Genomic DNA, 144,179 nt, shown 5'->3' with positions numbered 1-144,179 from the left:
ACTGGCCCCCATCTAATGTCAAATGGATTTGATCTTCCCTAGGCAAGATGCTAAAATAACTATCTTCACTTGTGTGAAAGGCAAGAACTTGAGGGTACTGACTCGCACTACAAAATGATGGCCACTGAAGGAGATTAGGAAGGGTTTCTGACAGAAAGCATGGTATGTAGAATGGTTGCCTTTGTGTTTTTTTATATATAATCACAGCAGGTACATTACATTTTGCCTCCATTTGCAAAAGAGGGAAATAGACAACTATTTGGAGGTCCAACTGCTCAATATAAACACCAGTTCAGCTCCCTGCTACCATCTAGTTTCAAATTTCCTACATTTCTGTAAAACTGTTTTCCTTCTTCATGTTCATTTAAGAAAACCAAGAAGACACACTGGAGAAATAAAAAACATATTTTCATATTTTGGTGGTAACTTTGCATATGTCAGCTGTTTCTTTTGGTGTTTTTTAGGTATTTTCTCAGACTCAAAGCATGTTGCACTCTCATATGTTGTGTTTATTTTGCCTAGTGTATTAGCTGAAAACAGCTTTAAATGTTAATGTCCTTGGGTTTTTTGTCTCCTATCAGATTCCTCTTCTTTTGACCCTATAGGCTGACCCTTATTCCTTCCTCCTGACCCCAGCCTGCTGACACAACTTTATACTGCCTAGCCACCTTATCTTCCCCAGCTATCAGAATGCAAGGAATCATTTTGTGGTTCAATGACTATTCTAACTTCCCTCATTTTTTTACATTGCCCCATGTGTGCTTTTGATGGCTTCTTATTATGACTAGCTAAATTTTGGGTTTGGTGGCTGAACTGAAAAATTGGGAGGGGGAGGGGGAAGGGAATCATCTTGGGTTAACCTGAAAATGAAGAAACAAAAATTTTAGTTCAGGTAAGAAAATAAGAATGGACACACTGCATCGAACCCATGGCCCATCCAGCCCAGTATCATGTCCTCTGCCAGTGGCCAGTGCCAAACGCTTCAGAGGGAATGAGCAGAACAGACAATTATCAAGTGATCTATGGTTGTCCAGAACCAGCTTCTGGCAGTGAGACGCTTAAGGTCATTCAGAGTAGGGAGTAACATCCCTCACCATCTTGGCTAATAGCTGTCGATGGACCTATCCTTCATGAAGTTATCTGTTCTTTTTTTTGAACCCAGTTATCTTTTGGCCTTCACATCATCCCCTGGCATCGAGTTCCACAAGCTGACAGTGTATTTCCTGAAGAAGTACTTCCTTGTGTTTGTCTGCTGCCTATTAATTTCATTGGGTGACCCCTGGTTCTTGTATTATATGAAAGGTTAAATAATGCTTCCTTATTCACTTTTACGAGGGCCCTCCTGCAGTCATAAGTCTTCCCTCCTCTCCAGCACAACACCCCAGCTTGCCTTTTCCAAACCGTTAGGAACTAGCTAAATTTGAAAAATTAAAAACTCTCACTGTGTTAACACTGACCAATTCAGACACATATGAGATGTCTGTAATTTCAGTGTATGAAATTATGACTTTATAATGAAAATTTTAGGCTAGAAAGTAACTCTGTTTCTGGGGGAAAAAACCTCCTTTATATGCAAAAAACCATGATCTTCAATGCTTATGGACCAGTGTCCTAACAAATGAAGCAAAAAGGGGAAATTAGTTGGTGTCTGCAACAGACTACCAACTCACACTAGGAAATAGGTTGACTGGCTCCTTATGCACTTATCTATAATGTGTAGGCAAAAATAGCTGTATAACCCTGGGGGACTTCAATCTGAGTGACATATGGTGGTAGTCTCATGAGGCCAGAACTAAAATGCCCTTTGAATTTCTAAATATGATAAATAGTAATTTCCTAACTCAAAAAGTGTTGCATCCAACATGGAAGTGGGAGAGGGAAATTCTATATTAAACTTGAGCTTGACTGATAAAGAGGAACTGATTACAGAACTAAAAAATGTAGCTTAGGTACAAGTTATCATGACTTGATCACACTTATAATGTGCACACAGAATAAAGTCCTGACCAGTGATATAAATATACCTGTTGCTTTAACAGGACCATTTTCACAAAGCTGAAAACAAAAATGAGCCAAATCAATTGGGAGGAAAAATTGAATCAGATAAAAGGGAATGATAGTGGAGAGTTGTTTAAGAGCACCTTACTAGATGCCCTAAAAGCCACAGTTCCATATGCAAGGGAGAAGCCTTGTTGGTTAAAAAAGCCAACTTGGTTCAGAGGGGAAGTGAAGCCAGCTTTTTAAAAAAATCAATATATATATATATAAGAAATGAAAAAAAATGGAAGTTATTAATAATAAATGTAAATCAGAAGCTAGGAATTTTAGAAAATTGACAAAGAAAGAGAGAAATCTATAGCCAGCAGTGTTAGAGACAATAAGGATGAGGGGGTTTTAAGTTTATTAGGGAAAAAAAGAACCTTAACAATGGTATTGATCCATTATTATCTATAAATGACAGAAGTGTTCAATAAATATTTCTGTTCTGTAATTTGGAAAAAAACAGATGATATAGTTATATCATATGATAACACTCTTTCCATTCTACTAGTATCTCAGGAAGATGTTAAACAGCAGCAGCTAAAGTTAGATATTTTTAAAACAGCAGGTGTGTATAACTTTCATTCAAGAATTTTAAAAGAGCTTGCTGAGAAGCTCGCTTGACCACTGATTTTCAATAAGTTTAGGAACACTGGGGAAGTTCCAGAAAGTTGGAAGAAAGCTAACATTTAAAAAGGGTAAACAAAGATGCAGGTAATTATAGGTCTGTCATTCTAGCACCAATCTCAGTCAAGATGCCAATTAAAATGGGTTTATAAAAATAGATTCTGTCAAACTATCTTGTTATATTTTTGATAAGATTATAAGTTTGGTTGATAAATGTAAGGCTGATGCAATAGACTTAGACTTCTGTAAAGCATTTGACATGGTACTGCATGGCATTTTCATTAAAAAACAAGAACAATATAAAATTAACACGGCACACATTAAATGAATCAAAAGCTGCCTGACTGATCAGTCTCAAGATGTAACTGTAAATGTAGAATCATCATAGAACATTTGTTTTTTCTAGCAGTGTCACACAGGTATTGGTTCTTGTACCTACTCCATATAACATTTTTATTAATAAACTGGAAGAAAACATGAAATCATCACTGGTAAAATTTACAAGATGACTCAAAAATTGGGGGAATGCTAAATAATGAATTGGACATGTCACTGATACAGAGCGATCTGAATTGCTTGATAAGATGTGTGCAAGCAATAATATGCATTTTAATATGACTAAATGGAAATGTATACATCAGGGACCAAAGAGTGTAGGCCATATTTACATGATTAGGAGTGGGGGTTCTATCCTGGGAAGGAGTAATTCTGAAAAAGTTTGGGGGTTGTGGTGGATAGTCAGCTGAACATGAGCTCTCTGTGTAATGCTGTGGACCAAAGGGCTAATGCAATCCTTGGATGCATATACAGGGGAATCTTGAGTAGGAGTAGAGAGACTATTTTGCTTCTATATTTGGCACAGGTAAGATCACAGCTGGAATACTGTGTCCAGCTCTGGTGTCCATAGTTCAAGAAGGATGTTGATAAATTAGAGCAGATTCAGAGAAGAGAGCCATGAGAATGGTTAAAGGATTAGAAAACATGCCTTATAGTGATAAGTTACATAGATTGTGCTGGTTGAGTCTAACAAAGAGAGGGTAAGGGGGTGACTTAATTACAGTCTATAAGTATGTACATGGGGAACAAATATTTAATAACAGGCTCTTCATCTAGCTGAGAAAGGTATAATAGAATCCAATGGCTGGAAGTTAAAGCTAGACTAATTCAGACTGGTAATAAGGCATACATTTTTAACTGTAAGTGTAATTAACCATTGGAACAGCATACCGAGGATCATGGTGGATTTTAAAATCAAGTCTGGATGTTTTTCAAAAAGATAATTCCTAGAAATTATTTTGGGGAAGTTCTATGCCCTATGTATTACAGGAGATCCGTCTAGATGGTCCCATCTAGCCTTGGAAACTATAAATCTATTAAAGGTTTGCATAAAAAGAGCTTAGGAGGTAAAAAGAATTAATTACTAGAAATAGTGATTTTTCAGATCTTTATTAAAATGTTTTAATTTGCATTAATGAAGCAAAAACAGTTGTTGTACTCCCTATCTTCATAATGAAACACTGAAGTTGCCATTTAGACTGCTTACTTAAGTGTTTTATATGAAATCATCATAACATCTGGCGAACATATATAGTGTGGGATCATTGAGAAACTACTAATCTAATGAAGTGTTTGCTTTCATAAGGCATCTGATGCATAGCAATGTCATCAAGAAAAATGAGTATTATAATACCAGAACTTTGATATTACTAAGTTTGGTTTACTGAAACTTGCATTTGATTATCATGGAAACATAGAAATGAGATATGGAAGATAACCAGTGGGTGCCATTAAAAAATTAACCTTCATTCCTTCAGGGGCCAAAATGGTTTTTCTTTTTATACTTGAAATAATATACTTCATATTATGTAAAACAAATTAGTGAATTGTCTTTCAGTGTTCATGTTCTTATTGTTACATAGAGACTAGAGATGGGCCCAAATCATGAAGTTTGGATCACAATTTTGATATAAATCTAAAGTCAGTAGGAATTTTTCTATTTGCTTCAATGCACTCAAGGACTGGTATTTTATGGTGGTTGACCAAGCTATAAAGGTGTGATCTGGATGTGTACTTTCTCATAGTATATAATAGCAGGGTTTGGACCTGGTTTTCAAAGGAGGTGGTGTTATAAAAATGACAAAACAATGATTGAACAATATTATTAGGGATTGTCAGACTGGTTTTGTTAAAATAAGAATCAGCATGACACTGGCATTTTCTATCAGAATCAAGCTTAAGGTTTGAAAAATGTGGGTAACTTGCTTCCTCGATATAGAATAGTTTATTGTATGTCTGTACATTGCCTCATTCTGAAGCAGAAGTGCTGAAATACCTAATCTTGTGAGACTTCCAACCCAGCTGTGCAGAATCATGTAGTTTTAGACACTTGGGATATAGTTCAGAAGAGCATCCAAAGTTTTTGTTGCTTATCCAAGCATTGTAACTTTTTGTGGTTTGCCTATCGCTCTTTATAATGAACTGGAAAGTAAACACTTTGTCAATGAATAAAAATGATATGAAAGTAAATCTGATCCTGACCCTGCAATGCTCTTGCATGCATGATTCTGATTGACTTCAGTGGGAGTTGCATATATAGAATGGCTGCAGGATTAGGTATCTGCACTGCAAACTAGATAATATGTAATAATGTGTGTTTTCTCTCTGGAATCAATTACTAGTGAGAAAACCGTGACTATAATAACTTTCCCATGGATTCAGACTTTATGGCCTCGACAATTCATCTGTACAATAATTTTATTTTGTATAGTTAGGTAGTGGCAGAGGAAGAGAGAAATTAGGAGGTATAGGCAAGAAAGAAAACAATGTTTTCAGCCAATATTAGAAATGCAATGGAGAGTTGATGAGGCAGAGAAATAAAAATGGGTGGTTAGGACAATAAGGGCTGCAAAGAATGCTCTTCCTATTAGTCCCAGCATTGTATGAAGGGGCACATAGGAGTCCTGTGGTAGATGATCTTTGAGCCAGACTGGAGAAATTCCACTGAGTGTGTTACAAACATTGGGCCAAAGTAACCTAAACTGATACAATGAAGTCTATTCTCAGAGACAGCCTGGCCCTTTGTGCTTTATGGGGATTCACCAATGGTCCGGTGGTGCTGCCACTACCTGTCGCCCACTTCGGGGTGTCTGCCTGGAAAGGAAATATTTCAGTTGTAGCCAGGACTCCACAAGAACCCTGAAAATGGTGGCTGAATGTCCAGAGGAGTTGCACCACAGGGATCTGCTAAATTTGAGCATCCCTTGGCTATCCTAGCCATGCACCCAGCGCTTTGAGCAGTGCTAGTGCACTGCAGGTTCTCTATGGAGGGGAAGTTTTCTATTTTCCATCACTGCATTCAGAGGAAAGTCAGAGGACTTTCCACCATTTCAGAACTCACTAGAATTTATGCTGGCAGAAAGTGATACAGACTCTTGGATGAATATGGGCCAGAGAAGACAATTTTAAACTGTATCCTGAAATAAATAGGGAGCTAGTAAGGTTTTGGTGAATGTTTTCATGCCTCCTCCTACATGGGAGAAAGTGGGCAACCACACATGCTGGAGTCAATAGAGTTTAGACTGGGGGATAACATGGAGAAGAGTATTAGAATAGTCAGGGCAAAAGATGGCATGAAAGAGGATTCCAGGACAGGTGGAGGCAAGGTAGTGTTATACCCAGGAAATGTTGTGGAAGTGATTACAAACAACTATGCAGACAGATGAATTGTGGGAAGAGCTGTGTTCAAAGAATGACAAGAAAGTAGTTCAGTGCCTCGTTATGCATGTAATAAAAAATGTGGGCATTTACCATGATATCCTGCACTAAACATAATTCATATACATATCCACATTTTTGGTTCTGTTAAAAGGGATCTGACTGGGCCATAGAGAGTGTAAAGTTTCCCTTCATAAAGTGCCTTTTGCACCAGCCATACAGTCCAGGACTAGTAGTTGCTGTGTCATTTCCTTGTTGTGGGAGAGGTAACGTACTTTTCTATTTACATTCACATTTGCTTTGTGATAGTGTGGCATCTGAGATTTCAAAATGATATGAAACTGCATATAATTTACAGGATAGCATTTGAATATTAACATAATAAATGTACATCTGAAAATGCATCGACTGTCTTTAGAGTTCCATTGGAAGTTACTAAAGGGGGAGAATTATTGCTGGTCTGGGGTAGTTACTCTACCCAGGAAAAAAGCTGCATAGTTACTATTGTTGTAGTAGCACAATAGTACTTGATACATATTTTTGTCATGTCAACCATTTCCTGTCCAATGTTCTGAAGACAGTAACCCAGGCAACTCAGGGGATGCAGGCTTAGCTCATAACTATGTAAAATATGAAGTCAACACTGCTGCAATGCATGGCCTGATTGCACATTGGAAGTGAAGTATAAACAAATGTATTACATGTAATATACATTGCATAGTAGTGCATATCTTGTTTCTAACAACTCTTAGGTCTAGTACTTTACTATTTGAACACAGGGTTGATTCAGAGTGCAATTACTCATATCTTAGTAAATATGTCTTTCATATTATGCAAATGACATTTTAAACCATTTAATAGGGTTTAGTATCAAAGTAATTAAAATATATCAGTTTAAAATAATTTAATCTGTCAGCTAAATAAAGTCCAGTTCACAGCTGGAATTATTTTTTCTTTGAAATACCGCTAACCACATTGCTGAAGAAAGCATGAAGTGGAATTCTGGAAAAGCTCTTTTTTGCTATATGATTTATTTTTCTTTCTGTTCCAGATATTTTCCTAATTAATAGTTTTTCCTTTTGTGAGGTAATTGAAATGACTTTTCCTTAGATAGGGCTAAAACATGACTAAGGTCAGAATTTAAACTCAGATAATTTGGTCTTTGGCAGTAGTTTATACTGAAACCAAGCCCCAGTACCATATCAAAGACCATTTATTTCCACTTAATAATGCTATCATGCATGCTGTTTATCACAGATGTTTGGAACAAGTAGGGAAAATGTTAAATGTTGCTCATGAAATTATTTCAGTTTTATAGATCACAGATTTTCTTCATTTTTCAGGCATTGGTGTCAAAGGCCACACAGATGTAGAGCTGACTGTTTGAGATTTGCCAGTAGAACAAAGAAAAAATATAGAAGGTTGTTTCACACAGATACTTGCACTGCTGGATTTTCATCATATATTACTACTGAGATGAAACCAAATCAATAAATAGATCAAGACACTAAGCCTGAAGAAAAAAATAATTGTTGAAGAATGATTTTTTTACACTCTGTTAATGTACTTTACTAGGTCCACCAATCATAGTATATGGCACTGTGGAAAAATTTACAATCTGAAGGTCTTATTTTTGAATCCACTGATTATCTTTAGATTGAATATCTATGAAGTATTTATAGTTCTGACGTTAACTATTAACCTGGCACCTCAGTGTAAATGGTATGGCACATAAAAGTGATTCATCATGTTTAAAACATTTCAGAGATACACTGGAGTTTGTTTTATAGGTTAAGTAATCACAGCTTGGAAAGCTCTGTGGGTAATGCTCTGATAGTCAACCAGCTGGATATTGCAGTACAGTATAACAGTATTCAGCTCTGACAGTTATGATGACCCCACTTTCTGGCTGTTGTATCTTTCCAAGACCTGAGTTGTCCTTGCTTTGCCTTTCACTTAAATAATTCCAACCCTCCAGGCTTGTGTAATCCAAAGAAGGTTCAGGAAAGGAAGGTATTGCGTGTCTGATCACATTTTTGTTTTTTACACTTCTTTAATGTGCTGTCAGAAAAGTGACTCAGTAACCACTGAACCTTCTTACACTGTTCCCGGTGTGTATTTTGATGTATCTACTTACTTTACCTCTTTTTACTGAAGAAAAAAGTCAGGAAGGAGAGAATGAGCTGTATTCTGTTCTGGCTCATACATCAACAGAAGTGTTAACAAAATTCCAATTGCAGACTCTTTACATTTAGTTTTATACTTCAACTACCTCTATAGTTAGTCAATTCAGCTTTCCTGGTGACTTTGCCTGAGACAGAGAACCCAGCTTGTCTTTCAGATCCCAGACTGGGTTGCAGGCAAATTTTGTAACACCTTTTATTTGCCAAGTGGTAAAAAAAAAAAGGTTTTGAAGCCATTCAGGAATCCTAAACATGGAAACCCATAATTAGGGCTGTGTGAATAACTGAATATTTAGGTCAGGTCTAAAAAATCAGGAAAAAATGGTTTTTGATCAACCCAAAATGACAAAGTTTTGAAGTTTTCAGTGAATGAAAATGTCAAAAAAAAAAAAAAAAAAAAAAAAAAGCTTTGTTTTGTGTTAACTGAAACATTTCAGTTTACCCAAAATTAAAATGTTTCAATTTTGATTTTTTTGAAATATTTATAAAACTGTTTTAAATAAAATTAAGGGAAATTCTAAAATGAAATGTCTTTCTGAAATGAAGTCAAAACATCGTTTCAGAAATGTCAAAATGAAGCATTACAACTTTTCCAAAAACATTTTTTCAACTAAAACAATTTCTTGAAATGAATCACAAATCTCAAATTGTTTCAGTTGATCCAAATATTCATTTTTCAGTGAGAAATATTTTGCATGGAAAATTTCACACAGCTCTACCCATAATGCCATTTTTATGGTTGTTTTTCTGCTTCTAGATCTAGATGTGTTTAGATAAAGTGTCACAGTAAGAGCTGAGCAAATACTGTGCCAAACAAAAACAATTTTTAAAAAGAAATCTTGAGAATTTATATTTGCATTGATGTGAATCAGCTTTGCAACTCCTTTTATTTGTTTTTGCAAATATATAGCTGAATAAAATTTGATGTTAAACTACTTAACTTAAGCTACTACTTTGCTGAAAGAGAGTAATGAATGCCATGTACATACAAATATCTATCTAAGATACTTATCACCCCCATTACCATAAGATATGACTGCCTCATAGTCCTTTTAATGTATTTATCATCACAATAACCCTGTGAAGTAGGTAAATGCGATTATCCCCATTTTACAGCTGTGGAACTGAAGCAGATGGAGACTACATGATTTATGCAAGGTTATCCAGGAAGCCTGTTGTGCTTAGGAAATTGAACCCAGGTGTCCCCAGTCCTATGCTAGCACCTTCCCCACTGGCCCATCATTGCTTTCACGTGGAAGTATGAATGAAGGTTTGCATTCATATTTGAGTATTACATGTAAATGTTTGCACAACTCTCTTGAAAATTGTGGATTTGGGAGCCATCCAGTTATGGCACAGAAATGGTATCACGTGCTTTAGATAACCAGTAATGTACTATGAATAACAAATTACAAATAGTGAATATTCCAAGCAACAGTTGAAGCAAATAGTTCACATGGAAAATATAATTTAAATTTAATTTTTTAAATTTAAATTAACAAATGCCTAAAAATCAGTCTGTCTGTGGATAATCTGAACAGAAAAAGAGGCAAAATTTCTCCAATTGTTGGCTGCAAATAATTTGTCAGTTTTTAACAAAATACCCCTCATTTTTACCTCTTGACCTCTTCTCCCCTCAACATCCCCTTCACTTTTTACTTTTTTCCACCTGAGTAAACTCCTAGTTTTTCTTACCTTTAAAGAATTGTTCTCACACTGGGATGGCAGGAGGCTAGTCACAAAACAGGCTGCCTTTTTTCAAATTTTTTACAGAAAGCAAGAATCAGTTCATTTTAACGGTCTCATAGGATTAAAAGCTCACAAGTTTGGAAACTGGTCAGAAAATGAGTTAAAAGAGGAAACAGCACACAGTAACCCAATGGATTTATCTAAATAGCTTTCCTCCTTTGAAAGGATTTTAATTTTTACACTGAGGATAAAAAAAAAAGTGTTTGAGACATCCAAGTTCCCAGGGGAGTAGAAAAACTACAAAATAAAACTAACATATCAGTGGTACCATTGGCAGTGTCTGCTAGGACAATGCCAGGAATGATTATACTTGGAGACTGAATCAGCCTTTCACCACAGGAAAGACTTAAAGTTTATTGGTATTGCGCTGTTGAGAAGTCGCAACTATAAACTATAACATCATATTGCACTTAGCCAAGGAATGAAGTAAGGCATTTCTTCCAACAGTATCAGTCCATCTTCTTTCACATGCCTTTACTTAAACCAAATGGTATTGATTAAAATTCAATTAAAGCCAAATAAAAGAAATGTTGGGTTACTTGAAGTGTGTGTGTGTGTGTGTGTGTGTGTGTGTGTGTGTGTGTGTACTTTATAATAGCTAGGAACTGTACAGGAAACAAAAAAATGGAATTAGATGGAAAATATTAAAGTAGATATGTAATTAGTATATTACCTATTTTCATTTCATTTTCAAGGGTGACTGACACCCCTAGCCTTACTTTTAATTAAAGTGCGGGTCATGTTGGGTAATAGATGAGCTTAGGATATTTTTTTTCTAAACAGAAAGAGGAGGAATTGTCCATAAAGATCCACATGCAGAGTTCCACTGCCTACCCAGAAGGTCAGAAGCAGCCATGTAGTACCTTGTGGCTCTGATACTCCTCTGACCCGGAGGGCCATCCCTAGGGTTGTGTGGGGCCCCGCCTGACTCCCGCCCAGTGTGGCGTGCAGCCGTGAGGCAGGCAGCAGCTGCCCACCTCCCACCGGTTCCAGCGCAGGGCCCCCCAAAAGAGCAGGGCCCAGGGCAGTCACCCTGATCCGCTCTACCCTAGGGACGGCTCTGTTGGCCCGTGTCACATCTCCCCATCCCATTGTCCCCAGCAGGCAGCTCCACTGGATTTGAGTTGAGAACAGCTGTCCCCCCATGGAAGCTCTGAAAAAAAAAAAACCCTCATTGCTTTATTTTTCGGTAAAATTATTTTTCTATTTTTCAGCCAGCTCTAGGGGGAAGGTTGATGCCACTGCAGAGTTGCCTCCCTCCCCCTTTTTACATGCAGAAGATTCTCCTCAGTACACTGATCCTCTGTCAGCAATAGGATAAGGAAAGCAGCAGGAAGAGACAGCTAATGCTGCCTTGAGTTCTAGTGGTGTCTGAGTCCATCAACAGGAACAACAGCTGAAAAGAGTGTGGTTCTGAGGAGAGCAGCATTTGTAGTGCTCATGGTGAGGCTGTCAGAGAAGCACCCTAAATCCTCAAGACAGTGGGAAAGGCTGATCCTGTTGGACAGGCTAGGTGTTAGGAAATGGGACTACATAGGATAACTGGAAGAAAGGAAGATGCTACTGGTCTCTCTAGGAAGATCACATGCTTTTGCTGATCTCTCTCAACTGAGATGCCTGCTTCATGCCCACTGCAGCTCTGTTTTCCAATGGCCCTTTTTAAAAAATAATTTCCTTAAATGGACACACCAATCATTTAATTGTAAACTGAATAACTTAATAGTAGCAACATCCCCTTTTAATGATGGGAGCAGCCCTAGGGTGGCTCTTCCCTTAATTCCTTCTAACCCATTTGGGAAGTCAGGGACAGAGTATTGACTCTCTGGATCTAAGATGGGGTTGAAAATCTTGTGAAGCTACTGGCTGAGGAAGAAGCTCATTGGAGCAGCTTCAATGCATTTGTCCAGTCTTATCCCATTCATGTTTTCTTCCTACCTGTTCTCACTCAGTGTGAATTCTCTTCCCTTCCCTCTCTTGTCAAACACACAGGTCCTAATTTGTTTTGGAAGGAAGGAACAACTTTTTTCCCAACACCCTCACATTAACAAAATACATGGAGACACCAGTCCCAGACACTGGCACATGGAAATAGAATGCTTATATGTCTCAAATGTAAATATTCACAGAATAATGTTAGAGGTTCAGAAATGTCGTTCTTAATCCAGGCACTTGGGGGTAAATCGGGAAAGCTGAGAAACTGTAAAACTTTGAGGTTAGTAAACTAGTGTTGTGGAGCAATGAAGGTTTAGACAGTGTTTGGTCCAACTCCTCAGTCATGATTTCAAATTTGTACTAGTAGCTGGAATTTGCATAAGTTATAAATTAATGTAAGCTGCTTACAAAACATGGTTCTTTGTCTTCCTTTAGTAGCTAGGCCATGTTTACAAGTTTGAGACTGCTACTGTCTCTGAGCTAGTAGTCCTGGTGCCAGATTTACAAAGGTATTTACGCAGCTAAACAAGCAATAGGCACATAGGAAGATGAACAAAAGTACCTATGTGATTTAGGTGCCAAACTCCCATTGACGTTAGCAATCCATGTGATCCCTTTTTCAATCCCCCACAGGTGACGTAAGGAGGGGTATCCTGACACTAATGCTGCTTGAGTTGTGCCCAGAAGTATATTATGTGCTCTATATGTGTTTTATTAAAGTCCTTTGTTAATTGTTTGATGGTCAGTAAGGGAGAACTGCCAATAGTAGCACAATTGGATGGACTTTTAAAAGTTGCAGCTTCTTTAAATGATCACAGGCAGTATGTCTGTTTGAGTTCTAACGGTGAGAGCCTAGACTGACGACATACTAGTTTAATGTAGCCCTAACTAAAGCTCTGCAAGTTGTTGACAAAGGCTTCAGGGCTTCCTTTAAAAAACTGATTCTGTTACAACGTTTAATTTAAAAACTGTCAAAATGTATAATTTTGACTTTTGAAAAAATCTATTTTTTTCAGCCAAAACTATTTGCAAAATTTGTGAATAGTTTTGCTGCCCTGAAAAATGCAGTTTTTGGCAAATTTACTATTAATCATAATGAAATTCACCCAGCACTACCTGTAAGCCCGTACGCCCATTTATCCAAAAATTGTAACTCTACAAACCTGGAGGTTGAAGGTTTTAAAATGTCACAAATATTGATGGCCAACAGAGTCACAGCCAGTTCTGACTGGCTACAGAGTCTGTGGTCACGAGGGTCTCTCGTTGGGAGACATCCTGACAGGGACACTGCGTGCTTCCTCTGAGTTTGAGAAAGCTGAGCTGGGCCTGTGCTGTACCTCCTGGACCAGAATCCAGCTTGTCTTGGAGCCCAGATTCTTTCTGCTACTAAGAACTATTCAGTGCAGGAAGGCCAGGTTATGAGCAGGTTATGGATTCCTGATCTCAAGCTGCTCCAGTCCAAGCATAACTTTGAGAGCAGGGATGGTCCAGAGCTAAGGCATTAGCCTGAGACTTCAGAGATGTGTTCAAGTCCCAGCTCTGCTACAGACATCCTTCGTGACCTTGTGCAAGTCACATAGGGCAGACCAACACTAGAAGCACTACATAAGAGCAGCTGCACCAATGCAGCTATGCCACTGTAGTGTGTCAGGTAAAGACACACTATGCTGATGAGTGAGCACTCTCCTGGCAACATAATTACTATGTCAACGGAGAGCATCTCCTGCCAACATAGCAGCAGTGTGGACAGCGCTTGGATTGCTGTAACTTGTGTTGCTTAGGGGGTGTCTTTTTCACACCACTGAGCGACGTAAGTTAAATCATCTTAAGCGGTAGTATAGACCTGCCCTTAGCCTCTCTGTCTCAGTTCCACATCTGTAAAATGAGTATAATAGCACTACCCTTCCTCTCAGAGTACCATACATTAAAGAGTATGACACATACAGTAGTAATTGGAGCCATAGAAGTACATAAAATATCTAGAGGAGTTAGAGGGTGCTGCAAATTATGCCAGCTGGCAGCATTCTCCTCCCCATCCAGCCAGCTGAGAATTGGTGTAGCACTGCTCTGTCCCCAAAACAGCTCTTTCCACTTGGTATAGGATCTAGTTATATCATCTGAGAACTCTCTTTCACCAGAGAGTGTCCGAATAGGAGGAGCAAATCAGGCCCAGTATTTGCTTGGACCTGACAGAACCCACTCCCTACCAGCCAATGTTGAGGAAGACATAAGAAGAGGTAGTGAAGAAGAGGCTATTTGATTTTTTGGGTGAGGAGGCCCAGTTTCTTTGCCTTAGCTAAATGTAAAGGGGTGTTTCCTTCAGGATCCAGCCTTTCCAACCAATTCATCCTATTTTTGACTGAATGGTTTTCTGCTGACCACCACTTTCTTCCTATTACTTTCAATCAGCCCGACTGGAGAGTGATTCTAAGGACTCCCCTCAAAGTAGCTTCTGTTCTTCTGGCTAACACCGTGCAGCTGCTACCATCCTTTACAGGGGAACTTCGTTCCAACTACTCCTCCCAGTCACTTCAAAATGCAGTTAAATTATAGGTGGGATTTGAGGAGAAATGAATGACTAAATAGGGGAGCCCCAAATAAGTAGGCTAGCCCAAAGGTACTATAAAGCTCTGACTAGACTACCACATGCCTGACCTGCATGCTTTAACTACAAGTGTTTTAGGTTAACTAATTACCTGCCTGGAAATTTACAGCTAATCTTCCAATCCATTGTGGGCCCAAGTATTAATTAATTAAACAGTGATTTTTTTATTATTATTTTTTTTATATACCACAAGTGTAGCAATACTTTACTAAAAATGGAGTGGGCTTAAGTATGGAGTTACAGTCCTAACCAGGAGTTTGATGGGGTTTGGCAGTTGAGACTTCTAAAGTTATTATAAGAATTTGGGGTTTTTAAAATTTGATATGGCTTTTTTTTAAACGGAACTATAATTTAAAGAAAAATCATCAGACTACATAGTCTGAGAGGGGGAAAAAAGCTTTTAATTCCTTTTCAGTTATATAAACTGAAATAGATATCCTCAGTAGAAAAATATACACTATATTTTTCATGTGCTTCAATACCCAACGATCGATATGTGTGTGGGGGGGGATGGGGCATGGTTGTGGATAAGAAAAAAAAGGTGCAGCATATCGGGTGCTGGAATGAGATCTAGAATGACAACTTTGCTGCATGTCTATTTGTAGAACTAATTTCTTCATTGCTGAATGAAAGGTTTTGTTAATGGAAAGCCTGATTTAACTAGTGGCACTAAGGAGGACCTTTACAAATGCATTGTTCACTATTGCAAAGAAAATAATTTATCCTACTTGTTGTCTAATACGGCAATGTGGCCTTATTCTAGCTCCCTTCGCTCTAGGAGGGGGCAGAGTTATTTTCATGCTTGTTTGGCTGCAAACAACCGACGTCTGAAAAGCAGTAAAGCATTTTATAAAAATACACAGATGAGAGCTGTTTGTAGCTGGCAATCCATATACTACAGCTGCCTAAAAAAAATCCACCTAAAGGCACAGGAACTTAGCAATATTTCCCCCAGCAGCTCAAAGTGTGCTCTGGACACAAGCACCAGTAAATGTTTATGAATTTTAATGAGTTAGCTTTTATACAGTATTTTGCATGTTCAAAATGCTTTACAAACAATAAGAGTTTTTCTTTATTACATTGAACAGGACTGTGGAAAGAAAAATGAAAAGGGTAGTATGATGACTTAACTTGGACGTGTTTAGTATCCAGTTTCTGTGATGTGAGAGACTTTTGGCATGGGCTTTTGGTTAGGTGGCCAACAGCAGACTTCTGTCCAGATTTCTGGAGGTTTCAACAGCAATATGAAGCAATTAGTTTTAGTAGTATAGCAGAAACCCTTAATTCTCTGCTTAAAAAACTGTATGCGGTCACTCAAGTGGAGGACGCACGTCTACTGAAATTTAGTTAACATTGCTATTTAATTTGTGGCATTTGCTGATTTTGATATAACATTAGTTTTATAATTAGCAATTTTAAGATTGCCATACTTTGGATGAACTTAAACTTCTTTCTATGCCCTTGTTCTTTTTGGGCAAATCATGTTTAAAGAAATTCACCAGAACATGTAAACCACAATTCTCATATCAAAATGAGTTTGCAGTGTTCCTTTCATTGAGTCTGTAGAAAAGTTTATTCAACTGTACTACAGGCAGAAATGGAAACAAATAAAATACCTCCACTATTAGAATGCAGGGCCCATTGAGTTTCTTAGGACAGGTCCTCAGCTAGTACAAATTGTCATAGATTCATTGTCCGTCAAGTTAGGGATGCAGTTCTAAACCAAGGCCTGACTGCAGAATCTGGTTCTTGTTGTAGAGCAGAGTATAAAACAAAGGTGGACTACACAATGTGGTGAAAAGCAGATGGGCACAATTTATAGCCCAAATGCCCAGGGAAGCCATGTGGAGGGCAAAAGCTACTATAAAGAATCTATCATGTTAATGCATAGCTACAACCAAATTTTCTGGAAGGTATAGGCATCAGAATTGGTATGCATAACAAAAGGTCAGCTATCAGAATGGGAGGAAAGAATTTGAATATATCTGCTACCACTCTGTGGCATGTCGCCTTTAGCAAGTGGCATATCCTCCTCTAACCTGTAAGATTGTGCTGACAACAACTATAGTATCAGAATTAGAAATGGTTCCCACAGCTCATGATAATCATGTGGTACATCTGCCACAATCATCTGAATAACCTTAGGAAAGCAGGACCTTGATTCTGACTGGGATCTTGGGGAGCGTGTAGGGACACGATCTCACTCTGGCGGAGAGGAGACTAACAAACGCTTCTGGGGCCTGGTCAACACCAGTGAAGCACACCTGTAAGGCTTGATCTGCGTGGAGGAGGAAGGAGCTTAAAAGGGAAAACCTGCTACAGGAAGGGGTTGTGAACAGGAAGAAGGGTGCTTGGCCTCAGGCACCACTCCCAAAACTGCATGACCAAGCATCTAAGCAGTATGCCTCCAGAGAAGGGGCTGGAGGTAGATCCAATTTTATGCTAAACCCAGAAAGTTGTTCCATCAAGGCTGCCTACTATCAGGGTCACCCTTGCCTTTCTGTTTTCCTACTGACTCCCCTCTCTTATAAGGGAAGGAAGAGGGGAAAGGACTTTTTGTTTGTTTGCTTGAAGGACCCCCTCCCTTGAGTGTCCGCTGGTGGGTAGAGAAAGACATAAAGGACTGTAAGTGGGGTCTGGATGGGACATGAAGGAGCTCCTCCCCCCCCCACCCCCAGGGAGATAGTGCAATACAAAGAATGAATAATAATGTGTATTCCACAGGTAATTTTACTGGCTCTACCTAGCGCCAGCAGATCTGTGAGGATGACATCAACCAACATAGGTTCCTTAGAGACTATCTACACTTTCCCTCTCTTTATAAAAAGATCTCTTTCAGCTGTGACTCCTTTTCTCTTTCATTACTTGTAATTTGCTCTGGTTGGAGACATGGTATGGCTCATTTTCTGCATTCTTGTTTCATTGAAGGATACAATATGGCCCTTAGTTTTCAATTCATACAGCGTATTTGAGCAGTTTGTCTAATAGAGGCACATATGTTTTCCAAGTCATCTGGTCTATTTAGATAGTGGGAGTCCATTAAATTGGTACTTAGCAAATCTGTACCTGTGGGATTCTTCTCTATTTCTGAGCCGGGATTTAGTACCTGCTGGCAATTTTTATTTTAATTAAGATCCATATCTAAACCTTCATGAACTGCTAGCAGAGAGCTTATTCAACTGATGGGGGTCGGGGGCAAAGGAAGGAAGGAAGGAAGGAAGGAAAGAAAGACAGAAGAAAGCCGCTGCATCAGAATGTGGATTGTAACATAACAAAATAGTTATTAAATGGTGCTGTCCTTGGATGCCCATGTTCACATTAGTGTCTTGCTATTTTGTCTAAAATCAAGTATGAAAAGAAATGGGTGTGAGCAAACATTTCTAGAGGCTTAACTTTCCTCATGTCACTTCAGTGAAGAAATACAGTGACTATAGTTTAAAATAATTCTTGTAACCCTTTCACCAGCATTTCAATGAGGTGTACTCACATTAATTTTCACTCACTGAAATTTAACCATGGACCAGATTTTCAAAGGTATACAGACCAAGTGTCTAGTGGGATTTTCAAAAGTCCCAAGGTGCCTAACTCTCACTGATGGGAGTTAAGCAACCAGGCACTCATGAAAATACTACTAGGCACCTATCTGCAGATTTAGGCCTACATACCTTTAAAAATATGGCCTTATGTGTTGAAGTACCTGGCTGAATTGATTGGAGCAGGCATACCTACATGGATAATGGGGAGTACTGCTCAAACCAGCCACCTCTTACCCATTGGTAAAAATGTAAAGCATTGCTTTTAGCTGTGAACATTGCATCATGACACCTCCTTCATGGTGTTTCTGTGCCAGTCAGAAACAGGAAATACTGGTAATCACATGTTTTTGGAGACAGATCTGAATTGCCTTTCCTCTTCCATACACTACCCAGGAAAAAGGGCTGCTATCTGGCTAGAACGGATGCCCAGGTACTGTAGTATTGCTTTTGTAAGAATTGGAATGTTAAACCATTATTCTAGTACTTTTTGTCTAAGGGCATACAAGAAGGCTGCTACCAAACATATTAATTATCATGAACGATGCTATGCAAGACACTGGGACTTAGTGGTAAGCATTACACTCAGTAGTGAATGTTTGCAAACTTGAGTCTGTGTAGACCAGCAGGCAATAAAGAAGATAAAAGCTTGAGGCCAATAGTTCTTTAGGGGAGTAAATAAATCATATGTGGCTAGTGAACAATGTTTAATAGCCCATTAAGAAATGCAGGAACATTTATTTTTCTCTGCATTGTTATTCATTCTTTCTGAATAGATACATTTCTTTTTTTAAATAATCCTACTGGTATTACTTAGAGAAAATTATTCTTTACCATTTATTTTTAATGACCTTACAGTATTATTTAAGGATCTGATTAGCATCAATATCACACTTTGTTTCTCTGGTTTCTGCTCTGATTATTTTTTCTGAATATCCCTGCTGTGTATGAAATTCTCAGATTACCTCATTGCAATTTTTAAAGTGGCTGATGGAAAAATTTCACTGACTACACACAAAATATTAGTTTTCAGATGGAGTGACTTTTTTATCATTGACTCAAATACTGGACATTCAGAAAATACATTTTCTCATCTGGAGTAAAGTAAATGTGATTATTAACATCTGCACAGACACAGGTGAGTGCCATATTTTATTTAATTTTATTATGAAGATGGATCTGCTTTCCGAATATCACATTGACCCAACTCATGTCTCTGGGATCTTTATGCAGCTGTTAAGGCACTAATAATGAAAACCTGCTTTCTCAACTGCCAGCAATGCACAGATGCTGTGGACAGCACTGTGGGAGCAGAAACATCCTCCAAACTGTTGAAAATCAAATCGACAGTGTAGCAAGAAGTTAAAACTTCACAGGGAAAACTGCTGAAAGAGCAAATGTAAGTAGTTCATGAAACAGACAAGTAGAATATTATATTACCCTTCTCCAATGACTTCTAAAAATGTTTCTTCTGATCCCCTCTCTGAAGTATCCTGTGGACTAACAAAATAATCAGAGATCCCTGGTAGACAGTGGGCTAAATTCCAAGCTCTAAATCCATACAGACTTTACATGCATTTGTTTAACCATTTATTTTTCTGGACCCATGATTCTATTCTCCTAAAGAATTATGAATTTAAAAATTGGTCATTGATGTTTGTGTACATCTGTCTTCTCAGAGCTTCATTCCAGTCTAGTAGCTACTGTATATACAAGGGTCTCACTGTCCACTGGTATTTTGACCCCTTTGCAATTAAGGGTAAATTTTACAAATGTATCACTGTGAATCACTGCTACCATATTTAAGGGTAGCAAAGAAAAAAACAACTCCAAAGTGGAACTGAAGTTAGATGTAACCAATATCCAATAATAAAGTAAAGTATAACATAAATTATTTTATCATAGTAGCTTTCATAGATGGTCCCTGAAAGCTTTACAGTTAGTCATCATTTTAAAGGGAAAGTCAAGAATTTTAAAGCGACCTTTGATGAGGGGGAATTGGCTCAGTGTAAAAGAGGTAGAATGAGAATTTCAGATAGAGGGTAAGGCAATGCTAGTAATACACATTCAATGTGTATTCAGAAGCAAATCTAAAATCTGTCACTCTCCTCTATTATATTATTGCTATATAATAGCCGTTTACTGAAAGACTATAATGAGTTTTGACATGCAAATAAGCATGCCAAACATTTCAGTGTACATGTGACCCTTCAGTTCTGACACAATATGCCCTTTATAAACTAAACCAGAATGAAAATACACAAAAATTAGCTAATAAAGTCCAAATCAGACAAATAAACAAGATGCAAGAAGAGGAGGGAAAACTGAATGAAAAGAACACAGGAGGAAATACAAAACAATAGATAGAAGATCTGCTTTGTAAGGGTCCAAATTGAATTTCACAAAAATCTGAGTTTTTAGATAAAAATAAATAAATAAGGCAAACCATCCTTTTCCATTCCCCAGTAGCACAGCTAATTCCACTAGAAGCTTCTTGGGTCACATTGCACCTGCTAGTTACAGAGAAATAGACACCTTTAGGGACAGATCATCTTTAAGCTTGTGTAAATCATCATAGCTCCATTGAAGTACAAATATCTCTTTGATTTCAAAGGCACTATGACAGTTTACACCAGCTGAGAACCTGCCCCTTAGTGTCCTGTGTTACTCCTTTGATTTCTGCCTGGTTAGTTCGGCCCATCCTTGGTTAGCTGATAGGTCTCACTCATTTTCTTGGCCAGGATGACAATGAGTCAACACTCAAATCTCTTGGCTGGTTGGGAGGACAATCAAGACCAAAAAGTTTCCGAAGAAAAAACAGGCTTAACCAAGTAAACTGGAATCCTATTCTGGATGACAGACTGCTGCCTAAGAAGCACAACAACAAACAATCCTTCAAGAATCACTATTTGAAAAAGTACCATTTGCCTGATATTTTGCAACCTAAAAAGTCAGAGTAACCAATAAAATCTGCTTTATGGAGACATCATTTCACTGAATCCATTAGAAAGTTTGGGTGAATACCAGAATATCTGCAACCTAGCAAAATTATTGCTGAAATCCACCAAAAAGGAACACAGATTTTGTTCTCCACCAGGAAATGTTGATGTTATTTCTAAAACAAGCATGTAAAAAGGTATATAACATTATCTGTGAATTACATACTACAACAGAAGCAAGGGTAAACCTGTGCAAAATAATTCTCACTACTAATGAAAATAATGCAATCTCACATTTTTGCAGGTTCATGATAAAGCACGGTATTTCCTTCTTTACATTTCTAGAAAAAATGAAAAACAGCTTTTGCAAACAAAACTCCTTTGGGGATTGGTGGTTGTGAAAGAGACAAAATTACTCTGCCAAAAAATGTTTTGGTTTTTTTAGTTAGAACCATTTAATTACAAAAATTTAATTTTTTTCCCAGAGTCAGAATTTTTGCATTTTTGCTGCTGATATTGCCCCTTTACCCTCTTCTTCCCAGTCCCCAGTGATAGAAATTTTGCACTGGAACATTCAGTAATTGACACTTCAGATATCAATGATTTGCATATCTACAACTGAAAGTGCAAATTTAGGCTCTGATCCTACAATGAGCCCACACAGTCACAGGAGTCTGCCTGCAAAGATCCAGTTGCAAAATTTGGCCATTAGTTTTGCAGGACTCTGCTCATGTTTAGGGTACTTTAAGCCCATAAGGAAAAGAAGAAAAAAAAAAGCCAAATATTGTGTGGCTTGTATTTATTGTTTATGTTTACAAAATTCTTGAGATACTCTTGTGCATCTTTTGTTTTTATAAAATAATATAATTTCAAGTAATAATCACCTAGATAGATTTTAATTCAAGTATATAAAATACCCACCCTGCAAGTAGATTCCCAAATATATATCCATTTGACTCTGATAAAGAATTGGCTCATCGCTAGACAAGATCAATACTTTGCTCGGGAGTCGGAGTTGTGGGGATAAAAGAGTGAAAAATACTGTAGCTGCTTCCAGTCAGGATTGAGTTGTATTGACAGCACTTTTAATAACCCTACTCTATGCCTAGAGGCCTGGAAAGAAGGTATAAAGGCTGCTGATCCTGACAGCTGTTCTTGGATGTATCCAGAGATCTAGGTCCAAGTCCCAGCAGGGACATATTCCTTACATTGGTGCCCAGTTAGTGGTTACAATTCTCCATGTGTTGAATCTGATGCAGATTTGTGCACACTGCACTGGAATGATATGTATGCCAAGTATGTACCATGCTGGAACAGTTCTGTGTGCTTGGTACTTGGGATGGAGCACTTTGTTAGATCAGGGAAAATAGTATACATAATGGTCTTGCCCTCTAGTGAGCAGATACACAGAGCTGAAATACTAAAATTAAAACTAAGGGAGAAACTCCTGGAACTCAAAAGGTAAAGCAGATGCTTTTGGACTGCAGAGTCCTTGCACAGGACATATTTATTGAAAGCTTTCTAAGGAAGTTTGTAAAGCACTTGAGTGTATTATGTTTGGAGCAAACTCTGTTTAATATTCTGGTAAGGAGCATATGATAAAAGCATAGGCTTTTCTGCTCTTTTCAGTGTGTCTGCTCACTAGAGGGCAAGGCCATTATGTATAGTATTTTCCCTGCTCTAACAAAGTGCTCCATCCCAAGTGCCAAGCACACAGAACTGTTCCAGCATGGTACATACTTGGCATACATATCATTCCAGTGCAGTGTGCACAAATCTGCATCAGATTCAACACATGGAGAATTGTAACCACTAACTTGGTACCAACATACGGAATATGTCCCTGCTGGGATTTGGACTTAGATCTTTGGTAAATAACCACTTCTACATTACAAGCAAAGTTTATTCCTTAAGCTCTAACAAAAACCTGCATCTACGAGGTCAATTTGCTTTTCCTATTCCAAGTTAATAAGTATTTTCCAATGAAAAATATAGATTTGGTGATACCAAAATGTTTTGCAAATTCATGTGGATTTTGCTGAATTTTTGGGTTTTTAAGTTTTGTTTCAACAATTTCTAAATGAAATGTTTCAATTTTTAAGTTTGAAATGACTTTTAGTTTGTTTCCTTTAATTTTACTTTAAAAACCCCCCTCAAAACATCAGTCAAAACTGAGACAAAACAGTGTGATTTTGTCAAAATGGAAGGCTCCATTTGACCCAAAATGATTTTTTGTTACTCTCTGAAATTGCCAATGAACCAAAAATCCTTTAATCTCCAGCTCTAGTACTCAGTAATGTGATCTCAATATTATGTTTTACACACATACTTTGCTCTTGAATTTTTTCAGAAGGAATCAAGTTTGGGAACTCAGAGTTGGACATGCACTTTTTCATTTGTTTGATAAAGTCCATATTGTTATTTGTGTTTGGGTTGGGGTCCTTTCTTCCCTCAAAATAAACAGATTCAGTATTTTCTTCTTCACAACAAACAAAAACAAACAAACAAACAAAAACAAAAAAAGCCAACATTCTAATATCTATAAGCTACCCTACAACAACAAAGTAATGTGCTTGCACAATAGAGGGAAGAATCTGAAAGTTTTATGCTTCCACAAGGTTGAGAAAAAATATTTTATAAATATTTATGTTTTTCAAAGATTTTTAAAATGTCCTTAAAGTTTTATGGTGTTGATGAATTCTGTTTCAGCTTAGTTTCAAGATCAGTTTGCAAGTTATGTCCTGGATGATTTTTTTCACAACTCCAGGAAAGATGGACCAGTACTTTCTCCTGACAATCCGTTCTACACCACAGGAATGAGGGCTATTATATGTTGTACATTTTGGATCTGCTTCTCCTAGATTCTGGAAATTCTACTACTCCAACAATGTCAGGACCAAATTTGGAGCTCCTTCCTCTGTTTTCAGACAAAGATTTTTTAATAATGATGTTGAGTGCCCAACCTGACACAACTTTATGGGGCCCAATTTCCAAAAGGTACTGAGCACTCACCCTCTGAAAATCAGACCCAGTTAAAGGGGTCTCAATTTATGTCTCACAAAAATGAAGCACCTAAAATCACTAGTCACTTTGGACAACCTTAGCCTCAGTCCTTATTCCAGCAAACTTCCACTGAAGTCAAAGAATGGAGTGAAAACTCATAATTTCAACATGTTTCTTCGTCCTGACCTTTTTGCTCCTAAATACCTGAGTTTTAATATTGATCTTCTGTAAAACACCTTGGGACAATGTTCTGAAATAAATTCTGATAGTACAGTCTGTTTTAATATCTGGACCTTTTACTTCACTACTATTATTTCTTCTGCCTCCTTACTGCCGTCCCCTTTCTCAGAAAATAAACTCTTTTCATAGCAATATATAGTCCTTCCCTTCCATCATTCATTTGTTCATTTTTAGAGGGATAAAGTTCTGAGAAGAGGTGAATCAGATATGATGGCACTAAAAGAAAAAGTATGGATTATCCAGAGATCATACTAGCAACTGTTAGAAAAAAGACACACAAAATGGCAGAATTTAACAGAAAGAAGATCTGACCCCTTAATATTTATTGTATATGTCTTTGAAATTTTGGCAGCCTTTATTTAAATGAAATGGAAAAATATAATGAAATGATGTCAGGATAAAAGGTAGGTATGTTAGTGTAATGTATCTTTGGCTATAAGGAATAAAGCAACATGCCACACACATAGCATGAGAGCAGAGACTCAGTTTTTGTAAAGTTAAAAGCTGGTAACATATATTTTGACTTTTAGCAATGCCACACACATTACTGGGAATTTAAGATTTATCGTATAGATCTGAAGAATATTAAACAATGGATGAATCCAGTTAATAGAATAAATACAAGTATTCTCAGTGTATATTTCAAAGAGCTGAGAGTAACCAAGCACTTTGTCACATTTGCTGAGCTTTGTGACTCTCAAGAATTTCAAAATATATTGTGCTCCATAGGGAATGTGACTTATGATCCTGCAGTATATGAATTGGAAGGCAGTTGATTCAGCTGTTGTCTGGAGGGATTTGCTTTTACAAGAGGACAGGTGGTATTTGAACTGTTATCCTCCTGGGGCTTGTGCTTGAAGAGGTCATCTTTAAAATTCAGCTGCCAATAGAAACGGGCTTGGAAACATGCTGATTTGCTGTATTCCCCTAGGGTATGTCTACACTGCAGTTAGACACCTGCGGCTGGCCTGTGCCAGCTGACTGGGTTCGAAGGGCTTGGGCTCCTGGGCATGTTTAATTTTGATGTAGGAGTTTGGACTTGGGCTGGAGCCAGGGCTTTAGGATCCTGCGAGGTGGGAGGGTCCCAGAGCTCAGGCCCACACATCAACCCTGAAGTTAAACAGACCCTTAGCTCATGCCCCGTGAGCCTGAGTTAGTTTGCCTGGGCCAAACATGGGAGTTTAATTGCAGTGTAGACATATCTCTAGAAAACCAGAGGGGTAGCCATGTTAATCTGTTTTTAGCAAAACAGCGAGAGTCCTGTGGCATCTTAAAGACTAACAAATTTATTTGGGCATAAGCTTTCATGGGCAGAAACCCACTTCTTTGGATGCATGAAGTGGAAACTTCAGTTTGGTAGGTATATATACACATGCGAGGATGGGTGAGTTACATCACAGTGAGGAGGGCAAGTGCTAATGAGGTAAATTCAATCAGTGTGGATGAGGCCATTCACAAGCTGAAGAGAAGGTGTGAATGTCAAAAGAGAGAACATTATTTTTTGTAGTGGGCTAGCCACTCCCAGTCTCTATTCAGACCCAGTGACTCTATCAGAACGTATCCCTAGAAGGGCCAGCTATGCCCCCTTCTTAACCAGTCCCATCCACTTGTGTGGTAGCACTCGTCAGTTATGGTGAACTGGGGAGTACGGATTGTGGATACTTTTTGCCACCAGAATAACCCCTCGAGGTAAACTACTCTCCACTTCTGGGTCCTGCATTCAGGGTGTATCCTGTGCCCTGGATATATTAAGCCTGACTTATACTAAAAGAATAAGCAGTCTGCATGGAGGAAGCATCTGATGTGACTGTGTGTTTGGATTGGCAATCTTCTATTGGGGGGGCGGGGAAGGGTGAAAAGGAAGAGATAATTTAAAAGAAACTAAACCAATTTCAAAATGGGGAGTTAAGAGATGAACATATAAATTGAGAAGGGAAGAGGAGAGGAAATAGATTCATAAATATGGGGTCAGATGACGACCAACTCTTGTGTGGGTCTGCAAATGGAGGGAAGCAAAAAGAGACTTCTCACCACACTCACCAGTTGTACCCCCCTCACTGAGGCTGGATATCATTGCAATCTGTGCAGTGCCTGTTGTTAATATAGCTTTTGTGCCTTGTGGCAGAGTAAAGGGTGACAAGCCCCTCGGTGCCTCTGCCACCCCCAACCCAGCTGCCTGGGCTGGGGCAAAGTGAGCCAGCAGGGCCCTCGACTGCAAAGAAGAAAGCAACAGCTGAATGTGCTGATTAGAGCAAGCCAGAACCTTGCTCAGGAGGCAAGAGGGAACAGCTGTCTCTGTAGTTAGAGGGGATATATATATATATATATATATATATATTTCTAGGGAGGAACCAGAGAGAGGTGTGGCTAGGGAGGAGAGCAGGAGTCATGAGACTCAGTTTGTTTCCTAGCCAGAGAAGGTAAGTGGCCCAAAGCCTCCGGGCCAGAAGGGTCTGGTGTGAGAGTGGAGATTGTACACATACACTGTAAATAAATGAGCATGGGTGATTGCACCTGGTTATGCCTGTGAGTCCTTTTGTTCCGTAGGGGAAGAGACCACCCAGAAGGTCAAGGGGCCTGTGGCAAACTGCCACATGCCTGCTTCCCTGCATATCACACACACAAATCCATAGCAAACTGTCAGACCTCTTTGGATTTGTTTGTTTTCTTGCTAATGATTTTTCCAACAGGACTGGGAAATTGCATCCTTTTATATTTTAAAAACAAAAACCATGGTAACAATTCGTCAGGTTTTAAATTAAGGGCTCCTGCCTTGTTGGCCAGTGAAAGTCCATAGAGGTCTTGAGTGGCAGCTGTATCTTCCTGACAAAAGAAATTTAGTCCAGCCTGAGAAGCTCTAGAGACTTGCCTGCATGTATGGTAGCATATGTTCAGATCAAATAGTTATAAACACTATAAACTTGTATGTGTCTGAATACACACAATAAGACCAGGATTCTTCTCCATATTTTCTGATACCTTATCTTTCTTTCTAAAATGGTGCAAATAACAATTCAATAAATAAACATTATTTTATTTATTTTAAAAATATCTTGGGGAGGTAGGAGTGTGGTGAAAGATACAACTTTGAAGTGATGGTTTTGCCATAAAAATGTGTTTAACAAGAGAAAAGAGAGGCCCTTATAACCAGAGGTCTTATAAAATAGAGGCAGGATGTGGTATTTTTTTTTAAATATATTTTTCCTTTTTTTTCCTCGCATATTAAATATAATGGGCAGAAGGATATATTTTTGAGTGATGAGACCTCCACTGTGCACCACTGTGAAATGGTTCATCAGAAAGGTCTAGTGAGAGTGCAATTTTGGACAAGCTGTGTCCCTACTCATAATCTCATTTCTATAAAACTATATAGGATTTCTGTTTAAGGGTTGAGACTTCTAAACAATCCCTGAAAGGGCTGATTTATCCCTATGCTTATAGAGATATTTCTAACACGTCATTTGTTTGTCTTTGTAATGTACAAGAGCATGCTAAGTGACAGGTATTTCAAAAATTAGTTTCCAGAGAAGGATACACTTGCACTCCCCATTCCAGCCTCAAGGTTTTCCCATATTTTTTTCTCCCCCACCCCATGCCCATTTTTAGATTATACAAACTGAACACTGTTCTGTACTGCTGATATGACTTTGCTCAGTATTCTTTATCAATAATAAATTATAACATTTCTAGTACAGTGCATTTTAAAATGGGTTTTTTGGTTCAGTTGCCTCCTGTCTAGGATAGTAGTTATGAGAGAGAAATTTTTTTGTTTGTTTAAATGCGAAAGCTAATGAAGATGTATATTCCTCTGTTCCTCACCCTTTCTACTCTATGATGACAGAGGTAATGCAATGTTGCTATCCTTATTGTATGAGTAAAGGACAGCAGAACCTTGTTTATCGTGCCCTGATTGAGGGAGGTCATCCTAAACTGAATCTCTCACTAAGCAAAGGGAAAGGATGTCAAATCCCAGTGAAGATGAGAGTGGGTGGAGGGACAGGTGTTTCTACTTGGTGGTGTCGACTTTGCCTAAAAAGTCCTAGACACCAGTTGACCTACCCCTTTCTAGCATTTAATGACAGAGCTGATTAGACTCAATTGAGAGTCCTTGTTTCTGGTTGGTAATTCATAGAGCTGACATCACTGCAAGCAGGTCTAGGGGCTAAGCCTTAGACCTTGTTTGAGGATAGTCAAGTACAACACAGAGGCTACTTACCTGCTGAAATCACTAAGAACTGGGTTGAGTGGTGGAACCACAAAACATGAAGTTGCTGGAGCATAGTGATGGCAGAGAGACAGTAACAGCTGTGAGCCAGTTGCAGAGGCAGTAGCAGAGACTCCCCCAAGGGTGGGAGGTGAATTCACATGAACACACCTCTGAGCTCTGGGTCTTTGGTAACCAAGGACAGCCAACTGCGAATGGGGTGAAGCAGGCAAGAGAGGAGTGATGTGTTAAGGGACATTTGTTTGTCAGACTTTCCCACCACATGGAGGGAAACTAAGGCAAAGGACACTGCCCACAGCCCTAAAGGGCACTGTGGTTCAGGTTTGCTTATGGTTAAATGCTTTTGAATGTGGCTGTGGTGTTTCCAGTTAATGCTGGGTTCCTTTTCCCTTTAAATCAAAGTTCTTTTTTGCTATACACTATGTGCTTGTGAGGGGTAAGTGCTACCTCTTAGAAGCACCCAGGGATGGGGTTAAATTTTCCAAGATTAGGAGATGGGGGCTCGGGCCAGTTCTGCTATATATTGAACCCTGCTCTTGTAGCTGCCAACTCTTCCTGGCAGAAGGGTTACATAAACATTCAGAATTTCCTACGCACCTGCTATAATCACTGAACTCAATAGGCAACCTTAATTCTCGCATTTCCTAAGATTTTTTATACTTGATTTTACAACCTTACCATTAGTTCAAAGTGTGGGTGGTGGATGTGGTCTAATTTAATGTCCAACTTGAGAAAAAATGTGTTTTTTCTCAATTTTTATCATATGGAATCAAATTGCCCTCCTATCTGGGTCATTAGGAGAGTTGAGATCTTTAGGTCCAAAACACAGTCCTCTGTCTCTTGAGGTAACAGAGCCACTGGTAGCAGTAGAAGGCTCTAATCTGCTCTGCAGACCTGTCACTAGAGACAGATGGAAATGCACACTTTGCCAGTGGGTTTTACAGCTCTTTGCTAAAATATCAAAGGAATGTTGAGATTCCAAAATAATGGATCCAGTTTCTGGCTCTGGAGGGGATTGAGCCCATTTGACCCCGTTCTCTTCAATGTCTCCCTGTCACTGTCTTCTTCTATCCCTCTCCCCTCCCCAGTTCCTGTCACATCTCCTGTTACTATCTCCTTGGCTCTTGCCCATTGCCTCACTCCTGCCATTGTTCCTAGTTCCTGCCTACTCCCTTCCCACCCCCTACAGGTCCTGCTCCTCTTCTCCCTCTTATATCTATCCCCTCCCCATATTTTGCCTCCTTTGCTCCAGGCTCTTAACCCCATCCCTGCACTATACCTCTCACCTATGTATCTGAGTAAGGCTGCCTCCTTCTGCTCTATGCTGCCTGGGCACCAGCAAAGGACAATGAAGAGTTTGTGAGAGAGTATCTCCCTGCTCTCAGTTCTTGTGCCCAGTGCCACTGAGGTCTTAGGCTGTGGGGATGGGCTATGGCTGATGAAGTCCTACCAAGCCCCTGGATGGAGCATGTTCAAGTGAATACAGACTCTTTGGATGCCAAACTCTAACAAGTCTTTACTGAGCATGTGCAAACTGCAATTTTTTTTTCAGACACAATGTTTCCACATTTAGATGATTTTCTTTCATAAGAATGTCAAAAGACAAATGCTTCAACCCATAGCAACCCCTCCTCCTGTCAAATTTCAAGTCCTTACACCAGAGCATGGAGGCGCTATAGCATCTATATGAAATGGTCGAAAGTGCTTTTTTTAACATGGAGAATACAATGTATCTTCCCCTACCTAATTCTTGGAAATGGCTGGATTGTTTTATCTGAAAGTGTGCCCTCAAATTCAGCCTGAGGCAGATACCTGACAGACAATTTTAGCCCAAACAACTTGTTTGACAAAGTTATAAGCAACTAAAAACAAGGTCTTATAATGGAAAGTGTTGGGTAATCTTAACTACAGGTGTCACTATCTGTACCCCCTATAAAAACATAAAACTAAATTGCCCAGAGTACAGACTATGGTCCTGATTCTTTATTCTTTTATAATGGTCATCAGCGTAAAAACAGTGGAAAATCAGATGTATTTTTCATCAGTATACAGTGCTGTGCAAACAAGTGATAAACAGAATAAGTTCCAAGTTGAATAGATATTTTCTGTCTAGTTTGGGGCTCCTCAATCTTGTGGTCTGAAATTATGACAGTAGGGGGCTTCTTAATACATTTCTGGCATTGAAAAGGGATTTTTTCAGAAAGTCTCTGGTGTAAAAATATATGGTTATGTTGTTTTTGGATTTTGTCCAGACTTCAGATTTCATAACTGAACGTTCAACAACTTTGAGAATAATAAACCATAATGGACAGCTAGGAATATACATAGACTGCACCAAACCAAGCCATCAAATCATGGAATCACCACTGAAATTTGTAGTTTCCACCTCTGAAAAGCAAAAAACACTTTTGAGATTTCAAGTTTACTTTCCCAAATGGTGTGATGATGATACTGGGTCAAAAGCACTGCTAGGTGTATAATTACTTTCTTGGAAATACTTTGCCTTGTGTCGTGGCTAAATATGGCTCATTAATTTGAAAAAGTTAGGGTCCGGTATTAAATAATCCCAGAAGACAATGGCTACAAACAATTTACCCATTGACCATTTCTGCAGTTTAATAAAGTTAGGTTTCATAGTAGAAAAAATGGAATAGATCTGAAGTGATGATTAACATATAGGAATTACAGATGCAGAACCAAACCCTTCTCTTCGTACTTGAAGAGGTATAGAAGGGGAGAACTGATGTATGACTCTTCAGCTTCTGCCAGATGGTTTTAATTTGAATGTGGCTAAATGGATCCATGAAGTGGATCATGAAGCCATCATATGGGTTGGAGTAGGAATGCTCAAAAATGGTGAATATTTTCTGTAAAAATGTTCAAATTATTTTTTGGGTAAAAAAAAATCATTAAATTTTGTTTTACTATTATTTGTATTTCTTTCAACTGGAGAAAAGGGAAAAGATAGAGAATGGGAGGAGAAAAAACAAACAAAAAAAAATGAAAAACATTTTCATTTCATACTGAAACAAAACAAATGTTTTCATTTGGATCAGCTGAAAAAAGTCTTCAAATTTAAAAGGAAGGAAACTTTTGCATAATAATTTTAATTTTCTGCCAAAAGCTACTTTTTATCCCCCCCCCCAAAAAAAAGGGTTGATGAAAATCTCAAGCAGCTCTAATGCAGCTACTGTGATCCAGATGAAGGAATTGATCATTGATATCTCCTCCCCCTGAAGCAATGCTGAATGCTGCTTCAATTTGGTGCTGAAAAAAACCTGGAGGAGGAATCTACTGCTGCTTCCAGCATAGCAAAAGTACCTTATAATTAGTGCTGGGCACATTTTCCCCATCCTATGAACATTGTTGAGATTTCAAAAAAATTCCCATTCCACACTGGGATAAAACCAAGGCCTTTCAAAGATTTTCATAAAAAAATTAGAGACAGAGACCTCTGACTAGACAATAGCCTCCTGAATAGTTCCTTGATCAGGGCACTCACCAAGTGTAGAGGACACTCAGCTGGACTCAAATCAGGCAGAACAGGGGATTTAAACCTGGGTTTCACTCATCCCAGGTGAGTGACCTAATCAGCAGGGAGGTAGCTAGTGTGGGATCTCTCATTCTGGCTTTGAGCAGAAATTCCATCCTGGACCCAAGAGACCTTCTGGTGAAAATTTCACTGAAACCTGTATGTTCCTGCTAAATGTTTGTTTTGATTAATAATTTTCCAATGACAAACTGCTTTACTGAAAAATCCTTGACCAGCTCTAATTATGATGCTTTCAGTGCTGTACATCCCCATGATCTCTGAGGTAAACATGCCATGCAGAACATCTGTCTTTCAGCTTCTCTCCACATCCAAACCATGCACATCAGGGCTTGATCTCAGCAACTGTATGGGGGAAAAATGGGGGCGTAAGGATTGTTACAGAAGAGGGAATAAAATAAGGTATGTGTTGTCATATACATAAAAGGCAATTTATACTGCTCTGGCAATGTAAAGGATTTTCAACTGACAGTAAACTACCAGAGCTGGTTGGAAAATTTGTTTTTTCCTCTGCAAAAGAATTATTATGAAAGATTTATATTTTCTTTCTTTTTTTGTTTGTTTTTGAAAATTTCTTTGTATGTTTTGAATTTTTATGGGAAATTTGAAAACCAAACACAAAAATTTTGGACAAAAGATTTATTTTCACAAAAATTTGTTTTGTCAAAAAGCAAGTTTCCCTCCTTTTTTTGGTGGGAAGGAAAAGCTTCAGTGAAGATCTTTTCACCAGTTCAGTAAATAACAGTTATAGCCACTGGGCATAAAGGGCCTTAGCATAAATGAGATGAGGTCTGGTGACTTTCCCTTCCATGTGCCCTCATGACTCCCTTCAAAAAGATATTGATCTCTTCAGCTACCTTCCTTGCTTTTATAAATCGAATGGACCACAACTGGCCCATTGTTCAGATGTGAATCTGTACTGTGAATTGTAGCTGCTTTAAAGCATCTTAAGGTTTTGTTTTATGGGGTAAGGAGTGTGGAGGACAGAGCTGAATTAGGAAGTTGTAATTTTATACTGTGTATTTCTACAACTTGCTTGCTTGTGATAATGCATTTTTAGTTTAGAATAGGTGGCTTGCTGGACTCTTATTTTCTTAATTGGATGGAGAATTAGCTATAAATAATTTTATTTTCTCTTCATTGATGCTTCCATTGCAGAAAACTAAATGATCCCTTGAAAGTATCACTGAATGGGGAAATGGAGGGCAACAGGCAGACAAAAGCATTTAACATGTTGTTCAGTATGTGAAACAGAAACTAAAGGGAAACTCCAGTACTCTTGCAATAAAAAGCTATGCAATATATAGTGTCAATGCGAAACAGACAAACTACTCAATTTAATGTTTCAACCAAAAGATCTTGTGACAGATATTTTTGCAAATAATAAGGTAGTGTTCATTCTCACCCACAATACTCCTTTGCCTCAAAAACCATAGACGTGTATCAGAGAGACCAACGGGGAAGAGATTGAAGAACCTCCTGCACAGAAAAAGAGCCCAATGTACATTTGAAAGTTCTCTTCCCTCCAAAAAAAGGAATGTTTTCCCAAGTGACATTCTTTGAAGATACAAGGGGTGAAATTCATCACTGATGTAACTCTGTTAATTTTAGTGAAGTTGCATCTGAGATGAAATTGGCCAAAGTTGTCAGAGGTAACTAGTACAAGATTGTGTATCCAACCTAAAGAGATAATCCCCTTTATCCAGCATGAAAACAACCCTCTGAAACAGACCAACAGCCTTTTAAAGCATTTTTGCTTATTACAAGGGCCTGTTAAGCTTTTGTAGTAGATAGATGAGAATAATAAACTTAATAAAAGATCATTATAACATGGAGATATTTTTGTGGAGCTGTGAGTGTTTATAAGGGCATTGCCTTTTAACATATGTGCTGGTCTTTTGTTTAATGAGTTCATGGGTTCTTTTGGCAACTAGTTTTTAAGACCCAGTAAGTAGAAGCTGGTTACCAAAAGAAAAATATATTAATGACCGCTTTTGATGTGGAAGTTAGATGTATAGAATCATAGAGTTGGAAGGGACCTCAGATCATCTAGTCCAATCCCCTGCTCAAAGCAGGACTAACCTCAGCTAAATAATCGCAGCGAGGGTTTTGTCAAGCCGCAGCTTAAAAACCTCTAAAGATGGAGATTCCACCACCTCCCTAGATAACCCATTCCAGTGCTTCACCACCCTCCTAGTGAAAACCTTTTTCCTAACGTCCAACCTAGACCTCCCCCACTGCAACTTGAGACGGTTGCTCCTTGTTCTGTCATCTGCCACCACTGAGAACAGCACTTGTAGTTATAGACTGTATCATAGAGAGAGAGAGAGAGGTGTGTGTGTATACATATACACAATTGTCCTACAACTATATTCATTATAAAAACAAAAAAATGATCTCAATAAATAAAAGCTTAGTTTTCTTATTTTTTCATGTTAATTATGGCTGGACTTAGATTAAAAAAAGGAAGTAGCTACAGAGAGTAGTACAGATCGTTTTGGCATCATGGGACAGCGTTTGCTGTTTGGAGTGAAATTCTTCTTTAGACCCAGCACAAAGCCTGAGGACCATTTAAATCCCACACAAGCCCTTCTGATTTCTATGTGTCTTAAGTGCTGGCTTTGTACAGAGGGCTGCATTCTTGCCAACATTTGACCTGATAATACTCAGTAGAATTTGTGATTTGAAGACAGAGCGAAGCCAAAAATGAAATATTTCTAGAACTGTCAATAGGAGCTGATTGGAGACTTGATTATATAATTATGTGTCTAGCATTAATTTCAACTAAATAAGTAGTATTCAAGGATATAGAACAAACTTGAAGACCATCTTCACAGTGTTAAAAGAAAGTCCACTGAAGAAAATGTGAACCTGGCTCACGCTGATCCAAGAGCAAAGGCATGAGTCTGAATGAGAGGCAAGTGGGGAATCTTTGAAAAAGGATCACAAATTAAACTTGATTAAGTGGAATTTTTTTAAAAAAGTATCACTGAAGTCTTAGTAGCACAAAAAGTCAATTGTACAAAACAGAGATTTTCCAAGGAAGTTTCATTACACTTTTGTACATAAAACAATCGATCAAACAAATAAATCTAAGATGGAAGGGTGTGAAGAGCCCTAAAAGACACTGTTGAGCAAACACAGCAGGCCTCTATTTGGCAACCAGATACAGAGAGACTGAATCATGGCCTACGAAGAACACATTGCTAAAGCCAAGTTGTGTTGGAAAGAGAGAACTGGCAAGGAATTGAAACATGATTACATGATTGGAGTCAAATCATGTAGGAATACAAGCAGCATTAAAAGAGAATCAGGATTTCTCTGCTCACTGAAGAGTTTTTATCACTTCTGTACATCAAGGCTAAGACAAATAGTAAAGGAAAATGTTACCTGCTGAAAAGCAGTAAGATCAATTAAATACAGTAAGTGATGATTCCAAAATGGCAGAATTAAGGAATAGCTATTTTGTATCCACTTTTAATGAGATGTGACATAGCTGGATCTGTTTCTATCTCTCAGGCATGAATTTAGACTTTGGAATTATGAAGATACAATAAGATATGTTTAATTCCCTTAAGTTATAACCTAAGTATCCAATGTTGTCTTTCTCTCCCTTTGTTATGTACTCCAGACTCTTGGGGAAATCATTGGACAAGCTACTGATTATTTCACTTTATATTATGAAAATCAGAGTAAGTACTAGAGCACTACTGAAATCCCAGTGGTGTACTAGTCTGTAGAAAAAGTGGGGAAAAGGGCAATTTTGTTATACTTACTGGTGCTATTTCTTTGTTGAATGGAATATCATGAATGTACAAAGAAGATGTCTGTGGGAATCAGCTGTTTCTTCTATAGTTTGTTTTTAGTAGAGCTGGTTGAAATTTTTCTGACAGTAGTTTTTCCTTGGAAAATGTTCATTTGATTAAATTGAAACATTTCATGGGAACATATTGATTTCATTGACATTTTTGTTTGAAATTATCAATGTTTTGCTAAGGTCAGAATGTTTCATTTAGACTTACCTTGTATTATAAATTATTGTGCATTTAATAATGTAATAATCAAAACAAAAATGTCAGAATATTTTGTTTTGTGAAAAATTAAGATTTCAGCTTTTTATCCCAAATCAGTATGAAACCAATTCCGTAATCTCAGAATTTCTTACAGTACAGAAATTCCATCTTGACTAGATAGTTTTCCTATTTTTTTTCCTTGCTCATGCTCTGCACATACGTTCTTGATCTCTACCTTTTTCAACATATGAAGAGATTGGATATCGTGCAAACTATTGGTGATATCTGTGTAATATAGCATTATAAAAGTAGCCCGGAAAGAACATTGAATAATGCTGATCCTTAGTCTGATTTCTGAACCATATGACTATTAATATTTTACCAGGCTGAGAATTGGCTATTTATTCATACTCTTGACTTCCTGTCAAGCAATTGTTAATCCATGACAGGACATTCTTTTAGCCCGTGGTTCCTAAGTATCCTTAATAGCTTTTTTGAGGGACAGTAGCAGCACTTTTTAAAAAGTCTAAATAAATTATTGCCATCAATTCTTCTTTACCAACTGTTATAACATGATAGAGAGAGAAGATCTAGTCTTACAGCAAGTGTTGCTTTTTGTGGTTCTGCCATACTATATTCATCGAGGGGCTTCATAGCACTTTGATTTTTCTCAGCTATTTTTCCTGGGTCTGAAGTTGTTCTGTCACCTCAGCTTTTCGGATAGCTCATCTTTTCATCTTGTAAAGTTTGGATCCCTTGACAAGGTTGTGGGGCTCTAATTCAGGGAGAAGAGGGGTTTAAAGCGCCTGCTTATAAACAAAGAGAGGAGCTAGTGAACAGGGCAGTTTTGTTCAGGAGTTTAGAGAGGGAGCATGAGAGCCAGATGAACCTAATATTCTCTAAATTTAGGTCAATAATTCCCTCCCTCCACCTGTCCTGCGCGCGCGCGTGCTCTCTCTCTCTCTCTCTCTCACACACACTCACACTCACACTCACACTCACACAGAGCAACCAACCAAAAAACTGTTCAAGAGTAAAAAATAATGGAGGCAGAAGTTCAGCAGCAGAATGGGGGCTATCAAGTGAATTGCACTCAATACAGCATGTATGAGTACCTGCCTTATGTGCATGTGGCATTTTTGCATATTTGGTGCAAGCAGCTTATGACCTTCAGAGATTGAGCACAGGCTCTAGAGACCAGAGTGGCTGAACTGGAGGAGCTAAGGGAGACAGAGGTACATAGACAAGACTTTCCAGGACATAGTAGAGAGGTCACACGTCTAGTCTGACAGCCTCTGTGGTGCTGAGGATGATGAAAGTCTCAGGGAATGAGAACATCAACCTGGAGTGGAGGGAAACGATCCCATGGTACCCTCCTTCCAAATGATGTCATGGTATCCTCCCACCTGAGGATACTACTCTAGAGGATGGGAATCCCCGTTATTTGGAAGAGACAGGTAATAGCAATGGTGGAGTTGATTATTAGAAATATAGATATTTGGGTTTGTGATGACAGGGAGAACCACATGGTGAATTGCCTGCTGGCTACAAAGATTGTGAACCTCTCGAGACATTGAGATAGACCTATATGCAGTGCTGGGGAGGAGCCAATGGTCATGGTATATGTAGGTACCAGTGACATAGGACAAGGTAGAAGAGTGGTCCTGGAGCCCAAAATTCTATGATTTAGGCTGCTAGGTAAGAGATTAAAGTCCAGGACCTCTATGGTAGCATTCTCTGAAATGCTTCCAGTTCCACACACAGGGCCAGCTAGTCAGGCAAAACTGCAGAGTCTCAATGCATGGATGAGACAATGGCGTTCAGAGTAGGGATTTAAATTTATTAGGAGGTGGCAAACCTTTTAGAAAAGGAAGAGTCTATACAGGAAGGATGGACTGCACCTAAAGCAAAATTAAACCAGATTGCAGACGTGTAAAATTAAAAAGATCATAGAGGCATTTTAATCATAGTCCTGGGAGAAAGCTGACAGGTGCAGGGGAGCACATGGTTCAGAGAGAGACATCCCTTAGGAAAGGATTTATTAAAAGGGATACTCTATATGCTAATAAAGAGGAGAGGATAAAAGTTGATAAAGTACTTATAGGAGTTGAAGAGAAATAGTTAAATGGAAAAGAGTCCCATTCAATTACATTACATGAGGTCAGACAACTAAATATTGATTAATTTATAATAGTTTGTATGCAAATGCAAGAAATTTAAGTACTAAGTTGAGTAAACTTGAGTGCCTGGTATTAATTAAGGATATTGATATAATAGGCAACACAGAAATTTTGAGGAATTATGGTAGTCAATGGGACATCGTAACACGAGGGTAAAAAATATACAGGAATGACAGAGTAGGTTATGGTGAGGGATTGGCACTGTATGTGAAAGATAGCATAGAGATAAATATAGTACAAAATCATAAATGAATCAAACTGTACCATAATGGATAGAAATTTCATGACTGAACAATAGGAGTATAGCAGTAAGAGTATATTACTGACCACCTGACCATGATTGTGGTCTCAGGGAGATCACAGAGACTACTAAAAGAGAAAACCCAGTAATAATGGGGGATTTCAACTATCCTCATATTGACTTGGATCATGTCACCTCAGGATAGATGCAGAAATAAAAATGTCTAGACACCATTAATGATTGCTTCTTTGAGCACCTAGTCCTGGAACCCACAAGGGGAGAGGCAGTTCTTGATTTGGCTTAAGTGGTGCATGGGATCTGGTCCAAAAGGTGAATATGGCTGTAACTTTTGGTAATAGCAACCATTAAGTAGTTAAATTTAACGTCCTTGTAGGGGGGAAGATACCAAAGAAATCCACTAAAGTAGCATTTAACTTCAAAAAGGGGAAGGGCACAAAAATGTGGAAGCTAGTTAAATGGAAATTAAAAAGAACGGTCACATGAGTGAAATAAAAATAGTCAGAGGACCAAAAAATGCTATCATGGTTAATCAACATAGTAAGAGAGGAGGTTAGACACAAAAAGACATCTTTTAAAAATCGTAAGTCAAATCCTACTGAGGAAAATAGAGAGGAATATAATCTCTGACAAGTCAGGTGGAAAAGTATCATTATATTCTCATATTCTTATGTTCTTAGTTTCTCTCCATTTCTTCCATTTCCATACCCTAACTCTGTGTCTTCGCTATTTATTTACCTAAAGCTTGACCTATTTTTTTTCTTCCATGTATTTTGTAAAAAGTTTCTATTTGAAAAATTATTTAAGACTTGACCTGAGTGAATGCTGTAAAGTGTATCACAAATGTATCTTTGATTTAAAAAACAAACTAATAAATTTAATTCACATTCAGCTGTGTCTATGTTGCTTTTCTGTGAATGAATTTACTGTTGATAATGGTCATGCAAACAATATCTTTTAAGCAGCTACTGGAGAATATTTACACAAAGTGGAATCTGAATTTACAAATCTGAGTAGCAACGAGTAGATTTTCCATGGTACCATATGTATTTCATAGCCACAGGTAGATTCCATAATGAGGGCTTCCTGGTCATAGTTTTTCTGGTTTCTAATTTAGTCCTTATTTCCCTTTTATCCCATTTGAATATTCATTATTTGAAATATGCATAGCAACAAGAAATTGTCTCTATGTGAAAAGGGAAATGAGTGCACTTCCAGATTGCCTTATGCGGCTTCCTTCTATGGATTTAATTCCTGAAGTCCATACTCAAGAGATACTGGATCTCTCTCCTACTCAATCAAGATCTCACTTAGATCTGGTAGAGTGCTGTAATGTTTTACAGATTTCTTGGACTGTGAAAAATTCATTGTTCTTTACAAATGTGTAAAACTGAAGAAAAAAAGACATTTTTCTTCTAACATTCAAAAGTATTTTCATGTTATCACACATCCTTGGTCTTAGCAAATATGTTTGGAAGTGAACCTTAGAAGCAAAGCCAACAGATTGAGAATGCATCCAAACTTTCAGTCTAAATTTGGGTTAAATTTGTGCCAGTACACATTTATAATTAAATGTAGCTGGTTCAAGTTAAGCAGAATTTGAAATTTAACATTGTAAAGAACTGGAAAGTTTCATATAGGTTAGCTAAAATGATGTGATATAGAATGTGAAAGGTTAATTTATCCTCTTACTAAATAATTCCACTATTATTTGCATCACACAAAGGGTGTATTTTATAATTCTGTTTCTTACTATACTGTGATGGAGTGTAAACCAGACACTGGTAGTGAGAAATTTAAAAGGATCCTGAGAACTCAATAAACCCACCTGTTTGCACTATTAATAGGTCCACCTGGAAAGGAGTCAGGTTTTCCTTAAAATGAGTGAGACAGTTCAGCTAGAGAGAAGTCCCAGGAGAGAAAGGTGGAGAGTTTCTAGGCTCTGAAGAGTATTGTGTTGTAGAAATCAGGAGAGAGAAAACATGGGAAAAGTCACAGGAGAGGCATTAACTCCTGAGGTGTATGCCATAAAATAGGGGCAAGACTCCAGGGAAGCAGCCTTGGGATGTTAAACTGAGGAACAGAATATAGAGGAAGAATGGTGAAGGATTAAAATTCAAGCCTGGAGAGAGAGGAAGTGATTTAAATTCATACTTTTGTTTTGAGATTTGTTGGAGAACTTGTGGGAAGGGTAATCCTGGGAGCATTGGTCCTTAAGAAAGGTGATGCCTGAGCCCTGGTGGTGCCTGAGAGGACTGTAGCTACACAGTGAACCTATTGAGGAGTTATGGAGGAGCCTGTAGATGACCAGGGTAGGAAATAGCCCCGGGGAGGGAGTAGGGAGCCTAAATAGGCAGCCCTTGCCTGCTCGTGACAGGATCCTTGGGTTCAAACCCAGGGAATAGGCTGATCCTGAGTGGGCTCTCCTGGTGACCAGTTGAAAAAGCAATGCAAAAACGCAAGAGACACTGAGTAGAATGACTACTGAGGTGGGACTCAACTGCAGGATTGCTCTTTGGACTTCCCATTGTCCTGAAAGGGATGGAACTCAAAGTGTCCTGGCTGGGGGTGGGGGGGATGAGTCATGAATAGAAGCAGATCACTACAGGGCAGGAGTGGCTGTGAACAGGAGGTGCTAGATGAGGAAAAGCTGCTAGGCCACACCTAGCCGTGAGGGGGTGTGCCAGCAGTGAGTCTACTGTTCTATGCATGTGGGGAGAATGCAGGCAGGTCCTGCAGCAGGCTGACAAGACAAAGCAATGGGGTAAAGAGAAGTGCGGGGTTAGAATTCCAGGTGTAGCTCCTGGAGGATCAAACTGGGATTTCATATATGTCTAGAGGAGACATCTAAGACAAAAAGGGATTGTCTACTGGAGATACTAAGTGAGAATGATGAGAAGATGGACAAACTGTGTGCTGTGTCTTGTACCTCCAAGGCTGAAAGCACCTGTATCTGGGGAGGGAAAGTATGTGATGGGGTATATAAACCCTACACTAGTAGTAAAAGGGTTGAAGGGAGCTGGAGAGCCTAATTAGCCTGTTCTGGGCACCTGGATGGAGTGATGGGTAATTAAAGATTAGACCCAGCTGGGGATAACCAGAGTGGGTGGTTGCTGAAATGGAAGGGTTTTGAGACAGAAGAGGAGACCTAAGGGAGAGTTTCTCTCTCTGGGAAAAGAACCACAGAGGGATCTGTAGAAAGAAGCCTGTACCCTGCATGTCCCTGACGGGACAGGGCAGTTTTGGAGAAGGAGGCTCCTAAAGCAGGCTTGGGAAATACTCCGGAGAAGAAGCCCTGAGGGTCAGTGATTTGAGATGACCTGGACCTCAGGGAGAAAATACTTGGAAGTAACACTCTGTAATACAGAAGGGAAGAACTCTTTGAAGCCTGGGAGAGGCGTGAAGTGTCTGTGGAGGACTAAGTCTGGGAAGGGTGAGCAATTTTATTCCTCTGAGTTTGACATTGTTACCTCAGGAAGGATTGGACTCCTGTTGTTACCTGGCTCTAGGGCAGAGTCACCAGACAGATCACTGAAGTCCAGAGAAGGGTGACACAAAACGGGCACAATGCCAGGTCTAGCCAAGAGGAGGTGCTCCAGGATGGTGAGTCTGATATACATGTTGTGATTCAGAGGCTGCTGTTCATATTTTATAGATCAATTGCTTCTGTAAGTCAGAAGATGACATACTGTGTTCAATTTTGTTTTAAGAAATTCTATTTCTACTTTGTGTGCAAACTAAAAAGTGTAACTACTTTGAAATGAACTCCTGACAAACAGGGAGCATTTAATGTGCACATACAGGTGGGGCTCTCTATCAGGATATTATTTCTAGGGTTAACTTTTATGGGGTTTATTCTTGATATCAAGTGTTTACAGTAGGTGCAGAGACCTTGATAAATATTTTCATGGGGCCCACTTCTCTGGAATATAATATGGAAAAAAGTCCTTACAAATTTCTGAGAGTCAAAGGTAAATAGAAATCTGGATGAAACAGCAAACCTGAGAGCCAACTAACAATCTCTCTCTCTCTCTCTGTAACAGCATCAGCTGACCTAGTAACAGAGGCAGACTTACAGCCAGCTACCCAAATAATTAGTCTTGCCAAGGAAGTAGCTAGGGAAATAGGGAAACTTGCTTGTGTCAAAAGAGCCTCGAAAAATTATGGGTGTCCACAGTGTATCAGTTTTCTAAGTTTGCTCAAAGGATTGTTGTGGAGAATGCAAAACACAGGGAGGTAACTCTTTCAGAGAAGTAGGTTTTGACCCTCCAGTGGCATAAGGGAGTTGTATACACTTACGTCAGCTAGGGATCAGTCCCATGAACTGCAGCAGTTCTGGAAAGAGCAGAGGACTTCTTGCCTCAAGTTTTCAAAGAGAGCGTCTCTCAGTCTTAGTTATGCAAACTCCCAGAACATCTGAACAAGCTGATGTATCCTGACAAGAATCTACTGCTAGCTTCTAACTCATTAGAACCTGGCATCGCCATTCTTGCCACCAAGTCTCTTGGTGCTGTAACAAAGTGGTGAGGTTCTCAAAGTCAGTCTATTCACTCCTTTAGCCCACTGCCAATCCCTATTCCCATCTGATTTTAAAAGTCCAAATATACAAGAAATCCATGACAAATTTAGAGTTCATTAGCATTAGAGCTGGCTGAAAAACCAGACACTTTTTTTTCTTTAATTTATTTTTTAATTAAGAAAAGTGAACATGTTGTGATCAGCAATTAAAATATGAACTCCCCTCGGCTTGTCCCACATGATGTAATGAGAAAGATGAACCTCAACCACCCCAATGCCTTTTTATGTTTGAGGTACAGTATGTATGGAGCTAGCACCAACCTTCAGCTTCTCTGATAGAAGGAAAAGAAATATCAGGTACTTGTTTTGAGCCTGACTGCAGATGACAGCATTAATAACTGCCCACTGGTAAATCTTCCAATATAGTATCAACTTTAACTCCATTTAACTACATCTCCACTTAAAGACTGCTGTTACAACTGGGAATAGGAGTGTGTGACCACAGGCACCCTGTATTCACAGTCTACACACTATTCTAATAATCTTTGCAAAAAATATGGTTTGAGGTATCATGGTGAAATGTATGTAGCAACATTACATGTAAAGTTATGAATTCCTCCCGTATGATGTTGGTAGCACATACACCTGTTAAACAGCCCTGATTAGGCAGGAGTGATCTTAAACAAAGGAATGGGTTTACTTCAGTTTACATGTAAATGGTAAACAAGGTCCTTGAGACAGCAAGAGAGACCAAGCAAATCTGCATTTCAGCATATGCAGGAGAGGGGAGAGAGTATGGGGGCATCTTCACCCCCGACTCCGCATTGCTGCCTTTAACGTTTGAATAAAGTTTGCGTTAAGGGGTAATCCCTAAAATAATCCACTTTAGAGGGGGACTAGACTATAGAAGTGAGTGGCAAAAAACCCTAGTGGACCTATCTCTATCGAGTTCTCTCACCTAAGAAAACAAAGGAACCAGGCCTTTAGATTTCGGAGGCAGATCATGACTCGAGAACTTGGTCAGCCATGTTGCTAGGAACATATGGTAAAGCTCTTACTTTGAACTAAGTCTAGTCTTAACTATTAGGAAGTGTTTTATCTTTATTTCTCTTGGAGCCATTTCTGATTTTAACATTGTGCTTGTATTCATTTAAAATCTTTTTAGTTAAATAAACTTGTTTTATTCTTTAACCAGAAGTAAATCCATTGGTGTGTTTAAGCTGAGCTATTTGGTAATTCTAATTAAAGTAGGAAACTGTTGCCCTTATGGGGCCAGTGGACAGTTTAGATATTAGAGGTCTGAACACATGTTTGTGTGGAAAATTCAGGACTGGGAGTGTGTTGGGGTCGCACTGCAGTAACCAAGACTGCTGGAAGCCAGAGAGTGACTGAAGTGTTGTTGCCAGGCTGCTGGGGTCCGAGTGGCTGGACCTGGACTGCAGCAAGGCATTGTGAGGCACCCAAGGTTGTAGGGCAGGAGGTGACCCAGCTCCTCACTGGTCTAGACTGCACCGTGGAATGTGAGAGTGGTTTCCTTTAAGGCCCTTAACAATTTCTTGCTGACCACGAAGGTTCTGCATGGAATTAATTACTTGGAGACAGAGGAATATGAGATGCAGCCTGGTGTCCCTCTCCCCTAATGACTCTTGTTCCTAATGTGAGGATTCTAAATTCATGTTTAAGCAGTTGCAACTATGGCCTGATTTTTTTCCAGAAGTGCTGAGCTCCTAGCAGCTTCTATTGCCTGCTAATTTTGAAAACCTTTGACCAAAAATTGAGAGTCATGCTCTTGTTTAAAATGTTAGGATTATCTCTGATTGTTACCATTTACACCTGACTTCTATTTCAACAAGTCCTCCGACCAGTAATGGGAAGAAGAGCAATACTATAAAATTCCATATCTAGGGAAGGAATCTTTGGAGTAGAAAGCCTGCTTATAATTCAGGTACCTATTAATTGCCAAGGAGAATGCGTCCTAGGCCACTTGAGCCAGTAAGGGAAAAAGGTGGGGGGAAATTTGTATAAGAAGCTTTTTTTGCCTAAGTGTTCTTTATAGGGAAATCCTGACTCCCAGCACCATCAACGAAGTATGGTTAACAACACCAGTGAAATTAACATTCTTTTAGCAGAATTGTAGAAGTTTTAAGCATTATACATAGTTTTTGTTTAATCCGAGTGAATTTAATGCTCTCAAAAATGAGAGAATAACCTCGCTGGGGCCAGGCACAGTACGGGCAAGCACTCTTCAGAGTTCCCCAGACAGCTCTGTCAAATGCTAATGCATTTCATCCCTGCCCTGTAACACCTGGTTCTAGTCTCTCTTGAGCAGCAACTGCCAATTGCACTAGATTGTGCCAAATTGTTTGTTGGTTTTGTAATGGGGACAAATGGGGAGGCCTACACTGACATTGCCAAAATCTGTCTCACTCGTGAGCTAAGTCAGCATTTGAATCCAGGTCTGTGGGGGTGAAAGTTAATGTGCTGCCAACCCATTTTATTCTCTGTGCCACCTGGCTACAACCTTCTATATATGTAGATTTTATTACTTGTATTCTTTACTTATTTCATAGCCAAATCCCGACTAAGGTAAAGCAAATGAGGGGCTGTACTCCTAGCATATGACTATAAAGAAATAAAGCATGCAACTTAACCATTAGCTGCCCATGTGTCCAAGACATACAATGTATCACATGAGACAATCTCAATGGAGTGGGGGTGGTACACACTCCATTACCCATAATTCCCATTTAAAAAGGCAGTTGTAAGATTCTTAGCTTTGATGTGTAAGTGAAGCTAAGAAACCCTGTAAAATGTAACTACTTCCTTTAACTGGAGGTAGTATGTGTAAAATTCTGGTCAAGCTTCCATGTATATTTCCTGCAAGAATTACTTAAAAGCAATCTTGAAATGGGTTTATGAATCAGACCTCTACAGCAGCAGTAATCACAAGTTGTTTAAGCATTTCATATTATGGTTTAAATTCCATCCTTTTGTACCCAAACATAACTCCCTTGAAGATCTGCACACGTGTGTCCAAGGAGGGAATTGATCTGGGATCAAAGCACTACAGCAAGTAATTCTGACTGGAAAATTCAATCTGAATAGTTGCTGACTTGATGTATGGAAATGTAAAAGATACATAGTTGGTAGCATTGTATATCACCCTGTGGAGTACACACCTCAGTATTACAGTGAGTTTTACACACGTACCAAAATAATGAACTGTGATTCAGCTTTCACAGGAAAACTGATTCTTTCTCAAATGAAATCATAGATAATGTTTTGAGAGAGAGAATTTCATATATGAAAAATCTCCCAACTATGGGCCTAATCTAAAGCCCTTTTAAATCAGTGGAAGTTAGGTCTTATGACTTCTTGCCCATTAATTTGCAAAATCATTGTTTGTAATGGTTCTCCATCATTAGTCGGAATTAATGAGGTTCTAGTGTAAAGAAAACCTATTGGTGGGTATAATTCTCCTTGCCAAGTCTCTCTAGAAAGAGGTTATGGAAAAATAAGGGATCACAGCATATTACTGATGTTCCAGGAGCAAAGATCTGATCTTAATCTGAATCTATTACTTCACCTACAAGAAATGAGTTTCTTGCTCTTATGCTGAGATACTAATCACTCATTGCATATCAGTGTATTAAAAAAACCCCCCAAAAACAGCAGCTTACACTGATCCAAAGCTCTGAAGTTAGAAACTTCTTGTGTTGGAGTTCTGGACCCAGTTCTTTCCTATAGACTAGGCTACCTGGAGGACTAAATCTCCCATGATGCAATGTGAACCATTCTCTGCCTGGCTCAGGTGTTTCATGGGGAGATGGAGTCCAGCCAGGGCACCCGGCTCATAAGAGAATGGGGGCATCAAGCTCACAAACGACAGCTCCCATGAGGCAATGTACTACAATAGGGAACTCTGGTTTAATGTTAAACTGCATCAAAATGAAGTGTCTAAGTCAGTTCAATAAAATACTTCAGTTTTGGAATGTCAAAATGTTTAGCTATTTCTGAATTGATATTTTTGGAAATATTCCATTCTGTATTGGTTAAAACTAAGCTTCATTAACTGTAAGCCTTTAGAATGCTTACACTATGCCCTATGCCATTACAAATATCTATTTTTGCAAAACACTTGTACAATAACTAGAAACAGTAATGACCCCAATCCTGTGAAACACTTGCACACATGCTTAACGTAAAAACACGAGTAGTTGCACTGAGTTTGACCTTGCTCAAGCACTTAAAGTACATGCAAAAGTTTTTGCAGGATCAGAACTACAGTCATTTTCACTACACCTTAGGACAAAGACATCCAGGCTACCCTCTTAATCTATGAAAAAGCAACCTGCATGTTAGTAAAACGAGTTCAGTGGTTAGTCTTTGTAAAATAACAGTTAATTAGAGCTAAGGGAAATTTGAAATTGATTCTATGAAATTGCTCTCTCTTATGAAATTGATACTTTAACATTTGTTTTTGCCCCCAAATTAGGACAAGAGTTGAAATACCATCATCCTTGGTATTAACAACTGCAGGAATTCCTGAAGTCCATAGTTGTAGATTCAATAAAGTTTTCCATAAATTCCAGTTTATTATATTATGTAAACCTTCTGCCAGGCATAGTCAGTGGCAACAAGGGCTGGGTTCAATATCTAGGGGTTCCTTTCAACAATACAACACAAAACAGTCTGGAGCCCTCACCCACCCTTTGGGCGCCTCTAGAGCCTCTTGCAGGCACAGAGACTGAATGTAGAAAATACTTTCCCCCTTTTTATTAAAAGTAACTTGGCATTAACTTGAGAAAATGCTGCCAACATGATTCACTCACACACACAACCATGAACAAAACACGCACCCAGAGAACATTGGGCAGTTTCTTTAATGTGCCCCTCCCTTCACAACATCCCACTCATAGGCGGTGTCCTTAGTCAGAGTAGACCCAGAGTCTACAGGTACAGCTGTGGAATTCACCTTCCACCCTGGTTGTGGTGGTCAGAGGTGGGGAAAGAAGGCACTTTGCTCGCTCCGCTATCTTGCCGCTACGTTCCGGCCACCCCGTCGGTAGCTCTACTGGCTACCCCGCTGGTTACCCTTTACCAGCCACTCTGCTGCATACTATCGCCTTCTGTTACCACCTGCTTCTCCTCTGACCTCTGTGGGTCAGTCTCTTGAAGTTCCACCCAGCTCTCTGTCAGCTCTTAGGCCTGGTCTAGAGTGTTTTGTTGAAAAACTCAGCTTTTTTTGCCAAAATAGTGCTGGTGTACACACTGCAATCACCCGTCCACACACACACAAACATGCTGCTGACAAAACTGCCCTGCTTTTTCGACAAATAAAAACCACCTCAACGAGAGGTGTAGGGCAATTGTCGGAATAGTTAGGGAGATACATTTTCAATGTAGTCCCTGCATCCTCTTACATCAGCTGTAGGGCTGTCATTCTTGTCAATTTCACTGCTCAAGGGAAGGGGCAGCCATGTCAATTTCAGGGCTTAGCCCCTGCACAGGGAGCAGGTGGAGAAGCACCCAGACTTCTGGCCCCAGCTCCCAGCCGAGAGCAGAGACCAGCAGCCTGTGCTTCTCCCTCCGCTCCCATTTGCCGGGAGCTGGGGGAAGCTGTGTGTGGTTCCTCTGTTCCCTTCTCTCCTCTGAAACATGCAGCCATGTCAATTTCACAGCTTAGCTATATAACTGACAATGCTGCCCCAGCTGGGAGCAGGTTGAGAATCCTGGGCTGCTGGTCTCTGATCCCGGCTGGGATCTGGGGCCAGAAGTCCAGATGCTTCTCCACCTGCTCCCAGCCAGGGCAGCATTGTCAATTACACAGCTGAGCCATGAAGTTGACATGGCTGCCTGTTCTGGAGGAGAATGGAGAAGACTCGGGTGGTTCCCCCAGCTCCCTGCGGGGAAAGGGGAGGAGAGAAATCCATGGTGGCTTCCCCAGGGTTCCGGTTGGGACCAGAGAGTGGGGGGAGGAAGTAGCACACAGGGAATCCCGGAGACTGTGGGCTTCCAGCAGGGAGCTGAGAGACAGGCCTCTCAGCTCCTCACACTGCTCCTTAGGTCGGTGAAAGTGCTTCTGTTGAGGATGCACTTTACTGACCCAAGGAGGGCCGTGTGAACATCAGCCACTTTACAGCAGTGGCTGTAAGTTGAACTATATTAAGCCAAATTATTTTTTAAGTATAGACAAGGCCTCTGTGATTGTCAGCTCTTAGTGGGTGATCCTCAGTGCTGAAGCTGGGCAGGAGCGCTGTACCACAGTAGATGATTTCAGCTCTAGTGAGTACTTAACAAAACAAGACTTCTCATGAAATCTTAACTAGCTTTATCTTTGAACAACGGGGCAGGGAGGTTAAACCATACCTGGGGCTCTTAAGCAAAACCCCCACTTGCAGGCAGGAATACCCACACCCTATCCACCATCACAGGACTCTGGCATCCAAGTCCCTTGCTTAGCTAATTTGGTTCAGATGATAGTGACCCTTCAATCAGACCAGGCTAAGCACAGTTCTGCTGCCCTTTACCCAGACAATAAGGGGAACAACATTTCATTACCCCTGCATTTAACACTAAAGTGATTTGCAACCCAGCACCAGCCAAAGGGATCATTTGGACAAAGTAGTCCCATCATGCTGAGCGCCTAAGGAGGGCGTGTGTGTTCATACATATACAGCCTGGCCCTGATGCCTGTTCCCCTCCCCGCAGCCAGCTCAGCAGGATGTTCAGAGTCTGCTTACATCATACCACTACAATATCTTTGACAAGGACTCCATTTTAGAGTGTTAGTATCATTCTGTTAAGAGTGAACTTATCAGATTCATTGACTTTTTTTCTTCTGTATCTTTAGTATGGTGCTCTAAGCTTATAATTTGATTTGAAACAGTCTGATTTAGACTTGTATGTGTCAGATTTAGTTTGAAGGATTTTTACTACTGAGAAAATCATCTCCAATGAGAAATTTAGAAGTTCAATGTGGTGAAGAACTAGCATCAGTTTTCTGGTCTCATACTTTATACACTTATTTTAAAAAAAAAAAGCAATAGCCAGCAGTGATCACTGATTGGGAAAGAATATACTCACTGTATTATTAGGTCTATTTATGGTCACAGTAAAATCAGTGTTGAGAAACTTAACTAAACCAGCTTGCTCTTTCCCTTTCTGCCTTCTCTGACATAATGGTGAAACAAGAAGGAAGAAAACCTCTGAAAGTCCTGGGTCTGTTGAAGTCATAATGGCAAAACTCCAATTAACTTCATTGGGACTGGATTTCAATCAAGGTGATTAGGAAATAAAAGCAACTCATCTCTGTTAAGATAGAAGTACTTGTCCATATTCTGACTCCCTGCAGAGAATTCCTGAAAAATATCAAGCGGGGGAGGATTATACAGAGGGGAAAAAACTTAGAAAAGAAAAGATATATTGGTGACAACAAGGAAAGGGTTCTTGTCTTGATGTCAGGTGGTCAGAGCTTGCTGGAAAGGTCCTCAATTAGTTCCCTCTAAGGCCTAGGCTTGCTACATATAGTATCTCTCTCACAATATTTTAATCCAGTAAATTAACTTTGTACTCAGAAGAGCTGAATCCATGTGAATTGTTATATCCCTAATGGACTGAAGAGCAAGGTAATAGACATTATATTCTTGAAGCTAACATTGTAGAGTTCACTTCTGTTTAATTAGCTGGTGTTTCACATTGAATCATGCTGAGAGCTGCAGATTGGGCTTTCTAAATTGGCTAGCCTGCACTTTTCATATCTCCCTCCCTGAATCTTCCTTTTGTTTAATAAAAGTGAAGCACTTGTTAATGAAACGCAACTGTGTGGATTGTTTCATGACTCTAGTATGCAGGAGCCAAGATTGGGGAAGGGGAGGGGCGAAATGGCTTCCTAAAGTTAGGCTACAACATCCACATTTAAGCACCTAAATGAGTGGCTTTGTGTTCAAAAGTGTTGAGTACATAACAGTTGGAGCTGCTAGGTACTCAGCTCTTCTGGAAAACAGGCCATATATTTAGATTCTAAATATGGCTTTAGCAAACTAACTTTAGGAACCAGTTTTTGAAAAATCATGGTTTATAGTTAAAGTGAATCAGAGGGTAATTAAAGGGTCTTGTTCTCTAGGGCGCACAAGTTCTTTGCTTTTCAGGGAATAATTACTACTCCGCAGTACCTCAGCTCTCACAGGGCATCTGAAGAAGCCTCCAGTGGGGAACCAGTTCACGAAGGTGAATTTCTTTTAACATCTGAAGTGCCAGTATGTGTAGCAAATACTTTCTTCTATTAAAAGGAAGTGATGAAATCCAAATGCATGTAAGATAAAGAAGTAAATCTGTGCTGAACTGACAGTAAAAAATTCTGCAACAATAATAACATATAAGGGAACCAGATTCGAGCAGGGGGTGGAGAGGGAAGGAGCCCACAGCATCCAGGAATATTAACAGAAAAATATGCCTCTTTAATAAAATGGTGGAACTCAGCACTTATATACATTTTTCAAGAATGACACTCAATTAACTCCTCTTCATCTGTGACTGAAAAAGGCTTCAGCTAATCAGTAGTGCACTATGCACTCAATGGCTGGGAATATGCCAACCTCCTTTCCCCCATATTGCTGAAATGTTGCTGAAAATCCTATAATCTGGTAACTCCCTCTCTGTCCACTTACCATCCCTTGTAAACGCTCATGTTACTCCTGATGGAATGATCCTTCTCCACTCCTCTTCTTCCTGATGGGAGTGGCTGGTGTACTATTCTCTCACCAAACTAGGCTGAGCACCTTCTCTTTCCCTCCTGATTGACCCTACCTTGGCACTCTTTCACATCTAGCCTTCTTTTACAGACAGTTATGGGTTCTTTCCTGTAACAGGTTTCTTGTCTTGTTTCCTTCAAATGGCCAGAAAAATCTGCTTCTCCCCTGTGAATCTTGCACCACCTTTCAGTGGTCTCTTATCTATAAACTCCCTTTCCAATGCTCCTCCAAGTTCTCTTGTTCGTGGATTCCTGGCTTTCTAAACAAAAACATGTTGTATTTCAGCAGGAAATTTATGCAAGAAAAATAACTCTTTCTTTCCACTTCAGAAGACAGATGGGGTACCAAATAGCCTTTTCTCTGTTTTCTATGAGGTAGAGATGGCAGAGATTTGACTTGGAAAACAAAGTTTTGGATGGAACATAACTTGCTAGGGCTGGGTAATTTGTTTGAGGGGGAGCTTTGTTTCTGGGAAGGTTTGGTTGGTCAGAGGAAGGGGAATTATTGTCAGGTGTCTTGTTAATGGAGATGAGTCTACAGCTAAATATACAATATCAAATATACAAGGCAAATTCTGCCCCAGTTAAAACCATACAAACCCACTAATGACAATTAACTTGATTCTCACCATCCTTATGCTGGTGTAAACCTAGCGTAACTAAATTGGAATTACCTTATTGACTTCCGTGGAGTTGCTCCTGATTTACACTGGTGAAAGAGGAGAATCAGGCACAGTGTCTTTACTTTACAGTAACTTTGCAGTAAGTATAATATGGCACAACCAGTTCCTTATCACATTTCCCAAACTACCACATCGTGGATTTTTATAAGATTCATACAAGCAAGGGAGCAAACTTCCCTCTGTCTCCTTTAAAGAAAGTTTCTTGTAGTAATGCAACATTGCTCTTGTCCCATGAACAGGGGCCTTTCATCCTTCTCCATCCTGCACCAAATATAAGCACATTGGTCAGCATCAGACGGTTCAATTCAAAGAAAAGGAATAATCTGAAAAACTCCATACCAAATTGTAATCTGCACAAAGTTGTGATGATCAGAAAATCATGCTAGCATGCATTTAACCCCATTCCTACTTAGGAACATGTGCTTAACTTTAAGCGTTTGTGTAAGATCCATTGACTTCAAGAGGAATTAAGCTCTTGCCTATAGTTAAACATGTGCTTAAATGATGTCCTGGTGGCAGTGCTTTCCTGAATAGGGCCAGGATGAGTGAATGGACTGAGATAGCTCTCTGCTATGTATCTCTAGACAGCAATTTTACTTAGGAAATTTGTCCCTATTTTAATGTATGGAGTTGTACTATATGGATTAATAATTACTTGAGTATCATCTTTTTTTTTTACTCCTTGGGATCATTGTATGAGGAATAACTCACACTAAACAGGTTAGTGATAATAATGCCCATGTGAATTTATATAGCCCTTATTATCCAGAGGTCTTTCCAAGGGTTTTCTAGTATTTATAAAGAAATCTTAAAGTCCTGACTTCCTGACTCAGGCAAAACTCTGATTTGGTTAATTAATGAACTAATCCTCATAACTTGCTTTTGAGATAGGTACCTACTATTATGCCATTTTACAGGTGGGGAAACTGAGGCCCAAATAAAACGAATTGGCCAGCATCACACAGAAAAGCTATGATTGGGTTAAAGTGTAAGACTAGGAGTGTAAAAAACAAAAACCTAATCTCCCGCAATCAAACACGGATCATAGTTTTTACAGAGTAGCCTTAGAACTAGCTTGTAATCAGTTCAGCTTTGCTTTTTCACTGCTTACTCTATACTTCCATCTATTGGAAGCATGTGAATACTACATTCCTCTTTTACTGTTATCAAAATGTGTGGGTGCAGACTTACGGCACACTTACATTGTATTATGTATATCTGTTTTCTGCTCTTTCACAGGTATTTTAAGCTTAGAACAAACATATATATATATGTTCTACTTGTACTGTAATTTTATTGACATACTTCCTAATCCTGCAAAGTACTCCATACAGGCAGACTCCACTGAAGTAAATAGGGCTTACATTGGGTGCAGGTATAACAGTGCACTGTACATTTGCAGGATTGAGGATTTAGAACACAGCAGTCTTGTTTTCTCTGCAGTCTTGTTTTGTTTGATGAAATTTGCTTGTTCTTGAATTAGTGAAAATTCCTTGAAATTGGAGCAAATTTATGACACCTCAGATCTTTCAGTGAAACGCCAGATAGTGGAAAAAATGTTTACATGGAAAATTTGGAGGAAATCACCAAGGTGGTGAGACTGGTTTGCCTAAAAGCTGAATATTCTGACAGAATGATCACAGGACTGGAAACTAAAGACTCCTGTGTTCTAGTGCCACAAATTGGCTAAGTGGCCTCAATCATTTCAGTTTGCAAGCATACGACAATTGACAGGTATTATTTAGTTAAACCTCACAGCACTATATGAAATAAGTAAATGTGAATTAGTTATCCCCACTTTACAGATAGGGCAATGGACACATTGGTAAGTTGACTGATATACTTGAGGTCTAAAGTACTAGCAATATGATTAGAACTGAAATCTCATGGATGCTCGATCTTTGCTTAAGCCCATTGATCATAGTGCTCTTCCGCAAGTCACTTAGCTGAAGTTCTGAACAGTGACCTAGAATGTAAATTGGGGATAATAATAACTATCAATATGTGGACATCTTATAATATAAGTCATGTCTATCAGATTTTATAATGTCTTGGTGCAGTAATATTTATCATAAGCAGTGTATTGGAGACTAATAGATTTTTTTAAAATTGTATGGGTAGGAATTATATTTGGGACATATCAAACTGTTTAACTTGGGCTGCACTGTAATAAGTGTATGAAACACAGGAGTGTTGGTGAGAAAATATTTATTTCCTAGTCCCAGTCAACTGACTGATGGCTATTATTCTGTCCATATTGATCACAGCAATTATTCTGCATCATGTTATGGCAAATTATCATTTCACATTTGCGATAACAAATATTACAGTTAAAGTTATCAACTAAATGTCATTGCAACAATTTGTTTTCCACTCCTAGACTTTCTAAAAACTATCTCCTTATGCCCTGAAAATTCATGTGATTGGACTTAATCCAATGGTGAATATTTAAGGAAAATAAAAGAAAATGTGGTGAGCCATTTTTGAGTTAAATGAGTCAGGGGGAAAATACTCTTTTTCTGCTTTTAATTGTGTTTGGGGTTTTTTTGTCTTGTCTTTACAGATTTTCTTTGTTCAAAAATAAAACAGCTGAAAACAGGTAATCTTTAAGACTTCAAGCTTAATACATATCTGATCCACAAAGATCACTTTATTTTGGCTGTGATCCTGCAACTAGATGTGTGTGGTGCCCTCAATCAAATCAGAGGTGCTCTGTGATGGTATGGGTCTACCCATGTGCGTTGCAGAATCAGGACTTAAATCTGGAATAAGAGGAAAAGAGCATTCATTTTAAATTTCATTTAACACCATGCCACAAATATAACAGGTTATTTCAATATTTGCAGAGCAGTGCAGTTTCAAATACATGGAGTAATATAAAATATATTTGTGTAATTTCATAGTCCTAGTCAATACAGCTCTTACATCTTTGTTGGAAAATGTCAGTTCTTGCAAACAATGCAGTTTCAATTAAAATATTGTTTTTGATGGATTTCCTGTTTTGGGGAAAAAAATTGAAAATGGTCTGAATTCCCTGTTTCAGCACTTGCTAAACAAAATTTCATTGTTTTAATTTAAGACATTTTGTTTAAAAAACGGTTAATTTATACTTTAAAAAAGTTAGACTGAAATAAAGGTAAAATAAACACGAAACATTTTGAAACTATTAAATACATTTCAGTTGACCCAATCTGGATTCTTGCTCCTTTTTGGGGGAATCATGAAAATTTTCAAGATTTCTACTTTATGCCCAATTTGAGGACAAGAGAAAATTTTAAAATCTTAGTCTCACAGAACGAGAAAATAATTTCCAGTCAAGTTCTAATAATTGAGGTTTCTTTCTTCTCCCCTGGAACCTCTTTTTCTGCCTTTAATATCAACCATGTTGAATTAATTATTTTTGTAATTATATATTTTAAGATCAAAAGTGGTCATAATTGCCCATCCCTCTCCTGCCATCAGTACAAGTCAGATGGGATTGAACTCGGCAGATCTAAAAGTTGACCTGTATTTTAAATCAGCCCATTAAATGGAAAACTGTGCAGGAAGTGTGGGTTTTGAATTTTTTTTTTTACTACTTTTCTTTTTAATTGACCTCTGTGTGGAAGTAAAAACATTAGAAAGTACAAACTTTTAAAACTCTTGTAGCTGGGCAGAGCTGAGGCCTTTCAAATAAAGGTCTTGACACTTCAAAGACTTACTCATGTGCAGAATAAGCCCATTGAGTTCAATGGAACTACATCAGGGATGGAATTTGGACCAATGAGTTCTTAAGGCAGAACTAAAAATGAACACTACCAGTAAATAGGCAAGTTCCATTCAGGGGAGGAAGAAGTGTTTCTACTCATATAATTCATTTACAGTCAATTTTATCTATACTTTCCAAAACATAATAGTGCACACATTCATAGATCTCTGGCATGACACTTCATATCAGCGTCTCTCATCCTTGTCATTTAAGTAATTTGTATGGTGGGGAAGATAACATGAGAATAATTCAAAGCTCAACATTCTCTTTTTGTGGTGGCCTTTCTGTCTCCTTTCCATTCAGCAATCTGGGATAAATGATGAAAGGGAAGAAAAGGAACACCCAGGCAGATCTCAGCTGCTGAGAAGTTACTTCAGTTGCGATAGCAGCTTTATAGAAGTGAGTGATACATGGGCTAACTGTAATGCTGGCTCCTTATGCACCGTAAGAGTTTGATCTCTCATTTTTCAATCCATGGATAGTTATTTTATGTTTCCCTTAGCCAGTGTGTATTTCTGAATGTTTGCACGTCTCTGATTCTCTTTTTACCTCTATGAAAGTGTTTGTTTATAACATACTTAATGGTGCATGTGTTCTTCCTTCTGTTCTGCTAATGTTTCTGTTTATATACATATTGGAATTATTGTTTTTTATTAGTGTCTCAAACGTATATACTTGAAAGGGCTAATTGGGAACAAGATACCCTATTCAATATTTGCTCTTTATTACAAGTAAATTATTAAGTAAAACCAATGAACTGAGTTAATTTTTCCTCATCATACCTTCTTTGCCAAATATACTAGTATTTTTATTTTATTTATCCTGAAGTCCTGCCTCTACAGAACTTTGTTCAGGGAAAAGTGCTTTACATTAAACTTTTACAGAGAGCGCATAAAAATTACATACAAAGTCACCAGTTGGCCATACCCATATTATTCTTACAGTGATTTTTTTTGCTGTAATTTTAGATATGTTGTTACTTTTCTTTTACTATTGTAATGCGTGTCTAAAAGTTATACAATATTAATTTCATTAATCTCCAGTCAGTCTTCGGGGGGAGGGAAGGCTTACTGTAAGCCTTCAAAATTTTTCCTCAACCATTGTAAGAATCTTTACTGGTGATATCCCAGTTGGCTGGCATTTAGTTGCAGTGCCTGTTCCTAAACACAGCAAGTTATTCCTACTCTTTCAACACCTTACATATGGCAGAAGCACCTGTGAATGATTAAGGTATGGTGATACATTGTTAATTATTATAAGAAATAAGCTTTCCAGTTCATAAATTCCTGTAAGCCTTTTATATTTTTCTAGTAGCACTTCTCATTCCTTGGCTTGTTTAGGGGCTGGCTCAGCAGCTTACTGCACTGTTGGCTGTAGAATGGCTTCTGGGACCATCATAGGGCCAGGTTGTTGTGAGGTTGGATGAGCTTTCTCAGATCTTTCTGAATGACTTTTTTTCTTTGAGTTCATATTAGTATCCAAGGAACTGTTACATAGTTTTATATGTGCAAATAAGGCCCCATACAAATTCCACTGTTTGAGATGGCTTCCAAATTAATGTGTAGATCAAACTTAATAATACAGAATACTCCTCAAATCTTATTTATTTTCAATTTAATACAAGATTGCAATGCTTGTGAAGCTCTCAAACCAGAGTACTTGGTATTTCTCTGGATAAAATACTCAATATTGTCTTTCTTCATGTTTTAATATATTTACTGTGGAGCAATAGAACATGCATTTCTAAAAATAATATTGTTTTACAGAAAGCCTGCTCTGTCTTCACATGAGAATGGTTTAAGGAGGTATGCCAAAGTAGCTGAAAGCATTGCCAATAGCTGGCAAAGCATTACAGACACATGGGCAGTGTTAACTCTTTCTACCTACTGTGTTATCACTCCTCTGAACCTCATTACTAGCTCACTTACAGTCAATGAATCATAATTCCTTTAAAAATTTGATCTCTCTGATATTTGATTTCATTGGTTGTGATTTACTGGGTTCTTTACTCACAGACAGTTCATATTTTCAAATGAAGTTTTATGCATGACACTTACACGATATTATCAGCGGTGATATCAATGAAGTGTGATCCCTAATAGTAAATGATAGTATTGTAATTTTTCATTGGTAACAATTCATTTCTCATTGATTCTTTATTAAGAAATATTTATCTGTAATGTATTTGCTAATATTTTTAGCATAAGTCTTATAATTAGACTACTTCTGTCAATATAAATATGCATTGAATTCATTTAACATGCTAATATAATATAATATAATGGGCCAATCTTGGGTTATGGTTGAATTCTGTTCCATGTTCACAGCTCACATAAAGATGATTTGGGTGGAAATCACTCTGGGCAGAGATTAGGCTGAGCCCAAACTTTCTTCCTATAGGTGACATATGAATGTTTTATGTATTATAACAAGGATTTCCCCCAATAGCAATGTAGTAAAATTTCTCCAGCTATGTGCTCCTTCATATTATTACCTAGATTCAATTACTTTGGTGTAATCTGCTTAAAACTGATGGGGTAAAGAGGAAAAGTGATTCCTGTTCCAGAAGGCCTTGACTCTAATGGTGACTAGATACTACCCCAATATAATATATATGTAATGAATATAATGGGCCCAGATACTGAGCTGAGCTTGAGGATTGCTTGGCATGGCTCGGGGGGTGGCAGGATAAAAGTGGCTTTAAGCTTCCTTTTGTGCTCTTCCAATCCTAGGACTGGCTGTGTCCCAGCATCTTAGAAGCCTGAAGCCTGCTCTATGTTGTGCTAGACACTAATGGACTCAAGGGGTTGTTCTGGTAGGTGGGGATCACCAAAATATTAGGGTCACTCTAATCACATCCCTCTCCTTTAGAATCAGTGAGATGGAGTGGCCTAGGAACAAGTCTGCTATCCATGACCCCCTATATATCGGAGGACCACTTGCAGCAGGATAATCACACATCAGCATCTATAAGGAAGCAGTGTGGCCCTCTATAACATAGACTATGAGCATCTTGCAATCTTTTATGCATCTCTCCTCAGAACACCCCTCAGAGGTAGGGAAGTTCCATTTTGAAGTTGGGAAACTGGGGCACTGAGTTGTCCAAAGTCACAGAGGAAGCTTGTGGCAGAGCAAAGAATTGAGTCTGGGTTCTCCAGTCCCGGGTTAGTACACCAACCACTGGGCCATCCTTTCTCTAAAAATGAATAGCAAGTAGTCTAAGGGTACATCTATACTTTGAGCTGGAGGTGTTATTCCCAGCTTGAGGAGACGTAGTTGCACTAGCACTAATCAAGTTAGTGGACAAAAAAAGAGAGAGTAGTCTTGGTAGTGGGAGTGGACAGCTGCCCTGAGTAAGTATCTGGCACATACTTAGAGCTGCTTGCCCCTCCCACCACTCATGCCACTGTGGTTAAGCTTGACTTTTATTTATTTATTTTATTTAGTGAGCTAGCTTGATAAGAGCTAGCGTGGATATCTCTACTCAGGATGGGAATTACACCCTCCACTCAAAGTGCAGACATACCCTCAGTGGACAGTACTCAACAGGCTTGGGGGGGAAATGGTTCAATTCAACAGATTGTGTATTTCGCAATGAATAATTCAACCAGCTCTGTTCCTGATTTAAGTCACGGAACAAAATGGAAAGCTAAAATCACCCTCTGACCAAAGTAATTGCTACGTATTCCAGTAGGTGAGAGGTTCATATGGATTTACTTTCCTTATCACTTGCTGTCCAATAGCTCATTCTAGAATTTACACCTAGTTGACATAGATTAAGGAGCATTATGTTTTGTAATATTCTAAATAGAGAGAATAAAACAGACTCAACCTTGTACTTTCTTTACATTAACATTCAGAAGCTTATCTTGATTAACAAGCAATTTTACAGTTCATACTTTTCACAACTATGGACATTTGGAGTGAGACTATGATCACAAGAAATCTCCTTAAATGAATCTATAGCATTTCACACTGATAAAATGAATGTAATTAAATTAGCAAATTAGGCAATTATTAAACTCTTGTCTAGAAACAGATTGTTACCCATGTGTCACAGTGTCTTGGCAATGCATAGGAAGCTGCTTTAAGGGACATAGTTTCTCTGCTTATGACATTAATTGCTTCCTGTTTTGGCTGACCTAGAATTCTCTTCCAAATTATATAACAATGAAAAGATCACTCCATTGTATTTATAAGTTAGTGTATATGTGGAGTAGCACCCTGTTTGTTCTTAACAAACAGTGTGAAATCATGGGTCAGGCCAAGTTTAAGGACTCTTTCGAGCACCATAAAAATTAAAATAACCTAATTCCCAAAACTTTCCTTTCATTGGTTGGCTGCAACTTATATTTGTACACTGCTCTTCTACATAGATTTTCAGCAAAGTCTGTTACCATGCAGTCCATTTGCAAATAAACAATGAATTAACTTATCTTTAATGGATGCTATTATGGCTTTGGAACTGAAGGGAAATTAAATGTATAACCTCAAATAGTATATGGACAATGCTAGCAAAGCACCCACTTCTCTTAAAAAGTGGTTATAAATGATTGTCAGTGACATAGTAAGCAAACAAGGAGCCTCTTAGTGTTGATTTTTGTTATTGGAAAGGCTAACAATGTTTTATTTGAAATCTAAATTTACAGGGGGATGGATGGCTCATGATTGGTAACCAGATGCAAATCCTTTCACCATTTAGATCTCTAGTTCAAATCCACCACACAGTTTACTACTTACATTAGCTTTGTTTTCACTGAACTGACGTTAGTAATGATGGGAGCCTTAGTAAAGGCAAGGCTATGGTTGCTGACAATTTTTAGTACCATTTCAGTTACCCTGGATCCCATGGAGACCAAATCAGCAGGTAATTTCCTTTGTACAGATAAGCCTTAGATGGATGTTTTGTGAACTTTGTTAAATGATCTAGTAGGTTCTGTAGAATTCCTAGTGGGCAAATGCCCACATAAACCAAAACTATTAGCAAAATATGTATTAGTTTGAAAACTGAGTGGGATGAAGATAGTCTACCTAATTTTTGAGGTGGCCTTTCCAGATCTGACTTTATGTAGAAAATCAGTATGGATCAGAAATGTGTGTCTGTCATTTGGCTATGTTTGAAGAACAGTAAATCTGGTACTAATTCACAGAAATAAAAGAGAACAAGATACTTTCCCTAGTCCATCCTGTTTTCTTTATTTCATTCTGCTCTCATTGGTTATTAGGAACAAACGCGAATTAATTCATTGGTAACAGATCCAATTTTAACATTTGGTTGGGAGAATGCTAAGTGATGTCTAATCTACAATAAATCTATAAAGACATACAATGAGACTGCTTTGTTTTTTCTCTTTTTAAAGAACAGGTGCACATAATAGGGAAAACAACTTGTATAAATTATAACACTAACTGCAAATACTTTCTTTTTGTTTAAAATTTCATAAATGTATTAAATATATTTCTGCTGAATTCTGGCAAAGTCAAAGTGCATTATTTTCAATTATAGATCCAATAAGAGGACATGGGTATATAATTTGTGATTAAATGAAGGATTCTTTAGATGTATGTTACCGATTTAAAGAAACCCAATACAAACAGGGAAATTCCTAAATCTGTTTTTTATATTGGACAATTCTGCCAGCCTTGTCCATGCTGATTAGTTGAATCTTTCTACATCAGTTGGCACACTGAGTCATCCCATTAATTTCATGTAGCAAGGTGCTCTTCTATATGCATGAAAGTGACAAAACCTTACTGAAAGTCTTGGGTGATATTCCGAATGTCTCCTTCAAAGGAAAATAAAATACACTTTTTTCCTCATGTGTATTCAACAGAAGATAAACTAACACATGCACTTCCCCATTATGAGCTTTCTTGACTTGGTTGCTCTGTGCTGTGCTCCAGATAACAATTTTTTCCCTTGTTTTTGGTTATAGGGACCCTTAGTTTGTTTCAGACGCTTTGACACACACACAAACAAAACTGAATGTATAGGATTTATATTCATAGATAGTCCTTCCCAAAGGGGTAAAGCATGATTGACACATTTTATAAACAATGGTACCTTTCAAGTCCAATCAAATGCTTGTATTTAACATTAAAGTTAACTTTAAAATGAAATTAACTTAGTACAGTATTTTGCAGTGTATATTTGTATAACAGCTAGTAGAAGGATGTAAGGGCTTTTAGGAAATAACAGGATTTAACCACAATTAAATTGTGCAAGAAGATAGTTAGAATGTAAATGTTTACATAGTGCCTCTAATAATTACACATAATTAGTAATGGTGATATGCATAAAATAAACTTAATAAATGTGCTATCAGCATTTATTTTTAAATGCAAAGCAAATGGCTTTAATATTCCTTTGTTTTTGATCAAATACAATTACATGGAGCTGAACTCCACCCCCCCCCACGTGGACTTAATTCTCACATTCTCATGCACAAAAGTTAATGAGACATAAAATCTAGATTGTTTCCTTGTGATAGTAAGCCACCCCTTTTTATCAAATCTGTCTCCTTTCCATCAAATCTGTCTCCTTTCCAAAGGGCCGGATGTCATTAGAGAAACTCCGTGCTGCTTTACGTTGAATGTTTAAAGTTGTAACACAAAGAGCCTTTTCAAGTATTTGCAGAGAAAATAAATATTGACAAAGTCTGATATAGCTTTTTGTGCCTTTAAATGGCAGTTTTTGAACCCAAAGCAAAAACTTAATGTAGGGGGAAATTATCTTTACCAAAAAAAAAAAAAAGAGAAAAGCTACTTTGTAAGAGGATTTAAAAAAAAAAAACTTTGAACATATTTGCTTTCTGCCACATTTACATATTGTCATCGTTCTTGAAGTGCACAAAATATTAGAATTAGTAAAACCTCAAAAAAGACACACAACTTTATTCAGAGATATTAAATATCCAAAGTAACAAGCAGGGATAGGCTAACACCACAACATTAGAAACACCCGAAAGCAACACTTGTTCCCAAAGTTGAGGAGGGATAAATGTTTGACTCAGATGATTGTTGAGGTGGGGCAAACTGGCAAAGGTCAAATATAGGCCTGAGTTTGGAAGCAGAGTCCACAAATGTGAGGGTTGTTCAAAACATGCAGCTTGGCTGAGGTCTAGCTCTAATTATAATTGCTTACAAAGTACAAGAGCATTTGAGCACTGTGTAAGTACATGGTGAACGGAAGAAAAAATCTAAATTCATGTGTGTTAGCTAAAGGGCTAACAAGATGTCACAATCAAGCAGAGCTGCTGGCATTTTAGCTCATTATTAGTAGGATGGTGGAACACAGCGTCTTCTGAACAAGTGCTTTTTATTCTAGATGAAATTACTATAAGATAAGTGCACAACTGGTAGAAAGACCATGCTTGAAGAGTAGTTATCAATGGTTCGCTGTCAAACGGGGAGGGCTTACGTCATGGAGTCTTGCAGGGGTCAGTCTTGGGTCTGGTACTGATGACTTGAATAGTGGAGTGGGGAGTGTGCTTATATAATTTGTGGATGACACCAAGCTGGGAGAGGTTGTAAGCACTGTGGAAGACACAATTAGAATTCAAAATAACTTTGACAAATTGGAGAATTGTTCTGCAACAACAAGATGAAATTCAATAAAGACAAGTATAAAGTACTACACTTAAGAAGCAAAAATCAAATGCACACCTATGATGTGAGGAATAATTGGCTAGGTGGGAGTGCTGCAGAAAAGGATGTGAGGGTTATGTAGATCACAAATATGAGGCAGCTGCGAAGAAAGCTAATGTTCTGGGGTGTAGTAACAGGAGTGTTGTATGTTAGACAGGAGCTACTTGTCTTGTTTTCTCTGTGCTGGTGATGTCTCAGCTGGAATACTGTGTCCAATTCTGGGTGCTGCAATTTAGGAAAGAAGTGGACAAATTGGAGAAAGGAGAGCAACAAAAATGATAAAAGGTTTAGAAAACCTGACCTATGAGGAAAGGTTAAAAAAAAACAAACCCAAAACTGGGCATGCTTCATCTTGAGGAAAATAAGACTGACAGGTGGATATGATAACAGTTATCAGATATATTAAGGGCTGTTATAAAGATGACAGTGATCAATTGGTCTCCGTGTACACTGAAGGTAGGACAAGAAATAATGTTTTTAATGTGCAGCAAAGGAGATTTAGGTTTGATATTAGGAAAAACTTTCTATCTATAAGGGTAGTTAAACTCTGGAATAGGCTCCCAAGGGAGGTTGTGGAATCTGCATCACTGGAGGTTTTGAAAAAAAGGTTGGACAAAAACACATCAGGGATAGACTAGGTTTACTTGCACCTGCCACTTGGTTACTTCTCGAGGCCCCTTCCAGCCCTGTATTTCTATGATTCTCTGATTCACTGGTCCAGCTGAGCTGCCCTAGGTGCAAAGCTTGAGGAGCGGGGAGGGAGAGAAAAGTGGCTTTAAGGAACTTTGTAACCAAGAAATCCTGGGGTTGATCTGCATTGGCCAGGATCCTGAGAAAAAGTTTTGGTTTAATGTCAATGAAATTTAAAAAAAATAAAAATCAAGCAAACTATTTTTAAAGAAAAGTAGGTTTTTAAACATAATGGTCACCAAAAAATGGTAAATGCATCCTGAACAGGAATTCTCTTTAACCCTGTGCCATCCCCCTGAATCACAACATATTTAGGATAAAGCTTTCAAAACTAGGGATTTGATCCCAATATGGGATAGAAAGTAGATGACTGATTCTTAAAGACTACCTGAGCTGCCAGGCCTGGTGCTAAACAATGGCTGCTGTGGCTTATTCAGCTTCTAGGAGGAGGAACTGACAGCTGTCTCTCCTTAGTGGGGGACACCAATAAAAAGGAAGTGGAATCTTCTGCAGTGGGAAGAAAGAAGTTCTTGTGGGCAGACGGTGGTGCTCACTCTCCTCCAGGTTTTCCCTGAACAAGGTGACTCTATGATAACATGCCAGCTCCTGCCAAGGTCCCCATGTCTCAGCCTAACTCTGACAAATGCATAGCTAGAATCAGTCTGGCTCACCTGGTTTTTAGTATTGTTACAATAGGTATTAGAATGATAAGAATGTGTTTAGTTTTTAGACTTCATGGAATGCTAGTGAGTTTGTGCATGTGTTAATCTCACTTTGTAAGGTAACATTTGAGCATTTGTATTGTAAGTCTTGGTGACTGTGTAAAACACCAGACTGGAGAGAGACATTAACTAGTGTGAAGTGCTAATCTCCAAGATAGTGTTATGTACTGCCCAACAGGAAAAAGACATCAACACCAGGTGGACTATTGTGGGGTGATAGAGAGGACAACAGATGTTTGTTGTTCTCCACCCCTTGAAGAGGAATCATGGAAGAGGATTTCTTCCATCAGCTGAGCTTGTAGCTCAAGAGGGGGATAAAAACCCCTAACAAGAAGGAACTGTATTTCTGTGTTGCTTGGACTTTGGGGGCAAGGTTTGCTAGGCATAAGCAAATGATTCCCCAATGCTTAGCCTGGGTTAGCCCTAAAGGACACACAGAGCTTGCTTATTATAGAAGTTTTTATTACTTTTTGAAACTTAAGATTGTGACTCATTTGTGTGTCCATTTACCTTCTTGAACTCTGTAAAAAACTCTCATTACCTTTTCCTATTTAATACATCTTTAGACAGTTTATTATAGGATTGCCAGAAGCATTGTCCTTGGTGTGAGATCTGAGGTTCAATTGACCTGGGTTAAGTGATTGTGGAGGTCCTGTGGAACTGGGAGTAACCTGAATGTTGCTGTGATTCTTGGTGTAAGGGATCACAAAGATATGGATACCTGGCAGGCAAGATAAACCAGAGTACCCGAGGGGACTGTTTGTGACTCCATGGTTAGGCTGTAATAGTTCCTGAGGAGTTTACACTTGATAATTGGTAGGTGAAATCGGGAAATCTACATTACCACTTAGGTTAGATTGACTTATGTTGTTCAGGGGTGCAAAAAAAGACACCTCCGCCGAGTGATGTAAGTTACAGTACCTAGTCAGTCAGTCCACCAGTGTGGACAGCGCTTGACTCTATAGCGTGGTGGTACATTTCAACAAAAAGTTTTTGTTTTAACAAATCCTCACTCACTCTGTCTCTCATCAAAAAACTCTCCACCGTATCAACCCAAGAGTCCTGACTACCAAGCCTGGCTCCATCTGTTAGATAACATTCCTTCCACAATTACACTTTTATTTACATGGTAGTACATGTAAGTTGGTTATATGCAGTGTGCAAAAGACAATGAAATAATATCCACTGGGTGTCAGAAAAGATTATTTAGGAGAACCATTCTGTCTTGTTGCCAAATGTTTGGAGAGGTTAATAAACTCATTAATATTATACTGTACTAGAAACATTATGTATTGTTATCTTGGATTATAAACATTTCCTTAGTAAGATATTTGGACTCTATGTTCTAGAGAAGAACAAAGCTCAGTGGAGAATTTGAAATAAAAATAAACAGGCTGACAGAATTTACTACTGGATTCAACTTGAAAAAGTGTTACAGTTTTACATAAACTATAAAATAAGAAGCCTCTTTCTACAAAGCTTAGTAAAATGGAAAACAGTGGATTCTTAAAATAATCTGTTTGGTGTACACACACACACACACTTTCAGAACCTAGCAATATTCTGCTTCTAGTTGATGTATGCAGGACATATTTTCAGGGTAATCTGAATCATAGATGGAAAAAGGTTTATCGGGTTATCATACAGCTCATCTCCCTATTAATGAAAACATTTTCCTTACAGAACATTTTCCAGTGTTTTGTCCAATGTAATTTTAAATATCTGAAGAGAGGGTAGCTCTGCAACATACATTAGATGATGGTTTCACACCCTGACAGATCTCACTGTCTGGAAACGCTTCCTCCCATTCATCCTAATAGTTTCCTATCGTAATTTAATTCTCATTAATACCCATTTTACCATCCTAAGCAATTCCTCTTCCACCTTGGTGTCCATGCATTTATATATTAAATTATTAATTGAATAACACATTTGATACATTTTATGATTTTTTTAAGATAAATTATTTGAATAAATTTTCCATTATCCACTCAGATAACAGCTAGCAAGTAATTAAAATATGTAGTAATTGAACTTTCATTAAATAATTTGCATAAAATATTCAAAATGTTCAAATATCCGTTCTGCTCTCCTTACTCATCTATCAGCCAAGCTGTTACATATTCAGACAATTTAATCTTTCTTAAGTCACATCCTTCAGACCCCTGATATTTATGTGCTTTATTTTGCTCCTATCAGAAATCCATCCAATTTGCCTATATTTTTCTGGTAATAAAGTGCCTAAAACTGAATGCAGTGTTCCAGGGTCAGTCCTAACAGAATCATAGAAAAGAGGACTAATTTCTCTCTACTCTGATGTGATGCCTCGGTGTATGCTGCCCAAAACTCATTGACCTTATCTAACTGCAAACCTATTCCAAAATGCTATGCTAAAAGAAATGTAAGGTTGCAAAATAAAATACACTAAAGTTAGAAAATACCAGAATTAAGGTTGTCTGTGCAATCAAATTCACTCCTCACCATCACCTTTTTGCATATGCATTGTGATACAATCTCTAATTACATGATCACTTATTGTTTTCACATGCTATTTTTGGCAGTTAAATAACTCCTTTTAACTTTTATTTATCTCTTTGGTGATGCTCCAGCTTACATTCCATTTTCTGCAACTAACCAGAGAAGGAAGATACTGATAAGATATTAATGATGAGATCCTGTCTCTGTTAAAGCCTATGTGAGTTTTGCCACTGACTTCAATGCGGCTGGGATTTCACTAAAGGTTTAAGAACAGTTAGGGCCAAATTCTTCGCTAAACAGGGGTAAATTTCTAGGATTCTAGATAGAGAACCTTTAGATCTATACCAGTGTATCTGAGAGTAGAATATTTCCTTAATACCTAATGTAATTTTCCCCCCCTGTTTACTAGAATAAGGTGATGCAATAATTTTAAACACAGGACTTTACACTCACTCCTTAAAGTCTAGATGGGGGAGATCTGCATGATAATATATTTAATTCTCTGAACTCTATCAAATATTAACTTTCCTGAAACTCATAGTCATTCTCCAGCATAACTGTACGTGCTCTAGACTTCCTCCTACAAACTAGAGCATTCATAATGGAAAGAAATGGAATTAGGTTATGGAACTTGGAGCTGCGTGTCCTGATCAAGCTGTTCCTTAATAACTGCAGTTCTTTTTTTAAAACCTTACAATGTTCTCTTTTCCCTGTACATCAGACTTGTGCAATGTAACTGTCTTCCAGTCACAAGGCCTAAATGATGGCCACAGGCTCAATTTTTACTAATCACTTAGCAAATGTATTTGAGCAATGTCAGACTTGTATATGCCTTGTGATTGTCAGCTCATGCAGGCATATCTGCCACAGATTTAATCCAGTGCAGATATATTTCCCCTTTAGGAAAAGCATGCATACACTCTATCACGCTGCAAGTTGAGAAAAATCAAAAAAAAGGCCAATATAAAGACATTATTTGGGGTGCCATTAATGCTAACTGTCTACGTAAGTGTCTCTTGTTGGACATGTTTACAATAGTCTGAGAGGTTTGATTTTTTCATGCTTGTTTTCTAAATTAGACTTTTTAACGTGGAAGACTCTTAATAGTGATTGTAGAACAAGTAAAACTTACTTCTCATAAAGGTCATGAGAATGAAAATGAAGAAGTGAGGGGAATAGACTTTTATCCAGATTTTTTTTTACGGGGTGGCATTGTTAACACCTATTTAAATCCATTTACCAATGCATGTTTGAGAGAAAGGATGTCTTTAATAAAGTTTTGGTACCCCGACTTCTTTGAACAAGTGTAAGAACTCATAAAATACATGCTCTGAGGTCCATCACCAAAACTGTTTTTACTTCCATAATAGATCAGAAAAACTTTTCAGGACTTTATGCATCATAATTTAGCCAAAAAGGACATAAACCCACTTTAAAAAAATCCTTTCCAGATCACATTTAATCCAGAGGAGCTGCTGCATACTGTCACATGTATGGCAAGAGCATCTTAGTTTTCAAAGTTTTTTTTTTTTTTTCTTTTCAGTGTTTTATCTTAGCCACTTGACAAATATTTCTGTGATGTTAAAATGCACTGTGGGAAACAACAAATATCACTGTATTAGCTATGTATCTATAGAAAATTCACAGCACAGCAAGATCTATATACATTTTTAAAATATGTTGAATAAACATTAAAATGTTGACTCAAGAAATACAGACTCAGTCTGAACTGAAATGAATACTCAAGTTTTATGAAAAATCATTTAATTTAGTGTCAGTTATAGACATAATATTTATTCACTTTCTAAATGTCAAGACCTTAAAAGTAACTGTTGTCAGGCCTTTATTCTTTATTTCTAATACTATTATTATATATTATCTCTAATATGATTGTGTTACAAACTAGAAAAATGATTGAACCACACTACTGTGAACTTTAAATATGCCTCTGTAAACCACAACTATGCCAAATCTCTGCTGTTTTTTTTTTTTCTTCTATACTATATTCTCATTGTCTATTTTAATTTCAAATTACACAATCCCTGCGGTATCCACCATTATCTAACATAGATGTCATTGTGAAGCAATTTTTCCTAATATTCATCATACACTTACCTTTGATCAATTTCATCCTATTACTCCTTATATCCTGTGGGATCATCCTTTCCCTCCTTGCTGATTATAGCCTTCAGATATCCACTGTTAACTGTTTAGCCAAGCTCCATATAATGTATTAAATGATGCTGTGGCTCTTACTCTACAGTAAACTCTCGCTTGTGCTCTCTGGTGCAACATGGCCAGACTGTCTGAAAGAACAGTGTTGTGGCTGCTCTAACATAAGGTCTTCTTTCTATGGGTTCCTCTGCAGCACAATGCTTTCTAGCCACACCCTGATTTCTCCCCCCATCCCCCCCATCTCACCAATCTGCTACCAGACTAGGAGCAGGGCTGGTCTAAGGCCCCTTCGTGCTGCCTTAGAAGAAAAGACAAGCCCATTCAATCCCTGAAGAACTTATTTTCCAAGGACTGAATTGTTCCTGATAGTATGGCACCAGGTCGGGCATGGTATGTTCTACACAGCTCCGGTGGACCTCCACAGAGTGCAGCATTCACTTTCCTCCATGACTGTCCAGTTTCCATGTCCAAAGCTTTGCCTCCTTCCAGACCTCTATGTTCCCATAGGGGGTCACTTCCTACATTAGCTCTAGCCCGATGTAAGCACTGATTCTCCATTGTTACCCCAGTTTTACATTAGTGTCCTCTAAATGGAGGCAGACTGGTATAGCTCAATGAAAGATCAGGCCCATAATCCTTCTATTCAAATGTGTATACAATCTGCAGCTGTGTCTCCTGCATGGTGCTCAGAAGTGAGCAATTCTTTTTTAGCCTCTGTTTCTCCCCATCCCCTCATTTCTGCTTGTCCACTTGGGTACAAGCCAGCCATAGTCTGGTGTTAAATGATGAGAAAGATAAAAGATCTTATGGTGTGTGTGTGTGTATATATATATACATTCTGCATATGCTTATTGAGAATGCTGGGTGGAGTTGAGGAGTAGAAAACACCAGACTGGAGGTCAGCAGTAGAAAGCAAGGCAAAAAGTGTGGATTTAAAGGAAAGTGCTTGGTGATCTCTAAAGTAGAAAGTATTAGACAACAGAAGCAAAGAAAATAAGCAAAAACAAGAGCTGAGATATCACGGGAGTTAAAATCCTTCCATCTTGGCACAAAGTTCAATGTTTGAGCTAATATCCTGTCAGTATTCTTGAGGAAATATTTGGGCCTATAACAATTAAGTTCGGTACTTTGTGTGTGTGGGTGGGTGGTTTGCTTGGCAGAGAACTGTCTATAAAGATTGTAGGGGATATGTTCTGTAGATTCAATTATTTAAGATAAACATATCAAACATCTAATTTGGGAGGACAGAGAAATAACTGTGAACAATCGTACATGCTAAGCTTTTGTTTTTCAATTGCTGCAAACTTATAGACTATCTATGACTGATAGAATGGCGCTATATGTGTGGATGGCATTGAAGTGAGCAAACCTATTTAGTTCAACCATTCATACGTAAAGATGGATACAGTATAAATGAAGGGACTCTAGGGCAGGCGCATGAACTTGGATATTGTCTAATCTTTTCAACCAAAGCAGTCTTGGTCCTGCTCCCTGGGCCTCCTGGACATTTCATGGATGTCACTGTAACCAAATGCACGTCTAATGTCAGTGTATATACTAAGGGAATGTATATACTGGATAGTGAGATTGCTTCATAAGTTTCTTTTAATATAAAATTTGAATCTAAAGAACTGAAGCTTAGTTGAGATCATTGTTGTATACTTTGTCCTATACTTTAGATTCAAATGTTGTGCCATACAAAACGACTGTGTACAAAATATTGTTGCATAATTTGTCCTATACTTTGTACACAGTGGTTTTATATATAAAAATTATCAGTTTTAGAATATTTAGGAAAAATGTGATACCAATATCATGTAGGTTTGATTGTCACATTCAATGGGCCACGAGAATCTTTACAGTAATTAAGAACATAAAAATGGCCATACTGAGTCAGACCAATGGTCCATCTAGCCAGTATCCTGTGTTCTGACAGTGGCCAAAGCCAGGTGCTTCAGAGGTAATGAATAGAACAGGTAATCATCAAGTGATCCATCCTGCTGGCCATTCTCAGTCTCTGGCAAACAGCAATCCCTGCCTATCCTGTCTAACAGCCATTGATGGGCTTATCCTCTATGAATTTATTTAGTTCTTTTTTGAACCCCATTTCAGTCTTTGTCCTCACAACATCCTCTGGCAAGGAGTTCCACAGATTGACTGTACGTTGTGTGAAAAAATACTTCTTTTTGTTTGTTTTAAATATCTCTGCCTATTTATTTTATTTGGTGATCCCTAGTTTTTGTGTTATGAAAAGGAATAAATAACACTTCCTTATTTATTTTCTCCACACTAGTCATGATTTTTATAGACCTCTATCATATCCCCCCTTTGTTGTCTCTTTTCCAAGCTGAAAAGTCTCTGTCTTATTAATCTCTCCTCATGTGGAAGTTTTCCATACCCCTAATCATTTTAGTTGCCCTTTTCTGTATCTTTTCCAATTCCATGGTATCTTTTTTGAGATGGGGCAACTAGATCTGCACGCAGTATTCAAGATGTGGGCATACCATAAATTTATAAAGAAACAATACGATATTTTCTGTCTTATTATCTGTCCTTTTCCTAATGATTCTCAACTTTCTGTTAGCTTTTTTGACTGCCACAGCACATTGAGTGAATGTTTTCAGAGAACTATCCAAAATGACTCCAAAATCCCTTTCTTGAGTGGTAACAGCTAACTTAGACCCCATCGTTTTATATGTATAGTTGGGATTATGTTTTCCAATGTGCATTACTTTGCATTTATCAACATTGAATTTCATCTGCCATTTTGATGCCCAGTCACCCTGTTTTGTGAGATCCCTTTGTAACTCTTTGCAGTCTTTGGACTTAACTATCTTGAGTAGTTTTGTAACATCTAAAATTTTACCACCTCACTGTTTACCCCTTTTGCCAGATCATTTATGAAACTGTTGAACAGTACTTGTCTCAATACGGACCCCTGAGGGACATCACTATTTACCTCTCTCCATTCTGAAAACTGACCATTTATTCCTACCTTTTGTTTCCTATGTTTTAACCAGTTATTGATCTAGGAGAGGACCTTCCCACTTATCCTCTGACTGCTACTTTGTTTAAGAGCCTTTGGGGAGGGATCTTGTCAAAGGCTTTCTGAAAATCTAAGTACAGTATATCCACTGGATCACCCTTGTCCACATGCTTTATTCACCCTTGTCCACATGTTTACCCCTTCAAAGAATTCTAGTAGATTATAAATAGAGGGTGTTTGTATGTGTGTGTGTGGTTAGAGGGAACAAATCTCAACGGAGGAGAGAATCAGGAACCATATCTTAATTATGGGCTTGAACCTGCTCCCATAGACGTTGATGGCATCACCTCCATTAATTGTAATGGTCCAGATTCAAGTCCTATGTGTGTAGAGTATTTTGAGCCCCAATCCAAATACCACAAGACAAATAAAAAATTAAATTAACTGAAGAATATTTAGTAGTCAATACAAAGAGGGTAAATTTAAATTGTAACACTATCACAATATTCCTTTTCTGGACACAGTATACAATGATTGCTTCCAGTTGTGTCATATTTTAAATTGTTTCTGAACGTGCTAACTTCACAACAATAACATTTTTCATGTTCATGGGTTTCTACTAAATGGAACACTTAAAGGATTTATAATTTGTTGCTTACATAATGTGCTTAAAGTTAATCATGTTTTAAGTGCTTTGCATAATTTGGGCATTCGGGGGAGAGTGCATCTTAAACACTGTTCAAAAATACACTGTGAATCATAGACTTGAAGGTCAGAAGGGACCATCGTGATCATCTAGCCTGACCTCCTGCACATTGCAGTCCACAGAACCAAATGAATTCCTGAAATAACTATTGCCATCAATGAAACTATACAGGAAAAGAATTTTGTCCACTATCTTGTAATCTTCTTTGAAAATGTTAAATAAAGGGAGCATGTCTGGCTACTCAAAGCATGAATGTAAGAGTCGTGAAATGAGGGTTCTGTTCTTGGCTTGGTGACTGAATCACTCTGTGACCTTCATCTAATCACTTTCTTTGTGAGTCAGTGTCTCCTTTTGTAAAATGAGGACAAAGATAAATACCTTAATCACATAGGTTCCTATGGTAAATGTTTTAAAAAATGCAAGATTTCTCCTGAGGTGTGTAGGGATGGAGGATGATAGTTACCAATAGTACATAATATGTATTATTTATTATTATTATTTATTGACATATTGGGTTAAATTAAAATGTTACTTGGATGGGAAAACTCATGTTATCCTAATTTTGTATCAGGTGGGGTATACTGATAGGTGTTTTTTAATCACAAATGGTCTGATAATTTAAAAAGAAAAGTTTCAGTTGAATTCAATTCACTGGGAGTTTTGCTTGAAATGAATACCTGCTAATGATGTCTGAACCACTAAAATTTTTGGAGGGTTAATTCAGACTGGAAGTGCTTATCAGTTTGGATGCATATCAAAATCTTTATAGAACTATTGAATAATTAATTTTTGAAACTGAAGAGCTCATGAGGGAGGGGGGAACATCTTTTGATTAGTTTCTGCTGCTTGGTCCGGACAGCAATACCAGGAGAACAACTTTTTTACAATTTGGCTCTGTTACTTCCAGTGCTAATTGGAGGTGTATGAATGTGAAACACTGATTTATGCAATTTCAAATATCAACCCTAAACTCAGACTTTATTTTAATTTTATCCAGACCATTTCACCCATCCCAGAAGATGGCCACAGAATATTTTAGTAGAATGATGTTATTACAGATGCTGCACCTGTACCTAGTAGAGATGATTTGTGAATTTGCATTAGTGAGTCATTTCAAAAAGCTTTTTTTTTCCCCTTTCCCCCTGTGAAGGAATATAGATAATTTGTGCACTGGAGCTGGAAATTACTTTCTTTCATCTTTTTGCCTCATTTATGACCTGCTCATGCTGACAGCTTTAGTGGAAGTCTCTTAATTCATGCACAGCATGAGGGGTATTTAATAGATTCAAGAAGATGACATTTTGACACGTTAGTATTCTGCTCACCATTGCCTCGCAGTTTTCTTCATTTTATAAAGTTAAACCCATAGAACTTGGAAATATAGACCTGAGGATTGAAAGAACTATTGGTTTACTCAGGGCCTCTCCCTGCCTTAATGTACTATTCCCACACAAATACCTGGTCATAATAATCTCAATATATAGGCATCATTTTAGCATTTGATTAAAAGGAGACATATTTGTTCTTTAACTCATTAATGGAGACATAGAAATTGCCACAGTGGAACAGACCAGTCTAACAGAATCTGGTATCTGTCTCAGACAGTGACCAGTACCAAATGTTGTAGAGAAAGTTGCAAATATTTCCCCATAATGTATCTTATTGAGTAATAAAATGAAGGTGCAAATGTATTCCATAGTTAGTAATTACTTTATTTTCTAAACAGGAAGATTTATAGTATCTGTAATCTAAATCCTATCAACAGCAATGTAGGGATAGAGTTCTTGGTCATTGAATAGTCTGGAAGAGGAATTCTACATTATCTGAAGTATTCTCTTTTATCAAATTAAAATGTTTTATAATTTAATTAAAACTCTTCTATTCTCTGGTATTATGAGATGGTAAATTACATTAGGGTTCAAGATATAACCAGTTCTTTACTATTTATTTATCCATGTAAATGTTTTGTTGAATTTAATTTTCCCTCCTTGACCATACTTTAAAGGTAAGCACTTCTTTTAAAATTTTATAGATTATTTGTAAATTAATGCAACATTCAATAAAATGCAAGACTATTAAACATAGCCTTATAAATATGAACAGTACAGTACATTCATTCATTCATTCATTCTCAGTACAAGCCAAATAGCAAATCTGAGGGAGGCATGTGACCCCACATGCCCGCCACCCATTGCCTCTGATTAGAACCCATGTCTTCAGGTAATTGACTAGAAGACTCTGCCTCGTCTATTTTGTGGTTTTCTCATGACAGCCCTACATTGCATGCATCACAGAGGGACCACTGTCTGGGCCCAGAAACTCAGGTTGAGCTTGAGTTGAGGTTGAACTCAGGGGACAACCAATCCTATCATTTTTCTCATCTTGCACATCAGTGTGATTTTGGAAATCAGACATGTGCAATGCACCATATACGGCTTGTTGGTGCTGTAGTTAATCCCCTTTCCTTTTCCTTATCTAGTTGCATCCTATAAAGTTGGCATAGTGAGTGTGCTCACATGGTCTGTCTGATCTGAAAATTGGTCCCTTATTTATTGGAGAGAGGAGGTCATTTATCTGTCCCCACCATGTGTCAAGTCGGCAAATGAGAATGAGTGTCAATTATGCACTACACAAGAATGTCATGGTGTGGGCATCCCTGTGAGGTACTGTAGATTGGTGAATATTATCCCCATTTGATGGGCATGGGTACTGATAGAATGCTTCCAGGAGCAGCCTTTAGGTTCCTGGAATGACCACACTGCAGCAATTCTAGCAAGAATAAGAGGAGAGAACCAGGTACGCCAGCCCAGCTCCCACTGGACAACTTCAGACTCTGGCCCCTGTGATATCATTAGGACTATCACAGTATTCTTATCAGCAAGTTAAAAAAGTATGGGTTGGATGAATGGACTATAAAATGGATCAAGAACTGGCTAGAGCATAGGGCTCAATGAGTAGTGATCAATGGCTCCATGTCTATCTGGCAGCCAGACACAAGTGGAGTGCCCCAGGGGTTGGTCCTGGGGTCGGTTTTGTTCAACATCTTCATTAATGATCTGGAAAATGGGGTAGCTTGCACCCTCAGCAAGTTTGCAGATGACACTAAGATGGGGGGAGTGGTAGATACCCTGGAAGGTAGGGATAGGATACAGAAGGACCTAAACAAACTGGAGGATTGGGCCAAAAGAAATCTGATGAGGTTCAACAAGGACAAGTGCAGAGACCTGCACTTAGGACGGAAGAATCCCATGCACAGCTACAGACTGGGGACCAACGAGCTAGGCAGCAGTTCTGCAGAAAAGGACCTGGGGGATAAAAATCTGGATATGAGCCAGCAGTGTACCCTGGTTGCCAAGAAGGCTAATAGCATATTGGGCTGCATTAGCAGGAGCATTGCCAGCAGATCGCGGGAAGTGATTATTCCCCTCTATTCGGCATTGGTGAGGCCGCATTTGGAGTATTGTGTCCAGTTTTGGGCCCCCACTACCAAAAGGATGTGGAGAAGTTGGAGAGAGTCCAGCGGAGGGCAACAAAAATGATTAGGGGGCTGGAGCACAAAACGTATGAGGAGAGGCTGAGGGAACTACGCTTGTTTCTTCTGCAGAAGAGAAGAATGAGGGGGGATTTGATAGCAGCCTTTAACTACCTGAAAGGGTGTTCCAGGTTCTGTTAAATCCTGGTTCTGTTAAAATATTTTTGCTTAAATTATCCCCCCCAAAAAAACCTTGCCTCTGAAAAAATTAAATTTCATAAGGGATTTATTTGATACTTATATACAGTTGAATGAGGATGGAAATAATGCAAGTCATGTTAAATTATACTGGTTCCTACCAGTCACCCCGTGATACATTTATTCTACCTCTGTTTATTTCTTTTCTTTCCACACAAGAGATCTGTGTTTTTAAACATCTTATTGTATGGAAACCATTGCAGGTCCCACACCTCTAACCATCCTTCCTTGCCTCTCATATTAGTAAAATTATTGAAATAATTGATTTTTTTAAAACAGAATCTTCTTCCCAAAATGAAGATATACTTTTATTAGAATAACTTAAAAGCAGATGCAGTATTTTATAGTGTGGCATGTTCTTCTAAGAGAGATGCTCTAGATGAAATAGGAATCAATTCAGGGAAGTCCCTTGTCCTGTGTTATCCATCATTAAACAAATAAATAAGCTCTCGCAGCATTTTATATGCCTTTTTGGCTACTTATAGATGATAAGAGTACTGGGAAGTTATGGATGAGCACCGAATGTATTAATAAAATTACTTGTTTAGCTTTATTACTAAATAACTGACCTTAGCACTATTACAGTAGAAAGATAATGCCTACTAGAAGGAATCAGAAGGTGCTTCCAGGGTCAATAGAGTCTGTAATTAATTTATCTCAACTTTTTAGTGAAAGAACACAATCCAAGTCCATTAATCTTTTAAGAATATGTGGGTATTTGGTGGAGGATGGGTTTGTTAGTACTGAGAAACAGGTGTTGAATTATTCACAGATTTGAACTGACTGAATAATTTACAATACTTTCTTTTGCAGATGCTCAGATCACAACATTTGCTGTCTTTGGACTGTATAGTTTATGAAAATTTTATAGAAACAGTCAAAGTAGAAAACTGTGTTTTGATATTTATGATGTGCTGCTTTGTGTTCTGGTTCATAGAAAGAATGATAATCAGGAGTACACTAGTGTTACAATCACTCATATAGCACTACTGTTGCACAATTGAACTAAATCTGATACAAAATATTGCATATAAGACATCAATGGAAAAGTTGTAATCTAAGTATGATGATCCTGTTTAATATGCATGTATCATCTTTGTATTTGAAGTTATGAATATTTGCTCTGTATTTTTATCTCAAACATGTGTGGTATTCCTGGGTGACACCTTTCAGACAAATTTACATTCATACTAGCCATTACTGGTTGATGGGCCATTCATGTGGTGATTGGCCATTTTCAGGAATCAGCTCTTCTGTGAGCCCTTCCTGGAGATGCCTCACTATGATTCAGCAAAGCTTATAAGGACATGTGATGAGGACATCTAAGACTCCATCTTTTATCAGTACCTTTCCATGCTCATGTGACCCTGGACTTTATACTGGCCAGTAACTTTCCATGCACATGAGCTGACCTATAATTTGTAGGCTGTGGCATCACTCCTTTGCCTTTCAGTGACTCCAACCTGCTTGAGTAAACCAAAGAGACTTATTACAAGCTAGCTGATTTAGCATCACTGCTATTATCCTGACCTGCAAACTCTGAAAATCAATCGTAATGTATATGATTCCTTAACCATTTAATACTCTCTTTTCTTTTTATATCATTAACCTTCAGTTTTAAGTTACTAAAGGATTGGCAACCAGAGTGGTTTTGGGGTAAGATTTGAATTATACATTGACCAGGGGAAGTAGCTGATTCTTTGGGATTGGAAGAACTTTATATGTGATAAATTCGTTTTTCAGTAACCTCTCATCATAAAAGCCAGATGTCTGGGTAGTGATAAGGGCTGGCTGCCTAAGGGGACTGTGTTATTAGCTTCTTGTTAACCAGTGTGGTGCTACAGAAGCTCATTCTGTTACTGGTTTGGTGAATCTAATGTTAGAATAACCACCATTTTTGGGTGTGTCTGCCCTATTTTTTTAGTTTGTCCTGAATCCAGCATTCTCAGCTGTGACCCACACCAGGCACTGGTCAACAACAGCATTTTATATGCCTTGATAGATTATGAGAGTACTGGGAAGTTCTGGATGAACACCAAATGCATTAATAAAATTACTTGTTTAGCTTTATTACTAAATAACTGACTGTAGCACTGTTACAGTAGAAAGATAATTTGTAGCAGAAGGAATCTGAAGGTGCTACCAGGGTCAACAGTGTCTGTAACTAAGTTATATAAATTTTTTAGTGAAAGAACACAATCCAAATCAATCCATTAATCTTTTAAGAATATGTGAGAAAGTGGTTGAGGATGGGATTGTTAGTAGTGAGAAGCAGGTGTTGAATTATTCACAGATTTGAACTGCCTCTGAATAATTTAAAATACTTTCTTTTGGCAGATGCTTCAATCAGAAACCTTTGCTCTTTTTGGACTGTATATTCTCTATGAAAATGTTGTAGAAACCATCATACTAGGGAACAGTGTTTTGATTTTTATGATGTGTTGCTTTGTGTTCTGGTTCTCTATGGTAAAACAGATAATTTTGTGACACGTGATGTGATGCCTCACAGTTCACCAAAATAGAGCAAGATGCCATAGATAGAGCACATCATATATATATATATATTAGTGGTATTTGGTAAATAATGGATACCAAGGCACTATATTTTATATTTGACCAGTATATTATGCTGCTATTCAAGGTTGCCTGTCCTTTCATTTCTGTGACTATAAATACTTCAAAGAGGAGGAGAATAATTATCTAAATGTGAGACAGCAGCTGTAGCCATTGGCAGAATAATATTTATGAGACATGTTGTTGCTCACTTATACAGATTTCTTGTTTCAAAGATGGCAACGCTCCCCATTTTGATGAGTTTTTGCCTTAATTGAGCTAATTGTGTAGCAACAAGGCTTCTATTAGATACCTAATAATTTGCTTTATTGCTCCATGTTGAAATTACTAAACATATGATATCAAACTCAGATAGCAAATATATCCTGTATCAGACCTAGCAAACAGTCATTGAAGTCCACAGATGAATTTAACACACTGATAAGTGAGCAATAATCAAATTAGCTTCATTGGTCAGAGCTTAGTCTTCTTGCCTTGGTTTTTCTCACACCCAACTCCCATTGAGGATTTGACTTCACTAAACTCCAGTAAGGATTATGTAATTGTTGAAACCCAAAGATTATGGTCCAAATCTTCAGCTGGTGCAAAAACTAATTTAAGTTAAATGGGTGCAGAATTCTTGTGTATATGAAGTCATAGCTTAAGTGGTTGCAAGTGCTGCTATTAGTCTTCCATCTGAGCCTATTGAAATTAGGGCAATGCGGGGGAACCCATTGAAATCAATAGAAACAAGTTTAAAGATTTTGGGCCTGATTCATCACTGCTTTGCTACATGGGCATGTCTACACTGCTGCAGTGGCAGTCATTAATGCAGCACCATCGATTGAGTGGATCTGTGTAGACTCACTCAGTCGATAGAAGAGCGCTCTCTCATCAACTGATTTAGTCCACCTCCCCGAAAGATACTGTCCCATCAACGTAGCGTTGTGAAGACGCCGCACTGGGAAGGGGTAAGTATGTCGACGTGATTACATTATGTAACTAGCATATCTCACATTGACCAGCATGGCAGCGGCAGGGTAAACCAGGCCCATGTAAAAGTTGGTGGCCTCAAACTGCAATAACACATGAGGAATCACTCCCCCTAACGGAGGTATTGAGTTTTCACTGTAGCTGAAAAAAATGTTTTTAAATGCTTTGTAAAGCCATTCAACATACTAAAAAAATTACACTTACTTTACTAGCTATAAGTAAAGTCCATATGTCAATGAACTTTGATTTAAGGGACATAATCACCTGCTCAGTGTGCACTGGTGCACTACCACAGAGTTGGGGCTGATGATCTGAGAAGGGACAGTTGTTGTGTGTCCTAAGTATAGCCTTGTCCCTCTCTAGTCTTTGTATAGCTACCATGAGTTATTTTGAATTGAAAAGTGGATTTCATTTAGTTATCTATAGAGAGGCTGGTGGACCTAGTTTTTCCTCTCAGCTACTCAGATTGCCATAACAAGATTATCAAAGGGGATTATCATGCACTCCCTTTCAGGCCTGGTGAGCTCATTGGCTAGCACGGGGTTGGTGGAGAGATCCTAGCCCACCTCACCCCACCTTCATCCAAACCCTTCTCACTAGAACTAAGCAAAACTTTTTGGGCAAAATGTCTTTGGTGAAAAATGCAGACTTGGTGACACCAAACATGATTTGTAAATCTATGTCAATCTTGACAAATGGTTCATTTCAGGAAAAAAACAACATTTCCAAAGAATGCAAATATTTTGGTTTGTCATGTTTTAAAGTGACTTAGTGTTTCAAAATTCCCTTTAAATTGTATTTTACAAATTAAAAAAAGTTAAAAAATGTTTGGAATTGCAACAAAATGGGGTTCACCTGGGGTAAAATAAAATGTTCTTTCACCCTGAAATGATGTTTTTTACCTTTTTAAGTTAATGAAAATGTCAGGTCTGTTCATTTTCAGTCTGACCTGAAACTGTTTCTTGTGTGGCTTTTTAAAATTGCCAGTGAACCAAAAATCCATTATATTCCAAGAGCTATTTCTCACCCTCTTTCAGATACCTAGTAGTAGGGTGGCATAGTCATTCCACTCCCTAATGGGACTGTTCCCTGCTTCTGCAGAGCAGAGCAAGGTGGGATGGACTCATTGTGCCCTATCCTCCCTCCCTGGTACACACAAGCAGGGCCAGGCATAATTGAGCCCATAGTGTTCATGGTTTGTTTTTTTTTGCCCCATCGGTCTTGGTAGTAAGGCCTTTTCTGCACTACCAAGTTTTGTCAACACAAGTTATGCCGGTATACAGCCACCACTGTAATTAAATTGTTGTTGCATGTCCTCGCTATGCTTATTGCGTCAGTGAAGTACATTCACACTACCAGCTCTTGCTGTAACATAGGGATTAGGGCACTGTGGGTAGCTCTCCCACTGTGCAACTGCATGCAGGGTGTTTTGGGAAGGGTTTGCAATACTTCATGAGGCAGGCACAGCACCAAACAATGAAGGTTTCTGAATCCCATCCTTCCATGGTCATGCTACGAGATTGACAGCTGCTTTTCAACTGCTCTGTCAGCCAAACTGACACTGCTGAACACAAACAGAAGAAGCTCGCAGAAGTGTATGCATGGAGGGTGAGAGGAAAGTGTGTGACAAGGAGTGTGTGTATGTGTGTGTGAGAGAGAAAGAGAGACAGACAAAGACAGTGTGTGTTTGGGGGACAGTGAGTGTGTCTGCACGCTGTCTCTTTAAGTTCAGACAGCAGCTAGAAGTAACCAATAATGAGGAAGAAGCTGGTGCACAGACAGCTGGTGTCTCCCTGTCCCCCCACCTCAGCTCAGTAGAGACCTGTACACCAGCAGGGGGAAGGGAAACACTCAACATCAGCCCCTGGCTCTGCACAGCACATCAGGAGTCTCTCCTCCCTCTTCCTCTAGCAGCAGCCTGTGCTGCCTGCATGCCTGCCATAGGGGAGCAGGATTGATTTCCTCAGAGTTCTCCCACAGCCGTGTCTCCCCACAGACCCAGGAGAATGACCCACCCCCTCCTCTGTAGTCCAGCCCACATGCTCAGCTGAGTGGTAGGTGTGTGAGCTCTCCAAACTGAGCAATTTCAAAACTTCCTGGCACTTTGAAAGGGGACAGTGAGTTGAGCAGTCAGGGTGGACATTGTGGGATAACTCCTGGAGTCCAGTTATGTCACAAAGAATCTACACGGATGCTTTGTCACTCCAACTTTGCTGCAAAAAGCTCTACACCTCTCACTGAGGTGGTTTTATTTTGTTGTCAAAGCACAGGAGTATTGTCTGCAGTAGGAGCCTTGGAGTGCGTACACCACCACTGTTTCCATGCCAAAAGCTGACTTCTGTCGACCAAACTCTGTGTTGTAGAACAGCCCTTAAGATCTGTATATTGCTGCTGTCTTGAGTCTGTTATGTTGCTATTCCATTTTTTGATATATTATACTGATTTTTGGTTCTTTTCATGTGAGACCCTGAATCAGTGTCAAGTACGAACCAAATGCCAACAATTCAGTGTCAACCAACCCTGATGTGGGCCCTGAAGCCTTGATGCATGCTGTCAACACGAGATTAGCTTTTCCTCCTGTCTTATTTCCATTCTCATTTGGTGTCTTGTTCTCTGTTTCCTCCAGAAACTGGAATTGATTATTTTAAAATTCCATTTAGGGTTTTGTTCATCATCAGTTTGGATCACATTTAAGTATTATTTTAAATTAAATCTTGCTAACTTCCATCTTGGCTGCCTTTCTTCTCTTGTTGCTGCTCCTGATTTTCCAGCTACTCCTCTGGCTTATTTGCTGCCATCAAGAAGGCTGTTCTTCCATAATTAACATTGATTCGTTTATGAATTCAAATCCCTTTGATTTTGGTTAAATAATTGCAGAAGCGGATGACTACTGAAAATAAAAATAAGTTGATAGTTAAAGGTTTGTACCTTTTAGGACAAGTTATTTCTAAAAGACAAGCAAAGAAATCAATCCCTGGAACAAAACCACTCAAAATATTCTAAAGACTCTTTTAATTCTAAGATTCATTAAATTCTCAAATGTTCTCAATGTTGGAATGTAAATTTTTTAATCCCTAGATGAGATTCCCACATTTTGAATATCAAACATGTTTAGCAGTGATTATTACAGTTGCCACATGTAAAGATTCATAATCTTGGTGACAGGCCAGTTTCTCTTTTCTGCTGTTTCATTAGATGCTCCAGGGGATTTTTTAGATATTTTTTTCATGATTCACTTTATTTTTTAATAACTGAGCTGTCAAATACACAGCCTGCAGGCTAGATATAGGCTATGGAATAGCTTAGTGTGACCTGCCAAGCAATTAAAGATCTGGCTTTCTTTATAACTTGAATCTTTGTCTAGGAGGCGATACCTCCTACCAGTGACAAAGGGGGAAATACTTCAGGTACTACTGCCTAATGGCCGTAGAGGACCACCAAATGAGAGTGCTCTCCACAGTCCCATCCACTGATACCTACTTCAGATGTATATGACATCTTAGTTTAATTATACCGTAACACCAGCCAAAACTCCAAATACTTGATACTTTGTCCTTGTCGGTAACATCACAATCTGATTTCAGGGAGTTAACTGTGAATGTATATAATAATATGGGGGGATCCCTTTATTCTGAGAGATGTTTCTACTTACTGCCTGATATTTTTGCCATTTTAATTTGATACATATAGACTCCCGACATGTACTATATGCACTGTACACTTCAAGTATCTTATGTTTTTGCGAATCTGAGCATTCTATCAGCAATGCACATAAACCATACACTGTTCTGGCCATGTACATGGGCAAAGATAAATAAGAATCAGGTCCATTAATCCTAATTTAGTTTATGATAGAAGGAGTTTTTTCCTCCTAGTTCCACTCATTCTTGGAAATCCTGCCACATCATAGCCTCCCCCTCCTCTCTTATACTTCAGACTTTAAGAATTCAGGTGGCTTAGGTACCTAAGCTGGTCTTGCAAGAAGCACAGGAGGAGCTGATGCCACCTTCCTAATAACTTCAGCACAGTGGTTACAGCACTTACCCAGATGTGGGAGACTTTGATTCAATTCCCCTTTCTGCCAATGCGGGTCTCCAGCCTTCTAGGAGAGTGTCCTAGCTCTAAGATGTGTCTCTCAATCTTGCCTGTTGAGCTGTTCCACTCTGTACTTAATACTTAAGTACTCATTGGGCCAGAGAATGGGGGCAGGAACTACTCTATTGCCTGGGGAAAAGAACACTCACTTGAGAGATAGGAGACTCAGGTCCAGTCTCTGCTCCAATGACTCAAATAATTAATTTAATTATTAATCCAAAATGGAGCAGCTTCAAGAAAAGAGATTGAGGGAGCCTCACATAAGAATAGCATTCAGAAGTTGTTTCCTTCTGAAATGGAACAATTGTTCCTGAAACTACTTAGATGTATATTACACTGCACCCATATTTATTTTCTTATGGGATAAGATTCCTACTTCATTTACTTGCTTCTTTCGAAGGTAATGAGATTTTTGTGTATATATGTTGTTCACCATAACAAAAGCCAGATAAATAAATATAATGGAATAGGAAGTAATAAATCTACCGGAGTTTATAACTTGCACCTATTAAAGTAGCAAAGTTAATACAGCAGACTTCTTCAAGCATAAAAAACATACAATGAGATAAAACTAAAATAGCTGTGTGAACCTGGAGGAAAAATGTATCACTGCCTGTTAGTTTTAAACAACATATTTTTCCATAAAATATCCTCACAAGGGAATGAAACTTATTGTTCTTTTGAAAGCAATTACTCTACTGTGCAGTACATTATGCTGCAAAAAACACACACCAATAAACAGCAATAATAATGATCCTTTAAAATGTCCCTTGTGTGCTGTGATGTATCTAATGCTAAGTCACATAGTAAATCTAAACTGTTTAGCAAATAATATATAATGTATGTGTGGGTCTTAATCCGGATTGTTTCATTTAGCATGCTTAAAAGTGCAAAAGTGGCTATGACAATAAAGAAAGTTCTTAAGACAACACTGAACACAATTGCACTAAACAGTTACAGAAAATAAACCATTGCTGAATTTTAATCAGATACGTAATTGAATATGAAAGCGTTTAGGTCCTGATCTCGCAAATTGCTTTGTGTCGGTGCAGCAGTGGTCTGCTCTATGGTGAATAGTTTGCAGAATCAAGTCCTCAGATTTTGTATCGCAATTAATATATTTATAGGCTTAAAATAATAATTATATTTACTTTTTAAAACACTCTATGGGGAAATTGTCTTCCCTATTTACCTCTGAAAACCTGAGATCATGAACCTTCATTTCTCCTGCAACGTGCAGTGATATCACATGACATCACTCAGTCATTCAAACAGACATTCAAACAGTGGACTAAGTGCATTCACTGTCACATGTTAGATATTTATTTCCTATCACTGACTGATGAACCCTGAACTCTGGCTCTGGCAAGTAAGTAATGGCTCAGACTTGGGGGTTCAGTTATTGACTTCAATACAATCCCAAATGACATTAATTTGGCTCACTCACCATTAGTACCTTGTGTAATATTGGCACACACATGCACACAACAATCTATTATTATGGAATAATATACAAAGCCATTTATTATACCAAATTTGGGTATGTGCATGATACACATGCAAATTCAGTTTCAGTAAGACTGAAAAGGCCTCTCTCTATCATTGACCAATTATGTAGAAATGTAGAATACATTTAAGTTTTGTGACATGACTTATGCTAATACATGAAGTCATTTGAGTGCTAAACTACCTTCTCCTTGTTCCACCCATGCTGATTTGTCCTTGAAGAAGATACCTATGGAAATTGCTTTCAGTGAAAGCAGTCCGTATGGAAAGAGCTTTCATTGAAAGCTAAGATTTTTCATACTGAATAGAAGTATGTCCAGAGAGTTGGATTTTAAGAAATAGTGCCTAACATGGCAAAATATTGCCACCCAAAAAGTAAGGCAAGTCATGGAACAGGTGGATATATATCTATTTTATTCACTGTTTGATGTGTACTCACTATGTTGAGAGGTACCTGTTTTGTATTGTACACATAATAAGGCATTCACCGTAGGAATGTGCCACATACCTGGTAATTACCATGTGCCCACAGCTCTCATTTGCTTCTTAAAAGTTGAGGGTGCTCAGGAATTCCAAGGAGGTGCTCACCATATATCTGAATGTTAAGGCATACCGAATCCAACAGCTACTACAAGAAAGGGAAACACAGAGAGGAAGTACTGTAATGACACTGAATATTAGGTACAGCAAGAGCTACAGAGATAGTACATAAAAAAAACCCTTTTCAGTAGTTGCTTTCCTATAAGTATGAAGTTGCGGGGTTATTCACTGCCCGGCTATTTTAAGGTATTGGAAAAAGAGAAGGCAGGTGCCACTGTATTTCTTAATCGTATTATTCAGGCAATTTAAGATTAATTTAATTAGCTGATCTATCTTTACAGTACCTGATAACTCCTAAGTGATCCCATTAATGGCAACAAGTCATGATTTGAAAACCTATCTGGTTTGAAGCCACTTACATGAATAGAACATGTAAATTGCAGAGATACACAAATTTCAGTAGTTTCTCCAAAAAGGGAATTTTGTATAGATATCAAGATGGATTTTATTGCAATTTAAAAGTTATAAATGCAGACAGTTCAAAAACAAAATTCAGCAGACATCATTAATAAGTAACCTTCAATAACTCACACTCAATCTAGGTATACTGCTTTATGATGTATTGCCTCACTGTGTTAATACGCTACAGCAATAGGAAACTAAGCATGTTTAAATTAATTTCCATTGCTATTTTAATCCCAAATTATCTGTGGCTGAGTAGTCAGATCATATAGCTTTAATATAAAACACTGAAATTTCCATAATATCTAAGTTCTGTCATGTTTTTCATTTTCACTCCTTCTGCTATGCAGTATACTGTTAAATCACATTAAAACAATTGGAACACCACACTTTTTCTTAGAGTTTAATTTCTTCTTGAATCTTCAGTTAATAATATTTATTTACTACATGTAATATACATATATCTGACTGTACCCATTATACCAAAATGCTTGTAGGCAATGACAAATATCTTTCCGTGTTAAGGGACAAATCAGTAATAACACGCAATAGACAGATTTAAAGGAAAAAATTTGTCTCTTGTTTTCGGAGTATGTTCAACCTGGCAAAGGTATTGCCTGTTCTAAGGGGCCGTTCCTGTGAGGTGCCTTCAATTGACAATGGATCTTGAGAACAATCAGTACTTGGCAACACTGGTCTATGCCAAATAGCACCAAAATGATTACTGTTTCTTAAATGATAATAATGAAATAGAGAACTTGCTAGGAATTATTTCTATGTGTGAGCAGTGTAGGCAGCAGTTTAGTTCAGTCTAAGAACCAAAGGAAATTATATAAAAGGCCACACGTTCTCATTTTTTGTTCACATTTAGTTCTGAAACAAAGTACTATGAGCATGATACAGATCAATATGGATGCATGTCAATTTTCGTCATTAGGGCCTCCCTACATGTTTTCTTTAAATCTATAGAATTTTTTTTTCAACCAACCTTGATTTTCTTAACCAAGTTAAATATTATTTACACGGCAAGTATGCACTGAGAATCACATTCAGTTTAGCTGGGCATTTCTGTTGTGGAGTCTCTGAAAATTGTTGTAAATATCATATGCTTTTTCAGACGTCCTCATCCAATGAAGTTACATAAATAGAAATTGTCTTTAAAACGCACATTTTAAATACATATATTCTTCATCCCATTTCATCTGATAAGCATTTAATCCATTGATCAGAATTGTTGCAGTCAGCAGTCAACTGTGTTCATAGAATCATAACACCTCAAAAGTGTTTTTAAGCATTCTTTCCCAATTACTATGCAGTATATTGCAATACATACACATATATATACATTCATCATGTTTTTCAGATAATAAAAAGAGAAGGAAATCTTTGCAGACTGCAGAGATATATGTTTGTTTAAAACGAAGCTTGTGTTTAAATATCATGCTGAATCAGAAACTACCCCACTTTTCAGCTAATTACATTGTACACGGTAACAGTTAATGAAGTAGGATTGTCTCTCCCGTTCAGTGACACCCAGACTGGTTCAACTCCTGTGCCAACTCCTTCATGAAAGCTACCTTTAAAGCAACACAGAAAACCTGGCTTGTTGCAATCAGCAGTCAACTGTGTTCATAGAATCATAACATCTCAAAGGTGTTTTTAAGCATTCTTTACCAATTACTATGCAGTATATTGCAATATATGTACACACAGAGCTATATCTTTTCTTAAATGGAAAGAAAATGTTGCTTTATTTCCTCTTGGTGATTCTGCTGAGGGCACTGTAGGATGTTTGCAGCAGGACTGCAATCCCAGCAATGCTCTAACAAACACTGGTCAATCAAATGTAGACACATATAATAACCATAATTAAGTATAAAATGAATCTTCATCTATTTTCATGAGGAAGTCTATTTTTAGTGTGTGTTTTTCACTGTTCCTTATAATCTTTTTAATTTCAGTTCTTTGCTTGGAAATTATAAGCCTTCTGTAACTGGAAACCCATACAGACTATATCCACAGCAGCAGCTCTAAAACCAGTAGAATAGGAAGAACATTTTAATACCATCCCAGGTGAACAGGAAAAACTGAGGTAATGACTAGAAGCACAGTGAAGAGTGAGAGAGAGAAAGAAGGAAAGCAAAGAAGAATAGGAGAAAAACGGACATAAAAACTATATCTTCTAGTACGAAAACAGAAATATTTTTCACTTCCAATTTTTATTAGTTTGTCTCTCTCCTTTTCGTCTCTCTTTTTTTTAATTTGTGTGTGTCACTTCTTTTCCTTCTTTGGCAGCCTGTTGGTTTAAAATGTAGGTAGAAACTGGGTACAGGAACAATACCAGCAAGTCATTAAGCAAGACAATAACGTTGGCATCCTTTGCCTCTCCTGTTGCACAGGTGCTTGGGAGAGGGGTTGAAAGAATGGCTGCTGGGGAGCCCAAGAGAGGAGAACAGTACCTGTGGAAAAGCATGGCTCTTGGGCCAAGTTCTGTAAGAGTTCTGTCTCCTACAGATTTCACTAGAATAACTCCTCTTGATTTCCATTAGAACCAGAGATCAGAAACAGACACATTGAATTCAATAGGGCTACTAGCAAAAGAGATACAGGATTGGCCCTATATGAGTCAATTGCATCCTCCCCATTGAGAAACTACTAATAGTTTCTCTTAAGTGATCACACTTGAATAAACAGAGTAGAAGGAATCTCAGATCCATTTCTGTGTCCAGGTCTTCTATTGCAAATAACACTGACATGCCAAAATGCAAATTTTTTGCAATAGCTAATATGGAAAAATAGCCAATTACTACTGCTTCACAAAGGTTTCTAAGCACTAAAATATTTTAAATTACTGCTGCACTTTTCAAGTGAAATGAGGCATAAGCTCGATAGTTTCTTTTTATGGTTAAAAAAAAAATCAAAATTTCTAGTGATCTGGTCATAAAATTATAGATAGTAACTTTTAATTCCTCCTTGTCTTTCTAATACCACTTGTAGTTTACAATATAACATATAGCCCTAAGAAATATGCATACACATCTGAATTTTTATTGCCATAATGGATCTGTAAATATTTTAAGGGGTAGCACTATTATGCCTTTTATACATAGAAATGTAATTAAAAATAGGAATAACTATATCTAGTACTTTAAATGGATTTTGATTTGGCCAGAGTAAATATTAAAGGAAATATGTCTTAGACCCTGATCTTGCAAAAACTGAAGCACAGGAGCATGTTTATGCACCAGTCTCACAGACTGTAATAGGACTATCTGTGGGTAAACTTACCATGTACTCAAGTATTTGCGGTATTGAGCCCTCCTTTTGGTTCCTGATTAGTTAATAAATCTATTTCTAGTTATCTCCCTATTGTATTTTACTTTCTGGTTTATAGTACAAGCACTTTGGTCTTTAATGAGGTTTATTTCTTTACGGGGTATTTAAAAAGACAGCAGCATATTTCATTATGAGATAGGTATGAAAGCATTTGTCTTTAATGAGTCTATTTCTTAAAATAAATAGTCTTACTGTGCAAGTAAACAGCCACTTTATGTTGGAAAGTAGATGGGTGCCTACCTATTGCTTTTACAGTGAAGATCTAAGACAACAGAAAATTCAAAGACTTCCAGAGAGCTCCAAGTCCAAGATCCCTATCCAGTCAAAAATATATGCCGTCTTCAGGGGCATATATGTACTAGGAAGCATCATGTGGTGGCTGCTTTAAGCAGAATAGGTGATCTTAGAGAGCAAAACCAGAAAGGAAAATTCGCCTACTTCCAGTGATGGAAAGTATAAATTAACTTCCTATTCTAGTTATGACCCTCCCATCCTATTTATTGAGGTAGTTGTATGACCACCATCGATGACAGTATGTGTGAGCACCTCAACCACACTAATGAACTAATCCTCACAACATTTCTGTCAGGTAGGGCTGTTTTATTATCTCTCTGTTGGAACTGGGCAGCCTGTGGTAATTATTTCACCTCTAACCCCCTAAAGTTCTAATGGGGGAGAATATGAGTAGTGATGGGAGGGGGAGAGATTTTTGGGCTTGTAGACTTCAGATTTAGTAAGACACCAATGGACATTAGGGAGAATGGGCTGCTCTCCTGTCCAAAGGGTAGTAATAAGTGAGTGTTGGAGGGTCTTGATTGCCAAAATTTGTGTTGGAGAGTGGGAAGGAGGATACATTCTAGCCATCTGATGGGAGTTACTGAGCTCCCTTGATTAAAAGGCCTCCTTCATATATCTTTCAGAATTCCAAATTTGGATGAGTGGAGCACTTCAGTCCTGAGGGGTCACCTCACCTTCTTCCCCCCCACATCACCCTGCCACAGCTTAAACAATTTCAGTCCAGGAGTAGGGTTTATGATGATGATTCCTGTCTGGCTGATGTCAGCTGCTGAACGAAAACAAATCCTTTAAAATGGCTTCATGAAAACAGAATGGTCTGTATGTGGGTAAGTCAGATTCAACTTGCTGCTCTGCTTGATTAAGAGCAAAGATTGTCATCCCAGACCACTTCAGAGGACTTAAACTTACAACACTTATGTCCTATGCTATTAACTTAGTCACCTAGCTACAGAGTCTCTTTTCTTCCCCCAAAAACAAACAAACAAACTTTTCCACAAAGTCTTTGTCTAAACTGAAATGTCTCCACAAAACATTTCAGCTTCCACAAAACAGAATATACCAGTATATAATTTAGGTGAAAATACTAAAATCAGCTCTAGTGTCCATCCATCCATGTTGGCATGTCTTTGGACACATGAGCCATATTCTTTGTGTCCTATGATAGAATTGTCATGAATCATGATCCAGATTTTTGTTATCGGCAAGAGTGTGGGACATTTTGTGACTTCATCTCTGGGCATGTAATGGTCTTGCGTAGTCATGGACAGCAACCCTATTGCAATAAAGAGCAGCTTCTCTAATATTGATATGATATTATTCATACAATACTAGCGTCTGGCTGAAAAGTGCCTCGTTATTAGGTATTCTATGCAACAACAAAGGGATTATCAGAATCATCATGTCCGTTCAACTGTGTTCTTTTATTGGTATAGAATCTACAAAGCTTGCAGGAGCTGGTAAATAATTCTCTTTTGGGGCTTCCTTTTTTTATTAGTAGTATTATGTTTAAGCCTTTTCTGCTTTGTTGTAAACCAGGAGAATGAAAATTGCACTGACAAGGTTGTAATGGTGGTTTGTGATATTGCAGTGAAATAAAGTCCGTGTCCAATAACCCTACTGTGCTTAGACAATCAAGTTTATTCTATGAAGTGATTGAGGTCATTCATGTAGGTAGGCCACCTTGTTGAGCCCATGAATAGCATACAGGCCCCACAATTGTTTTACACCACAAAGTAGAGTGGAATAGAATCCACCTTTTCAAAAAAGCCCACCTCAGTTGTCTGGGCATTTGAATAATACAAGTGTAGAATACCGTTCGATGACTTCTAAAATCATTGTAGCAGTTAAAAAAACAACCTTTGTCTCAATCACAATAAATGTGGGCTGGGGTATGCAACAGAAGCCTTATGATTAGGAGAGAGACAGCCACTTATAAAAAATAAGAGAAATATAGTATGTTTTTTCAGTTCCTGTTTTACCTTTATCTCATGTATCCAGCCTACTCTATGGGTATGGACTGTTCTATCCCCAAAAGGATTTTGAAAAAACCTAACTTTTTAAGTAGAAAAAAAATATTTTTCCTCTCAGCCTTATCATTCTTATAGTTGTCACAACTTCCTCTTGTTCACTGAGGATTACGTTCTTGCCTAAGTATTCTGCTGCCATCGAGTATAGTGTGGAGCCATCTTGTAGCATGGCCTTCGTGCAGAACTGCAGTCCCTAATTGCTCTCACCTGCAGGCACATGGTGAGTTTGAAGGGTTGAGAGTAGGCAGTGGCATGTCCTTACTGACCAGTGGAACTGGCCAGCTGTATTGAGGGTTATATGCAACATCCTTAAAGTGATGTAGCAATGTTGCATCCCCTGTACACCAGGAAGCTCCAGGAGGCATTCTGTCTCTAAGGCAAACTAATTCTGGAGAATGAGACAATATGGAGTCATCTCTGTGGAGCTGTGCCTAGATGGCATAATCTAGTACAAGGGGCCCAGTTCTGCCACTTGTACTCACGATGAGTAGCCCCTTAATCCACAAGTAATCTCACTGAAATTAATGGGACTACTACTTTATATGAGTAAGATTGGTGGAATAGTGCAGTGACTCCCTTTCTGTTCCATGGAGAGAATTTCTTAATAATGATTTCAATCAAATAGGCCAAATTACCTAAGGGCCCAATTATGCAACCTTTGTATTTACTGGTGAGATCCTACTCACATGAGTAGTCCCATTGGGTTGCATAATTGGGCCCTAAACTTGTAATGGGGAAGGTAATTACTGATGACTAGTCATCCATCTTCCTTTGGAACAGGTTAGTGTTCTGAAGGGGGGAAAAGTAATTTTTTTTATCCACTTGTTTTGCCTTTTTTTTTTTTTCTTCAAATGATTTTTTTCTTCCTCTCAGTTTAAAAAACCCCATCATTTTCCAGGTTAGTAACATTCCTTTTTGGTCTGACTTTGAAAAGTGCTCCAGACCAGATTTTCACAGCATGTTAAATTAACACAAAATAAATCAAATTAGAAAATTGTTGAATTGTGTGAACAGAATTAAATTAAAAGAAATTAAACATTTTGAGTCAACATTTGCTCTGAACATTCACAACTGCGGAGCTTTAGCAGTCAATTCCATCTGTCCATAGCAAACAACCAATTTATTTTCCAGACAGACAAATCATATTTGTATTTAAAATGCATTTTGAAAAAAATTTAAACACAGCTATTCCCTAAGTAGACATTAATTAGCATAGAACAACTTATAAACAGTAAATGAATCCAAGCATTATATGAAGTAGATGTAGAATTGCATAGAAGACCACATTGGTTTATTATATTAATTTATTATGTTGTATAGTTTTTATTGGATAACATTTAGGGCTTTGTCTTCGTGCTCTCAGATGCATCCCAGCATAACCTGTAAATCAGCTACACCACATGTCTGTACAGTGAGCTTATAATATGTAAGCTAATGCAGGCCAACAGAAAGAGGCAGCATTATATAGTGGATAACATAAAAGACTGGGAATCAGAAGTTCTGGGTTCAGTGGTTCATGCTGCCCAAACTTCTTGTATTGCTTGACCTTTCTGTAGCTCATCTGTAATGGAGGTAATATTTGTCTATATGCAAGGATTCTATGAGGTTTGATTTATTGTTTGCCAAGTGCATGGGGGTTCTTAGTTGGAAGGCATTGTAAAAGTGCAAATTTAAATTGTGTATTTATCACAGTATGTTATATCTGTAATGAAGTCTGAGCCCTATAAATAGTATAATTTAGGTTACTGCACATACTGTCTGCACTATGGGTGAATCAGTGTGAGTCAGTGGGTGTCTTGCTATCGATATTGAGATCAGGATTAGAGTTGGCTGAGAATCATTCACCAGAATGATTATTAATGGAAAAATGCCCTTTTCACAAAATAAAATTTTTATATTGGAAAACTTTCAGCTTTCCTGGAAAAAAAAAATCTATTTTTTGGTCAGGCAAATTGAAATGATGGCTCCCCAGCTTCATGCCTGCAAGGCCCTAGTCAGTTTCACGTTCTGCCTGCAGAGTTTTCCAGGAGAACAGATAAGGATATAGGAATGGACATACAGGGTCAGACCAAGGTCCATGTAGCCCAGAATTCTATCTTCTGATAGTGGCCAGTGACATGCTTCAAAGAGAATGAACAGAACAGGGCCATTTTTTGAGTGATCTATCTCTTGTCATCCAGGCCCAGATTCTAGCAGTCAGAAGTTTAGGGACATTCAGAGCATGAGGTTGCATCCCTGACCATCTTGGCTAATTGCCATTCATGGAACTATCCTCCATGAATGTATCTAATTCCCTTTTTAACCGAGTTATACTTTTGGTCTTCCCAGTATTCCCTGGCAAAGAGTTCCACAGGTTGACTGTGAAAAAGTACTTTCTTGTGTTTGTTTTAATCTTGCTGCCTGTTGATTACATTTGGTTACCCCTAGTTCTTGTGTTATGTGAAAGGGTAAATAACACTTTTTCGCCACACCATTCATAATTTTATAGACCTCTATCTTTTTTCCAAGCTGAACAGGATGTCTTTTTAATCTCTCGTATGGAAGCTTGTCCAAACCCCCTTATCATTATCATCGTACTCTGTGCTTTTTCCCATTCTAATATATCTTTTTTTAGATGGTTTGACCAGAACTGCATAGAATATTCAAGGTGGATTTATACCATAGCTTTATGATAGTTTCTGTCTTATTATCTAGAAAATGTAATAACACCACTCTATAAATGGCAAATTAAAAAAAAATCTCCCCAAATGGAATTTTTTCAGGAAATCTTCCTTCCTGTGAAAGATTTCATGGTTTTGACTTTTGGACCCAATTTGGAAGAAATTTTTTTTTTGATGTGAATTTTTTCAAAGGCAAGGGATTTCCTTTTTCCAGCCAGCTCTAGTCAAGGCTTCACCCTATGGATCTTGTTAGCCAAATGATAAGTTAAGATACAAACACAAATTTTCATTGGGTCCTTATTTATTATATACCACATGCATATAAAAGTTTATGGCCTTGTTTAGGGAAATGACAGCGTGTCAAAAAAAAAAATCAGGAGATAGGCATGATGATTTTCAAAGTGACATTTCTGAAAATGTAAAAATCTTCTTGTTTTGATATTTCATGAAGTGAGTTTCCATTTTATCACGTTGAAAAATGTGCAGATATAATTTGGCAGGACTAATCACACTGTCAGAAAGAGTTTATCTAGAAAAAAATGAACTAAATTCTGCCCTTTTTTAACTCCATGCAGTTACATTGAAGGTAATGTGATTGTGAAGATGTAAATAAGGACACAATTTAGCCTACTATCTGGCAGGCTACTAGGCAGATAATTTTGGCTAAATGATCTCTGGTTTTGACTAAATGATCAATCTTGGTTGTCATCTTTCTACGAAATACTGCTCCTGGAACCGGTACTGCATATTAGGTAATCATTCTTTCATCATGCAATGCTTCCATCATCCAAAGTTGTAAAAATGTCAACTCCTATGGGGTTGCTGAGCAGTCACATGTCTGAATGGGAGATAATTTAGAAATTGAGTTTGTGTCCTAATACCAGAACTACTGTCTGCATTTTCATTTGCTGGATATGGAGTTATCCTTCTGGGAATTAAATTTTAAAAATAGTAACCATTGTTGATATTTTGCAGATAATCTAGAACACCTTTGAACTACTGAGGTTTTTAACCTTCTACTTTATTTTTTAAAATATATTATAGCCAGAAATATAAAAATACTTGAGCTGTTAACGATTGATCTTGCTATGCCAATGCATTTTAGTTCCAGACTTCCACTTCCGATGTGTGTACACGTGTGTTTTGGAGGGGGACCAGCCACGTTAACCCTTTAACCACTGAGTACATCTGGAAACGTTCACTTCACTAAGTACCTTTTGGCTTTTTTGTATCTGATTGAATCCTCTAAGGAAACTGTTGTCAAGAATCCGACTTGGTTGTGCATCAGTGAAGAGGTTAACACTTGAACCTCTGAAATACGCATAGGAATGGGATTTGAGGACAGACTTCAGAGAGGAAGAGTGATGGCTGCAATAAGACGATAGGGAGTAGCTGGCTCCTACATATGTTTTTGACTTACTGCTTTGCTTTACCTCCTGCTGCTTCTCCAAATGAAGATTCTTTCTTTCTTTTCCCCACCCCGTCACCTCATCCTGACTTCTTCTAACCATACCACAGTATTAACTACAATCTACAAACTAAACATTGCAGCAGCAAGACCCAGGTGCTGAGTAGTGATATAAATTTTTCTAGCAGCAGCATCTGGAGCCTTGGCTGGCTGTGCTGTGGAAAGTGACTGGCTTTCATACTGCTTGTATTGGCATCCAAGATTTGCCTCGGGATCAGTCTGCTGTGGGGCTGACTGGGATATACTACCCAGCTGGAGGCCATACTCCTTTGATAGTCCAGTCATTGTCAAGAATTTGTTTAAGTTTATATACCTAAGTATAAAATCCTGTTCAAATTTCTCATGATTTCTTCCACATGTAAGGCCCTCTAATGGTACAAAGGAGGTTGTCCCAAATCACTGGCAAAGAGACATACAGAGCTTTTAAGGACCCACCAGTTTGGCTCACTCTCTGACAAATTATCAATCCACAGGCTCCAGTATGTGCCACAAAATACATTATTTTCTGTGCTATATAAAGATTTTATACCATATAAAACCTGCTTGAGATGACAGGTTTACAGTACAATTGAAAAGATTAACAGCTTTTGGTCTGAATTAAAAAATAAATAAAACAAAGCGGCACAAATTGTACATGAAATAATTCTGTGAACAAAGACTGGCTGACTGCTTAGAAACACACATCTCTGGAGGTGCAAACCTGTAGACTGCCAACACTTCCTTTCGATGAACCCTTGAAGAATATATGAGAATTTCAAGCAACCTCTGGCAGACAGGGGAAAGAAAGTCTATAATTAAAATGATTAATAATATTGGTGTTGTGCACGTAATAGTGTTGGGAAGTTGTTTAATCAATAATGCATTTTTAAAATGTATTTTTATTGTTTCTTTTTCAAATTACAGAAATTCAATAACTACAAAGCAAGCAACCAATAATCTTAAAACTATCTTTATTCTAGAGTGAGAGCACAACTCAGTGCTATTACTAGAGCAATCCACATTTGTAGGAACTGGCTAGTAAATCAGCAGGGTGGATGCTATAAGTCCATGTATTCTAGTTTAGCCTCTCCCATCCCCAAAGACTGTGTGTTCTTCTCCCATCCCCACACTCTCAACTCTCTCCAAGTATCTTTCTACACCCAATCCAGCTTGAGATTTATACACCATTCCTGTTGCCAGTACACTGCATGTGCAACCCTGCTCTTATGGCTGGTTCTACATCATTGGCCTGGGATCTTGTCCCTCCATATGTTATTTGCCTGACCAGCAAGGGAACACAGAGACCATTTTGATAGCAGCAGTCTCGATTATCTAGTCAGCTTCCTGATCATAGGTGGGCTGCAATGGTAGCTGCCGCCATGGTCAAAATAAACTCAGAAAGTTGAAAATTCAGAGGAGAGAGAAATACAAAAAATGGCTTGAGGTGGCATGGGGAGGCACTTCAGGTCATTTGCACTAAAGGCATTTCAGGTCCAGGTTCCAAGAAATGACTGACTGATTACTAATTAGCAAGAGACAGAGTGGCAAATATAAGTCAGAACTCAAGCATCGGACTCCATTCTCTGACTTGGTTGTTTGTCAAAATGAATCCTAAATTCTATGCAGATCAAACAGGTACCCTGACAGACAGCAACTCTATTGCTGCAGTGAAAAACAATCCAATGTAAGGATGGCAGACTGTGCTAGTGACTCATTCAACTTTGTGAGCAGTTTCCAATTCTGTTTAACAGTGAGTATTCCAACAAGGATCTTAACTGTTGAACATAGTGACACATTTCAGTGATTTCATAAGAACCAAGATGAGTAAGAACAGATCTTCATGCAGAACAATATTAAGAATATATACTTTAATTCAGTGCAAGCCCAAATAACCAAATTGTGGTAAGCAAAAGTCCCAGTAACATGGGTTTCATTTATTTCCAGTAGGGTTGTACTATTCCTCAATGCCTAGTCCCTCTTTCAGAGATGATCTCTTTTAGATATCTTAACTGCTTAAGGAGTCAAAGGCAAGTGGAGTTGCTGCTTTGGAAAAGTAGACCATTTTCCTCAAGACTGTCAAGCCAGTTGTAACTGCACTCTAAGCTTGTGGAACTTCTAACAATGATCTCCACTTGGAAGATGACTAATGGAATCCCCATTGCTGTCTTCAGACTGAGTAATCTGGAATGCAGCACTCTTTCCTTCAGCTGAACTCTGATTGTGGTTATACCAGTGTAAATTTGAAGTAACTAATCAAAGTCAATTGAACTACTTCAGAGTTACTCCACTGCAACTGAGTTCCAGATCTGGTTTTATCTCTTGTTTGTTAGCTCCTCCTTCCATCTTCTTAGTGTCCTACATTTGTTCTGCATGCTTACTGAACTCCAAATCATAACAAGTGTAACTCTTGCTATTAGTGGGGCTTCGTCCCCTTCTAGTGATTAAACCACATGGAGATTTGAGTCTGCTATTGTCTTCACATTAATGATACTGATCCTCTAGCTCAAGTACTAGAGATTCACTCTTTTAGATCCAGAATTTCAAGGTTCTGTTTCTGTTCAATTATCCTAGAGGTGCAGAATAACTGCAGACAAATTTGGCCCAGTTACTCAGGACTGAATTTGATCTACTGTCTCTACATTTTATGTGGAAAACCTAGAGGCCTTGATGAGAAGGCTTTTGAAACAGTTACAGCAACCAAGTGTGTTTTCTTGGATCAAAGCTGTATCTCTCCTTAGCCTTTAGATTTTGGAATGTATATCTTTTAATGGATTATGCATATTGTTTAGATTACAGTTCACTATTTTTAGAGAGCTAGCCATCACTTTTATGTTTAATGTAGCCTAATAAGTAATAAAAAGTGATTCACTCATCAAATTCACAGACTTGTGTTGCAACTTACAGATGTTGCTACAATCTTGCCACTTCTTAACACATTGCATACATATCTCAGTGATACAATGTAAGATTTAAATGAGATCTGAAAGCTAAATCACATGCAGTGCATGGCAATTCCAGAGTGCTGTGCCAAGCCTGAACAGCTGAACCAGGAGCTAGGAAGAAGTGGAGGGAAGTATTGAAGAGAGCGGGAATCATGGCTGGAATTGCCTCCATAGGCCTCCATGTGGGGGGAAAAAAAAAAGAGTGATCCATGCAATAGGTTCCCGGGGGCTGGCAAATCTAAGCCCTGCTCCCCACCAAGCCCTCCTCATCACTGCAAAGAGAGCTGCTGTGGTTCACAATTAATGAGGTACATAGTGAGTACATATGCATCCCCTGTGCAGCGCCCTGCTCCTGCATCCCACGTCTCATCACACTCGTCCTATGCCAACTCCATTTGCTAAGGGACTCCACATCTACAGACCATGGGTAAAATTTATCCCATATATGTAGTTAGTATTTCATAATTATAACAAAAGGTATGAAAGTAGATTGCAGAAAAAAAAAAAAACCAATCTTAAAAATAAACCAAAACACGCATACACAAAGGAAATTAGAGCTGAGAAACCCAGTCACCAACATAAAGGAGCTTCAAGACAAAAATAGTTGTTTCTGTACATCACAATCCTATAAAACTCAGACCCCTAGCACTTTCAAGAGAGAGAATTGTAAAGAACATACTTACTTTTCTTGTGGTGATGAAAATGCTTCAAAACACTAGATGACAAATGCTTGTAGCTGATAACATCAACAGCAACTTTAGGTTCTAGCCAGGCTTCACAAGACCTAAAGTCCTTTTGTTTATGTGAAAATGTAACTGCTCATTATTTCATTTTTACAGCAGCATAAACAATCATATAGTATTTTACTTCATTCTTTTACGAGCCTCTGCTTTGATAAGGCAACCTTACACCAAAATCTGTCCTGGAATGTGTACATGGAGTTTCAATGACCTTTTGTCTTCCTTTTTCTTTGTGTTCTATTATCAAGGTCTTAATCTTTGCTGTCTAATGGGCAAAGCTGTAAACACGTACACATTTTGAGCATACAGACATGGTGATTTAGTCCTTAATATTGCTTTACCAAACATCACAGAAAGAGAACCTTCCTGCTAGCTACCTCCTTAAATTCATTGAAAGGAATTCTATTCAGAGTATGAGTAACTCTGTCTTTCAAAATTTGAAGAGTATATTTTATGTCCACTATGTCTCCTGACACTATGAGAGACACTTTAAAATTTCATGCTTGTTTCTACGTAATGTCATCCAAAGATGCTCTTTGTTACTTGTGGTTTTAATTGTTTCTCCAATTCCCTTTGGCCCCACTTAGAATTCCTCCACTAAAGAAAAAAGAAAAGAGGTCTGATCACCATACATTCATTATTAACATAATTAATGGTAGCAAACATGTGATGCCCATAAAATCAATAAGTTTTTCTGTCATTTCCACCTAAAGGTAAGCCCACAAACATCAGTAAACTCAGGAATAAGGTACCAAAGTGCAGAGCTTTTCCTTTACCTAGCCACATAATTCACATAGTCAATTAGTTCTCCATCAGTGATGCATCTTATGGTAAAAACATGCAGCTCACATATGACCAAAGTCTGACATCCTTACATTTATTTAGCATTATTATTTGAATTTTGGTAGCACCTATAGGTCTGTACATTACTCCATGAATAAGGGAAGATGGAAGGCAGAACTGGGCCCTTTGTGAGATATAGTCAGTGAATATATTAAGGTATTTTGGTCCCATTTTACTCTTCATATGAAGCTTACAAAAAACATAGAAATACTTTAAATTAGAGTTTCAGCAGAATCGTCCAAACTGAAAGGCTGCTGCTATCTTTTTCATTCTTTCTCCTTTTCTATGCTATAGCATAAGTAAAATAATGTAATAACACCTTATCTGATACAATCCCACAACACCTTGTTTTTTACACTATTTAGGTATGCATGTATTTTTCTGTTATGAAAATTCAATAGCATTGTAACGAGGAAGGAATGTCACAGCTGTTTGATGGTGAGGTTCCACTGTCTAGATTGGTTTTCTTCTCATAATTAAAGAGAAAAAGAACAGCTTTCCTTATCTGATCTGACAGAATTTATGTAAATTTTGTAGTTAATGTTCAGACTGTTACAGACATATGGCTGCTGCAGCATTGCAAAAGAATTTTATACCATCCTCTGTCTCTCTTATTTCAGTTCACAAGATATTTAAATAAATAGTCTCTTGACTGAATACCAGTAAGGAGAGCATAGAAAACACATGTATCCTTGGAAATTTGTTTGAAATCCTTTGGATAACACACTGAGTAGTTGTGGTGACCCATGAATTAGAAGCCTATTCTCAATGAACACTGGTGATGTTTTATGAATTGGTTGTACCTGTTCAAAAAAAATTATAAAAACCCTCAGCCTTCTATAAAATGTCTAAAAACAGCTTGAAGGCTTCAAGAACATGTGTTTTCCAAAGTAAATGGAAAGACAGACTTAGTGAACCTGAAACACTGTAAACCAGGAGTGTTCCACGCAAGCCACATGTTGTTTCACTACTTTCAGATCAATGAAAGGAGCATCAGGACCTTTATTTAACACATCACAGTTTCAGTCCTCTCTCCTGATTCTAATGTGCATAGGAAGTTTGGAACCTGGGAGAAGTAGGCTACTTGCAAGTAAATTGAATATTGCATATTTATTGACCTCCTATAAATAACCTATATGCTTGAGTCATCTCAAATCTTTAACCAATAGGGAGTTATCTGGCTAGAATGCAGCTCATATGCTTTTAAATGTGTTTAATCTGACACCTAAAATACAGACGATCCAAATAAAAAAAAAAAAAATCTAGGACACAGAGAAGCTATGTGAATGTGCAACACTCCCTGAAGATCTTGGAATGCATACATTGACAAATGAATTATAATGATACATAAAAATAGTTTTCCATCTGTGATTGTTGTGATATTGATCTTCATTTAACAAAACCACTTCAATTCCCAATTATCTAAATTTTCTAACAACCTGGTGTAAATTGGCACAACATAATATGCATATGCTCATGTGCTCAGATTCAGATATGGATTTTTTGCGTGTATGAAATTGGCAGTTGTACATGCAAATATTCATGCAATGATTGATACAGTTATTTGGTACTTTTGCTTGCATACATATTTTGTGAGTGAATCTTTAGCCAATAATAGTTTAGAACAGAATAGAATGGGAGTTGTTTACACATAACATTGCAGTAAAAAACTGATCAGGTAAAGTTTTAGATAAGGAAAATTTCCCTTGCCCTACAGAAACAGAGCATTTGTTATTTTCATTTTCTTACAGGAACACAAAGGTTAATCAATTGAATACATTCTCTGTGGTCAGGATACTAAGAAAAATTAATGCTCCAGGACCAGATTTATTATTGGTATTTGGGTTTAAGGAAGGTCCTACAAGTTTCTTCGGACTCTATGTGCACACAGTTGGAACAAAATCTGCTCATCTTACGATTGCAAATTTCAAAATGCCAGTAGGCAATTAATATGCAAAAGATGTTCAGTTTGTTATAGTGCTCATTTTTAATAACTGGCTGTCAGTATTTTAAAGCATGGATACATGTTAAGAGATAATCAATATTTAAGTGGTACATATTTCTTCAGTTGTCCTCCTTGTAATTGATTTTTTTTATTTGTAGCATTTTATTTTGGTTCAATACATTTTATATTTTAGAATACATTATAAATTCAAATCCCATTTTCCATTCTATTAAAAAACAAAAATCCTAACGTGGAATCTGTCAAAACTCCTTTAGGAAACTCAGTTCCGTGTATGGTGCTCCAAATTTTCTGTGGCTTTTAAAATAACTGTCTTTCCCAGGCTGAGTTTTAAATTTGGATGTATTCACAAGGGTCTCATGAAAGCTAGTGGGAGCTCCCTGTGAACAGGTAGAGGAGGATCAGCTGGCTAGCCAAAGAGTAAGTTCTTGCTAATAGTGCTAGAGGTCAATGCAAGGGCACTGGAACCTTTGTAGAATTTGGGGGGGCACTGGAACCAGTCTTTTTAACATGGGTGTAGTTTGGGGGGCACTGGTGGCATTACCTCCCCCAAACTGCAAGCCTCGGGCGGATGCAGAGAAGAGCCTGCAGGGGCGTGCTTTGTGGAATCGTTGCCCCCCAAACTGCAAGTCTTGGACTGGTAAGTAGCAGCACCAGCAGGAGATATGCTTTGCAGCAGGGGAGCTGATCACCATTATCATCTTCCCCACTGCAAAGCACAAACCCAGCCCAAGGATTGCAGTTTGGGGGGGCAATGCACCCCTCAGCCCCCAAAGGATACCAATGTTAAAAAGTGGGGGACATGGTGCCTTGCCCACTCTCCCCTGGTTCTGGTACCATTGGGTCAATGGTTCAAATCCCTGAAAAAACTTGGTGGTAGAGGTGAAAATTATGGGACTTTTAAATCAAGACTGGAGGAATGCTATAGCTTCAAACAGAAATTATGGGCTGGATGAAAAAATTACTGGGTGAGGTTCTATGGCCTGGCTTGTGCAAGAGGTCAGACTAGATGATCATAATAGTCTGTTCTGTCCTTAAACTATGAATTTAGCCTTTTGTGTAACTTAATCATAGCAGAGAATAAAATGTTCCTATTTTTATTCCTAAAATTGTTTATTAGCTTCATGAAACCCTCAGAGGTTTGGAAGTTTGATACTTTGAGTGTCCCCCCTTTTCTTCTAATAGGTTACAAATAATTTTCATATATGGGAGCATCAGTATTTGGCAAGAAATGTAGGGACTTGAACAGACTACCCAGGTCTGGAAAGTTTTGTCAGTATTTGAACAAAAGGACTACTACAAAGTAATGCAATACAATGCAGTGCTTCATCCAAAAGAGTTCTCTTTTATCAGAGCCATCTTAGGTTTTGACTAAAGGCACAAGACTACAAATGTAGTCCTGCTCTCTAGAAACAATTCACCTATATGTACCAAATACTTTAAACGTGAGTGCCTAACGCTAGGCATCAAAGATACCTAAATAAGAGTGGCTTGATTTTCAGAGTTCTCAGCGCTGATATCTCCAACGAATTTCAGTGGGAGCGGTGGGTATACCACTCATATCTGTCATGTCAGTCCCAAAATAACAATGTTCCTGATTTCCCATCACTATTATTGTTGAATGTTGTTTACATCAGAAGTAGGGAATCATGAAACTTAAATTATAGAAAGTTTACACTACAGTAATGCATCCCACACAATTTTAAGTTTACTGTATGAATAATTTTTTGCATGTTTCTCACTTTGGCCCTTTGTCACACATTCCATCCAATTTTTGGTCTGTGGCTACTTGAAAGGTATGACTGAGGGCTTGGAATCCCTGAAAATCAGGCCAGGAACATATATTATAGGCAGCACTGGTAGTGTCTATAGTTAAGGTACCTGATGCTTTATATCATTAGACCTGGTTTTCTGTTGCTTATAACAGATGACCTCCTGAGGTCCCTTCCAACTCTAATATTCTATGATTACTTTGGTAAACTGTAACCGTTCAGTTTGAAATTTTTCATTCTGGGTGCCTGCCTCAGGATGAATTTGGAAGGCTGCAGCAAGGGCAATTCAGCCACTTGGAAGAATGAGACTAAGGGTACGTCTACACTGCGGAGTGAAGTGGATTTATTTTCAATAGACTTTCACCCGCCAAATTTTAGAAGTCAGAGGAGTGTGATCACACCACACTCATTGCGTCGGGGTATTGTGCCCCACTAGCCATGCTTGGGTCAACAATCAAAGCAGTGCTTTGGGTAACTATTCCACAGTGCAACTAGCCGCAGAGGCTTTTAGGGAATCTGTACTCCCATGATGTGACGTACTCCTCCCTCCCTTCTTGTCCCAGTCCAAACAGACGATTGCCTTTTCATGCCATTTTTTCAAATCCTTCAGTCTCTGCCGCACGCACACCATTACCTTAGAGGAATGGCGCCCGCTCAGCTCTGCACTATTATTGCGAGCGTCACAAATACCTGATGACTTATTCTGCAGTATTTTCAGGAGCGAGACAGGAGCCACACAGCTGAAAATTGCAATGTTACAGAGGCCTTCTTGCTCCAAACCATAGGACTAAAACAATTCCCATTTGCTGCAGCCTGTCATGCACCATCTGCAGTCAGTGGAGTGCCACTTCTGGTCCTGGGAAACAAGCAGTGACTGGTGGGATGGCATCGTTGTGAAGGTGTGGGATGATGAGCAGTGGCTGCAGAACTTTCGAATGCAAAAAGGCACTTTTTCTGGAACTTTGTGGAGAGCTCTCCCCAACTCTGAAACGCATGAATACTTGCTTGAGACCAGCTCTGATAGTAGAGAAGCGGGTGGCCATCGCTCTGTGGAAGCTAGCAATGCCAGACTGCTGCCGGTCAGTTGGGAATCAATTCGGAGTCGGTAAATTCACCATGGGAGCAGCTGTGATACAAGTGTGCCGGGCCATTAATAGACTTCTGTTAAGAAGGGTAGTGACTTTGGGAAACGTGGAGGACATAGTGAAAGGCTCTTCCGGTAGAAAGGGTGAAGGTGGGTACGGGTTAACCGTCTCTGGAAGAAAAAATGGGAACCCATTTGCGGATGCTCAAGGGCCATATCAATAACGTCCTGCTTAGCTTAGTGCTGAACCACATCCTTTGCTGTGCAATAACACACACTTCAAAAAACTTTCATGGGCGGATACTGTAAATGTGCGCCATCTTCCCTAGGTAACCATGAGTGATATCAGCCTGCTGAGGGTCACACAGGGAGAAGGGAGGATTTGCTGCAAGCATCTGGCTAAAGGCCTGGCCCTGATGCTGTTATGCTGTGTTCTGCAATGATGCCTGCACAATTAATAACAGAGTGGTGGGGGAAAGTGTCCTATCATGGTGGGAGAAATAAGGCTTCCCTCCCAAGAAACCTTCTTCAAAGGATTGCAGAGTACCTGCATGAAAGCTTCCTGGAGATATGCATAGAGGATTCTTGGAGCATCCCTGTGCACATAAATAATCTTTTCCAGGGTGAACCCAATGCTTAAGCACACCAAGTACGAGGAAGCACATCCCCACCACCACACGCACCACTTTTTCCCTCTGGCACAAAATTCTGGACCAGGAATATAACCAAAGACATGCAATTTGCAGTACATAATCACCAGATGCGTCTTCCCTGGCATCCCGGTCATTCAGTTTCCTGCATCTAGGTGGGCTGCTCCTGTGTTGCTAAAAGCTCCTGGCTTTCAGGGAGAAGGGATACCCCACTCGCCTGCCCCCTTTTCTCCTCATCATCCTCCTCCTCCTCCATGAACTCATCCTCATTCATTCTGGCCTCAGATTCCCCCAAGGTATCAATGCTGTGTGGTGGCATAGTGATGGGGTCTCCGCCAAGAATTGCATGTAGCTCCTTGTAAAAGCAGCATGTTTTGAGTGAGGAGCTAGAACGGCTGTTAGCTTCCTTAGTTTTCTGATAAGCCTGCCTCAGCTCTTTGATCTTAACATGGCACTGCTGCGTGTCCCTGTTGTGCCCCTTTTCCAACATGATGCGAGATATCTTCTCATACATATCCAAATTTCTTTTGCTTTCTCGGAGCTGAGCCAGAAGAGAGATTTCACCCCACAGACAGATGACATTCAAGACCTCAGGTTGACTCCAGGCTGAAGTGCATTTGGGGCATGCAGTCACCATGATCAGCTGTGCTGGCAAGCTCTCTCCACACTGACCAAATAGGAAATGGGAATTCAAAATTTCCCAGGGCTTGTGAGGAGGAGCTATTTCCTGTTTACATGGCCACAGTGCAGCAGACTGCGAATGTGCAGAGCGGTCACAACAGAGTATTATGGGATACCTCCTGGAGGCCAATGACGTTGATTTACATTGCGCTCTGCCTACACTGACGCTCATTCGACCCACAGAATTCAACTTCAGCACTACACCGCTTGCGGAGGTGGTTTTATTAAGTCAAATTTTACCATGATTTAGGTCGACGGAACTGACATGCCAGCGGAGATGCATACTTTCTGTGGTCGACATAAGCAGCATTACGTTGACCTACATTGTTGGTGTAGACCAGGCGAAAGGAAAAATACATTGTTTTGCCCATGTGAGGAAAAAATTTTACAACTGTCTTCTTACAAAACTCTAGCACCTACAGCCCCATCATATAGAGAAGGGAATCAAAATATGTCAAGGGGAGTAAAAAGAGTATGTAATTATGTAATTAAAGACTGTATCATTACACATACATGCAAGGGAGAATGAATTAAGATTGCACATAGAACCTAACTTGAGTGCTTGACTTTACATCATTAATGTTTTTTTAAGCATAATTTTATGTGTAATCATATACATATTAAAATAAACAAAATCCTAGGAAGTTGCATACAAAAAAACTATTTAGGCTAAAAGGTCAGGATCTTGGAAATTAGGAAATGCTATTTTTGTGGTTCCCAGTGTGGGCTTAATTCTGCCCCCCTTCTGTGCCTAGTTTGTGCAGTTAACAAAGCAGGGGTCTGTGGGGAAAAATAGTATCTGTTATGAAAAAGCATATCATAATGCATATGTATACAGGAGCATACTTCTATTCAGTTATTGTTTTGGCATGCTGGGAAATATTCCTGAGGAACACAAGTAAGAGTAGGGAAATGGCCATTTTTAACTATTGTTTACATCCAGGTGAAATCTGAATAGAATTCCAGCTTTAGAACTTTGTCCCAACTAGATTTCAAAGACCTGCTGTAAACAATGAAGGTTGCAAGAATCTATTATCATGGCACGTGTTAGGCAACCTAAATGTAGAGGTATCTCTCAGCTCCCCTTATAATATACACTGTTTGTTTTTTTAAATTCCACAGCTGAGATGGGGTTTTAATTTTAGGGCTATAGAAAGTGATTTTAGATAAGCATGATGTAAGTGCGTTGTCTCCGTGGGAGGCCACAGCGGCTTCCTACAGACAGGGAATAGCTCGCGCTTGGCGAGTGAGTAGTCTTAGCAATCCACCCTTAGGCAGGGTGAGCAGCAGCTAATCGCTCAGGCCCTCAGTCAGGGCGAGCGAGCGAGCGAGCAAGGAGTCAGTTGCTCCAACCCTTAGGCAGGGTGAGCAGCGAGCGAGGCAACGGCTTCAGGAGCAGTCAGGAGAGAGATTCTCCTGGGGTGGCTAGGGAAAAGGGGAAGGGGAGGGGGACGCAGGCCCACCCGTCTCCACTGCATCCCAGCTCAGGGCCCTAGTAGTGGCAGAAGCGGCTGCCACTGTGTCGGCGGGGCTCCTGCCGCAACACACTGACTATATTGCGGCTTCAGCCACAGGCAGTGGCTGTCCCTGGGATACTTCCTCCCCACTGACCCCAGTACCTGCCTCCTCCGTGCTGTGAGGATAACCCACCTGGGGTAGCGCCGCTAGTCCCTCTTCGTCGACCGGGGGCAAGGCGGGGAGTTCCTCTTCAGGGGGCAGCTCCTCAAGGTCATTGTAGGTCGGGAGAGGCTCGGCCTCTGGCAGCTCCTCCAGGTTCTGCCCCGCCTCAGGTAGGGGCTCAGCGGCTGGCAGTTCCTCCAGATCCGGCCCAGCCTCCAGGGGTGCCCACCACTCGGGCTGCTCCGGGGTCTCAGCCCAGTCCGGTGGTTCCGGAGCACGGGCCCAGGCTCGGTGTCGGGGCAGCTCGGCCCAGTTGTCCTGGCCGGGTTGCCTAGTCCAACTCCGCGAGGGCCTTATCCAGTCCCCAGGCCCAGGCAGGGTCGGGGTTCATTGGCAGCTCGGCTCTGGCCGAGGCCTCTGCAGGCAGGGCCACACATCTGTCTCTGGCAGCAGTCTGCAGCTTACTGAGCGCAGGGGCCTGGCTTTTATACTTCCCCTTCCTGTCGGGGCTCCACCCTGCTGCCACCGATTGGACTGGCTGGGCGGTCCTATCATGGCCCGGGCCCCTTGTTGCCGGGCAGACTCCGTGGCAGGATGTGAGGTGGTCCAATCAGGGCGCCTGTGCCCTTCCTCGGGCTCTGGCTCCGTGGGAGGCCACAGCGGCTTCCTACACATGGCCACTAATTATTTCTGTTTTTCCTCATTTTTCATAATAGCTTGCACCACACACTTGTTCACTTTAAGGGCATCTTTCATCCTCAGTATAGATTTGTATATGGAAAGTGTTAACATATAGGGACTGATATCAGCATGAGCAATATCTGTGCTTGTTATATGCATACTAATCAGTTTTATTCACTGCTTGTGTTTATTCAAATTAAACTGGTTTTAATAAAGGAATCATTTTGCATTAGCTTTTACTGTACCGAATGATGTGGAAATCAGAGTGTGGAGCTGACAAAGAATGAATGTTCTCTAAGAAGTAAGATGGGAAGGCACTTGGGAGATTTGTGTAGTAAATCACCTACAGCAGATGGTATTCATTCAAGGGAAGCAATATAAAATATAGAGGAGATGCAGATGAGGTTATGCTGTATGAAGCAAACCTTTCCAATCCTTCCAAGCATGAAACTCCCAGTGGCTCAGATAGGAGTTCCATGCTAACTGCTAACCACCATGAGGTCCACAGGGACTGGGATGCATTCTGGTATCATTTCTCTGGAGAACAAGGATGATGGACCACCCTGGTCCCCAATGAAAGAATGAGAAGTGCAAATTTGCTATGATGTACGTATAATCAATTCTGTCCTGATTTATGAATTCTCCTTCTCTGTAGGAAGACCCACTTTGTGGACTCAGTGTCTTTCTCTATATTTTAACCTAGAAAAATTAAGTTAGATGGGATTTGATTGAGGCACTCAGATTTATAAAACTTGCGGGAAAAACTGATCAGCCCGTCTCACTTTTTATGCTCTCAAAATATGAAGAGGTCACTTGCTGTAGGTAATGGTTGGGAAGCTGAACAATCAAAAAGGATGCTAATATAGTGTATAGTCAGCAATAGCACTCCTGCTGCAGGAAGTCACCAAGTCTAGGGCAGGATTTGAAAGATGGGGGGGGGGCTGGATAATTTAATGACATTTGTAGTAATGCAGATTATGATAATAATAACAGTCAATGGATTGTAAATTCATCTTCAATGTGTCAGGAAGGAATATGGAACCCTTATACTACAGATGTACATGAAGGAAACCTTTTATGTGCAGCATTGTACAATTAGATAGATGCATTCTGCTTCTCCTGCCTGCAGATTATCAAGTATTGAACACTGGCAGAAGCAGGGTATTAGACTTGATGGGCCAATGATCTGAACTAATATGGTATGCCTTATGTAGTGGCTCAGTTTATAAGAATTGGTTTGGAGCAATATTAATAAAATGAATATTACTTTATTATTTGTTTAGCATTAAGAATGGACTTGGCAATTGGTTTACAAAAATATAGTCCCTATCCTAACGGTCTTAGAAGGATTAGGTTAGGCAGATATTTTTTTCTCTGAATAGGAGTAGCAAGCTGAAAGGGAGTTGAATTCGACTAAGCAACTAAAGATTTTAAGCTTAGAAAACTGGCATGTGTGCTATCTTCAGTGATTTTCATTCATTATATCCCTGGGATATTTCATTTGCATATGCCTGAGAACAGAGATATAAAGTGAGATTACTTCAATAGGAGGAAGTGCAATGGTGATTTTAAGCCATTTTTGCATCCACACAATCCTGGGCTTCTCTGCATCCCCCAGCATAATTTATATAGCTGTGGGGAGGGGGCATTTATTATACCAGTCTCCCTGGACAGCCCTATGCAATGAAGAACTGGCCAGAAACTCCACCATGCTATATGAGTACCCCCTACAGAACATGCTGAGGGGTTCTTAGAAGGGAGATTTATGGATGTCATCTGCAGTGCCTCTGCTAGGGAAATTCTTCCCTATCCAAAATCAGGGCTTTTATATCCCCTTAAAAATGCCCTAGACTTTTTACTTGATGTACAAGAACTAGACCAAGGGTGAGGATCTAAGAAACAGGATCTGATTCTCTTCCCACTTACACTGGTTTAACAACATTAATCCCAAATAGACCAACTCCTGATATATGCTAGTCCAAGTGAAAGGAGTTCCAGAGGGGTAGCCGTGTTAGTCTGTATACAGCAAAAACAACGAAAGTTCTGTAACACTTTAAAGACTAACAAATTTTATTTCAGCAGGCATAAGCTTTCATGAGCTTCAGCTCACTTTCTGAGATGCAGTTGGTAGAAATGATACAGCAAATAGGTAACATATATAGGAGGCAACACTTTACAACACTTTACAAAGAAAAAGAACAGAGAGGAATTTTGGCCTAAGAGACTGACAGACCTGGGCTAAAACATCTAAAAGACTGTGTGGGCATTGCTTCTGTAAATGCTTTAGTAAAGTTATAAGGGTATAAAAAATTGTGCAAGCTCCTGTTTTTCTCTACGTGGCTTGGCCAGATTTAGTGCTTTTGGACTTTGTCCCTGCTGCTTGAGATGCTTCTTGCAGCTGTTGGGCTACTGGCTAAGATAACACTTGTAGTTTAGATTATATTTCATTCTCTTTTCCCCCAGTTCTAATCTTTATGTGATCATCAGAATCATTTTTCACTTTATGTTCCAATTTCTTCATGTTTTAACCCATTTTAATGAGATTTCATCGTGGTTTCTCCTGGTGGCTGAGGTGCTGCAATGCATCATGGGAAGTCCAGGATGTGGTTCATCATGGGTGGTCTAGGACAGTTGGGGAAAAACGGCCATAGGGTAGAGTGGGGACATATGGGAAGCAGAACTATAACTTCCAGAAGGCACTGAAGTGGCTCAGGTGGACACAGATTAATGGTGACCTGCTAGAAATTTGCTGAAAACTATTTTTTCCTGCAGAAAATTTTGACAACCATAAAAGACCCATTTTCCTTTGAAATTTTTCAACAACCACCACAGTGTAAGCTGCTCATTTTATTTTCCTTTTCCCAATAAAACAAACACACCGTATTTCCCATGTAAAACAGAATGAACAACTAGATTGCAAAGGTGATAAGCAGCTGCAGCTCTCATTGACTTCACCTGGAGCTGCAGCTGCTAGGCACTTCTGAAAATCAGGCCCAAGATGTGGTTGAGATGGGAACCCCAAAACTGGGGCACTCCAAATCAGTGGCTATGTTTGAAAATTTGGCTGCATGATTTTGGTAGGACATCATCTCCTTCCCCATTTTCCCTGAAGAGCAACCCAGACCAGCTGCTCAAGTTTGCCCATGCCCATTTCATGAAAAGGAGGACAAACATTCCTTTTTTTCCTTTAAATTATTTCTAATATTATTTAATACCAACATGAAATTTCCGTCCATCCCTTTGATCTCACCATTGGGAGTATGAGTTTTTATGATCATGAGAATAAGAGTTGTCAAGCAAAAACATTATCAGTGTGGAATTTAACTTTTAACCTCTCTCTCTTCATCTGCTTTTAACTTCTGGTAAAAACAAGTAAACAATTAGATCCTCTATCAAACCTCAGTGAGAACCTCTGATTGAAAAAATGCTTGGTCCTCTCCTTCAAAGATATTTTCTTTTGATTCCTTTTTTAGTTCCTGCTTTCATTTTCTAGAACAAAACTAAGCTACTACTATTTTTTATTATTATTATCACTAAGTATGCCTACAAAGATGTCAAAATAATTAGGTCAAGTGGTTGCAATAAGCCCAATAGAAATAAATATAACTTCTCTTAAATTCTGATAAAATATTTCATATGCTGTTCACAATTTATACTTTGATAAATTCACAGCAGATTTACACTGAAAACAGAATAACTCCTCATTTTAGGCAATTAATGTGTTTATTTTTCTCGTCTTTGTACTGATGGATGTAAAATCAGTGGATTTGTTTCTCTTCTCCTGAAACAGCTGTAGAGGAAATCTGTTTTGCTGTAATAGCATTTGTCAATTAAAAATATCAAAATGTGTTGGAATAACTGAGATTTGGGAAAGTAGATCCTAGATTAAAATCCTAACCTTGTTAATCAGCTAGGGTAAACAATTACATTTAAATTAGCTAAGGATCTGGCCTGTAGGCATGGAAAAGGATATTTTCTTATTTTCCCTGGTGTCCCACCACTTTGTATTAAAAGACATTTCAGAATGGACTATTATTTATGTATACTTATTTGGCAAATGCCTTATCTTTAAATGGCATAGCATTTATGGAACATAAACTACATTAAGGAAGGCTAAAGTTACACTTTCTAGTTTGCTTCTGTGCCAGTTATAAGGCATTTGTTCCAATAAATATGTACCAGAAAGACATATGGGGTTAATGTCTATTAACATTAGGCAATAATTAATGGAAATGGAGGAGTGCAATGAAATGTATGTGTACATAGCTAGACATCTTGTGCTATATCACTGGACAGCTAATGGAATCAGTATATGGTATCCATCCCTAAATTTAGCAGCATTAATAATTTGCTAAAACTGAACTTCTTATAAAATGCACTCCGGCATTACACAGGCTGTTTAAAAACTTGTTTTAATTTGTATTGCATGTGCACCCAGTAACACTTAGGATCAAATCCTGATATATATAGATATGTATATCTCTCTCTCTCTATATAGATATATATATGCAAACACACGCTTTCATACCTTTAGAGTAGAAAAGTCAACTGGTGGTGGAACTAGTGAATTTCCATTATGCAGGAGAGACAGAATGTGGAGACTCTATGCAGGAAGTTCACACACCCTGCACATTGCAGAACTATGCTGTACAAGAGTTGAGTCCTGAGGGGAGTTTGAAAGGTGATTGGTTACATAAAAAAACGGTCTGATGCAAAGCCCATTAATGTTAATGTGAGCGTCTTTCCATTGATTGCACTGATCTATGCATCAGGCCCCAAAAGAGATCAAAGTGTACAGAACCACTGGTTGATTGCTCCTCCCCTTGTGTAGAATGACATAGAAGGTATCCGAAGCCCTTACACTACCATGGCAGATACAAGGCACTTTTACTGGTGCTTTGCATTTTGAAACCTGCAAAAAGGATTCCTTTCCCTATAGCCTACCCAGAACAGCCTTGCACACAGCCCAGTTACTCAGCCTGTGCAGTGGCATAATGCTTTCTTGTATATGCTATACAAATGAACAATCTATGGAAATAATTTAAAAATAGTAATATTCAACACTGAGAGAGGATGTTGTATATAGTTTCATCAATATGGTACATGATGAGCCTCTTTCAGAAAGTTACATACAATTTTTATTCTTTGATATGGATTTCTCACCATGCATCAGGAGCTTCAGCTGCTATAGTGTAAGTGTAGATGTTTTAAGGAGATGGGGGAAGAGGAAAGAACTTCTGGCGGAAATAAGAATACAAAACTGAATTAAACATTAACAATAATGGGATTGCTCTGACAAACCTATTTTAAAGGTAGGAGGACTTAAAACATTTCATACCATTTCGTAGCCATGTTGGGAGCAATAGTGAAAAAGAGTCCAGATAGCCACTGGCATTTTAAGCATCTTCCTTTCTTGGAGGAAGTCTACCCCATAAAGTGCTGAAGGCGCTGATCCTTCAATGGCTTACACACATGCATAATGCTGCAGCACAAGTGTGCAGCCCCACTAACTGGGCTGATTGAGTTGACAGAAACTACTCACTTGTGTACAGTTAAGCACATAATTAAATCTTTGCACATTTACTGTGGCAGAAAAATGCTAGTTTTGATGGGTACTGTTTACAGTAGCATTACTTCTGTTGACACCACCGGTGGAGCTGAATTGGTACTAGCCATGGTAGGAATTCTAGGGCATAAACAGACGAGTTAGTTAAATTGTTCTTGAGAGGAGCTATGGTGAGGTTTGGATACTTCCTCTGTCATTCAGTTCTGTTTGGGCCCTTACTAGACATAGCCATCCATTAAAAGGCTGTGAGGTGCTCAGATACTATATTAATGGGGGCCATAGATAGATGGAAATGAGTAAAACAGGAATAAAATAACAGGGGCCAATATCTCTAGAAGTCTTGTCAACATCTTGTGATTGGCACACCTTAAATCTAAAAGTAAATAAATATTCAGGTTTTGGAAAATCTTCTTTATCTCAACAAGAAAAACAAATACCCTTTCTTCATTTAAAGAAAAAACATTTGCAAACAGAACAGACAACATAATTACATGGAAAGGAGGAGATTGAAATGTCTGGAATTAATTTTAGTGTTTCTCAAAAGATCTGTTCTGCATGACCTCCTTCCATCTCTTTGCCTGTGCAACCTCCTTCAGCGGTCTTTTTTTCCTTCTCCCAATCTCTCCATGGGTGTTAGTTCTGCTGAGCATTTGGGGATTAATTCAGCCTGTGAAAACATATCACAGCAAGAGGACTTTATCCTCTGGAGTCTATCTCCTCTGCTGCTGAGGCCCACATGTTTCAGTTTTGCTTACAGTTTGAATTACATCTTTAAAAAATAGCACAAACTAAAGTCCTTTTCCCCCTACTGATAAAACTGAGGGGGGAGGGGGGGAAGAGGAAGGGAATCTCCAGTTTCACATGATGTGCTCTGTTCTTTAAGTGGCTTTTTGATTTGTTGGATGCTTCCACAAATTTGTAGCAGTCAATAAAATAACATTTGACTTTAAACTCCAATTTATTTGGAAAGCACCATGCATACTTAAGGCACTGTATAAATAATAAATACAAATAATTATAGAACTAAGAAGAAATAATATTCAGTCATGGGACAAACTAAACTGCAAGTATTTTCTTACAGTTTGTTTTGATTTTAGTTTCTGTCACTAAGAGTGAAAAGCCTGAAGGAGGAAAAAAGGGATACATTTTGAACAGTGCATAGTATTCAGTGGATCCCATTGTTCTCAGTGGGTGCTACTCTGAAAAGCCTGGTCACTGTTGGGTACTGAGATGCTGTCTATATAACAATAAAATGGTGGAACTCTCAAAAGGACCTATGAGATTTAGGCCCTGCAGATTATGGGAGTTGGGCACCCATCTCCCTTAGGCACTTTTGAAAATCCCACCACAAATGAATTAAGGGTCAGACTGTGCCTGGCTCATAAGCAGCTGTGCTGTATGTGTGGGAAATAAGAGCCTCTCCCCTTAGCCTTTTGTTACATCCAAAGGTGCCAGACAGAACTGGAGGCCCTCTGCTGCTTGGTTCCTTCCTGCCACAATGGTGATAGGAGGTGCATGAATGAGGAGTACACTCACGGATCCCCTTCCTATACCCCAGTGAGCAGGACTGGCTGCCCCCACAGGAGACAAGAGTAATAAGCTGCACCCCACAAAGGGATGTGTGAGAGTGAGCGCACAGTTTCTGAGTGCTTCTGAGTTCTGTGAGGCATTCCATCTCTCTGCCATTCTTACTATGGCCTGAACATAAAAAACCCAATCTAACCCTTAATTTTCTAATCCTGATGATTCACTTCTGTGGTGGAGTTTCTGAACAGAGGTCACAAGATAATGGAGCACAGTATGTTTTTCTCTCTGCCTATTTTATAGCTTGAATTAGCATGCACCCCATATGAAAAATCTATTAGGATCTACATTATCATTCAATTTTGCTTAGGTATTTTCAGCGCATATTTGGCAAAGCACATTGCAGAAAATGTGTAAAAATCATGTGACACCTCTTAAACATTTCCACAAAGAGTATTCCAGACTGCAGTGCATTTGCTTACAAATTTGCCCTGAGTGAGTGTGAAGAGAGAGAAGTAAGGCAAAGAGCATTCCACTCACTGCCTTATGTGTGTGGCTCTCGCACGGCAAAGCTAGAGAGAATGTGCTTTCAAAAACCCAGGTGGTAAGCTCATTAAGAGCAAACCTAGAAGCAGCTAGGAACAAAAATGTGGGGAAATGAAGGCACCAAGAAACCACTCTAATGCCTGGAACTAAAGAGGGAATGCTGTAGGTAGACTGAACCATGTCCCTACACTAGTGTGCAAAGATGGGGTGCAGGAGCAATCTCAGTGAGAATTATGAATTCTATTCTTGGATCATTCCCATCCCAAAAAGGGTCCTGAGTGCTGCAGGCAGACTGAGAATATAGTTATGGTCCCACTGTTTACCAACAGAAATAATAATAATAGTTTAAATGTGAGCAAAATGATGCCATCTCCTTCACCAGTCTCAGAGATTAACTTTGGCTCTCCCTATTGTCGTTCAGGCTGCAAATACCCAGCTAGAGAATCAGGCTGGAAATCAGAGTTCTTTGTGAGAGATTTGTTTAGGTGAGAAATAGCATGAGGAGAAAGGGCATTTCTTACTGTTCCACATTCATCCAGGAAATGTAGGGAAGGGACAAAAAAGAAAATAAAAATAGGTCTGAATCTATAAGCATGAGATCTTTGTTTTATTTGGGAGATGGACAGAGCTCCAGGACAGTTTTTGTTTCAGCTGTGTCAGTTTGCTTGACCCGAATCTGAACAAATGTGTCTGTGAATTGTGTCTCCACACCATTGTTTGTATTATTGTAGCACCTAGGAACCCCCATCATGGACCAGGACTCCACTGTGGTAGGTGCTGTACAAATGCAGAAGAAAAAGATTGTCCCTATCCCAGAGAGTTTACCACTAGTGTGTGGTGGGTAAGTGATATCAAGTATTGGCTAATACAGCAGCAATGGCTATCAACAGTGTGTGCCACAGTGGATTTAACTGTCAGTTGTTCATTTAACCATAGCTGTCAAATGGTGTTTCTAAATGAGTTTTGTCCCTCATCAGTTATTGTGATGAGATATTCACCCCACATGTGCTCTGAGAGGATTAATGCAGACTGAGAAGGGAGCTAATTAATGCAATAGGCCACAGATGAGGGGAATTAGGTGACTAAGTAATCCCCTGACTCAGTGAGGGAGCTAAGGAGGAGCAAAGTGGGCTGGATTTATAAATAAATGAAACTGGAAGCAGAGGGGGCTGCTGGGAAAGTCTCCAGTCATTCCCTGGGAGAAAGGAGGCATGTCTGGGCTGGTAAACCCAGAGAGTGGGGGAAATCATGAAAGTAGGATAGGGCTGAGGGAAAGGCAGTAAAGGTCTAAAAGATCAGAGGCCTTGACTGCTAGCTACAGGATCCCTGCCGAGCCGAAACCTGGAGTAGAGGGCAGGCCTGGATTTCCCTGGCAACCACTGAGGGAGTGGTGCTATGTGTTTGTTTGTTTTTGATGAATTTATTTGAGATAGGTATAAACATATTTCCAAAAGAAAGCAGCTGTGTGCAGAAATGATCTGACTATTGCTGTATGCCAGTGATTCTCAACCCATGGCCTGCGGGCTGCTTCTGGCCCATTTGGCACACAGCTGTAGGCCATGTGACATCCTCAAGGCCATACAGGTAATATATATTTTGTGTGGATGTGGCCCACATAACACAGAGAGCTGCATATGCAGTCCACAATGGTAAATAGGTTGAGAACCATTGCTCTCTGCAGTGTTGTAGCCCTGTTGGTCCCAGGATATTATTAGAGAGACAAAGAGGTTGAGGTCATATATTTTATTGGATCAGCTTCTGTTGCTGAGAGAAACATGCTTCTGAGCTTACACAGAACTCTTCTTCAGGTCTGGGGGATGTACTCAGGACAAATGTACACTTAAAACACCACATCAGCAGAAAATGGGGGAGGAGGTGGAGGCAATTGGTGGGGGGTTGTTAGTGGGTTATAAATTGCTGTAATTAGAGACTTTGGATTTAAGCATAGACTTGCCCTGAGTATACTTCCCAGGCCTGAAGAGGAGCTCTGTGTAAACTCAGAAGCTTGCCTCTCTTACCAACAGAGGTTGATCCAAAAAAGCATTAGCTCACCCACCTTGTCTCTCTAGCCTTAAAATGGTCATTTCAAGTAATTTCATTGCCATGTCAGTTAATCACAGTGTTCAGTGCAGAAAAATATCAAAGTCAACACTGTCAAAGTATTAGTTTCAGAAATGCAAATCTGAATGGTGGTTGTGTTTTGGGGATTTTTTGTGGGTGGGAGAGGGTTGCTACATGGAACAATATCCACTGGACAACACAAGAAGTTTACCAATCTCATTTAAATTTTAATACACATTGAAAAATAGGGAACTAATCCAATGACCCTATTAAGTACCATTTAACTTTAACCAAAGACTTTAGGATTTTTAGGTCAGATTGTAGATTCCTGAAGATGAAACATCACTATTTAAATCACCAAGCCAGATTTCCTCAGATAAAATTGATTATAAATACATATACAAATGATTAATTAATAAAATCCAATTCCCAAAATAAAGCAAACTGATCCTTACATCTGCACCTATTTAGTTAGCCTATTTGTAAACATTTATGATACAGATAATTAATAAAGTATAAATGTTGTGTAATGATTGTAGTGGAAAGGTCAAGGTGTGACTATCTTATGTTTGTGTGTACCCTTATGTTTGCCCCTTTTACAAGATTATGATACATTTTGTACAAAGTATGTCTTGAGGCATCATTTAAAAACTCATAATTTGCTTATCATCATTATCCTGGTGTGAGTGGCAACACTATGTAAAATTATAGGATTCTACTGCATGATGTTCCTAAGACATGTTCCAAGTTTGGAGAGCAGTCACAAACCATTTCCCCAGCAGAAAAAGGCTAGCTGATGTCTCAGCCAGGTTTCCACGAAATCGAAAGGACTATCACCTGGTTAAGTGGCCATTCTTTGGCAGGAAGACAAAAGGCATGTCTATACTGACGGTGGCAAAATCGCCACCGCCAGAACAGTCTTTCTGCATCGATTGAGTGGTCAGTGTAGACCTGCTCAATCGATTAGGAAGTCGACTGAGTAAAACCACCTCCTCAAGTAGCGTAGAGCTGCGTCAACGGGAACACTGTTCCCATTGGCGCAGCGCAGTGAAGACACCGCGCAGAAGGTGAAGCAGAGCAGTCCACATGAGTTACGCAGGCTACTCTGTGTAGTTTGTGTAACTCCCATCGACTGCTGCTGAATCTCCAGATAAGTGTGGACCAGGGCAAAGAAAGAGCTAAGGGCTCCTGTTGACACACACTTTCTGTCTCTTCTGTCAGCTGGAGATGATTGTCAAGGAAAAGAAAGAACTATAAAAAGGGAGAGCAGAACTCGAAGGACAAAGGAAGCAGCATTGGACTGGGGAGGGATCCTGATGGAAAGAAATTCAGCCAGTAAGACTGCTGAGTGAGAGAGACCTTTGCTTTGAATTTACTTTAGTTTAAGTTAAGCATTAGTTGCATTTTACTTTTATTTCCTTGAAACCAATTCTGACTTTTATGCCTCATTACTTGTAGTCACTTAAAATCTATCTTTCTGTAGTTAATAAACTTGTGTTACACTCGTTCATATAAATCAGTATTTGGATTGAAATGTTTGGAAAAATCATTTGGGATAACAGGATTTATGCATATCATTTTCTATTAATAAAATGATGGACTTTATATGAGCTTGTCCAGGAGAGAGCTGGAAAGTACAAGATGCACATTTCTGGGGAAAGTCTGGGACTGGAAATTTGCTGTTGTTGCTCTGCAGTATGATTCATGAATGGCTGGCTAGAGCACTTACTCCCAGTTATAGTGTATAACTTACATACTGGAGGCTGTGTGTGAGCAGACCCAGGGTGGTAACTCTCACGGCAAAGAAGTGTAGAAGGCACTCCAGGATGGAGAACTGAGAGGATACAGCTGTTCACCAGTCCAGAGTCAGACAAGGTATGGGGTCAAATTGTTCCTGGTGTAACTTCATTGACTCCAATGGATCCCAGGGATGAATCTGGCTCGTGATGTGCAAAGGTCTAGCAAAAACTGATAACCATGAATAATCTACAATAATATTGTAATCATCGAGCATTTGAAAGTGCTGGATTAGTATTTTCTCATTTTTTATTTAGCTCTGCAAACGTTTTCACATGAATGCATATGTGCAGGAGCGTTTGCGGGACTGGGCTTACAGTCTGCAACTATCTGTGTAATTAAACTCTGGATAATGTTAGACTTCAAACACTTTTTGTTGTAATTTGAAATCAGATGTACTTAGCATCTTAAGCATGAGCTACATAGTTTCAAATGAGGATAGCAGGTCGGTCCTGCTTGCATTAGAGTGAAAGTGGAATTTTGCCACTGACTTCAATGGGAGCAGGGAAAGGAATGGGGGGACAGCATCAGGGGAAGGATATTGGGGGAAGGTGGATGGTGTACATAGTAGGTGGAATGAGGGAACTGAGCACTAATGAGAGGCGATAATGATAGAGGGATTTATCTTGTCATGTCTTTTTTTGTGACTTAGGGCTGGATCCAAAGCCATTCTGGAGTCAATGAAAAAATTCCATTGATTTTAGTGAGCTTTGGATCAGGTTCATGAGGAACATAGAATAAAAATAGTCAATATCCAAAAATAATAGAAACTGGTGCAAAACTGACTTCTTGCAGGGTGAGAACCCTCAGCTGTGACTTATATCTTCTATAGCAGTGGTTTTCAACCTGTGATCCACGGACCCCTGTGGGTCCACAGGCTGCCTAAGATTTCCAAAGGGGAAATTTGAAATTATTTAGGGTCTGCAAATGAAAAAAGAAAGGTTGAATCCCACAGTTCTACCACATTTCCTTCCTTATTTGTTGTTGCATCTGCCAGATTTTATTAGGATTATAGGCTTGGATTCCAAGGAGAAAAAATAATCGGACAGATTTTGCCCTCCTTCTTCTTTATTAGTGTTTCTCAGCAGCACTAATATGACAAAGTGCTACATATTATGCAAATATGCCCATTAATTTTCATAGTCTCTTCACAGTTTACAGACTCTTCTGAATCCTCTGCTGACTTATTCACTGAGTAACTCACTCAAATAATAATTCATTAGCCAGATGAAAATTTATGGTGGCATTCAAAGCAACTCTATATAGCTAACCTCATACACACAAAGTATAAAAGTACATATATATGCACAGTACATATCTATTATGTATATATTTAAATTTGAATTGAATCTGTGGGTGCTTAGCACTGTGAAAATCAGGCCCCTTATTTAGATTCCTAAATGCTTAATTTTAAGGCATCAAATTTTGGATTAACTCTTTTATAGATTGTTTCATCTTGGCTCCCTATAAATAGCTCCAAAATAAATTCTTCTTCAGCACTGTTGATTATAGTCATCCATCTTCTGTATTCTTATTGATCTAAAGCATCACATTCCAAATAACTTCAGTTACATAGGGAATTAAATGAATTATTTAGAGATGATCTATCAATTGTATATTTGTTTCATATCTATAAAGTAGTTTACATCTACAGATTGGACGGAGCATTGTCATTAGAAGAATGACCATTTAAAACTGCAGAAGAAATATAATTAGACAGACTGCAGTTACCAAACTAGAATTTGGCAATGTTAAATGTCCTTGCCCTTAGAAAAAGTGTCATGAGATTATTAAAGTCTTAACATGTTCAGGAGCTCTGTCTTATGTATCATCAGAGAGACAGTATACTTTATCACTATACTATCCCATGATAATATTACCTGTGGGATAAATGGTAACCCTTGTTATGGCTGCTTTGAATATAAAGGAGTCTGTGGCTTCTGGGTGGCACAGATGTGGCTAGTTAGACCTCTGCCACCCTCTCCTTGCCTCACCTCACTCCCCCAGCAGAGGGACATGTCAAAGGCATGACTGGGAGAAATGTACATGGCCAGAATAGTGCTGCATTCTGATTAGCATCTAGTTAGAGCCAGGCACAGTTTAGAGCAGCCCTGAGGCTGCTTTAGGTTGTGTATGAATCAGAACAGCTCCTAGCTGCCCCAGGAGCCAAAAAGACAGAAATGTAGTGTAAAACCAATTTTGCCCCACCCATCCAGCTGCACTGAGTGGAGTCCAGCGCACATGAGGAACCATCCTTCTATATGAAACATATGATGTCAATTACTTTTTCGTTGATATTCATCTCTAATCTCCATACATACTAAAAGTGAATTAATACGATGAACATGAAGTTGCAATGTTAGATTCTTGCTGTTACTTTGTAGATCACATTCCAATTTGCAACAGCTTTGACTCTATATTGATATCTGCTTGAGACGCCAAAGAATTAACAGTAGAAATGGAAATTCCCTAGTATATTCCAGTGGGGCCGGAAAACTGATTGCTGTGTTTACCTCATGTGGAAGGCATTCTCATACCACAGTGAATTGGTACCTTATAAAGAAACATGGATTGATGGATAGTTATGAATTCCTTACATAGGCTTCAATGAATGATGGCAGGGAATAACCAAGAATGGAATCCTTATTTACTTTGTATATATGCAAAATAAATTGGTATAACATTTTAAATCTTTTTTTTAAAGAAACATGTCCCATATACAAAACGTCAGAGAGGAAAATTAGACTAGATAAGGGAATCTTTAATTTTAAAGAACAACTTTGCCTCCTAGTTCTGGAAAGAATTGTGGAGGTAATGTGAAAGTTTAATCAGCGCTGTGTTGCATTTCAGGAATGTACTTTAATTTTGCACAAACAAGAAAAGGTTTCAGGGCTTTCAGGCAGCACGAACCATGTCACCTGTACTTTCACTCTCAGCTTCTTTCAGATTTCTACTTCTGGGAGAGGGGAAAAAAATCTACACAGCCATGATCCAGAAGGATATTTCTATATAATGCTTATCAATTTTCTCAGCAGGGGCCTAACAGAAAATGTAGTTGAACAATAGCTTAAGGAAGTAATTTTAAAAACAAGCCTTCCCATAACTGATACAGCTCCAGGGAAAGAAAAAAAGCTCGACAAGACTGTAATGTACACCTTTCAATGATAAGTAAAGAAAGATATATCCAAAGGTTTTTATTTTTTGTCTTGGAAAGTATTGTCTGATCTCTTCCAGGTTTAAGTCAAGTTTTGTTCAAAGAAGGGGTGCAAAAAGAATTAAACATTTTTAAAATACCTTTTCTTTAACAACATGCTTAATCATCCTATAGATGAAATATCAGTCTCTGGTGGAATAGAGATTGTTAATAATATCACTTATATGTTGGAGCAATGGGTCATAGCAAACCTCCTAAGAATTCAAGGATTATTTTTCATGATGTTAGTTGGGGGAATTCAGGGGTGAAATTCTAGTGCTACTGAAGTAAATGGGAGTTTTGCTATTGACTTAAATGAGGTCATGACTTCAGCCCAAGTGTTTGCACCATGAGTAAGAGACAGTTGCTGTGAAACATTGTGATTGGGTTCAAAAAAGGGAAACACTGAGGGGAATGTAAGATCAATCTAATGCAAGGTGTTTAATTCTGATGAATGTACTACTCTCATTTCGGAGAACTTGTAGTGCTTTTCTTTCAAAATTGGTCTCTGCTTGTAGAAAATAAGATAACATTTCTCACTCCTCTGATGTGTTTAAAGCCACTTCATTGTCACACCATATTCAGTATTATAATAATTTTAAATACATTTCAGAGTAACAAAGAATCATAAAAGTACCAGAACATTAAATATAACCACCCTCCATTTGTGTGGAGGTGTTTTGACCCAACTGGCACTGAGGTCTTGATGCTCCCATCCTTTTGCAATGTTACAGGAAAGCAAGAAGAAGACATTAAGAGAAATCAGCAGCTCAGTGACATAGTCCACAATTCAAGAAGGATGTTGATAAACTGGAGAGGCTTCAGAGAAGAGTAACAAGAAAGATTAAATGATTAGAAAACATGCCTTATAATGATAGATTCACGGAGCTCAGTCTATTTAGCTTAACAAAGAGAATCATAGAAGATTAGAGTTTGAAGGGACCTCAGGAGGTCATCTAGTCCAACCCCCTGCTCAAAGCAGGACCAACCTCAACTAAATCATCTCAACCAGGGCTTTGTCAAACAGGGCCTTAAAAACTCATAAGGGTGGAGATTCCACCACCTTCCTAGGTAACCCATTCCAGTTCTTCAACACTCACCTAGTAAAAAAGTATTTCCTAATATCTGACCTAGACCTCTCCCACTGCAACTTGAGACCATTGCTTCTTGTTCTATCATCTGCCACCACTGAGAACAGCCTAGTTCCATCCTCTTTGGAACCCCCCTTCAGGTAGTTGAAGGCTACTATCAATTCCCCCCCCCATTCTTCTCTTCTGCAGACTAAATGAGCCCAGTTCCCTCAGCCTCTCCTCATAAATCATGTGTCTCAGCTCCCTAATCATTTTTGTTGTCCTCCACTGGACTCTCTCCAATTTGTCCACATCTTTCCTATAGTGGGAGGTCCAAAACTGGACACAGTACTCCAAATGTGTCTTCGCTAGTGCCAAATAGAGGGTAATAATCACTTCCGTCAATCTGCTGGCAATGCTCCTACTAAGGCAGCCCAATATGCTGTTAGCCTTTTGGCAATAAGGGCACACTGTTGACTCATATCCAGTTTCTTGTACAGCCTAACCCCCAGGTCTTTTTTTTTGCAGAACTGCTGCTTAACCATTCAGTCCTTAGTCTGTAGCTGTGCATAGGATTCTTCGGTCCTAAGTGCAAGACTCCGCACTTGTCCTTATTGAACCTCGTCAGATTTCTTTTGGCCCAATCCTCTAAGTTGTCTAGGTGACTCTGTATCCTATCCAACCCTCCAGTGTATCTACCACTCCCCACATCATTCAGATCATTAATGAAGATGTTGAACAAAACTGGCCCCAGGACTGACCCATGGGTCACTCCACTTGATACTGCCTGCCAGTTAGACATTGAGTCATTGATCACTCCCCATTGAGCCTGATAATCCAGCCAGCTTTCTATCCATTTTATAGTCCATTCATCCAACCCATACTTCTTTAACTTGAGGGAAAGAATACTGTGGGAGACCGTATCAAAAGCTTTGCTTAAGTCAAGGTATATCACATCCGCTGCTTTCCCCACATCCAAAGAGCCAATCATCTCATCATAGAGGCAATCAAGTTGGTCAGGCAGGACCTGGTGAATCCATGTTAACTGTTCCTGATTACTTTCCTCTCTTTTAAGTGCTTCAAAATGGATACCTTGGGGATCTGCTCCATGAATTTTCCAATGAAGGTGAAGGGGTGACTGGATTACAGCCTATAAGTACCTACATAGGGAACAAATGGGTGCTTCAATCTAGTAGAGAAAGGTGTGACACAATCCAACAGCTGGATGCTGATGCTAGACAAATTCAAACTGGAAGTAAGGCATACATTTTAACAAGATAATTAATCATTGGAACAATTTACCCAAGGTCGTGGTATTCTCCATTTCTGGCAATTTTTAAATCAAGATTGGATGTTTTTCTAAAAGATATGCTCTATAAATTATTTTTGGGGATGTTCTATGGTCTGTATTATACAGGATGTCAGACTAGATCACAATGATCCCATCTGGCCATGGAATCTATAATGCCCCCTTTCTCTGAGCCTGCAGAAACCCCTCCTTTACTACTGTGTGGTGCTCTGGTTCTGTGATTGGGATACGCTGCGTTGGTGTTTGGAGTGATTATGGCTGGGGGGAATATCTACTGTCTGTGGCATGCTTCCAGCAAATACTTGAGCAGCTTCACTCCCTCTTTTAGCCCACTCTATGGTTTGATTTAGGTACCTAACTTTAAGCATCCACATTTGAAAATCTGGCCCATCCACAGTAATAGCCTAGAAAACAGGTATATATATGCCTGTTTGGGACAAAGAGAAACAGTAGCAATAATAATTAACAAGAAAAAAGAAAAAGGGCATTTTCTTCCCCCATCACAACCACCATCCTGAGTCTTTCTTTATGTCAGAGAATTCTATTAAAGTAACAGTGATGTCTTTACACTTCCAAACTTATCTTGAGCCAGTATTCAGTCTGTGTTCTCATTCAGTAGTTGAGTTTTCAGAGTTCTGGTCATCCGATGGACATTTTACTTTAATTCTTTTTAGTGATCTCAAAAGTTGACATGAAAACTAAGACTATAAGGGAGGGATCCACAAAAATACCAAGATGTCTATACCTCAAACTTAGATGCTTAAATCCAAGCTTTGATTTCACTGTCATCCATAAAACTCTTGCCTAACCTTACCTAAACTCACTAAATCTTTCAGGGTAAAAGTTCCGTTGGTACCTATATATCTGCCTCTGGTCATGCACTCTTCTACCTCCTTCTAGGTGTCCAGATGCCTATCTCCCACTTACACCCCAAAATGATTCATGAACCAGGAAAAGACAGATCTTGAGCTGCCTAAATCACATGCCGGGGAATGATCTGGTATGTGTGTTCAGAGGACACCTACCACATCGGGTCCTATTTAAAATCCAGCTGGAGGAGGCAAGGGTGCCTTTCACCTTATAGCTATTAGCCCAGTGGTTAAGACTACTTACTTGGGATGTGAGAGACCCAAGTTCAACTCCCATTTCTCTGCTACAGGGGGCGAAAGAATTTGAGAAGGGGGGTCTCCCACCTCTCAGGAGAGTTCTCTAACCAAATGATATTCTTATCATTGGGTCCTCCACTGGGGGAGATTCCTATTACAACAACTGTACGGCGCAGCAAAGGCAAACATGGGCTGTAAACTAGGAGAGAAAATGACTAATTTTGACTATTCCTGGCTTCTGGAATGCCCCTTTGGGCTATGGGCAACCAGGCATAAGTAGATCTGAGCCTACTCTGAATTACACCAGGGCCTCAAACATCCAACAGCCAGTCCCTGAATTAGACAGCCTTAATAGTGGAATGAAGCCATCTTTACCCTTTATCCATTCCCCTGCTCCCATGCTGAGTGCAGTTTTAGATGTATCAAAGACTCTAGATGATAAAATGTGCTGTAATTTTAAAAAGGAAATGTTCATTATGTTAATATGCAAATCTTAATTATTAAACTCAGGACCCATGATTATCACAAAAGTGAATTTGATTCTTAAAAACTCACTGGACTTTACAAATTGTCTGTCTGTGTTCAGAGAAAATGCCATCTGCTTGACATATTTCTTGCTTGTCATATAGCTGCAAGACATTTAATGAAAACTGGAAAGGTGGTCTGGTAAATGCAAAGTACGGTATACAGAAAACTGGCTCTCTTTTATCATCTGCAATGATCACCACCAGATGACAATAAGTCATTGTATTGTCTTCATTTGCTTTTTACACAGATACATGCACGCACACACACCCCAGCATGTGACTTAAGTCAGAAAGATCAGGAATATGACAATGTCAAACTGTTTTGAATTCTTAACATTTAATAAGCAGTCAGCCAGAACACACTACTTTATGTGTATGTGTTGGGTTGGGGGGGGGGCTGATATTCAGAGATGTCCTTCATTTTAGATGTCAGTATAATTCCATCCCAGACAAGCCATATACATCAGAAACGCTGTGTTAAGAAATTTGGTCTGAGTAAAGAAACATTATGAGCCTGAACCAAAGTCCAGTGAAGTCAATGGGGGAAGACTCCCTTTAATTTCAATGGGCTTTGGATCAGATCCAGAATACTTTGTGTAACTACAACTGAGTAAAGACTAAAATGTTTTTTTGGAAAAGTAGGTATCTGACTTCATACTGGTAATAAGTGGTTACGTTATTAACCTATAGATAATTTATAGAGATGGGCTAACTTTTGCTATAAACAAAGAACCAGCTGAGGAAGAAATTAACAATGGTTTGTTAATGGTTTACAATATTTTGTGTAGATATCTAGCTTGTGACTATGGGGCATGTAGCATACAAGACGGCCCTGTCCTTGTATGATTGTATCTGGTAAACTTGTTTGCTCTTTTCCATTATTTATCTTGTTTAATAACTCTGAGGTATAATTCTTTGTTGAGACTGATTTGACAGATTTTCTAAATGTGTTCAGAAGCAACAGTACTTTACAATGACTGCTGAACTGTGGATACACAAAATTACTGTGTTACCTGCTAGTATGTTATCAAGGGAGATAGAGAGGTGTAGATATGGAAGGATAAAAGCATTCATGGTACTATAGTTTATATAATCAGGGATAATGAGGGAGTAATGTTAATAGAGTTTCACCCATTTTGCGCTGTTTCTTTACAATAAAAAATAGAATTTATATTGTGTTCTGCTGTACCCTGTATTAATCATCTAGGGTGAAATTCACACCAGTGCAGATGTGTGCACAGGTGTGAAGTCATCTGCCTATGATTTAAGTGTTGTATGGATCTTATACAGGTCCTCTGTATAGGGTTGAATTTCATCGCTAATGAATATTTCAATAGCAGAAAGGAAATCTGCTGTTTTGGGCCTCTTGACATTGTTTGCCAAGTATGCACCAGAAAACCTTGCATTGCATTATCTGTGAGTTAAAAATAGGTGTCCGTGAACCACATATTTCAAACTGCGTCATGCAGATTTCTTTGGGGTTATCAACACCTATGTCTTCCATATAAAAAATGGGGAATAATGTACATAGCTTTCACTGACAATATAAGAAATCATATATACCAGACACAGTACCACCATGATGATGATGTACCTTGACTGTCTAAGAATCTACCTATTTATGTGTTTTTTATTTTGGGTATTTTGCAGGTGAGGGGAAGAGTGAGATTTTGTTGATGGGGAGGAGGAGTATTGCCATGACAGAATTATAGGAACATGTTACTTGTCATGTTTTCTCCCATGTAACTAATGAAAACAAATAATGTTGTATTTGTCCAGGAAGCACTCCCAATTTTCACTAATTCCATTGTGCCTAGTTAGTTAGCATATTGAAAAACCTCATTAAAATGAACCTTGCTATAGTTAAGCACCTGAGAGAATGAAAAATAACGTCCAAATCCCATTCATCTGGGACATTATTTTTATTGTAAATTTCATGATATGACAGCCCCATTGAGAAGCAACATCCTGTTTAAAGGAATCCTGGGGGTAGCATTAGTGATACTGTAGTGGAATTTAACAGCTGCTTATAATGAAACATCAGGCAGTACTACACTTTATGCTATGATTGCATTTAAACTGCAAAACATTTATATTTACCCTTTCTCAAGGAAACCAAATTACAACCTTGATTTTTAATGAGCTACTCAGAGAGAGCATTTAATAAATATTCAGTTTGTCACAGAAGATCAGTAAATGGATAATAGTCTTTTTCCTCTAGGTCACCACTGAAATTGGTTCAGGTTGGTACAAACTGAAAGTCATTCCCATCTGATGGCTGTTTGGTATCCTTTGGGAAATAACGTGATGGTCTCAGTCCAAGTCCTACTGGACAGATGTTCTGACCATAAATCTAACACAACAACTGGAACTTGCTGACTGTTTCAGCAGAAGCAAATAAAAAGAAACTACCTGTTCTCTCCCACAAACGGTGCCTCTAGGCCAAGGTGGGAGTATATTGGTGGGTTATTGTGACAAAGGTCAAATCACTAAAGGGTTCAACCTTGCCCAAGAGCCTACTCTTTTCTTGCTCTACCTTTTATTTCTTATGGATTTAATTTTTCTTCATCCATTAGGAAGACGAGTGAATAGAAAATCAAGTCACTCTGTGGAAGACAAGAGGACAGTTCATTCTGAGAAGAATGAGAAAGGAAGAGAGGAAAAAGAAGAAAATAGAACCTTTCCTGTCATAAAACAAGACTCTTAAGTTCTTCCTTTTCCTTTCTTTTATGTATTTCGTTGACTTTAATTAAGCTTTCCCTATAAGTGTATGAGATTGGTGATTTTATTTTAAATAAGAAGTGTGCTCATCAGGTGATTTATCCAAGCTCCTACATTTCCATGTGATGCTCAAATTTCATTTTCAAAGGGTTTCCATCTGCCATACAACATGTGCCTTATTAGATTTCAAATTAAAATGTATAATTACCAAGAACAAGCTGCACTGCAATCTGTTCTTTCCCTTATTATGTAGAGCAGACCCAATACTGACATTAAAAGGCACAGAAGTATTGGAAGTTATTCATTCAATTGTATTTAATATACACCAACATTTAAATGCACTTGTTGTTAACCCTGACCCTGTTTATATTGAGCCAAAAATTCCCATCTCATGCTGTTTTGAATACTTTCTGTCAGTAATTTTTATAATGTTTCAAAGGAATTAGTTTCTGACTCCCTGCTTCATCAAAACTGTGGGACATTGGCTCAAATACAGCATCACTCTAGTTCTCATCTGGCAGACCACTACATGATCAAAACAAATGCTTTCTAAGTGATTTTGTCTGCTGAGATAAAACAAAATTCCCATTCTACTTATTAGCATGAAAAAGTATAGTTTGTTTACTGTACCATCTTAAATGTTTGTACTTGCATGGGAATTGCATGATTGGTATATATCATAGCAACAATTGTTGGTCATGGGAATTTTGGCATTGGTAGCAGGTTTGGGCCTGTGTTTGGGTCCAGCCACAATTCTGCATCCCAGCTAGGCTCGGTACATATGGAGTGATAGCTGGATTTTTAGACAGTTGGCTCTGGGTAGTAGCTGTGGACGGAGCTGATCCAAGGCTGATGGTTCTTTAGTCAGCTAGAATTCTTCCTGCATATTCCCCTTGCATTACAGTCCTTCCTCTCTCCCCCTAGGACATGCTGTGGCATAAAAGTAAAAAATTCTCCCCATCCAATTTGTGGACGTGATTTAATAGGATTTGTTTATATCATATATACTGTGTTTAATTTTGTCCAAGGATAAAGTTCCTTGAAATATGAGCATGAAATAGGGAAACATAAGATAAGATGATAGGGGCTGACACTCAAACCTCCATACAATGCTTTGTACTACTTGGGCAGCACAAACCAGCCAGAAAAGTACCCTTAAGGAATAGCTTGTGGATTCCACTGGCACCATGAAGCCAGAATAGCCAGCTCTTTACCACCTGCTGTCTCACACTCCCATTATAAGAGGCATGTGGGGTTGGGAGGGACAAGACAAAAAGCTGACTACACTCCTCTGATCCTCAGTGATCAGGGAGGCATTGTTTCAGTGACATAACTTAGGCTACGGCTACACTGACGGCGGCAAAGTCGCCGCCATCAGATCAATTGCTCTGGATCAACTGAGCGATCAGTGAAGACCCGCTCAGTCAATCCAGAAATCAATCTACTAAGACCAACTTTGCAAATGGCATAGTGCTGCATCGACGGGACTGCGTCACAGTGCAGTGAAGATGGAGCACAGAAGAGGAGCACAGAAATTGACGGGAGTTACGCACGTTTTTTGTGTAGCTTGCGTAACTCCCATCGACTGCTGCCGAATCCCAGAGGTAAGTGTAGACAGGGTCTTAGTGTAGCCCTTAGGCTGATGGTTATTACACTAGAGACTGAAATGGTCCCAGGGTTGGAGAAATGGAAAGATGACTCTAAGCTAGGTTGCAGCTAGGAGTCTAACTGGCAGTTTTGAGAACTTAATTTTTAAAAAAGTTAATATTGTTTTCATCATATAAGGGAAGGTAATAATATTCAGCTACTTTCCACTGTGATACAGTATTCTATTCTTGTAGCATTAATAGGTGTAGTAGACCATCACCATACAAATAAGACAGCAGAATGTGAAAACCCAGTATACATAAAGAAATTATAATTTTTAACTGATAGTTTTGTTTCTGTATATACGTATCTGCCTGCCTGTCTATTGTATGTGTTTATTATGTATATTACAGATTTATCATACTATCAGCAACACACTGCATTTGAATAGTCCTTGTAAATGATGGAAGCAGGTAACATGACTTAATTCAAAATAGGATCTCAATATTTTGCCATATAAAAACTGAGGTTTATTGCTGCTGAGCAGCTTTAACTTTCACAGTACTCACTTCGGCAGCACCTTGCGAAAGAAATTCCTATGTTCTCATATACCCTAAGAGGTCCCTCTAGACTTTTCTCAGGAATTACAGAGTTCCTTGTTCATTCGTACAGAGATGCAATATTATTTAGACCTGCAATTAGGAACATTTTGTGGGAAAAGTGGCAGCCAAGAGTCCTTGTTTTGGAAGCTGCATTTATTTCTTATGCATGAGCTGATTTTTTTTAACTGAAACATAAATTAAAAACTCCTGCTTGACAAAGCCTGCTTTCATGTGAAAGCAGATGATGCTGTGTGCTCAGTTGTGCTGTGAATTAAGGGGTGGTATGGAGCATTAGCTCAGCATGCTCTCCTTTTTTGTGGCTGTCATGCTCTACCCCTTGCCCCTAGCACACCCACGGAGGTCAATCATAGTCCGGCCTTCATGTCAAGTAATGTCATGCTAATCAAATCACATTCAAATGCACAACAAATATGTTAATATTTTGTCATTAGGGGAAAATTGCATTATGGCATTGAAAATAATTTAGAAATCCTTTCTGACTGGAGGGCTAGGACTACTAGTCCACCACATAGAGCATAATAATATATGATGACTGAGTTGCGTTATGTTATCCCATTTCAAGAAAGATTACTGTTGCAGCTACTGAGTAAGAATGAAACGAGAGATTCCTTTCAGAAATATCCTGTGCCTTGAATTCAATGGGAACTGCCAGATATAAAGCCCTTCTGGAATTCAGTTGCCTAATTTAGGAACCTAACTTTAGGCACCGATTTTATTGGAAATTTCAACCATATTCTTTTTATACATTTACAACTCAGGAATATAATTTAAGATAAATTTTCTGGCTGTGATGGATAGTTCTGTACATTAAGTAGCTCTTTAGAAACTTCTCTTTACTGCTTTTGAGGGGAACACACTTTAAAGATGATATGATCTCCACTGTGGGACAATCTCCACTGTGGCAGCAGATCTACCCTATGGTTATATGGTAGCCTTAGGGTTGAGGAAGCTTCTGGGACTCTAGTATCTGTTTTTCATGGAAGAAATGACCAGTGGTGGGTCCATGTGGCAGCTGTGTCTTTTATCTGACTCCAGAGAACTGATATGATTGCTGTACAATCATCCCTTCCCCTCATCACACCGGTTCAGCGGTGTTTGACATCTTCCACATCCAGAGGTAAGGAGGAAGCAGGATTTGCCTCTAAATGGAAGAATATAGTTAGTAAAAGAACAAGCTGAACAGATAAGCAAAGATTTTAATAATCAATTTTCTTAATGTCACAACAACTGATGAAATTTGGAGTTAGATAGATAGGTGCTCTTTTAAAAAAATATACCAATTAACATCAAAGACTTTCAGCAGTATTCCAGCAATTGTTATGTAATGTTTTTTATATTCAAGCTGTTTCAAAATAATTCTGCAACTATCTGAAAAAAATAATGGTAATGCAATGATTATGTATACCAATTGAATAGTCATTAAGTGTTCAGAATGGTTTACACAGAGCCTGGGACATCAGAACCCATTTCACTGAAGAAAGGAATACTGCCCCATCCTCTGAGATGTCCCAAGTTGTCCAGGTGGAAGTCAGAACATTTCCTGGTTCCACTGAAGTTATTAGAGTTTTGCTATTGCTTTAAGTAGGGCCGTGATCTCACCCACGATACAGAACACTTCAAGGACTATATTCCTCAAACAGGATTCAAGTCCTGTAGATACCAAGGCCACTACATATTACTCTGACATTGTAAAGGGGCCTTAAAGTAAGAGTAAATTATATTTACATCCATTATGAGGCCATTTTACACTGCCATGGGCATCAGATCCTATACAGAGTTCATAACACACTTGCTCTGGATTTCTAGGTGTACGTTTTGTTTGTTTCTTTGGTGGATTGGCTTTAATTTTAATAGTTAAGTGATGTACTGATTTCTCCACCAACAGATTCCTGATTTGGAAGTGCTGATGCCACTAAAAAAGGCAGTTACATCAGAAACTAGTCCATGGATTTTAAATTTGTGTAGAACCTCTTTGCAGACTGTAGTGTGAGGATATTGTAGCCTTATGATTATTTTGGTGTGCAAAATTCCATTGTTACAAATAAGGAGTTTGCTCTTTAGTGGTGACTTAGAGATGAATTATGAAGATGATGATTGGTGACACACACTTAGAGATTAATAATAACATGACCAATATAAGCAAAATTACAGAACTAGAAAAACAAGAAAAGAATACCAGCAGAATCTGCCTCACATATACTTACACAACTGTGAGGCTGTGGATTTTTCTTAAGGTGAGAGTAATTGTTAAGATTGTAACTATCCTGAGGTCTCTCTGAGGGTCAGGTTTGATTCCTTTTTATGTACCTATTCCTTACCCCCACCTCTTTTTGGGACCATATTTTTTAAGCCTTGGTCTCTTGTCCATATTTGCTATCAATTTTGGGGGTTGTAACAATTGCTATAAGCATTTGTGCAGATAGAGGTTCTTTATACAAGGTGGTTAAGGAAGTCTTGCTAAATAAACCCTCTGCAGTCTAGACAGCTTCTCACATACTACATATTGCTTCTTCTAACCCAAGGTTGGTTACTTATGCTAGGTTTTATTAGGCCTAATGTCACCTTATTTTACCAATAAGCCTCAAGCTAAATACTTGGCTTCAGCCTTACCGCAAAGTCCATTTCAAAATAATCTTTACATTCCTTTGCTTATTCTATTTGCATTATAGTTTTAATTTCATTTGCACTAATTTTGCAAATGTCTTAAATCTTTCTAAGATATAAAAGATTTTTTACCTGTTCAACTGAGCACAGGTAATGGGCCAAAGGTCAACAACATAAAAATAGAGAACTGGAAAAAACTCTTTAACCAAGAAGTTCCTATGTTTATTAAAGTCCCCCTACAATACGTTCTGGTTCTTTCTGGTAACAGTGGAGGACCAAGAATTCTCTAACTATTCCACAAAGACTATCTCAAGATAGCCAGGTAGTGGTGCAAATGAATCATATATCAGACTTATGTATGTTTATGACTAATTCTTGTTAATCATGAACTTTTACAAGCATCAGTATGTGGCATATGATGTAATATACATTTTGCTTGTGATGATTTGGGGAATATGTTTGTTCAACTCATGGATTCTTGTTGATATTGTGAAGTTGTCCGTATGCAAATTTATGTTTCATGGCCAGCCTCTGTCTACCCACTGTTAGTATATCCATCTTTGCTGACAAGCCCGTAAGAATGTCTTTCCCAGACTAGTTACAATGGAGAGTAGATAATTTTAACAACTGTAATCTGACTGGTAATTAGGTATGCTAAGGAGGCTGGCTGGAGCTGGGAGAAGCCACTCCCTTCACTTGATCTCTAATGAGTAAGGTTTGGACAGTAGAAAAAAAATTACCAGCAGTAGGAAAAAGGAACCAGGTGTTGGTGATGAAACACATAAACTTGAGGGACTCATGGTGCTGGACAGGATGCTTTGAGCAGGAGAGAGAGGGAAAAGATGGTTATGTTTTTATAGCAGGAGAGGCTCAGTTTAGCTATTGGATAAATCAAGATGAAAGTTCTGGGAGAGAGAGTGTGTAATCTAAAGGGGAGTCTGAAGTGTCAGCCCTGGTAACAAGGGCTAGGGAGCTGGATCATAAGATCTCAGCTCTCAGGAGGGGGTTCTAGGCAGAAGATCTGCACACCAGTAGTGTGCTTAGGGACCCTAAACCAGGAGCAGTATCAAGATTTTGCTCAGAATCTGGAGGCTAAAAGCACATGTAGCCCAATTGTGTGGTCCCCTCACAGCAATCTGGTGAGTGACTAAGAGGGGAAGCTTGACGAAAGCTGTGATACTTGTCTATCTTCTTTTTTAAAATAACAACAACAACAAAAACAGAGCAGGACTTGATGACTGATTGCAAGCCACTTGCAGTGTTAACAATTCTCTGATTCTTCCTCCTTCCTTTCCCTGTTTTTGGTTTTCTTCTCTTTTGCAACCCTAGTATTTTGATTTAGGGAGTCTTTACATTTTCTTCCTTTGATTGCTTCAGTGTGGGAATATTTTGTATTTTATTATATCATAAATCTATGTATAAGGTGTTTTGACATTCATATCTTAATTTCAGCATGACTTTTGCCTTCTGCCTTATCCCATTGTAATACTGCATCTGAATTTGAAATTCAATGGGTAGGTAATGAGTATAGTGTGGAGTTTGTAGTTTAATAATAATTTAACACAAACATGTCCAGCTGGCCTGCATTCTTGATTGACTCTTCTCCAGTTCACCATGGAGACAGTTGTCCGAGGCTGTTGCCAGCTTCTCTGGCAGAATCTATGTATCTCTTTTCAGTTTTTCATCCCTACTGCACAAATAACAAACCTCGTATTTAACTATATAGAAAGGTACTATTAAAAAAGTAATGCAATATTTTGGGGGAAGATTGTTTTTTAATCTATTCCATCATTCAGCTATCCTGGAACATCTATTCACATTCACCAAAAGATTTGCAAACCAGGGTAGTTTTATATATTTCTATTTAGGAATCATTGTGGATAGTTCAAGAAAAATGTGTATGCAATGTGCTGCAACAATCACAAAAGCAAATACCAGTAGGTTGTTTGGATGCATTAAAAAGAGAGTGAAAAATAACATTGAAAATATTATGATGGCACATTACTTAGCTACTATATAGCTTTTCATCAGAAATGCGGGGTTCAAATTTTGTCTTCTTTCCATATATATATATTGAATCATAGAATTCTAGTTCAGTTCTGTGCTCTCAAGGCAGTACCTAGCATTATCAAGACCATCCCTGACAGGAGTCTGTCCAACCTGCTCTTAAAAATCTCCAGTGGTGGAGATTTCACAACCTCCTTAGGCAATTTATTACAGTGCTTTTAACTAATAGTCTATGTAGAAATAGAGTGTGAGTGTGAGGCTAATAAAGGTCTGAAAAAGTACAATGGTAATATTTATAGCCTACATATGGTGAAATTTGTGTAATAAGAGAAATTGCTTCTGTATAGATCTGGTCAGGAATTTTTCAACAAAATGTCTTTTAGTTGGAAAATGCAGATATGTTGAAACCAATTTGGGGATCAGAAGGAGTGTCAATGTTGATGAATTTCCCATTTTGAAAAATGTTTGAAAAAAGTTTTGAAATTATTGAAATGTCCTGTTTTAACTTGTTTTTAAACAAAAAGTATGCTTTTCGGTTTGAAACGGCATTTTGTTTCAAAATGTTAAATTAATTTTTTGGGGAAAAATGTTAAAAAATTAAACAGTTGAAATCAAAGTGAAGAATTTATAAATTATCTGTATAAAACATTTCAGTTAACCCAGTTCTCCCCCCACCCCCCCCTGTGGATTTTCAGTTTGTGAGAATTTTTGAGATTTTAACTTTTCCTCCTCATTCAGGATGGGAAATATTTTCAAAATTTTGAAAATTCTCAGCAGGTGGGAAAACCATTTCCTGTCCACCTCTAGTTCTGAGCTATGTTGTTGAAATGGACTTCAGAGTCCCATGAAAGACAAGAGACCTCCATGGAGATGATCTCTGGACATCTATAGATTTGAAAGGCCATAACATTTGCTCAATCTATTTGTTGCAAGCTCCTGGGGCCCCACCATATGTCAAAGTATTAAGGTTATAGAATTTTCCCTCCTGCTTTGATCTTTCTATGATTTTTTTCTGTGTGAGAACATAACCTGTGCCCTACTCTCTAAAGAACTTTAAATAAAATCAGAAGGCCCCAATCCTGCAAATTTACTTGTACAAATGGCTTCCCTGAAATTAATAGAACTACTGTGTGAGTAATGATTACAGGGTCAGGCCTAATATGAGGGAGAAATATGGCAAGCAGTAGATGAGTCACTGTGCTACATTGTGCTCTGAGCTCTTAGTGCAGCAATACAGCACCATGGCAAAATGGAATGGCTCTTGACAGTTGTTGGAAGCTCATCAACACTTAACTGCTTTACAAATGGAATTCCTGTGGTGTCTGCTCAGATTATTTTACTTTTGTTATTTTACTGGGAGTGTGGCATTCTCCTTTGATTTGCATGGCTGGAGGCTAATGTACAGGAGATGGAAGTGCTTTTTGCTCCATTTCTGCTGTTGTGCTTCTTACTTTACTTTTGTTACTTTAAAGGAAAAAATTGCTTGACTGGGACTGCTTGCCTTCCTGATTTTGTCCTCACTCACTGATATTCTACCTCAATTCCTCATATTTAGGATAATGAAAGACGTTCATAACAATTGCCAAACATGATACCAACTAAAAGGAAAGGTGTGACCCATCCATGCATAGGGTAGGCCACCTGAAAATGCCAAGGTCAGGGCAGGCTGCAAAAGGAGAACAGATTCTCCCAGCACTGGTGGATAACACAGAAGTTAGACTCCCCAACCAGCCACAAACCACGCTTCTGATTCCCTACACTGGTTATCAAGAAGCTAAAACAAAAAATACACAACCCCTTTTACTGGATTTCAGTCTTTGGCTCCCAATCAGCCACTAAGTCCAGTAAAAAGATAAGTTATTACAAGTCTGTGCTCTTTACCGAAAAGTTCTCCTCACCCCAAAGGGTCAGTCACACTATCAGACATTATGAGTTTGGATCTTACCCAAAATACCACGCTGCCAGCCAATCCTTTAGTAACTAAAACTAAAGGTTCATTATAAAAGGAAAGAAACAAACAAGGTGAAAGGTTTTATATGATTAAAGCAATCAGATACATACAAATGATATGAAAGTCCATATCTATCAGGTTTTCAGAATTGTGGAATTTGCAGGCTTAGATAGTCCCTCCAGTGTACATCCAGTACCTGGATGGATCTCAGTCCTTTGTTTCACAGCTTCAGATGCTGATGAGTTGGTCCAGAGGTAGGAAGCAGGAATGAAGACTGAAGACAATATGGATGTGGTCTGCCTTTAATGTCCATTTGCCAAGCTGTTTGTGGAAATTAACAGAAACATGATGGAGTCCAGAGTCACCTGGGGAAGTCCTGTGACTCATAATGTGTAGTCCCTGGGTTCTTTCTCTGGTCTTATTGTACTTTTAAGGTTCCTTAATGGGACATTAAACAGGTTTATTGCTGCTGCCATCCTGTCTGGAGTGTTGCCCAGAAACACAGCACAAGTTGAAATTCAAATACATCAAACATATCTATAACTTCCAATACAAATATGACACATATACATAAACAATATCATCATACTTAGCAAATTAGGACCTTTCTAATGATACATGACATGGCCTATCTCAGATTAATTATTGTAATTTGGAAATATTGATGTTAAATGATATCATAAATGGTCCCCCTAATCCAGACAGCATCACAAATGGAAAGAAAACAAGTTTGTTCTCTCTTCATCAAGAAAAGTAACTTAGACAAAGGAGGGACTTGAGAAGGAAGGCCAATTGCCTAGAATCCCATTTCTGAAAGTTCTTCCAAAGGCTTAAAGCAGTCCCTGCACAAGCAGCCAAATTGGGTCAGTTCCATTAGAAAATATAGAGGTAACCTTAGCAACTTTGTTATTTGTTATTACATATTTGGAGATTAAAACTGACTCTCTTGCCCCCAGGGTTGCCAGGTTTAGGGAATAAGATGGAAGTAGATCAAAGAAATTGTCATCTTGGAATAAACTCATCATGTTCCAAATAAATAGTGGAAACAATTGGTGCTAAGCTATTTCAGCAGCTTTTGTAAGGGAACGTTCTTTTAATAGAAACTGACAACTTAAAAATATGGTGTTAAAATCAGAATACTGGTTAAAGTATGAGGCATGGAGCTGATGACTGGAGCAGAAGAGGCTGATTCAAATGACTTGGAATTTTTTTTAATTAAGAAGGCATTTTGTAATTTAAACAAGCAATTGGTGGACAAATCCTGCAGCCATTACATGGACTAAATTCACATTGCTCTGTCTTCAAAAAATGGTGGATTTTGGAAAAATATTTTAAACACGTAGAAAGGGCAACCTGTTAGTTCTACTTTCATATCAGGCTATTGACAAAGCAGAATGAATAAATGATGAATCCACTATGGAATATTTGTTCATGAAAATGATTCAGTGAGAAAGAAAGCAATATTTCTTTTTTATTCTTCATTTCTGGATCTTCTCTTTCTGCTTTGTTTATATTATTTATTTATTAAGTGCTGTTAATGCCACTGGTCAGACACAGACATATTGGAAGATGCAGCCTTTTCCCCTAGCAGGTGAGAGTGAAATTCAAGCTCAGACAATGCAGAACAGAAACATGTTGTATTCATTTAAAATGGAAAAAGAGTGACATTTGCTCACTGACAGTCTACATGGAAGGAGTTTGTTTTAAGCAGGAATTTGAAAGAGGAGGAGGAATTTATTAGATGCATGAAAAAAATCGAGCCATGTTCATGGATGGCATAGAAGAACATGGGATGCAGGATGTGGGAGGACAGAAAGGGAATGGTTAGGAAGTTGGTTTGAGTTTGAGAAACACTGGTGAAAGGTCCCCAGAAAGCCAGAGGATTCCAGTTTTTGTTTTTGTCTTATGACATGGAAAGTATCTTCCATTGCTAGAAATGGCTTAACCACCTTTATTTTTTCTAAATGGAAAAATGTTACATAGCATTTGTGTTACTTGAACTGAGTCCAGTTTATAAATCATGATATTTTCAAAGTCCCAAGGATGCATGTTTTTAAAGGGTCTGGACTTTACTCTATAAATATGCAAGTTACATTGTCCCCAAATATCTGTTATAAAATGGAGAGTACAAAGCATGTATAAAACCTAAGGTTTTAAAAATCAAGGACATATTGAAATTGAAAAAATATATTCTTCCTTGTATATAATTTTATTATTAAAGTCTAAAGAAGCAAAGAATGCTAAGTCATTCCATATATTTTAGGCATTGCACATGTTCCTTATCACTAAAGAATTGTAAGTTTGTTCCTTTTGGTGTCACAAAATCTATCTGAGTGATGCATACTTTTTTCTAACTACTTCAGCTTTCGGGATCATAAATGGTGGTGCATCACATTCAAATCCATCCAGATATTATCAGCCTGGATTTGGCTGGTTTTCACAACTGTTTGTTTTTGAAAACGAACATAAGATCTGACTTATAATTAGTTCTGAATATGAATGCAAGTTGAATAAGATTATTTTTACAGTCATTTTTACAGCATTTCTGGATTTCTGCATTCTTTAGCTAGAGCAGAAAGGATTCTTTTTTTTTTTTTTTCCTCACTGAAAAAATTACTTTCCCACTTGGCCAGAAAACTGCATGAAGCCCATGCCTTGTGAGATTTCTGGGCCTGACACACACATAATCCCCAAACCTTGAGAGGGGTGCTATGCAGCCACTACCTTGTGTCTGGATTCTCATTTTGGTCCCCAGGAAATCTGCAACAATTGCCATCAGGCCAGTGGCTGTCCAAGAGGTAACTGACTGCAAATACCGGACAGCCAAAGAAGCAGGCTTAAAACATAAACCAATTTATTTAAAATATGTTTTTATGAAACAGTGAAATTGTTGCAATACTTTCAGGATTATAACATTTGTGAAGTGATCTAATAAAGGCATACATCAATACAGTGGGCCTGGGTAGATGTGTGAAGCCAGGTGTATGCTTACCTGGAAATTCAGCGGCAGTCAACGGGAGTTAAGCAAGCTACTCTGCTGTTGACTTCGTAACTCCTCTTCTACGCGGCGTCTTCACTGCGCTGCGCCAACGGGAAATGCCTTCCCGCCGATGCAGTGCTACGCCACTGAAGGGGGTGGTTTTAACGCATTGACTTCCAGATTGATTGAGTGGGTCTTCACTGACTGCTCAATCAATCTGGATAGATCGATCTGACAGTGGAGAATTTGCCGTCATCAGTGAAGACATATCCTGAGTTGGAAAAGAGGCCTATTCTCCCTGTATTGTATATCAGACTTAGGTATTTTATGCTACATACATGAGACTACCTGTTGGAGACTTGTTCCAGTCCTTTAGTCCTGCTTATGTTTAGCCCTTGGCCTGTATTAGTACACTATAATTTGAAAAATATGTCAGACTGACTGTTCTCAGTAAATCAGGACTAGCTAGGTGTCTGATGAAGTAAAAT

General features: G+C 38.7%; 3 long non-coding RNA genes across 4 annotated transcripts in view; all 3 read left to right on the top strand.

The window, feature by feature from the left end:
* Positions 1–8,078, top strand: part of LOC137160546 (uncharacterized) — a 19,711-nt gene extending 11,633 nt beyond the window's left edge. The window contains exons 2-3 of the long non-coding RNA XR_010921916.1: positions 1–162; positions 7,725–8,078. The exon at positions 1–162 is cut by the window's left edge and continues 74 nt beyond it. This is a non-coding gene — a long non-coding RNA (uncharacterized lncRNA). The remainder of the gene's footprint in view (positions 163–7,724) is intronic.
* An 11,337-nt stretch (positions 8,079–19,415) lies between these two features.
* On the top strand, positions 19,416–24,584 carry LOC137160548 (uncharacterized). 2 transcript variants are annotated; one of them, XR_010921919.1, is made up of 3 exons: positions 19,416–19,521; positions 19,617–19,782; positions 24,032–24,584. It is a non-coding gene; the product is annotated as an uncharacterized lncRNA (long non-coding RNA). The 2 variants fall into 2 exon arrangements; XR_010921918.1 differs by lacking the exon at positions 24,032–24,584 and adding an exon at positions 21,125–21,299.
* Positions 24,585–55,309: 30,725 nt separating this feature from the next.
* Positions 55,310–132,216, top strand: LOC137160547 (uncharacterized). The gene is made up of 3 exons (XR_010921917.1): positions 55,310–55,344; positions 56,797–56,892; positions 131,795–132,216. It is a non-coding gene; the product is annotated as an uncharacterized lncRNA (long non-coding RNA).
* Positions 132,217–144,179: the final 11,963 nt, after the last annotated feature.

Source organism: Emydura macquarii, unplaced genomic scaffold, assembly GCF_026122565.2.
Source record: "Emydura macquarii macquarii isolate MOO-44397 ecotype Brisbane River unplaced genomic scaffold, CSIRO-AGI_Emac_v2 contig_2205, whole genome shotgun sequence".
In the NCBI taxonomy this organism is placed as follows: Eukaryota; Metazoa; Chordata; order Testudines; family Chelidae; genus Emydura; species Emydura macquarii.
This window is presented reverse-complemented; position numbering and strand designations above follow the sequence as displayed.